General features: G+C 57.1%; 2 protein-coding genes across 5 annotated transcripts; both read right to left on the reverse strand.

Moving 5' to 3' along the window:
• Positions 1-8,728: 8,728 nt before the first annotated feature.
• MDFI (MyoD family inhibitor) lies at positions 8,729-25,974 on the reverse strand. Its single transcript, XM_066203949.1, has 4 exons — positions 25,625-25,974; positions 14,351-14,512; positions 9,923-10,174; positions 8,729-9,022 (listed from the first exon to the last, which is right to left on the reverse strand). Exons 1-4 carry the CDS (start codon positions 25,692-25,694, stop codon positions 8,766-8,768), a joined length of 741 nt encoding a protein of 246 aa, XP_066060046.1. The 5' UTR covers positions 25,695-25,974; the 3' UTR covers positions 8,729-8,765.
• Positions 25,975-34,707: 8,733 nt separating this feature from the next.
• FOXP4 (forkhead box P4) lies at positions 34,708-96,041 on the reverse strand. Of its 4 annotated transcripts, none has more exons than XM_066204076.1 (17): positions 95,958-96,041; positions 76,275-76,491; positions 68,536-68,625; positions 60,471-60,593; positions 58,777-58,863; positions 53,317-53,464; positions 52,420-52,624; positions 52,049-52,153; positions 49,627-49,714; positions 47,918-48,001; positions 46,292-46,493; positions 46,125-46,201; positions 45,895-45,996; positions 41,563-41,684; positions 41,400-41,466; positions 40,898-41,064; positions 34,708-39,682 (listed from the first exon to the last, which is right to left on the reverse strand). In XM_066204076.1, the coding sequence occupies exons 2-17, from the start codon at positions 76,473-76,475 to the stop codon at positions 39,538-39,540; spliced, it is 2,013 nt and encodes a 670-aa protein (XP_066060173.1). In that variant the 5' UTR covers positions 76,476-76,491; positions 95,958-96,041; the 3' UTR covers positions 34,708-39,537. The 4 variants fall into 4 exon arrangements, with proteins under 4 accessions (XP_066060173.1, XP_066060171.1, XP_066060172.1 ...); XM_066204074.1 differs by having other exon boundaries at positions 47,912-48,001; XM_066204075.1 differs by lacking the exon at positions 95,958-96,041 and adding an exon at positions 77,822-78,152 and having other exon boundaries at positions 47,912-48,001.
• Positions 96,042-139,689: the final 43,648 nt, after the last annotated feature.

The following is a 139,689-nucleotide window of genomic DNA, read 5'->3' on the forward strand; positions in this document are numbered from 1 at the left end:
CCTTGATTTCCCCTTGATTTCCCCTTGATTTCCCTCTCGGTTTTTCCTTGACTTTCCCCTTGATTTCCCCTTGGTTTTTCCCTCGATTTTCCCCTCGATTTCCTCTTCATTTTCCCCTTGATTTCGCCTTGAATTTTTTCCTTGATTTCCCCCTTTATCTTCCCTTGATTCTCCCTAGATTTTCCCCCTTGATTTTCCCTAGATTTTTTTTCCCCTTGATTTCTTTTTTTTCCTTTTCACCTTGATTTTTCCATTTTTTATTTATTTTTTCCCCCTTGATTTTTTTTTTTTTGCTCCGGACCCTTCTCTCCCAGTCGGAGCGCTCCGGGCGGACTGGGCGGACTGGTGGCAGCCTCACTAGAGGGCAGCATCCTGCCTGGAATGAACCTCCCTGGAACCCCCGGGAATTTGGGATCGGCCGGGTGGGAACATCCCAAGGACTTCGCACCTCCAAGGGAATCCAGGAATTCCTCCTGGGAATGCCAAGGCTGAGATCCCGAATCTCGGATTTGGGATTTGGGGGACGGCTCCTGCAGGAGTTGCTTGTTCACAAAATCTCGGATTTGGGATTTGGGAGCAGCTCGTCTTCCCGGCTGGCACAAGAAGGTTTGGGAAGCTCCAAGAAGGATAAAACTGGCTGGGAAAAGCAAAACCGGGAAGTCTGTGGGGTTGCACACCCGGCGGGGTGGGAATTCCCGAGAATTCCCTCAAAATCCTCAGCAAAACCCCAAATCAGGAGCATCTGCCCTTGGATTGGGAGCACTAAATTGGGAAAAATCGCATCCCAAAGCCCCGGCAGGGACAGGGATTCCCTAATTTCTGGGGTGTGCTGTGGGACGGATTTATGGCATTGGGGAGTTATGGGATTTATGAGGCTCTTTAAAGAGCTTGAAATTAAAAATCTTTCCTTGGATTTCACCGGGAATGGGGTCGGGCACGGAACAGAGGGAATGGGGTGGGAATGGGGTGGGAACTGCCAGGATCCCTCCAGCAAATCCCAAATGGCAGCTGCGGGATTGCCCAGCCTGGAATGGGGCAGGACCTTCAACTTTCCATGGAAATTCCATGGAAATTTCCAGCCATTCCCGAGCTGAGGGAAAGCCGCACATCCACAGGGAAAGGGATCCCAGAGAGGATGGAGCCGGTGGGAACAGGGAATGCAGAGGGCCAGGGTGGGAAAACAGGGAGTTCTGCAATATAAATATAAATATAAATATAAATATAAATATAAATATAAATATAAATATAAATATAAATATAAATATAAATATAAATATAAATATAAATATAAATATAAATATAAATAATATTAAAATTAATCTTAAAACTAAAATTAAAGTTAAAACTAAAATTACAATTAAAATTAAAAAATATGAACACCCCAACCAATGTAAATATAAATAATATCGAAAATAATACATAATAATATGTGTAAGGTATAGGGTGTATAGCATAGATAATAGATATAATGCATATGAGATATATGATATATATCACGTATAAAATGTATTCTACATCGTATATATCGCATGGATAAAATGTATGTAATACAGAATATGTATCATATATCATCGATATGGTGGCGCTGAGGTGAGAGTATCATTAATATAATATAATATAATATAATATAATATAATATAATATAATATAATATAAATGTGCAAAATGTCATGCAAAGGTTAAATTCATCAGATCATTAAGACTGATCTTATATTTTTATAAATATAACTCTAAAATAACTATAAATATGTATAATGTATATTTAACTATATAGCTATATTTATATATAACTATAGAGATTAAATATATATAGGTATGTGTATACATAACATATAGAAATTTATATATATATATATATATATTTATATATATATATATATATATATATAAATTTCTATATGTGTATACATAACATATAGAAATTTTTATATATATATATATACATATATATATATATAAAATACCACTGGGTGAGCAAAGAAAAATCGATATTTGTGCAAAAAACACCCCAAACCCCAGAGTTAATCTATGTATAAATGTAAATACATATTTAATTTGTAATATATATTATATTTTTATGTAGTTCTATAATATCTTTTAATATATTTATTTTATATACTTTCGTGTAATATATTTTAGAGAATATATTTTAATATCGTGTTTTCTGTAATACATTTTACTTTTTAATCTTTTTATTAAAATATATTAAAATGTATTATTAATCTAAATGAATAAAATATGAAATAAAATACATATTATAAAAGATATTCGGTCTATTTTATGTCGAAATGTATGATATTTCAATACCATATTTCGGTATAATGTTTTAATATAATATTTTTATATAAAATTTTAATATAATATTTAAATATAATGTTTTTAAAAATAGAATATATATATTTTAATATATCTTTTTCACCCCCATAACTCAGTTCAACCCACGTAGGGCTAAAATCGGGGCCGAATTTCCCTCCCCCCGAAAATATTCCCTTTAATTCCTTTCAAATGTTGGCACCTCCAGATATTCCCGAATCCCAACCCCTCTCCAGTTTCCCAATGAAAACAACCGCGGCAGGAAATCATTATTTGGGTTTGGGAGGCTCCTCTTCCTGAGGGGCTGCCTGGAAAAAAACTCTGGAAAAAAAAAAAAAAAGCTGGAAAAAGGTCAAATCAGAGGGTGCTCAGGTAGGAAAACGGCTTCATTGCATAAAAAAATTGTTAATCAAAAAAGAAAATCCGTAATTAAGTAAGAAATGCCCTTAATGAGTCAAGAAATTCCTTGATAAATCAAGGAATTCCTTAAATAAGAAATGCTTTAATGAATCAAGAAATTCCTTAATAAAATAATAAATGGCTTAATAGAACAAGGAATTCTTTAATAAATCAAGAAATTCCCTAATAAAAGAGGAAATTGATTAATGAATCAAGAAATTCCATAATGAATCAAGAAATGCCTTAATGAAAAAGAAATGCTTTAATAAACAAGATATTCCTTAATAAAAGGAAAAAAATCCTTAATAAATCAAGAAATTCCTTAATAGAACAAGAAATTCCTCAATAAATCATGGAATTCCATAACAAAACAATACATTTCTTAGTAGAACAAGAAATGACTTAATGAAACAAGAAATTCCTTAATAAAACAAGAAATACCTTAATAAACACGGAAATTGAATTGAAATTCCTTAATGAAACAAGAAATTCCCTAATAAATATGGAAATTAAGTTGAAATTCCTTAATAAACATGGAAATTGAGTTGATGGGTTTTCTCCGTGGTGATTCCCAGTCCAGTCCACACCCAGCACCTGAAACTTGGAGCCCAGTGGGTGGAAATGGGCCAGGACCTGGAATTCCCAATCCAGGAATTCCCTGGGCACCCTCCAAGCCCTTCACCCATTCCTGGAATTCCTGTTTCTCCCTCCCGTTTTCCCGACCTCTGGAAAACTCCTTTAATTCCCTGGCTGGCACGGAGCTCCAGGATATTCCTGTGGGATCCGTGTGTCCATCCAGCTCTCCCACACCTGGATTTCAACCTCCCCTTTGGCATCCAATCCCTGGATTTTTGTGCCTGGGAATATCCACGTGCCCATTTCTCCATGGATCCAGCTGTTCTGCGCATCCCGATTTTCCCGTTGCGTCCCTTGGGATTGCAGGTCCCTCTCCAAGCTGAGGGTGAGCGGCTCCCTGGGATTCTCCCAGCGACCAGGAGAGGGTTAACAGGAACATTCCCGAATTTCATTCCCGAATTTTCCTCCTCCAGCTTGGTAGCAAAGCCCAACGTGGGGATCTCTGCTCTGGTTTGGGTCACGGACTCCGGGCTCGGTGCCTTTTGGCAGGGAAACCTCTGGAATCTGCCAGATTCCAGACAGCTCCTGCACCCTCTCCCCTCAAAACTCGGGAATTTTGGGGAATCTGCCCCTCAAAACTTGGGAATTTTGGGGAATCTCTCCCCCTTGAAAGTCGGGAATTTGGAGGTATCTCTGCCCTTCCCCTCGAAATCTGGGAATTTTGGGGAATCTCTGCCCCTTGAAACTCAGGAATTTTGGGGGATCTCTGCTAGTGACACACTCCAGAGCCGTCCCATCCTGCTCCTCTCCGCCAAATCCTGCCAAGGGGCAGCACCCCTGTGCTGGGGACAGGTCCTAAAGTTCTACCCCAAAGTGACAGGAAACCCTTCCCTTCCCTTCCCTTCCCTTCCCTTCCCTTCCCTTCCCTTCCCTTCCCTTCCCTTCCCTTCCCTTCCCTTCCCTTCCCTTCCCTTCCCTTCCCTTCCCTTCCCTTCCCTTCCCTTCCCTTCCCTTCCCTTCCCTTCCCTTCCCTTCCCTTCCCTTCCCTTCCCTTGTGTTTGTCCCTTCCTTGGCACCGCTGTCCCTGGTGCAGGAGGCTGAGAGGTGACACCTGGCCCCGAGCCACCTCTCAGAGCCACCGTGTCACCGCCGTGTCACCGCCGTGTCACCGCCGTGTCACCGCCGTGTCACCGCCGTGTCCCCACAGCTCGGTCCCAGCCCTGCAGGACACGCCAGCCCCGGGCTGGATTTCTCATCCAGGGGATGCTCACGCTTCTGGCAGGTTCAGGATGAAAGGAATCGGCTCCAGCCAGAGGTTCTGGGGCACCAGGGAGTGGGAAAGAATGATGCTGCCGGCCCTCTGGCCTCGAGCCGGGCTTTGGGGAAGGGTGAAAGCGAGGAGAGGAGCCGGTGGACCTGGAACGTTAATTCCTTCCAGCTGTTGTCAGTCTGGCAGGTTCTCAAAGGAAGTTTAATAGACTGCAGTCGTCTCCCCTCGGCCCCGTCCCCCGGCCCGCCAGAACCTGGGATTACATGAGCTGCTCTGCCTTCCAAAAACCCGGGTTTGTTTTATTTTCTTTTTATGATTATTTTTTTTTCTTTCCCTTTGGCTCTGGGAGTGTTTTCTTTCGTGTGTGAGTGTGTGCGCACGCACGTGCGCGAGGCCTCGCTCCCGCCTTCCAGCTGAAGGATTGCAGGGAATTGCGAGGGAATTTTGGGGTGGCACGGAGCAGGAGTGGGGGTTGTGTTGGCATGAGGAGGAGGAGGAGGGTGAAGAGGAGGAGGAGGAGGAGGATGAAGAGGAGGAGGAGGAGGAAAAGGCTCCGTGGGCCTCTTTGCTGGAGCGCTCCCCAGCCTGCCGTGTGAACTGGGAGGAAACAGGATGGAGAAAGTATTTGGAGTGGAAAATAAAAATCCTCTCTGGCTTTATTGATCGTGATTGAGGACAGAAATAGGCCGGGCTGCTGACAGCCCTCCCCACCGAAGGAGCAGCCAAATGTGGGGCTCATCCCGAGCTGCTCCATCCACGGAAAAACGGGGAGAGCTCGGGGCAGTGGAGATGAGCCAGGCCCGGATCCCAGGGGTTCCACACCTGCCTGAAGAATTCCCAACCTCCCGTTGTCCCTCCTGCTCTGCTCTGGCTGCACCCACAACAGGCTCAGCAGCCCCAGGAATCCATCAGCAATTAAACAACGAGCTCCCATCATTAACACCCCCAACGTCCCTGGAATAATGAATTCCCAGCAAGGATTGTAAGAGAAGGAAAAACCCCCCGTGGCCAGCTGGGATCAGGCACTGCCCACCCCAGGGAGAGCTGGGGGGACCCTGCACCAAAATCCCAGCGATGCTGATTTAGCTGACTGGAGTTTTAATGGATTTTAACCAACTCCATTGAACTGTTTCACTAAAAGCATCAAACTCAGGGCCAGCCAGGCTGGGGAAGGCGGGCAGGGAAGCCCAGGGTGCCCAGGAAAGCCCAGCAGGGTCAACATCGGCGTGGGCACGGTGCTCCAGCTCTGAGAAAACCATAAAAACCAAGTGCTGGCAGAAGAATAATTAGTCAAAACCAAGCACATCTGTTGTTAATTAATTCCCAGGCAGGAGGGTTTAACCCTTGCCTTGCCCAGAGTTTTGCAGCCTGGATGGCCAGTGCCAGTTTGCATCCAGAGGAAGGGTTTAATTCAGCTTTTCCAGCCCTTTCAGGGACTTGAGTTTGGTTCGTCATTCCCTGCTCTGGGCCACCATTCCCTGCTCTGATCCATCATTCCCACATCCCAGAACCACCCTTGAGATTTCCAGGAGCTCCTGGTGGGTGAGCAGAGGAGCCAGCACTTCCCAGGGCAGTGAAAGCGCCTCAGGTTTGGGGTGGGGGCTGAAATAAATCTCAAAATAAATCCCAACATCGAGGCCTGAGGAGCCGCTGCCAGGGGTGGGAACATCTCTCTGAGGGAGGCTTTGCAGAGGGTAGAGATCTGGGTAACTCTGTGCCCATTTTTGCTCTTTTATTTACATTTTTTCCGAGGCAGCTCTCACTGAAGTCCATTCACAGGCGCGAGCATCACGCCCATGGAGGAAAACCGGCGAGGATCCCATCCCTGCTCCCCACCTGGATGGGGACCTGCTCCCTCTGGAGCAGCTTTAAAAGGGCTGGAGGACTGAGGAGGAGCAGGAGGGGGGTTGGGGCGTGTGTGACCCCCCAGCCCAGCCCGGACTCACCCACACAGAGCCCGGCCAGCCCGCAGGGCCCTCCCGCACCGGGGCGAATCTGTTCCCCATTAAGTGACTGCGGCTGGTGGGAGCAGCCCTGCCAGCTCCGAGCTCCCTAATCAGCAGCAGAAAGCGAGGCCGGGCTGGGGAAGGCCAGCACCTCCGTGCCAAGGATGCGAAGGGTTTGGAGCAGAGCCTGTGGAAAAGCTCCCAGCGACCCCGTCGGTGCCGGGTGGGGGCCCGATCCCGTTCGTGCTGGGGTGGGCAGCGATGTGCATCCCCCCCAGCCCCATCCTCACTGCTTTAGTGAGGGCTGAACCCCAAATCCAGCCCCCCCAGCCCTCCCTGAGGTGTGCGGGGTGGAGGAAGGCTGCCCACACACCGTCCTCGTCCCCTCGGTGCACTCGCACCGTGCCGGGCTCTTCGCTCAGCACTAAAAATAGGATTGGCGGCGGAGCGGCAGCGCCGGAGGGCAGCGAGCCCAGATCCCGGAGCAGCCCTTGTCGCCGTGACCAACTGACCCATTTGGCCTCGGTTTTTAAGTGCTTTTCCCTCCTCGTTCAACTTCAGCCCAGGCAGCCGCTGAGCTGGGCCAGCCAAGCCTTTGCAGGGCTGGCGGGACCCCGGGGTGGGGTGGTGGCCCCTGACCCTGGTGGCCCCTGGCCTTGGTGGCCCCTGACCCTGGTGGCATGGCCTGGCACGGATGGGGTCCCACCCAGGGCTGGGGGGCAGCAGGAATGGCCAAAGCCGCCCAAATTCCAAGGGCTGCAACCTCCCCAGCCCACAGTTGGTATTCACATGATTTATTTTCTCCTTTAGTGGAATTTTGGGGCTGGTGAAGCAGCTCAGAGCAGGTGACATCCCAGGGGTGGTGGGACAACGGAGCCAGGGTTTGTCCCAGAGGGGCCGGGACACTCCAGGACCTCAACCTGTTCCCTGCAGCCAAGGACAGAGTGTCCTCTTGCATTTCCCTTCCCAGCACAAGGAGCAAACAGGAGCACCCTGGGGCTTTCACTGGCCTGTCCCATGTCCCCAAAGCCAGCTGGGAGCAGGACGGGCTGCAGGGACAGGGGACACGGAGCCTCTGTCCCCAGGGAGTGCCCTGCAGAGCACGTGCTGGGCTGGCCGCCAGTCAGAAATGAAGAAAGACCTTTATTTACAGTAAAAAGAAACACCCCCCCCCCAAAATATATAAAATACCGTGACCCTTCTGGTCTCCCCAGCCCCTCAGCGGGGTGTCTGTCACTCCTGCCCAGCCACCACCCCTGTCCCCGGGATGGTGGCCCAGGGCTGACAACTGCTGGGGGTCATTTGTCACCAAGCGAGCCAGCGTGCCCGGGACACACGGGGGACACGCGGTGGCAGCTCGGGCTGCAGGAAAAGCTTCTCCCCGGGAGGGGACAGGCTGCGGGTATTGCACTTGGCCGCCGGGCTGGGCACCGAGGGCAGGGGGGGCCTGGCAGGACGTGTCCCCCAGCACGGGGCCCTGCAGGCGGGCTGGAGGCTCCGGAGTCACCCAGTCTTGGAGATGGCCTTGTGATGTCCCTGCAGGGGGGATGCCCCGTGCCACCCCCTGTAACCCACCCGGAGCGCTGTCCTGGGGTGGTGGCAGCGGGATGGGGCTGTCCCCAAGGCCAGGAACCAGGGTGGATCTGCAGGATGGGCTGTCCCCAATGCTGGGACCTGGGGTGGCACTGTGGGACGGGCTGTCCCCAAGGCCAGACTCCGTGGTGGCACTGTGGGACGGGCTGTCCCCAAGGCTCCGCGGTGGCTCTGCGGGATGGGCTGTCCCCAAGGCCGGGCTCCGTGGTGGCTCTCCGGGACGGGCTGTCCCCAAGGCTCCGTGGTGGCTCTGCGGGACGGGCTGTCCCCAAGGCCAGGCTCCGTGATGGCTCCGCGGGACGGGCTGTCCCCAAGGCCAGACTCCGTGGTGGCACTGTGGGACGGGCTGTCCCCAAGGCCGGGCTCCGTGGTGGCTCTGTGGGACGGGCTGTCCCCAAGGCTCCGCGGTGGCTCCGCGGGACGGGCGCTCCCGCTCTCGGCTCAGGTGGCAGGAGGCTCCCGCTGTCCCCCGTGCGGGCAGAGGTAGAGCAGGACAGGACACTGCCGGAGCCCCCGCGGCCCTCGGGTTCACCCTTCCCCGGGCAGCATCCGGCTCCAAGGACGAGGATTCCAGCGGGGCATTCCGTCTCCTCCTCGGCGAGGTTTCCCGAGGGCCTGGCCGGAGCCCGGCGCGGTCCCGGCGCGGCTCCCCCGGCCCCGCGGGGCCCTCAGGAGGAGAAGCAGAGCCCGCAGCACTCCATGCAGATCTCCAGGCAGTCGGCGGACTCGCAGCAGGCGTCGATGATGCCGCAGTCCATGTCGCAGGGCAGGTCGCAGTCCGCGCACTCGCCCGAGTTGCAGCAGCAGCAGCAGATGCAGGAGTCCTCGGAGGTGCAGGAGCCGCAGGTGGCACAGTCCAGCACGATGTTGCAGAGGGTCAGGAACTCGCAGAAGAGGCAGGAGAGGATGCAGTGGACGCAGCAGTCTGTGGAGACAGCGCCCGGCACGGGGAGGATGCCGGGGGAGCACCACGAGGGTGGAAATCCTCCCTCAGGGATCCATGGAAGGCAGGGGAAAAGGGCTCGGGAGGCAGCCACAGCCCCGGGGGTCTCCCTCAACACCCAGCCCTCAGAGTGACCGATTTTGGAGGACAGGGGATGGCCCCGCTCAGCCCCCACCCCACAAAGGCTGCCAGGAGGGTCCAGGGCCCCGCTGGGCTCAGGGGATGCCACCCAAGAGATCCCAAGGGATGAGGAGCCCTGTTGGAACCCTGGGCACTGGGAATTTCAGGCTTTCTGTGCTCACAGGCACTGACCCCCAAGAAAACACTGCATTGGACCTGAGGCCTTGGAGGAGGCTTCCAAAATTGGGTGACAGCGCTGGGATTGTGGGTGTGGAGTTTGGATAGAAGTGCGTGATATCACAGGGTGGAAAACTTGGAGTTTAAGGGTTTAGAATACAGTAATATTATATATAGATATAAAATATATAATATATATTATATAATATATATATATAAGGCGAGATGGGGGATTTAGGGCAGAGGCTGAGTCCTTTCACCTTCTTCTTCATGGGTTTGGGTGGTGTTTTGTAACTGGGTGAAAAAGTCCACATCGTGGGCCATGGGTGTTTGGTTATTGGGTTAAAAGTAAAAATACTTTAGGTGTCATCTCGTAATTGGACAATGAGTGCTTAAAAGACCTTGGAAAGAGTTAGACAGAGCCATTTTTCACTTTGTTAGCTAGAACTCAGGACTTGTGAGACTGTGACATAGATAAGAATTAATAAACGTCTGAGTCCAAACACAAAAACCGCATCTCGCGAGCATTAATCCCGGCTCTAAGAGAAGAATAGAAGATAAAACCCCCCAGGGGACAGCCAATACCTTCCTGCGCCTCGATGGGGATGTGGGAGGAGGGCGACTTGGAGCTGCCCTTGCTCTTCTTGCTGCCCTGGCTGTTGATGGAGTGGTGCGGCTGCAGCTTTCGGGGCGGTTTGTGCGCGGCGGGCACGGCCCGGCACGTCCCGTTCCCCGCCCCACCGGCCGCACCGCCCGGCTCCGGCCCCCGCCCCGCGCCGTTGGGCAGCAGCGGAGTGCAGGGCCCGGGGGGCGGCGGGGGCCGCACCTGGGGCTGGCCTGGAGGGAGAGAAGAGAGTTATCCCACCCCTGGCCTGGCCTGGAGGGAGAGAAGAGAGTTATCCCACCCCTGGCCTGGCCTGGAGGGAGAGAAGAGAGTTATCCCACCCCTGGCCTGGCCTGGAGGGAGAGAAGAGAGTTATCCCACCCCTGGCCTGGCCTGGAGGGAGAGAAGAGAGTTATTCCATCCTGTCCTGGAGGGGAGAGAAGAATTATCCCAGCCCTGTCCTGGCCTGGAGGGGAGAGCAGAGTTATCCCAGCCCTGCCCTCTCTGCCTGGAAAAACATGTCCTCAGACCCCGGAGGAAAACGGGAAGCGGGTCCCCAGCTGGGCAGGGGGTGAGCAGGAGGTGATGCTGATGGAGAAGGAACAGGAGGTGTGGAAAAGGTGGCTGGAGGGAAAGAGGTAAAGGCTCCAAAGAGAGGAAGGGATGAAGAAACCCCAAGAAACGAAGATTTGTGCTGAAGGATGTGCTGGAACTCATCAGAGGAGCTGAAGGAGGAGATTTCCCTGCAGGGAGGGAGATGCCAAGGAGGGATGAAGCCCCCGAGGCTGCAGAGCTCCTGGATGTCCCCGGTGCCCTCTGTAAAGCCCGAGGAGATGAGGCACCACTGCAGAGCCAGCCTGCTCCTCTCCCCAGCCCTGCAGGAGCCACTTCCTTAAGGTCTCTCCAACCTCTGGCTGAACTTCTCTGCAGGAGGAGGAGGAGGAAAATAACTGAGTGCTGTGTCTGTGCCTCCTCCAGCCTCTCCCGCCGCAGCCCCGTGTCCTGCCAGGACACTGCCAGAGCCAGAGGGGAGGCTCAGCCCCTTGCTGCTGTGTCCCCACGCTGCCCCTCACCCCCGGTGCTGTGGGAACCAGCACAAGGAACCGTCACCCATCACCCATCATCCTCCTCAGCAAAGCCACAAATCAAATCTGCCGGTGCCTCGGCCAAACTTTGCTTTTCTTCTCCCAGGGCGGTGAACAAGGGATGATTCAGGGGAGAGGCTCGAGGGCAAAGGCACCTCTTGGCCCCTGGGAACGGGAGCTGCTTTCTGTGCAGGGACACAGGCGGCCTCTGTCCTGCATCCGCAAAAATAAAACAGGTGGAAGGTGAAAATAAAGCGGGTGGGAGGTGAAAATAAAACTGATGGAAGGTGAAGGACACAAGTGGATGGTCGCAGTGCTTGGTTTTACCAGGCTGAGCTGGGCTTGGGCTGCACAGGGAAGTTAAACTGTGTTAAACTGGGTTAAACTTGGTCTTTGACACCCGCTGGGAAGGGAACTTAAAATAACCCGAGCTGAGCGGGAAGAGTGGGCTGAGAGCACGAGAGATGGGAGAGTGGGGAGGCAGAAAACAGGTCTTGGATAAAACAGGAATTGTGTCCCCTCCCTAAAAACCTCATGGAGCGTTCACCTCCCCGTCCAGTGCCCTCTCCTGCCTCGTGTGTGCACCGAGGTGGCACCGAGGTGACCGCAGTGCCCGGGGCTGTGACAGGGAGGGGCTGAGCCCGCAGGGGCTGAGTCAAGAAGGACCCAGCAGCAGCTCAGCAGCCCCGGACGGCAGCTGGATTCTCTGGGATTGCAGCAGGATGCACTTGGCTCTCCCCGGCCCGCTGCATTCCTCAGATTAAACTGTTTGTAAATCAAAATCACGCTCTGGCTCCGGCAAGGGGCGGCCGAAGGCAGCCAGGAATCCCCCCCCTCAAAGTTAGGGAAAACAGCTTCCAATTTTTTAGGATGGCCTTTAAGACACGAGGCCAAAGCTCTTCTGGAAGAAGCACCTCCAGCTCCCCAGAAATGTGGGAGTGGGGGGATCAGCCCTGGAAAACCTGGAATTTTGGGGAGAACTGCCTGTCTACAGCTGTTCAATAACCAAAACCCTCCTGGGTGTTTACTTTGGGTTTCCCAAGGAGGTGATGCTCCTGGGTCCCCTCAGGCTGTCCCCCACCGGGGTCCCCCTGCTGGGACCCTCCCCAGGCCACTGCCAGGGCTTGGAATATTGTGGCCACCTGGGTCTGCTGCTCCTGCCTGAAACTCAACCCCCAGAGTCCCAAACCCGCAATCCCAATGCTCCAAAATGCTGGAAAAGTGGATTTGAGCACCAGTGCTGAGCCTCGGAGGGGCCGGTCCTGGCACTGGTGGGCGAGGAGGTGACCCCGCAGCTCAGAGCCCCCTCTGCCCGCTCCCTCCCGAGCCTGCATGAGCCACGCTGGCACGGGAATGCCACCACCCCACGGGAGAGCCTAAATGTGGTCCCCAGGTCCTGCCGAAAGGGGAATAACCCCCCAAAACCAATGGTGACCCCCCCAAGAGCAGCGCAGTGAGGAGAGGGGGGCACCAAAGATGACGCTGCTCCTTTCCTGGCGAGGAGAGGGGAAGATCCCTTCACCCAGCACCAGGAGGAGGGTGCCCAAGTCCCTCCCAGCCCCGGGGCCCTTGGGGGGCGGCCGGGGGGCTGGGCTGGGCTGGGGAGGGGGCCGTGCGGCGGCTGCGGTGTGACTCAGGCGTGCAGAATGTCTGTGGGCAGCCGGCCCAGCTCCCAGATGCTGAGCGAGGGCTCTGCCTCAGGAAACGTGCGCTCTGCACGCTGCAGCGCCCGGATTCCGCCCTCCTCTCCTCTCCCCTCCCCTCCCCTCCCCTCCCCTCGGGCAGCCCCGCTCCCACCCGCCCTCATCCCGCGGGGGAGTTTGCATCCCCTCCACACCGCCGGGAAGGGGAAGCTGCGCGCCTGCATCCAGCTAAACGGGAATGGGAGTGAAATCCTGGGATCCGGGCTGGGGGCCAGGCAGGGATGGAGATCTCCAGGAGAGCCTCCCACATCTGCCAGCTCCTCTCGCACCGGGGAACGGAGCAAGGGCACCCCGGGCCCGCACCCCGCCCCACCCCGGCGCTTCTCCACCGGCAGCCGAGTTTGGGAGGTGCTGCCCGGCCCCGGCCCCGCCCGCAGCACGAGCAGCTCTGTGCCGACAGCCCGGCCCAGCCAGGCTCGGCCTCACCCTTGCCCCGGACTGGCCAAGGCGGGAGCTGCCCCGCGGGACGCGGCTCCCTTTGCTCCAGCAAGCGGCTGCTGCACGCCCGGCCCGCGGCTGTGCCGGGGGCTGTGACCGTGGAGATATCCCAGAGCTGTGCCCGCAGGAATACCCCACGGCTGTGCCACGGGGGCATCCCAGAGATGTGCCACGGGGACGTCCTGGGGCTGTGTCCATGGAAATACCCCACAGTTGGGCCACGGGAACATCCCAGAGTTGTGCCCATAGAATTATCCCAGAGCTGTGCCCATGGAAATACCCCAGGGCTCTGCCACGGGGACGTCTCAGAGCTGTGCCCATGGAAATATACCAGAGCTGTGCCCATGGAAATGACTCACGGCTGTGCCAGGGGGCTGTGACCATGGAAATATCCCTGGCTGGGCCATGGGGACATCCCAGGGCTGTGCCCATGGAAATCCTCCATGGCTGTGCCCACAGAAATACCCCAGGGCAGTGCCATGGAGATATCCTGGAGCTGTGCCCATGGAAATATCCCAGGGCTGTGCCACGAGGACATCCCAGAGTTTGGCCTGTGGAAATGTCCCATGGCTGTGCCACAGGGACATCCCGGGGCTGTGCCGGGGTGACATCCCAGAGCTGTGCCCACAGAAATACCCCAGGGCTGTGCCAGGGTGACATCCCAGAGTTGGGCACATGGAAATATCCCATGGCTGTGCCACGGGGACATCCCAGGGCTGTGCCCATGGAAATACCCCAGGGCAGTGCCACAGGGCTGTGCCCATGGAAATGACCCACGGCTCTAGGGACATCCCGGGGCTGTGCCCACACAAACGCCCTCTGTAGGTCTCCTCTCCCCCTCTGGCGTTTCGGGGGATGCTCCATCCAGCTCCTTTCCCGGGCGGGCTCATCCCTCTCCCCACCACGGCACCCAGAGGACCCCAACCCATCCCAAACCAGCTCCGGCCGCTCCCGCTCCGCCCCCGAGGGCTCGGGCAGCCAGCCCGGACACCGCCCTTCACTTTCGCCTCTCCAGGTGACTCAGGCTCGCTCCGAGCTTTGATGTGGGGAGGAACAAAGCGAGGAGGAGCCGGGTTCCCACCTCTGCCCGGCTTTGGGATGGGTCCCGCGGCTGCTGAGGTGGCACAGCCCGGGGCACGGGCACTCCGGGTGTCCGGAGCTGGCACCGAGGGAAACAACTCACATGTCACAGCTTCGGCAGCGCCGCAGAGCTCGGCCCGGGGGCTTTTCGTCAGCACCGCCGGGGGTTTCTCCTCTTCCAGGGGTTTCTCCTTCGGCGGCACCGCGGGGCGGGCGGGAGGAGCTGGGATCGGCCTCGGGGCAGGGAGCGAGGGCTCAGCCACCTCTGCGAGAGAAACGGGGTTAGAGCTGAGCCCCCCGGGGTCAGCCAGACTCCCAGGCCGGCCCCAGACACTGCCCGGGCACCGCGCAGGTTGTCGGGGCTCTGATTCCCGGGGCACATCCCTGTCACACGGGGGATTTGGGACCGCCCGGGACGGGCACCGGGGCTGCATCACTCCGCAGCTGCTCACCCCGCCGCAGCGCCATCCCAAAAAACCCTCCCAAAGCTCTCACATTCCTTCTCCGAAAAGCCAAGGGATCTGGTTACACCCAGCAGCTCAAGGCTGGATTTTTCATCCCCCTTCCCATGAAAGGGCCACTGTCTTCCCTGCGGGAGCCGGCTGCCACCTTCCCTCATCCTGCCGCGCTCGGGAGCAGCAGGAACCCCCGCAGGACCCCTCGATGGGGCAGGAAAAACCCCAAAGGAGCCGAGTTATCCCCCACGGGAGAAACGCCGGTGCCGAACACCCCCCTTGGGAAAGGCAGGAGAAGGCAGGACCGCCCTCAGCGCTGCGGGGAGCTGGCTGCTGCACCCCGTGGGGAATTCGGGGGGTCCCCGGGGGGGACTCGGGGCGATGCCACACTGCCCCAGCCCCCTCCCCGCCGCCCCATCCCCCGGAATAGCAACGTCTTGCACAACAGGGGCTGGAGCGCACTTTATATAAAACTAAATTACAGGCTGGGCAGAGGGAGGGAGGGAGGGAGAGCGGAGAGTTGTAATTGCCCTGGCAGAAACAGGAGCCCCGCGAGCGGCCAGCGAGGGGAGGGGAGGGGGGAAAGAGACCGGGGACACTTCATTGTCCTCGATAAAAACCGGGTCCCACACCTCGGCCAGAGCCGAGGAGGGAGGAGGGCAATTATGGATAGTTGAAAGGAGCGTAACGAGGGAATTTGGGGGGTTCCAGCTGCGCCCCGGGATCAGCAGGAGGTTGGACATGCTGCAGAGGGGCTGCAGCTGGTCTGGAGCTCCACAACACCCCCCAAAGTCATCCACGTGCCTCAGTTTCTCCCCTCTGCCCTCCCCAGGGTGCTGGAGCTCCTGAGACAGGGGGTTTTGTGGGAAGGAAAACTCCTCCCAGCCCAGAGCCCTGCTCACAGCCCTCACAGGTGAGGCGATTTTGGGGCTCAACCAAGAGAAAACCAGCAGCTCCAGCTGAATTTCGCACAGCAGCATTGGCTCCAAATCCCTGTGGAGTGGGAGCACGTGAGCCCCAGACGGGAGAAAAAGCCATTCCCAGGCCTCTGGAAAGCCCGGGGCGAAATGGAGAGGTGGGGAGAGCAGGCTGTCATCTCCCCATGGGCGGAGAGGTGTGAATAACATCCTCACATTGCTGCATCCACAGCCTCTGTCGTGTCCCAACCTGGACTGGCCCCAGTCAGCCCTGATCCAAAGCCAGACGTGAAATCCTGAGGGATGAGGAGCTCTGAGAGGAGCCAGAGGTGTCCAGGGCAGGGCACAGAGGGTGAAGCTCCCACAGAGTCCCTGGGAAGGAATCAGAGCTCTGGTTTCTGTCCTGAGATGCCCAGACTGTGTTCAGGGCTTAAAAAAACTGCTCAGGGCTTAATCGTGCTCAGGGCTTAAAAAAAAAAACAACCCCAGGGCTGCCCAGAGCAGCCACATCACCCATCACACCTTCGCTGAGCTCCAGGGTTTTCTCCTTAAAAATCTGCTTTGGTTGGTGGGGAAACTGAGGCATGAAAATGGGATTTTCCCCAAAGAAATATTCCCCAAAAAAACCTTCTCGGTGCTGCTGCTCACACTCTCTGCAGTTGTGGCTTCTCCCATGCACAGATCCCCTTCCCTGCAGGTCAGTGATGGAGGGGAAAAGGAGCTGGAAAATCAGGTGCAGCAGCAGGAGAAGGGCTGAGCCGTGTCCCTGCCCCTCCGTGCTGCCTCCAGAGCATCCCTCACACCCTCTGTGCCCGTTCCTGGGGACAAGGACGCTCCGGGGCTCCGTGGGACAGCAGCAGCCCCGGCTGGGTGGATCCACGGGGAGATCCAGGCTGCTGCTCCCGCTGGGATGGAGGCCGGGCTGGTCCCCGCCGCCGTGTCCACTCGCGCTTGTCATTACCCCGCGCAAGGGCTCGCACACAACCGCAGCCGGGCAGGGAGGAAGGTGGCAATTAAATTAACTCCCCCGGGAACAAGCTGGACAGGGGAGGGACAGAAATAGACCGGAATGAACTTTGGGGTTGAGCTGATCCTTCCCTCCCGGCCGCTGCAGGGCCACGGGGAGTGAGGGGACGGTGCTGATGGAGCGTTCCCGGCTCCCCCCCGGGAATGGGGTGGGAAAGGGGCTCTGTCTGCCCTCGGGGTCACGGCCGGGCCCCACGGAGGGTCTGGGAGAGGCTGGAGGTGCGTGGGCTCAGCACAGACCCTACAGCTCCTGCCCCACAGCTCCCTGCCCCTTGGGATCCACGGGGAAGTGCAGAGGGAATGTCCTGGGAAATGCAGAGGAATGCTCAGGGAACTGTAGAGAAAATGTCCTGGGAGATGCAGAGGAATGATCAGGGAAGTGCAGAAGGAATGTCCTGGAAATGCAGAGGGAATGTCCTGGGAGATGCAGAGGGAATTTCCTGGGAAGTGCAGAGGAATGCTCAGGGCAATGCTGGAGCAGCACCTCCCAAAATGCCCCAAGAAGAGGCAGCAGCTCTGCCGGCACAGGGAGGGGTGGACAGACACTTCCATCTCCGGCACATCCCACAGCTCCCAGCTCCCTCTCCTCCTCTCAATCCCCCCAGTCCTGCTCCAGGGGTGCCCTTCCCAGCTGACCCCCCCTGGATCCCTTCTCCTCCCCTCTCCGTGCTGCCAGCAGAGCAGGGACCGGCTCCTTCCCTCCCCAGCTGCCCCCAGACAGGACCAGGCTTGACCTGAATCCATCACGTTTAAAACCAACCACGAGCCCGGGCAAAACCCTAAAGGGGAGCCGGCCCTTGGGATGGGACATCTCTCAATTTTCCCCAAATCTCCTGCACCCCCAGACCCTTTCTGGCCAGGGGAAATCCTCCTAAAAGCCTGGGAGCCTCTGTTCCCCAAGGAGGAGCACCAGGGAGATGTGGAGCTGCTGTGGCTCAGATCTCTGTTTTTTTGGGAACAGAGGTAACGAGGCATTCAAAAAACTATAATTTCTGCTTCGATAAATCCCAGCACTGCCCCAAGGTACCAGAGATGGGGAAAGTGATAGATGTGGAGCCGCTTTCTGCTGCCAAGGCCAGGACATGCACATGGAGCCGGTTTTCTGATTATTCTCCCCAGTCCCAAAGTCCAAATCCATCCGTCATGGGAGGCACGGGTGAGCTCCAAAGTCCATCGGGGTGGGTGGGAAAACAGGAGAGGAGAGAGGAAAGATGCAAAGAAGCTGGAAGGATTCGCGGCTCTAAGCGAGGATCCCGTAAAATTCCTGCAAAGCCTGGAGCACCAAGATCCCTGGGGAATGCAGGGAGGCCCTGGGGAATGCAGGAGCTCCTGAGGCCACCAGGATCGGAGGGGAAAAGGCTTTGGAATTCCTGACAGAGCTGAGCTCAGCGTTCCCAAAGAGCTGGACAAACAAAAGGCAGCAGGAGCAGCAGCATCCTGGAGGGAGCTCCCAAAAACCTGTGCATTCCTTTCTCCCAGCCGGCCGTGGTGCCCAGACCCCTCAGAGGATGTGGGAAGACGCAAAGCTGGAGCTGTGGTTTGGCGTCAAACCCACCCAGGGTGTCCCAGGCTCCTGCTCAGCATTCCTGGGCTCTGGCTGATGATCCACCCGGCTCCTGGGGGCTCATTTCTCTGTCCCTCTTCCATCCCGGTGCCTTTGGCTCTGAGGGAGGGAACCTGGTGGCAGGAGAGGGATGGGCACATCCCCGGGGTGGCACGTCCCCATTCCCAGTCCCAGGGAGGGACAGAAAGGGAAGGAAAACTTCTCCCACCGAGAGAAGGCTGGATCGGGGAACGTGGAAACAAATCCCGTCCCTTGGGCTGGCAGATGTTTGGTGTTGACCCAAAGGGAGGGGGAACGGGGTCTGAGCACATCTGGATCCACATCTGGGTCCACATCTGAGCTCTTGGGGACCAATGCCAAGGGGTGCAACCCCTGCCAGCGTGGGGACACTCAGGAGAGCCCCTTCCCCCGCCTTTAATCCCTTGGGAATGGCTGGGCAGGGAGCAGGAAATGCTGGATGGAGGCCTGGCCGTGGACAGCCACCCAGCAGCTTGGCTCTGTTCATCCTGGGAGCTCTCTTCTCTGTTTTTCACGCAGATAAAACAAGCCTGAGATCTCTCCTGGTTTTCCAGGTGCCTGCCTAGTCTGTTCCAGGGGATATTTCAGGGATATTCCAGGTTTCCAGCGCAGAAGAGACGGCACTGAAAGAGGAGCAAATCCTTCCCGTCCCAGGAGCCAGGCAGGAGCAGAGAGAAGCAAAATCCTGGTTTGGAAGTTTGCTCGGCTGGGTAAAATCCCAACACCTTATTTACAGTCAGTCTGAAATTAATGCACCGAGGCGCTCTCACCTTCTGGGATAGCGGGGAAAGGAAAAGGAGGGTGGGAAGGGAAAGGAAGGGAAGGAGAAATGCCCAAAGCATGGCCAGGACAGAGCCAGCACAGCTTTGCTTCCCACCTGGAAAACCGCTCTCTGCTCACCTGGGCAAAGCTTTGGATAAACGGTTCTGGGACAACGAGGAATGCAGCAGGAAAAACAAAGTGGTTTGGTTCCTGTGAGAAGCGACTTCCTAAATGCACAAAAAGCAAAAAAACACAAACCCACAGAAACCCCAAACAGCTCAGCAGGCTGGGAGTTGTTGTTATTTGTTATTTATAGAGTTTGGGTGGGAAGGGAGAGAGGAATTTTGGGGACAGACAGGCCAGGACCAGCGTCCATCCAGTCCATCCCTGCTGGGAGTTTGACCTCGGTGACAAAACCCCGACTCCGGGTCGGTGTCCCTGCAAATCCCATCCCTCCGAGATCCTCGTGGCTCCAACCAGCTCCTACCAAACCAAATTCATGGAGGAATTGCTCCTGCAAGGGGTTTCAGGGAAGATAAAACATAAATTCCCTGCAGGGAGCACCTCTGACATTGCAGCAGTTTGGGAGGAATTATTCCTTGAGCAGCAAGGATCGATTTAAAGTAAATATATTTACATTTTATAGGTATTGAGGCACCATTCCAATGTGGAGCTGCAAGGGAAGAAGGGATCTTTAATCCCGGGCTGGAAAACAGGGACAACAAAACTACCCAGGACACAAAGCTGGGAAGGTCCAGGTTCCTTTCCTCATCCCAAAACCAACAAAAGACATCCCGAACACGCTGTGGGGACTGGGAATGGAGGGAAACAACAGGGAAAACACCCAGCCTGGGATTGAATTTGAGTTTGAGCAGCACCCGGGGCAGGATAACTCCCCAAAATATGGAAAATCTGGGAACTCAGGGCACGGAGGAAGGACACAGGAGGAAATCCTGGGTGTCCTCAAGGAAAAGCAATTATCCCAGAAAGCCTGGAAAGCAACGAAGGCCCATCAGATCCAAGGAGATTCTGGGAATTACAGACCAGGGAGAAATTATGGAGGGAGTAATTAAGGCCCCAAAAGCCAGGCTGGTAATTGGGTAACCTTGGGGGTTAAACCAGCACGGGTCCTGCCAGGGAATATTTGTGTCTTCCCGACATAAGTCCTTAAAAAAAAAAAAAAAAGTTAATTGAGGAGAGGATCAACGGGAGCTGCCGGGCACCGTTATTAACCAGGATAATAATTTGCATTTTCGCCAGCCCCTTTCATCCCAGCAGAGATTGAAACCAGGGCCCATCACACCTTCCCTGAGCTCCAGGGATTTTTCCTTATAAAACCTGCTTTGGGTGGTGGGGGAAACTGAGGCACGAAAATGGGATTTTCCCCAAAGAAATACTCCCCCCCAAAAAAAACTTCTCAGCGCTGCTCTGTAGGACGGGGCTTCTCCCGTGCACAGATCCCAAAAACTGGGACACGGGAAGGGATTTTGGTGCCCGTCCCACAGGAGGGGGGGAGAACTCCAGGCACGGAAAATTCTGGGAAAAAAAATCACCAGAACTGCAGCAAACGCCCCGAGGAGGGTTTGGGTTTCTGCAGCTCCCAGGCAGGCGCTTTCCAAGGAAATTCAATCAGGAGCTGGAGCGGGAGCAGGGGCGACACGGCCCTGAGGCCTGGCTTTGTTTTGCTCAAACCCAGAAACTTTGAAAAAAGCCAGAAATCTGCCTCTTTTTTTAAATTTTTTTTTTTTCCTCTTGGGTTTCTTTTCTTTTTCTGAGTTTCGCTGTTGTTCAAAGAACAATCACGAGCGAAGCGTTTTCAGGAGCTGACAAGAAAAAACTTGGAAAGACAAACAGAAATGCTGCAAGAAAGTCTTTCTGTGGGGTAAAATAAAACAGTTTTGGTGCTTTCAGGGCTTTTAAATTTTTTTTTTTTTTTTGGGAGGGGTTCTTTGCACTTTGAGGATGGCTGCGGGCAACTCTGAGATCCTGCATTTAAATCAGTGCTGAGACAAGAAAAAAACCAGTTTATTTTGATTGTTGGATGGGGTTTTTCTTTATCCCAGAGCAGGAGAGTCCCAGTAAAGGGTTCCTGAGTGGGGTGGCCCCGATTCCTGCTGAGAATTCCCGGCTTGGGGCACCTCGTGCAGGCCCCCGGGGCTATTTCGGGTCTGAATGTTTCGTGTGTTTGGGGCTGAGCACGCAACAGCTTTTTTTTGCTTCTTCCCCGCCTCCTCTTACACCTCGGGGCAAAATCCTCGGGAACAGGCAGAAAGAATTAAGGAAAAATGTTGAGTCCCAAACTCCGAGCCGGGACAGAGGCGGGGATTGGGGACACGGAGAGGGGCAGGAGGGTGGCAAATGTCCCGCTGGGAAGGGAAAAAAGGGAATGAGCCAAAAAACCCGAGGGGGTTTTGCTTCTGGAGATGGATTTGTCTCCATCATCTTCACACAGAGGAGGAGGAGGAGGAGGAGGAGGAGGAAGGAGCTTCTCCTGCTTTCTGCTGTTCCCCCTCAGTGAAGGATCATCTCACCAAGCAAAAACAACTTGTTTTTTCCCTCCTGTTTTCTGCTAATTCCTCTGAAAAAAAATAATTACCGGGGCAGCCAGAGGCCTGTTCTCTCTGCAAACTACCTGTGGCTATTTCGGGGCCTCGGTTTGCCATGTCCCCGTCCCCGATGGGTGGGACCAGCTGTGGTGGCACCCAGAGGTGCCAGGGGACAAAATTCCGGGAAAAAAAACAAAACAAAACAAAACAAAAAACAAAACGTCCGTGTCCATCAGGGAAACAGCAGTGAGAGAGGAATGACAGATTTGTCTTTACAAACAAACTCTGGGTGTGCTGGTAGATAAAATCAGCACTGAGAGGTAAAAGGAACAATGAGAAGGATTCCGCCGACTGATGGATGGAAAAGAAGATATTTGCCTTCACTGAAAAACTGTAGCTTTGCTGGGAAATGGAATTGGATATTGAAAGATGAAAGAAAGAATGGGGAAAACCCATAAAGTCCAGAAGAATTAGAAATTAAAAGGGGGGTTATACATGAAAGGGGAATTTTAGGTATTGGGCACTCGGGGAAGTCTGTAACTCAAGCGCCTCAGCCAGTGGGGAAAGAGAGAGGGAAATGCAGCCGGGAAATTGGGATAAAAAGGAGGGTGCATCCTCCAAAAATTGGAGAGACCCCAGGGGAAATGCCCCATGGCCTCTCCCTTTATTGGAATAAAGTCAAAGGACTCCTCAGTCTTCTTTTTGGACACAAACCTCTGGATTGTTTGTGGATTAATTTTCCCAAGAGCAGCAAACCCCACCTGAGCTGCCCAGCCCACGGTGAGCTGGCCCAAACCAGCCTCAGTTTCCCCGTTCATTCCCCGGCCTGGGTGGATCTGAAGGAGCCAATCCCGGCTTTGGAAAACTCGGGGAAGGGAACGGGGAGAGAATTCCCAGGCTCAGCCCTGCGTGACAGAGCCGCTGGCCCCGGGCCCGGCCAGCAGGGCTCTGCACCCGAATGTCACAGGGACAGATGGGGGGGCCCGGCCGCCTGTCCCTCGTCAGGATTTTTGTCCCAAAATCATCTGGAGAGGGAGGAAGGAGAGGAGGGAGAGAGGATTTGGGATGGGGCAGCACCGAGCTGCTCCCCCCGAGGAGGGGCAGGGATGGAAGTGAGGCTCTGGAGCCTGGAGAGGTGGGAATTAGGGAGAGCCCCTGGCCCTCCCCACGCTGCACAGGAGGAGGGTGAGGGAGGAGAAATTGTCCTGCTCTGGTCGGGTTCACGCTGTGGGTCACCCTCTGGAGGAGCTGAGGAAGAGGAGGTGAGGGTTGGGATGGTTTGGGGTGGAGGTGAGACCCCTCCAATGTGGGAACATGGAGCTGGGCACTGATCTGCCCCTCGAACATGGGAACACCAAACTGGGCACTCACGGATGCCCATCCAACAGGGAACAGGGACAACAGGGTCCCCGGCTGGGACACACCAAACTGGGCATTGACAGATGCCCCTTAAACATGCGAAAACCGAACTGGGCACTCACAGATGTCCCTCAAACATGGAGACACTGGATTGGGCACTCACAGATGCCCCTTAAATTAGGGAACACCAAACTGGGACTCACAGATGCCCCTCTGAAATGGGAAAACCAAACTGGGCACTGATGGATGCCCCTCCAACATGGAAACACCGAATTGGGCACTCATGGATGCCCCTCCAACAGGGAACAGGGACAACAGGGTCCCCAACAGAGACACACCAAACTGGGACTCACAGACGCACCTCAGACATGGAAACACTGAACTGGACACTCAGAAATGCCCCTCAAATATGGGAACAGGGACAACAGGGTCCCCAACAGGGACACACCAAACTGGGACTCACAGATGCCCCTTGAGATGGGAACACCGACCTGGGCACTGGTGGATGTCCCCAGACACCTCAGCCAGGCCCCAGCTCAGGCCAGCAGCACATCAGGGAGCTGAACCCCTCTGTACCCACCCACAGCTCCCCTGCAGCCACAGGGCAGGTGGAAAAGCCCCAAAACCATTTCCCCCAAAGAATTTAACAGCTTTTTAAGCTACATTTAAAAATCCACCCCCCCAGCTGCTGGTGCAGGAGCTGTGCTCAGCACTCCTCCTAGCCGGGATGGGGACGACGAACGAGCCCTTTGCAAAAAGCTCTTTGCGTTCCCAGCTCACCATTTCCCACCTGGAAAAGGAAGGAAATGCCGGGAAATCAGCCCCCTGCAGCTGCCTGGGCCCCGGGACTGTTTGGGGCCGAGTTTGGAGCGGAGCTCGGCCGGGAAGCGGAGCCGGCGGCATCCAGCTGGAAGAGCGGGGGGAAGAGAACAAGAGGATGCATTCTGCAAACCCCGGGCCGGCCGTGGCGCGGGCCAAAGCCAACACGGGGCCGCTCCAGCTGCGCCGGATCCCGAGCGTCGCCGTGCCCGCAGCTCCCGCGGCTCCGCTCCGCCCGGCCGCCGCTTTGGGGAGATTTTGGGAGCTGATCCCGGCGTGGGTTTGGCCCCTTTTGTGTCTGGCCTGACAGACACAGCGCGGTGTGTCCCTGCAGCCTCCTGCTCTGGTGGGTTTTAGTCTCTCAGTGGGGTTTTTACCCTCCCCGTGGGGTTTTTAAGGCGGTTTCTGCACCTGAAGCTTGGCGGGGACAGCACCAGGGGCCACCGACCCAGAGGGGCTCTGGGGGTCTCAGCTCTGCCCCGTGGATAAAATGAGGATTCTCCATTTTTTTCTATGCGCTTTTCCACGGCCTGATCCCACCCAGAGCAGCCCCCCAAGCCCCTCACCCCCATCCCTCGGGGGGGTTTAACTCCCAACCCCCGGCTGCTCCCTGGGCTTGGCCCGGAGACAGAAACTGCCGGAGAGTTTGGGATGTGAAATCCCGGCGGGCTCCCGGCAGCTGCTGAGCTCACACACAAACACAGACACAGGAAAACACGGCCGGGGCACCGGTGCAGGCTCAAATGTTCACGATCACCCACAAACACACACTCAGAGGCTCACAGTCACACACAAACACACATTCAGATGTTCACAATCCTGCACAAGGATACACAAACACTGTCAGGGGCACAAACACATGTTCAGGTGTTCACAATCCTGCACAAACACTGCCAGGGGCACCAACACATGCTCAGATGTTCACAATCACACTCAAAGTCACACAAACACTGCCAGGGGCACCAACACACACTCAAATATTCACAATTAACCACAAACACACACTCAGATGTTCAAACACACCCTCAGATGTTCAAACACACCCAAACACTGCCAGGGGCACCAACACACACTCAGGTGTTCACAATCCTGCACAAACACTGTGATGGGCACCAACACACGCTCAGATGTTTAGAATCACACACAAACCCACACTCAGATGTTCACAATCACACTCAAACATACACAAACACTGCCAGGGGCACCAACACACGCTCAGGTCTTCACAATCCTACAAACACACTCACATGTTCACAATCACACACAATCACATTCAAACTCACACAAACACTACCAGGGGCACAAACACACGCTCAGATGTTCACAGCCCTGCACAAACACACGCTCAGATGTTCACAGCCCTGCACAAACACTCACACAAGCGCTCAGCCGTACGTTCCCCCCCAAACCTGCCTGCACCCCCTCCCCAGCCACACTCCCCCTGCTCCCCCCACACAGCCCCCAGCCGTGCACTCACTCCCCTCCTTCCCCTTCCCGTGCACACTCGCCAGCCATGCACCCCCGCACCCCCAAACTTTGAACCGATCCCCCACAAACGCACCCCAAACCCTGCAGAGCCCCCCAGCCCCGCACAAACGTTTATTTATTCATCCCTGAGTCGCTGCCCCGCGAGCCCTGCACACACCCCCCACTCGTGCACACACCCTACCCGCGATCCCACAGCCTTCTCCGGGATCCCACAGCTTTTCCTGGGATCCCAAAACCTTCCCCGGGATCCCAAAACCTTCTCGGGGATCCCAAAACCTTCCCCGTGAGCACAGAGCCGCCCCCTACTCATGCACACACACTGATTCCCCCCCCAGCCGCGCCCCCCCACGCTCCCCCCGCGTCCCCCACCCCGCGCCCCCCTTTGTCCCCTCCGTGTCGCCCCCGGGCCAGCACCCCCCGTACCTGGCGGCGGGACCGGCTCGGCCCGGGGCTGCTCCGGGCGGCTCGGCCGGGGGCTGCCGGGCCGGGACATCGCTGCGGGACGTGCGGGCTCGGTGCGGGGCTCGGTCCCGGCTCGGTGCGAGGCTCGGTCCGGTCTCAGTCCGGTCTCGGTGCGGGGCCCGTCCCGCCGCGCTCACCTGGGGCCCCGCGGGGCTCCGCGCCCGCCCCCGCGCCCGCCCCGCATCCCCCGGCCCCGGCGATGGGGGCCGGCCGGGGCGCGGGGCTGCCTCTGGGCCGGGCTTCGGGGTTTTTTCTTTCCCAATTCCTTCCAAAAATAAAAGTAAAAAAAAAAAAAAAAAGAGAGAGAGAAAAAAAATCAAATTTAAAAAAACCACCACGAGGCCGGGAGCGCAAACACGCGGCCAAACCCGCGTCCGCAGCGCTCCGGGAGCTTCTGCTGGAGGCTGGAGCGGCGCCGGGAGAGGGGAGAGGCGCGGGGCAGGCGGAGGTGGCTCCCGGGGCCGGCCTCGGATTTGGGATTTCACAGCTTCGCTGCGCTCCCGGCGCGGGGCTCGGTCCCCCTAAGGAAAACTGCGGGGGGAGACACGGGGCTGAGCTGTGCTGGGGGCCCCGGGTGGGTGTGGGACCCCCGGGTGGGTGTTTGGAGCCCCCCGAGTGGGTGTTGGACCCCTTGGGTGGGTGTTTGGACCCCCCAGGGTGGGTGTTGGAGCCCCTCAAATGGGTGTTGGAACCCTCGAGTGGCTGTTGGACCCCTTGGGTGGGTGTTGGAGCCCCTGGTTTGGTGTTGGAGCCGCTGGGTGGGTGTTGGAGTCCCCCGGGTGGATGCTCCAGCCTGTCCGCTTTCCCCCCGGCAGGAGAGCCCAGAGGGAGTTTCAGTCCCTGACTCCCCGGCGTGCCCAGGGAACGCCTCTGCCTCGCCCACCCCTCCCTGCCTCAGTTTCCCCAGCTGGAAAATGAGGTTGGGCTCCCCGGGGCGGTGCCCGGGGCCGCCGGCATCGGAGGTGACAGCGTCGTCCCCGCCACCAGCAGCCCCGGGAACGCTGAGAAATCCAGGCTGGAGCAGCAGCAGCAGCAGCAGCACATGCCGAGTTCAGGGTTTGCTCCGGCGCCGTGTCCCCGCGGGGCCCCACGAGGGTTTGTCCCCGCGCCGAGCGTCACGAGGGCCCGGTGGGATGTTTGCGAGGTTGTTTTTTACCCCGCTGCTGCCTTTTCCTGTGTTTTCACGTGTTGGAGAGCCCAGCGCTGCAGAGCACCGCGGGGAGAGGCTGCAGGGAGAGGCTGGAGCCGGGACTGTCACGTTGTCACGCTGTCACTGTCGCATTGTCCCCGCTGTGCCGGGCCGGGGGTCACCGCCAGCCCGCCCTGCCCTCGGCCACCGCCCCGCAGCCCCGGGGGAGTCTGGGCAGCCGCTGGGTTTTGTAATCCAGAGTTTTGGCTCCGCGTTCCCAGAGCGGGGCTGGGGCCGGGGCACAACCCTGGTGGCTCCTCACACCCCCCGGGGTGTGTCACAGCCCCGCTGCCACCGCTGTCACCGGCGCTGGGCTGTCACCGGCGGGGTGAGGGACAAGGGGCTCGGGAATGGGGATGAGGCACCCCGGGGCACAAAGGGGGACTGGAGCGGGCTGAGAGCTCGGGCTTTTCCCGGGAACTCCATCCTGAGGGCAGAGCTGTCACTGAGGGTGAAACATGGGCACCATGACATCCTGTCCTTCCCGAGGATTTCCCAAATCCGCCCCATCGGGAGCTCCTGCAGCTCCGCTCAGCCAGGCCCGAGGGAAAACCCCTGGGAAATCTCTTTCTGGAGATTTTGGGAGCTGATCCCGGCGTGGGTTTGGCCTCTTTTGTGTCTGGCCTGACAGACACAGAGCGGTGTGTCCCTGCAGCCTCCTGCTCTGGTGGGTTTTACCCTCTCAGTGGGGATTTTACCCTCCCCGTGGGGTTTTTACCCTCCCCGTGGGGTTTTTACCCTCCCCGTGGGGTTTTTAAGGCGGTTTCTGCACCTGAAACTTGGCGGGAACAGCACCAGGGGCACCGACCTGGGTGGGCTCAGCTTTGTCCCGTAGAACAAATGAGGATTCTCCAAACTTTTCCATGCCCTTATCCATGGCCTGATCCCTGTGGGGCTCCCAGAGCAGCTCCTCCAGCAGGGCTCTGGAGCTCTCCTCAGCGTTCCTCAGGGCTCCGAGCTGGGGTGGCAGCCAGGGCTGTGGGTTACGGGTTTAGGGTTAGGGTTTAGGGTTAGGATTTAACCTTAGGGTGTAGGGTTAGTTTTAGGATTAAGGTTTAGGGTTAGAATTTAGGGTTAAGGTTAATTTTAGCATTAGGGTTTACTGTTCAGGTTTCGGGTTAGGATTCTGGTTTAGGGTTAGGGCTCAGGGTTGGGATTAGAATTTAGGATTAGGGTTAGGGTGGTGCCGGCATCGCTGATGCTGCGCATGAGTCAGCGGGCCCCTGCCGGCCCCAAGCGCTGCCGCCGCACATTCCTCCCTGCTTACCTGCCCGCCCACCTGCGGGCCCGGCCCTGCCGGGGCAGGTGTGGCCTCGGCCGCCCCGGGGGATTCTCCCTGAGGGTCCCCGGACAGCTGAGATTGCCTGGAGCTGGTGGAAGGTGGAGCAGGGAATGCTCTGCCAGGGGGAGAAAGGAGCCAGGAGTGCTGGTGGTGCTGCTAGTCTCAGGGATGGGTGGGAATGTGCTTCCCTCTTCCCCCAAACCGACGGCTCGGCCTTAAAAATAATAAGAGTAATGGGGTGTTGGATTATCCCCTTTTGGACTTAGAGATGGGACAACTGTGAGGCGTTTTAAAACCTTTTATTCCATTTTCAGTCTCATGGGAAGGGTGAGACAATACAGGTGGTACAATTCACGCCATCACAATCAGAAGCCAAACTGTTTCCATATTTCCTGGGTTGGACTCGATGATCTTGAAGGTCTCTTCCAACCTACACCTTCTGTGATTCTTATTACAATCCATTATGAGCGTTTCTTGGCCCATCAGCTTTTGCCGCACCGTGCTGTTAATGCCTTAAAGCCAGTCATCTAAAGTTACCCTGTGTGGGTCCTGCTGTACCGCACTTTTCACGGTTCTGTCTCCACAGTGTCCAGTCTTGCTTGCACAGCCATCATTTGGGACTTGTTTCCAGTTCCATTTCTCTCTCAACGATACCCAAGTCAGCATTTCTAAGTCAGCACTTTTTTGTCTCGATGTTTGCACACAGATGCAGACTGTGTGAGCCTTCTGTCAGGCTTTGAGTAATTCTCTACAAATGCATTTCCCACAATGGGGAGGCTTTAATGACGATTTGGGGGGCTCCTGGATCTGTGCAGGTTTTGGGGGGAACGGGCTGTGGCAGCCCCCAGCACGGTGGGAGCTGTGCCATGCAGGGGAGTGTCTCACAGGGATTTTGGGGCCGGAGAGCTGCAGGGCTTTACCCACAGCAGCCGTGGTGCCACCTGTGCCAGGACAGGCTGGAAAAATCTGTGCTGCTGCTTGGTACCAGCAGTGATGGAGCAGCAACCCCTGCCTGCCCTCACTGGGGGTGCTGGGTGCAGGGGGGAAATGGGCCACTGAATAACTGAACCAAGAGGATTCCAACAGAAGCTGTTTATTGTTCACATTTCACGGCAGATATCGATTCCAGGTCTGCTGTCCACCTGGGCATCTCTGGGTTGGCCGAGCTGCTTCTTCCTGAGGCAGGCACACATCCTTCAGGACATCCAGTTGATCAAGTGTCCATCCTCACCTTGTGCTTCCCCTGTTTGGGGTTTGCATTTTTTGCAGATATTTTCTCAAGCTCTCTGTTCTTATTTTTGATCCTGTTTTTTTTCTCAGCAACCTTGATGAATCCCCGAGAGCTCTAACAACAAAACTGCGAGTAGTTTAATACTATTACTCGCAACCAGTTTGGCTAGTGCATCAGAATAATCTGTTTTATTTGCTACAGCTGGGCCCTGGGCAGGGTGGGCTGGGGGGAAATCCAGCCCCATCCTGGCACTGGAAATCTCCAGGGATAGAGGTGAAGCAGGAAAACCCTCGCTGTGTCCAGGGGGTCACGGATTGCTCAGCACACTGAGAGGAGTGTGGCCCACAAAAACAAGGATTATTTTTTTTTTTTCTCCAAAATATGGTCCTCTGTAAAGAAAGGGCGATAGAGAGGAGCAGCCCGAGCAGGGGCCGGGAACCCGCGGTGTCCGAGTGAATCACACCCAGCCTCATCCCGCGCTCGCCCCGGGCCGGCTGCGCTCCGGGGAAGGCTGTGGGATCTGGCTGGCTTTGGGAAAACAAGGCTGCTGCTGTAGGTGTGTGACTGCGCTGACCCACATTCACAAACTCTGGCACCCGCCGCCGCTCCCGGCTCCGCCGCCGCCGCCAAAGTAAACCCGGCCCGGCTCTCGCAGCTCCGGGCTGCTTCTCGGGGGGAGCGGGGGGAGCAGGGGCTGGGCTCCATCTCTCCTGAATCTGCACCCCAGAAACGCAGGATCTGACCCCAAAAACTCCCAGATTTGAACCCCATAACCCCCGGATCTGCACCTCAAAAATCCCAGATCCGGACCCTATAACCCCTGGATCTACACCCCAAACATCCCAGATCTGGACCCTATAACCCCTGGATCTACACCCCAAACATCCCAGATCTGGATCCCCAAAACGCCAGATCTGCACCCCAAAACTTCCTGATCTGGACCCCAAAACTCCCAGATCTGCACTCCAGAACTTCTGGATCTGTACCCTAAACCCCCTGGATTTACACCCCAAAAACCCCAGATCTACACCCCCAAACCCTCCACATCTGCCCCCCAAAACTCTCAGATCTGCACCAGAAACCCCCTGGAGCTCCACCCCAAACCCCCCTGGATCTATACCTCAAAACTCCCTGGATCTACACCCCAAAACTCCCAGAACTGCACCCCAAACCCCTTGGACCTCCACCCCAAAACCCCCATATCTCCACCCCAAAACCTGTGGGTTCTCCACAGCTCCCGTCCCCCAGACTGGAGGCGTTGGAGATTTAAACCTCCTCGACCTTCCCGTCTCCGGTGAGGATTTAGCACTAAAGCCTCGACTTTTCTGTTCAAAGAGGGTTTTGCAACATTCCCGGCATCCATCCCTCTGCTGAGGCTTTGAAAAGAAAATAAAATAAATAAGAGAAAACTCGTGTGATCCTGGAAAACAAGGAATGAAACAGCCCCGGAGGCGCAGAGTGTGGTGGGACGGGGCTGGGCCCTGGGACAGAGCTGGGCTGTGTTTTTTTGGGGTCTGAGCCATCACCCCCTTGATCCGTGGAGCAGAATTCCCCCGTCCCTGCGCACACACAAAGTCTCTAAACAAAATAAAAACCTCCTCAAACCCTTCTGGTGGAGGGGAGGAGGAGGAGGCTCTGCCTGCCTGGCCGGGTCTGCAGTGAATGACCCCACTGTTTTACATGTGCTGCTGAAAGGTTTTGATGAGTCACGAGCTATTTCTGTAAATAATTAAAAAAAAAAGAAAGAAAGAAAGAAAGAAAAAAAGAAAAAAAGGCAGCAAAAGAAGGAAATGGACATTTAATGTTAAAAAAAAAAAGGGGGGGATGCCTGTGAACATTCATCTTTGGAAAAATGGAAAAACTAAAGACTTCCCCAAAACTTCCCGCTCTCCTGCTCCCACCACTCCTGGGCTTTGGCTTCCCACAGTTTTTCTTCTCCTCATTTTTTGAGCCCCCAGAGCAGGGGGGTTCACAGCAACCCCACTGGTGGCCCAGGAAGGGGTGTCCCAAATGTTTTGGGGTCCCTTCTCAACCCCGATCCCGGGGGATGCAGCCACAGAGACCCCCCAAGCCACTCAGGGAAGGCCCAAATCTCAGGGCAGGAACCCTCTGGCCACTTCCCTTCCTGACCCTGATATTCCAGTTTCTTAAGGCTCATTTAAGAAAAAAAAAAAAATCCAAACCCACAAACCCAAACAACCCAAAGCTTTCACTCCTTTTTTTTTTGGCAGTCTTCAGTTATTTGGAAGCTGTGCTGGCTCTGGGTTATCCGAGGAAGTGACTTGCCCCTGTTGTGCTTCCATGAGCGAAAATCCCATGGATTTAGGGCAAAGAATCAGGCTGTGCAAAAACCTCATGGATTTGGGATAAAGCATTGGGGTGAGGTTTTTGCCCCATGGATTTTTTCCCATGGATTGGGGACAAAGCATGAAGATGTGCAAAAACCCCATGGATCTGGGGCAAAGGATCAGAGTGAGCAAAAATCCCATGGATTTGGGATAAAGCATCGGGGTGAGCAAAAATCCCATGGATTTGGGACAAAGAATTGGGGTGAGCAAAAATCCCATGGATTTGGGATAAAGAATTGGGGTGTCCAAAAATCCCATGGATTTGGGGCAAAGCATTGGGGTGAACAAAACCCCCATGGATTTAGGGCAAAGCACCAGGGTGAGCAAAAATCCCACGGACTTGGGTCAAAGAATTGGGCTGTGCAAAATTCCCAAGGATTTGCGGCAAAGCACTGGGTTGTGCAAAAATCCCATGGATTTAGGACAAAGCATCAGGGTGAACAAAACCCTCATGGATTTGGGGCAAAGCATCGGCCCAGCTGGGGAGAAAGGAGGGATCCGTGTGGATCCAGCTCTGGAGGGAAGAGCAGGACAGGGGTGGGTGTCCCCTGCCAGCGTTTTTGGGGTGCAGGAAGTTGTTGTGCACCAGGCAGGGGTGACTGCAGTGTCCCCTCCGACCCTGGGCCTGGCTTTGCAATCAGACTGGGAGAGCTTCATGTCCGTGCCAAGGAAAATAAAACAACAACAACAACAACAACAACAAAAGGGATAGAAACGTTTTTCTAGTTTGGAAGTTAAAAGCTCCAAGTGTTAAATCCATCAGAGCCGGGGATGATCCCGGGCACGAGCCCAGGGAGCTGCGGAGCTGGGCAAGGATGGGGACACTGGGAGGGGACAGGGACACTGGGAGGGGACACTAGGAGAAGATGGGGACACTGGGGGGAAATGGGGACACTGGGAGGGGACACTGGGAGAGGATGGGGACACTGGGGGGAAATGGGGACACTGGGAGAGGACAGGGGCACTGGGAGGGGACAAGGACACTGAGGTGGGATAGGGACACCGGGAGGGGATGAGGACACTGGGAGGGGACACTGGGAGGGGACAGGCACACTGGGAGGGGATGGGGACACTGGGAGGGGACACTGGGAGGGAATGGGGACACTGGGAGGGAATGGGGACACTGAGGTGGGATAGGGACACCGGGAGGGGATGGGGACACTGGGAGGGGACACTGGGAGGGGACAGGCACACTGGGAGGGGATGGGGACACTGGGAGGGGACACTGGGAGGGAATGGGGACACTGGGAGGGAATGGGGACACTGAGGTGGGATAGGGACACCGGGAGGGGATGGGGACACTGGGAGGGAATGGGAACACTGGGGGAGGATGGGGACATTGGGAGGGGATGGGGACACTGGGAGGGGACAGGGATCTGCGCCCCCCACGCTGGGGCGCCCCCAGATGGGTGACAAGGACCAGAAGGTGACACTCCAGGGAGCCAGCACGGCTCAGGGCCCTGGGAAAGGCCACTGGAATAAAGATGCAGCTTGGCCGGGATGGAGCAGTGGAGGGAGAGGGGATGTGAGATCCTGTTAATTAATTAACAATAATTAACGCTGCCAGGGGCTGTACACAGGAAGGAGCAGCTGTTCTGGGGGGCTGGGATCTGGAATTTCGGGGGGCTGGCATCTGGAATTCCATCCCCAGCCCCTTTGCTGCTGTGGCTCCGGCCGGGATTTGGGGTGAGGATATTCAGGAAAAGGACGAGGACACAACCCAAAGCCCCTGGTGGTGAAGCCTTGATCCCCTGGGAGGTTGATTCCCTGAGGGAAATGCCAAAACCTCCGCTTTTGTTGTTTGTAGGGGGCAGATATTGAGGCTGCAAACCCAGTCCTGCCTTCGGATCCCCAGTGAGGAGAGGATTCCAAGTAATCCTGGGAATTCCAGTGCTGGGGGGAACCTGCTGCTGCTGTTGGGCCAAGGGGCCTCTAAAGAACGTGGATATGGATGTGTTAAACACATCAGTGACAATCAATAATGGTTGGTTTTCGTTTCCACAGGCAGAAATTCCTGCTGCAGGAACTCCCCCCACCCACCTTCGCTCCAGCCTTTAGGAAAAGGATTTCCATCTCCAGAGGATCAAAGAGGGGCTGTGTGGAGAGGAAGAGGAGGGGAGCTCCTGGCTGAGCTGCTGCTGTGCTTTTCCACGGGGCTGCTGTTGCCTCATCCCATCCCATGGATCCCATCCCATTGATCCCATCCCATGGATCCCATCCCATTATCCCATCCCATGGATCCCATCCCATCCCATCCCATTGATCCCATCCCATCCCATCCCATCCCATCCCATGCCATGCCATGCCATGCCATCCCATCCCATCCCATCCCATCCCATCCCATCCCATCCCATCCCATCCCATCCCATCCCATCCCATCCCATCCCATCCCATCCCACGGATCTCATCCCATGGATCCCATCCCATGGATCCCATCCCATCGCAGCTGCAGGAAGCCACCAGAGAAACAGGAATTCCCACCAGTCCTCCCAGCAAACATCTGGGGGCTGGAAGGAGCTGGGGAGGGGGAACTGGGAACCCAAACCCCCCGAGCTGCTGCAGCCCCAGCTCACCCCGACACTGACCGGGCACATGAAGCCACTTCTCCCTCCTTGGAAAGATTCTCTGGGAGAATTTCCTCACTGAAAAGGGGATCAGGAATTGGGAAGGAGCTGCCCAGGGAGGTGGTGGAGTCCCCATCCCTGGAGGTTTTCAAGTTGGGGATCACAGCCAGATCTCAGAGCTCAACAATTCCTTGAATTCTGTAAAAACTCTGAGGGTTTTTTTGGGTTTTGGGGGGTTTTTTGTTGTTTTTTGAGGGGGTTGGGCTGTTTTTTGGATTTTTTTGGCTTGTCGTTTTTTTTTTTTTCTTTCTCTTTTTTTTTTCTCTCTCTTTTTTCTTTTTTTTTTGTTTGGTTGTGGGGTTTTTTTGTGGCTTATTTTGTTTGTTTGTTTTTGTTCCCCCAATAACCTTAAGCAAAGCAGGCCAGCAGCACGATAGGTAATTTCTTTTATTGCATTTTATAATGCCATTGTCCATACAGATTACATGCAGCTAGACCTACTGTACAAGGGTTTACCGTCTGCCCACGCAGACACACGGAGCTCGGAGTACAAATACACAGCCAGGCGATTTCTCTTTTTTTTTTTCCTTTATACAGCACGAGGAGGGAGGGCAGGGGAGGAGGCAGGGAGGGAAGGGGTCACTTTTTACACACCCGCCCTCCCCTCCGCCCCCTCGGACCTCACCCCACCTCCCCCGGCGTCACCTTCCCACCCGGCGCCGCAGAGGATGGGAATAAAAGGAGGAGAAAAAAAAAAAAATAAAAATAAAATAAAACAGGAAAAGGTCGTGGCAGGGCCGGCGCTTCCCGGCGGGGGGATGTCCCCAATCTGTCGCGGCTCCATCCCTGCCCCAGCCCCTGGCTCTGGGACTGTCCCGACCTACCCCGACGCTTCCAGGACAAAAACCTAGATCCAGGGAGATGCTGCGGGGCGTGAGGTGGGCCAGGGGTGTAAACAAAGCAAAGAAACCCTTTGGTTTGATGCAGGTTCGGCTGCTGCTCTCCCGTCCCCCTCCCTCCCAGCACTGCGTTCTGAGCCCCAGGTTTTGGGGAAAAGAAATCGTTGAGGAATTACAAAAGAAACAAAAAATAAACAAAACGAACAAAAAAAAATATGGAGAAGTGAGTAGTTCCTTCAGTGGGAGATACCAGAAAAATGCCTTTAGGTCCAGGGAGGTGCCCACAGCTCCCTCTCGCAGAAGTGCCCCAAGGGTGGAGAGAAACAGGAAATAAACCCACGAAAATACAGAAGAAACCCTCCCCCCAAAAATGAACAATTTGTGTTGGCGGGTTGAAAGCCAGAATCTCTCTATCTCAATATATACAGACACACGATCCTGCCACGCGTTTGGTCCTTGATCCTCCCTCCCGCGGCGTTTGAGGTAAAAACTCGCAGAATTCCGGGAAATTCCAACCGAAAAGAAGCGAACCCGAGGGGTGGGGAGGGAGGAGGCAGCGAGGCAGGAGGGGACACGCAGTACCTGGGCTCAGGTGGGGACCCTGCAGAGGTGGCCAGGCTGGGCGGGGGTAAGAGAAGGAATGAAATTTACCCCTGAGTATCGAACTGGGCACGTTTCCCTTTGGAATCGTGGAATTCCCGGGGTTTGGTGGGGAGGGAAAAAGGCATCACCTGGAGCCACTGGGCTTTTCCAAACCTGTGCATTTCAAGGGAAAAGAAAACCCCCTCCTTTATATTTATGTATTTATTTATATATATATAATATATAGGGAGTGCTCCTGGGAGCCGGGATGGGGCCAAGGAACATCGGGAATTCTCGGGAATTCTCGGAGCAGAGGGGAAAGAGCCAGGTGTTCCTCATGGGTTTGGGGGTGATGGTGGTGTAGGGGGATTTTGGCTGAATCCGCGGGGACCTGGAGGCTTTGGGATGCATTTTTGGGGGGTGTTTGTACCTCTGGAAAAGTTTAAAAATAATAAAAAAAATCACACCCCGAGGAGGTGGGGGAAAAAAAAAAAGGGAGAGGAGGAAGGTGAAGAAAAAGGGGCAGGAATGGGAAAAAAGGGGAGCAGCTGAACCCCCCCCAAAAAAAATCAGCGAGGGGGCCGAAGAGCAGGGGCTGGCAAAGAGGGATAATAATTCCCCAAATCCCAAAAGCCTGGATGGAGACAGAGATTCCCTGTGGAGGGTGAAGGGTGGCCGAGCATCCCAAAATCCGGCTGCTCCGGCCCTTCCTGCTCCTCCCCGGGAATAAAGCAGCAAAAGGTGATAAAACCCCCAGGGGAGCTGTAAACTTGTTCCAACATTGACTTAAATTAAAGAGTGGGGGAACAAAGGGAAAAAAAATTTAAAAAGTAAAAAATAGGGGGGGGGGGGAAGGAAAAAAAAAGGAAAAAATGGGAAAAAAAGGAAAAAAGAAAAATGGAAAAAAGGTAAAAGTGAAAAGAAAATGAAAAGGAAAGAGAGGAAAAAGAAAAAAGAGAAGAGAAACAAGAAAAAGAGAAAAAAGAAAAAAGAAAAGAGAAAAAAAGAAAAAAGAGGAAAAAGGAAAGAGGGGAAAAGGGAATAAAGAAAAATGAGGGCATAAGGAAAGAAGGAAAATAAAGGGAATAAAAAAAATAAAAAAGGAAGAGAGGAAAAAGGGGAAATAAGGGAAATGAAGAAAAAGGAAGAAAAAAGAAGAGGAAAAGGGAAAAAGAGAAAAAGAAAATGCAAGAATAAAAAGAAAAAAAAGGGGGGGAAAAAGGGAAAAAATAAAAAAAAAAAAAGGGGGAGGGGGAGAGAAAAAGAGGAAAAAATGAAGTAAGTGGGGAAAATCCACGGGGCCTCGCAGCTCCTTGGGCAGCACGGGGGGGATCGGTTGGTGCCCCCCCAGCCCGGGCAGGGTCTTTGGTGTCCGGCAGAGCTCGGGAATGTGCCGGGAATGCGCCGGGAATGTGCCGGGAATGCGCCGGGAACGCGCCGGGAACGAAGGCGCTGTCCCGGCGCTCGGCACCGCCAGCCGCGGGCGCGGGTGACACCTAGAGGGGTGTCGGGGGGAGCGGGGAAAATCCCGGGATTGGGGCACGGGAGAGGCCCCGCTGCAGCCACACCCAGCCGGGTCACCGCCGGGGGACACCCCGAGGGTGGCGGTGACACGGGGGTGGCACGGGGACCCCCCCAGTCCCTGCAGCCACCTGGGCACGGAGGATGCACCGGGCAAGGAAAAGGATGAGAGGAGTCCAGGCTCACCCTGGGGACACCCCACAGCGCCAGGAGCCCCCCGGGGGGGTCACAGAGGTGACACACGGGGACAGGTAAGGACAGGTGACACCTTCCCCCGAGCCGCAGCTCTGTGCGTGGCGTTCTCAGCCCAAAACGCGGCTCCCGTGATGCCAACAGTGACACAGCCCCCCGGGAATGTCACCCCGGGATAACGGGGACAGAGAGGGACAGAGGAGACCTCGGGGTCACTCTGGGGAGCCCAGAGCAGCTCCGGGCTCATCCCAGCAAATCCCTCACGACCCCGCTGGGTGCCAGGACAGCCAGAGCCAGCCCGGCTGTGCCAGGGATGGGGGTGATTCCCAGGGAAAGGGGTGATTCCCAGGGATGGGGATGCCTCCCAGGGAAGGGGATGCTCCCCAAAGCCCCCACGGGACACTGGGAATGCCACGCTGCCTCCCAGGAGGAGCCTGGCACTGGCTACCCACATCACCACCCCAGAAAGAAAGAGCAGGGAGAAGAGGGGTGTTTGGTTGTGTTGTTCTCGTTATTATTAATTTCTTTTTTGTGTGTGTGGTTGGGGGTTTTTTTGTTTGTTTTTTTTTTTTTTTGGCATGAATACCATCTGTTCACCTGAACTACGGACCTTCTGTCTCTAGAAATCTTTTGGTATCTTCCCATCTGGACGCAAACAAAAGGAGGATGAGGAAAAGAAAAGATGAAAAGCGGAATTCCCTCCCCCCTCCCACCATCACCAGCAGCTCAGGGGCCACGGCCCCACCACGGGGATCCTCCAGGGCTGGCTTTGGTGAGCCCCAGGTCCCCTGCAGGTGCCTGCCCGTGGGGATGTCGCCCCTTCGCTCCACCAAGGCCCTGCCCCAGCTTTGGGGGCGGAATGGGAGGCACGGGGAGCCTTTCCCTGCGGTGGAACGGGAGCAGCGGCCATCCCTGCTGGCTGGGAGGTGGCACTGCTGCGGCCGATGTCCAGCAGGATGGAGGGAGCTGTGTCCTCACTGCCAGCACTGCTGGGGGTGGTCAGCACTGATGGTCAGTACTGATGGTCAGCACTGCTGGGGGTGGTCAGCACTGATGGTCAGTACTGATGGTCAGCACTGCTGGGGGTGGTCAGCACTGATGGTCAGCACTGATGGTCAGTACTGATGGTCAGCACTGCTGGGGGTGGTCAGCACTGATGGTCAGCACTGATGGTCAGTACTGATGGTCAGCACTGCTGGGGGTGGTCAGCACTGATGGTCAGTACTGATGGTCAGCACTGCTGGGGGTGGTCAGCACTGATGGTCAGTACTGATGGTCAGCACTGCTGGGGGTGGTCAGCACTGATGGTCAGCACTGATGGTCAGTACTGATGGTCAGCACTGCTGGGGGTGGTCAGCAGCCCCCCACCACTGGGGCTCGGGGAGGGTGGGCAAGCTGGGAGGCCGCTCTGCTGGCCAGGCAGAGGTGACAAGGGGACAGTGCCCCACCACCGCGCCGGTCCGTGTCCATCCCAGCTCCGTGACAAACCCCGTGTCCGGCAGAGGAGACTCAGCCCCGTTTCTGCTGTTTCTTCCCCCAAAGCCGGGTGGAGGCAGCACGTGGGCAGGGTCCACCATCCCTCCGTAGTGCAAAGCCCACCGGGGGATGCAGAGGTGACAGCGGGGGCCTGCCACCGCTCCCCGGGGCTCGGGCACCGCGGGGGAAGAGGGGACAGAGGTGGTTTCCCTGCAGGAAGGAAGGAAGGGACCATTTGGGACAGCGACAACCAACCTACCATCCTCGTCCACCAGTCACTAACCAAGGGAGGAGGGCAGGAAAAGTCCAGCTCTCGGGGTTTTGCTTCTCGTGTCGTGGCGGGGCCAGTCCATCCCCGGGGCAGTGGCAGCGTGAGGGACACGCCAGCAGCAACCAGGTCGGCGTCGTTGTCATTGTCATTGTTGTCCCAAGGAAAAAAAAAAAAAACCTTTCGCTTTGTGGAAGAAGTGCCTTGAAAGAACCAGGAGAACGCCGAGGTCACCCTGGGGAGGTGTGGGTGTCGCTTGGTCTCCGTCCGTCCGGGAGGGTGGGAAGGGTTTTCCCCTCGCTGGGGAAGGAGGAAGGAGTCCTTAGGACAAGTCTTCCACCGGCAGCTCCTCCTCCAGGTCCCTGTCGTCGGGGATCGTCACATTCTGGTTGGTGGTGGCCATCAGCGACACGGGCCTGCTGTCGTCCTCCGCCTCGGCCGGCTCCTCCTTCACGTGCACGGGGTGGCTGCGGGGAGGGCGAGCCTTCAGCCTCGGGGAGTGGGGCCCACCACCCAAAACCCCTCGAAATTTTTGGTCCAGAACATCCCTGACCCTGGGAACGGGAGCCAAAACCCTCCTGGATCTGAGAACAGGACCCAAAACCCCTGTGGCCCAAGAGACAGGATCCCAACAAGCAGCTCCTGGTGGCTGTGGGGATGGGGAGCCTTCAGCCTCAGGGATTGGGTCCCAACACCCAAAACCCCTGCAAGTTTCTGATCCAGAAGCCCCCTGGTCCTGGGATCAGGACCCAACCCCCCCCTTGCACCGAGAGCTGCCCATGAGCAGCTCCTGGTGGCTGTGGGGAGGGAGGGCCTCAGCGAGTGGGTCCCACCATCCAAAACTCCCTAAAATTCTTGATTGAGAACCCCCCTCGCCCTGGGGATGAGAGCCCACATGCAGCTCCTGCTGGCTGTGGGGAGGGATGGCCTTAAGCTTCAGGGAGTGGGTCCCACCACCCAAAACCCCCCAGATATTTTGGTCCAGAATCCCTCCTCATCCTGGGGATGGGAGTCAAAATTCTCCATCACCCTGGTGCCAGGAGCCCCAAACCCACCTCACCCTGGTGCCAGGAGCCCCAAACCCTCCTCACCCTGGTGCCAGGAGCCCCAAACCCTCCTCACCCTGGTGCCAGGAGCCCCAAACCCTCCTCACCCTGGTGCCAGGAGCCCCAAACCCACCTCACCCTGGTGCCAGGAGCCCCAAACCCTCCTCACCCTGGTGCCAGGAGCCCAAACCCTCCTCACCCTGGTGCCAGGAGCCCCAAACCCTCCTCACCCTGGTGCCAGGAGCCCCAAACCCTCCTCACCCTGGTGCCAGGAGCCCCAAACCCACCTCACCCTGGTGCCAGGAGCCCCAAACCCTCCTCACCCTGGTGCCAGGAGCCCAAACCCTCCTCACCCTGGTGCCAGGAGCCCCAAACCCTCCTCACCCTGGTGCCAGGAGCCCCAAACCCTCCTCACCCTGGTGCCAGGAGCCCAAACCCTCCTCACTCTGCTGCCAGGAGCCCCAAACCCTCCTCACCCTGGTGCCAGGAGCCCCAAACCCACCTCACCCTGGTGCCAGGAGCCCCAAACCCACCTCACCCTGGTGCCAGGAGCCCACAGAGCTCCCAGTGCCCACCGTGCCACCCTCCCTGAGCAGCCCAGTGTCCCTGCCAGCGCTGTCCCCGGGCCAGGCTGACCTGTACTGCTGTGGGGACAGGCGGGGGCTGTTGCTGCCGTTGCTGTTGACCTGCTCCACGGTGCTGCTGACGTCGTCGTGGCCCACGTGCAGCATGGCACTGGCCGAGCTGGTGTTGATCATGGTGGGGCTGTTGAGCAGGGGGAAGCTGCTCTCCGCCAGCGCAGCCTGGGAGCACAGAGGGACACGGAATTTGGGTTGGAAGGGGCCTTAAATCCCATCTCATCCCACCCCCTGCTGTGGGCAGGGACGCCTTCCACTATCCCAGGTTGTTCCAAGCCCTGTCCAGCCTGGCCTTGGACAGAGATAGAGCAGCCAGGATTCCGTGCCAGGGCCTCCCCACCCTCTCTTCCATACATCAAACCTAAATTTCCCCTCTTTCACCTTGAACCCAGCCCCCTTGTCCCTCATTTCCTGATGAGATGCGACACCTGAGTGGAGAGCAGGACTGTGCAGGGTTTATTGTCCCCATGTCCCTGCCAGGGCCAGGGCTGCATCCTTACCTGGTAACTTGCATTAAGTGCTCCGTAACCGAGTCCTGAAATCATATTTTTGACTAAGGTGGGACTCCTGCAGGGAGACAGAAAGCAGAGGGGATGCAGGGCTGAGCATTCCCGGCCTGGGGACAGCTCCGGGGCCGTGTCCCCTGGGGGAAGGAGGACTCACCCTGTCATCTTTGGTGGCCTTCGCTTTTGGTACTCGTGCTCGTCCACGGTCCACACGGCGCCCTTGACGTTCTCCACGCGCACGAAGCACTTGTGCAGGCTCAGGTTGTGGCGGACGGCGTTCTGCGGGGCACACGGCCATCCTGAGCCTCCTCTTCCTCGCCCGTCCTCCTCCCTGCCCAGCCCCACAGCTCCCGGGGGTGGCCTGCCACCCCAAAGCCCCCCGGGCGCTCCCTCACCCCGTTGAGCGGTCACGACCCCAAACTGCACACGGGGCACGACCCCGCTCGGAGGAGCCTGGCGTGGCGCTGAGGAAGGTGGGGACAGGGTGGGACAAGGGACACCAGCTCCACTGCAGCTCTGGTGATGCTCAGCAAAGCCAGCTCCTCTTTCCCTTTCTTTTTCTTCCCCCCCCACCCCTCCCCTCCCCTCCCGTTTTGGTCCTTTCCCTCCCTTTCTTCTTTACATCGACCATCTTTACATTTCTAAATGTAAAATAAAGAGACACACACGTAGGCAGACAGCGCAGCCCCGAGAGATACCAGCTCCCTTTTCCCCTTCCAACTCCCTGCCATTTGCTACTGCCCCTATTTCATTACCAATTTTAATTTGCCTCTAATTAAATCCTGTGTATTTTTCCGACTCACTTGCTAATCCATGAGGGAGGCAGGAGGCTGGAGTGGAATCTCTCCGAGCTATAATTACAAAGGGCCTAATCACGCCGGGGCTCTGCCTTTGAATAAATTTCCTTGCATTAAGGTTCTCAGATTCTCTGCCTTGCAAATGAGAATGACCCCAATTTCAGGAAGTTGGCCTCGGAGGGTTTTTTTTTTTTCTCTCCTTTTTTTTTTTTTTTATTTCGAGTCCTGATTCGTGATGAGAGACTAATTCGTTACGCTAAAACATTAACAGCAATTTAAAAGGTCGAACGGGGGCTGTATAAACAAAGGAGCCTGGCCAGCACAACAAGGCAAAAGGAGACACAAGGACTGAGCCCCCTCACCGTGCCACCAAGTGCCAGAGTGCCCAGAAACTCAGCAAATGGCACCAGCATCGCCCCTTCGGCTGGGAATTTGAGGAGAAAAACAAATAAAGCTGGGATCTTCCCTCGTCATCCATCCATCCATCCATCCATCCATCCATCCATCCATCCATCCATCCATCCATCCATCCATCCGTCCATCCCTCCATCCATCCATCCCCCATGCCAGGTGCCAGGGTGACACGGTGACAAGCAGCAGGGACAGGCTCCTCTCACCCTTTGGCAGGGTCAGCCCCGGGGACACTTTGTAAGCAGCTCCCAGAGTCCCTGTGGAGGGAGATCCAGGCCCAGCCAGTGCTGCTGGATGGGATTTTGGGAGAACCCCTGGGTCACAGCAGCACCCTGGCTCAGCTGACCCAGCTCCTCGGGGGACACTTGGTGCGGTTGAAGCCAGGCCCTGGGTCCCTGTCACCCAAAGGGACACGCTCCATTTGGGCCATGCCCTGGCACAGGGCCCGTGGCACCCCTTGGCCCCAAATTCTGCACTCAGACAGGAGGGTCGGGATGCAGAGACACATCCCAGGGACCTGGAATTCCAAGAGGGACCCCAGGGAACAAGACAAGCCCTTGTCCCCAGCTCTGTCCTCACCCCAGGGCCAGGTCCTGTCACTGCCCCTGTCCCCTGTGAGCACACACAGGACGTCCCTCCCTGGCCAGGCCGGGCCCTGCCCACGCTCCCTCCTTCCTTTTGTCCAAAGCAAGCCCTGGCTGCAGGCAGGAACGTGGCAAAGCCAAATCCTCCCTGCCCACAGTGCCTACGTCCCCTCTTTGCCCTGGTGACACCTCCTTGCTCCGAGTCACCAGTGAGGATGGGCCTGGAGAGGCTCAGGTGGGGATAAAATAAACCCGGGGAGCACTCAGGATGTGATCCTGCATCCCTGGGGCCCTATGCCTGTGGGACACCCCATCCCTGTGGGATGCCCCATCCCTGGAGCCCCATCCCCGTGGGATGCCCCATTCCTGGAGCCCCATCCCCATGGGATGCCCCATTCCTGTGGGATGCCCCATCTCCGTGGGATGCCCCATTCCTGTGGGATGCCCCATCTCCGTGGGATGCCCCATCCCTGGAGCCCCATCTCCATGGGATGCCCCATTCCTGTGGGATGCCCCATTCCTGGAGCCCCATCCCCATGGGATGCCCTATCCCCGTGGGATGCCCCATCTCCATGGGATGCCCCATCCCTGGAGCCCCATCCCCGTGGGATGCCCCATCCCCGTGCTGTTCCCAGGTCACAGAGGACATCCCAGGCCAGATCCCCCGATTTGGGACCCCCACCCCCAGCAGAGGGGACGTGTCCCCTGCCTCAGCCTGAGGTGGCTTTTGTGTTCCCAGCCAGTGTTTGCTCAGAGCCAGGCCCAGCTGCTCTGTTTGCTTCTCATCTCTCTCCTCTAATGATGTTTGCTCTGCACCCTCCACCCACTCCCTGGGCCCTGCTGGGGTCTCCCCGTGGTTTCCCCACCTTGGTCCCCAACATTCCTGTCCCATCCCGGGGGGAAGCTACAGGAAATGAGGGAAAAACCCCAGAAAAGTGGTTTTCAAGGAGAGGAAATATGTTTTTTTTTTTCCTGTGTATCCCTCTCTTCAAAAGAAGTCTGGCCTTGGACACTGCAAATTGTGAAGGGAATTATTCCCCCCCTCTCCAGCTCTTTTTAATCCCCTGCCATCCCTTTTAGGTGGCAGAGCAGGAAAAAACAAAGAATAAAAAAAAAAAAAAAAAAGGGAAGCAGAAAACTGAGGGGTGCCCTCCTCCAACTCTGCCCACGCTAACACGGGGCATGTGGAAACTGCAAAAAAAAAAAAAAAAAAATCAAAAATATTTATTCCTTTTAGCAATCAAAAGGCAGGAAAAAGGCCCTGGGAGCAGTGATGGCCACAGAGGGCTCCGCCCAGTGCTGCCACCCCGTCCCCATTCCAGGGGTTTGCCAAAATCCCCGATATCCACCCAAAAGCTTCCCATGGAAGCAAAGCCTGGATCTGCAGCAGCAACACACGGGGGCCCTGAGCTCCTGGAGAACGGATCCCTCCTCCTCCTCCCTCAAGCCTCTCCAAAAGCTCCATCTCCCTTGCACCTTGCTGATTTTAATTATTTTTATTTAAACTAGCAGGTTTCCCCTCTGCCACTTCACTCCTCGCTGCCCCGAGCAGGAGGGAGCTGAGCTGCCTCTCTGTAAATACGTGCAGCAGGAAACAATAAATAAATAAATCTTCCCTGGTCCAGGCAAGAAGTGAATCACAGACTCACAAAACTGCTCCTTCCACACCCCCCTGCCCCCCTGAGATGGCTTTTCCCAGCTCTGATTTCTAAAAAAAACAAAAGGGGGGCAGCCCCAGCACTCCTGTGCTGCCCCAAAATTCACTCCACCGGCCCAGGCTGGTGACAAAACCTCCTCAGTGACAAAAATTGTTGCCTGTGAGAGGGGTTGGGAGGGGACCTGGTGGGCACAGGCAGCTGCTGGGGGGGTGGCAGAGGGGTTCCCCTGCTGATTGTCCCCCTGCCGCCCCCTCTCATCCCTCCCTGCAGATCAGGACCTGCATTTCCCAGCCACCAGCAGTGTCACCTGCCCCCAGGTGATCATTAACCTTATTTGCTGCTTCCAGTCTCTCACTCCTGCCTCTGCCCTTCCTCCCCACAGAAAATCCCTGGATTTTACCACACAGCCCTTTGCTGTATCCCATTGCAGGGATGATCCATCCCCACAGCTCACCCAGGTGTTTTGGGGGTGGCAAAAAAAAAGAGATTTGGTCCTAAAATCACTTCCTGCACATTTTAGAGCTGGGCAATGCACAGGAGCATCTCCTGCAGCAGCCAGGCCTGGCTGGGATGGGATGGGGTGAGCCCGAGGTGGGATGACATGAGCCTGGGGTGGGACAGGGTGAGCCCAGGATGGGATGGGGTGAGCCCAGGATGGGATGGGGTGAGCTCAGGGTGGGCTGGAGTGAGCCCAGGGAGGGCTGGGAGAGCCCAGGGTGGGATGGGGGTGAGCCTGGATGGGATGAAGTGAGCTCAAAGTGGGTTGGGGTAAGCCCAGGGTGGACTGGATGGGATGGGATGAACCCAAGGTGGGATGGGCTGAGCCCAGGTGGGTTGAGGTGAGCTCAGGGTGCGCTGGGGAGAGCCCAAGGTGGGATGGGGTGAGGCCTAGGGAGAACGGGGTAAGCCAAGGTAGAATGGGGTGAGCCCAAGGTGGGCTGGGGTGAGCCTGGGGTGGGATGGGATAAGCCTGGGGTGGGCTGGGGTGAGCTCAGGTGGGCTGGGGTGAGCCCAGGGTGCCAGGCAGGGCTGCTCTCACCTTCCAGGTGGCCGTGTTCCTCCGGAAGTAGGCGAACATCCGCGTGAACCAGTTATAGATCTCATTCAACGTTAGCTGCCTGTCGGGGGTCTCCAGGATGGCCTGCAGAGGGGACAGGGCCGTCACTCGTGGGGTTCGACAGCAGGCACGGGGCTCAGCAGGTGGGGCGGGGTGCTCGGGGAGGGATTTGGGGTGCAGAGCTGGGCCCCGGGGCTCAGGCAGCCTCTCACCTGCCGGATGAGCGAGGCGTACGTGAAGGGCGGCCGGACGTCGGCGTTTTTGTAAAACTCGTGATTCTGTGCAAGCTCTGCAGGGGGGACAACAAACGGGGGGGGTTGGGGTGAAGGGCCCCGCTCTGCCCCTCAGCAGGGCACCTGAGCCCCACCCTGGAGCTCACCTGAAGAGATTGGGGTGCAGAACTTCTCCGAGTTCCTCCTGCGGATGGGCCCCACGTTGTGTAAAGTGGAAGAGCTGATGACGGAGGGGCCCTGCCGCAGGGGGGTGATGGGCGCCGTGGCCGAGGTGGGGGGATGAGGTAAACCGTCGGGAAACGTGTCGGAAGTGCTCTTGGAGAGGGTGGCACTGGAGACCAGGTTCAGCTGCAGGGACAGGCAGGGAGGGACGGGGTTGGGAGGGATGGGAGAGACCTGGGAAGGCTGCTGGCGGCTCCACAGCGGGGGGGGGGGGGGGGGAAGGGGGCACTTGGTGGGCTTGGAAAGGGTGGGATGCAGGCAGGGGGTGGGGAGGCAACTGTGGGATGGGGATGGACCCATGGGATGGGGATGAATCTGTGGAATGGGGATGAACCCATGGGATTGGGATGAAACCATGGGATGGGAATTAACCCATGGCATGGGGATACACCCATGGGATGGGGATGAACCCATGGGATGAACCTGTGGGATGGGGATGGACCCATGGGATGGGGATGAACCCATGGGATGGACCCATGGGATGGACCCATGGGATGGGGATGAACCCATGGGATGAACCTGTGGGATGGGGATGGACCCATGGGATGGGGATGAACCCATGGGATGGACCCATGGGATGGACCCATGAGATGGGGATGAACCCATGGGATTGGGATGAAACCATGGGATGGGAATTAACCCATGGCATGGGGATACACCCATGGGATGGGGATGAACCCATGGGATGAACCTGTGGGATGGGGATGGACCCATGGGATGAACCCATGGGATGGACCCATGGGATGGGGATGAACCCATGGGATGGGGATGAACCCATGGGATGGGGATGAACCCATGGGATGAACCTGTGGGATGGGGATGGACCCATGGGATGGGGATGAACCCATGGGATGGACCCATGGGATGGGGATGAACCCATGGGATGGGGATGAACCCATGGGATGGACCCATGGGATGGGGATGAACCCATGGGATGGGGATGAACCCATGGGATGGGGACGAACCCATGGGATGGGGACGGACCCATGGGATGGGGACGGACCCATGGGATGGGGACGGACCCATGGGATGGGGATGGACCCATGGGATGGGGATGAATCCATGGGATGGACCCATGGGATGGACCCATGGGATGGGGATGGACCCATAGGATGGGGATGGACCCATGGGATGGGGACGGACCCATGGGATGGGGATGGACCCATGGGATGGGGATGAATCTGTGGAATGGGAATTAATCCATGGGATTGGGATGAAACCATGGGATGGGAATTAACCCATGGGATGGGGATGGACCCATGGGATGGGGATGGACCCATGGGATGAACCTGTGGGATGGGGATGGACCCATGGGATGGGGATGAGCCCATGACATGAACCCAAGGGATGGAGCTGCACCCACTCCACGTCAGAGCTGGTGGAGCAGTTGCACGTCCCTCCTGCTGGTGGCACAAGGGACCAGGCTGTGCCAGAGGGTGGCCAGGGCACACCCATCCCACGGAGCCCCCGAGGTGACCGAGCACAGGGCGGGGGGGGGACAGCAGCTGTCGGGGTGGGGACATAGAGGGCAGGAAGGGACTCACGCTTACAGGCTGGCTGAAAGGCTTTGGCTCTGAAGGTCTCATGTGAAGATGGGCCATCATTGCTTGGAGACGCTCGCTCTCCTTGGCCAGCTGGGGGAGGCAGGAAGCAGGAGGGGGACGGTCAGACAGCGCCAAAGTCACCACGGAGGTGCCACCAGCCCCCAAACCTGGTCTGGCCAGGCGGCAACCCCCAGGGTGTCCCCTCAGGTGCCACCTCCTGCCCGATGCTGGCTCCCAAGCCCCCCAGTGGGGCTGTGGCCCTGTAGGGGCTGCTGCACCCACCATGGGGGGCACAGAGGCTGCTCAAGCTCTGCGTGTGCCCTCCGGGAAAACATCCAGAGCGCCATTCCCAGAGCCCCCAAGGCTGCCACCCACCAGCAGGGTGCTCTTGTCCCCAGCACCTGCTGTCACCGTCCCCGTCCCCTCTGCCCTCCTGCTGCTCCCCAGCAGCTCCCTGTCCGTCCATCCATCCATCCGTCAGTCCGTCCATCCCCCCCGCGCTCCCACATCGCTGTAACTGCTCCCGGCCGCCTGTTTACTCCCCGCCGTGAGCACCGGGGTGAAATATTCGCTGTGGCACCAGGAGAGATTTTGAGGCCGGCGGAGCCGATGGGATCTGACACCCCGCTCCCTTCCCGTCACCTTCCCTTTCCACCGGCACCCCTCAGGCTCGGGGGGTTCCCCCGCGCTCCAGCCGAGCCCCCACGCCGAGCTGGGCGAGGAAGGGGTTAAAAGCAGGAGGCAGAGCGGAGTTTTGCCGCAAGTTTGGAGCCGGGCTCGGCTGCTTTCCGTGCTGCCGGCGCTCATTAGAGCTGACAGCTCTCCCCTCGTGATGCAGCCGGCGCAGCGGGAGCTCCGCGCTCCAAACTTTCTAATTGGTGGCTCTGTGGCAGGTTCCTCTCTGCGCACACAGCTCTGCTCTCGCCCTTCAGCTTTCCCTTTTTGTTATTTTTTTTTTATTATTATTTTTTTTTTTCCCTCCTCCCCTTTTTCCCTTCCCACCCCTCTTTAAGCCCCAGTAATTGCTTTCAACCTCTGGCTTTGGATGGCGGGGATGCAGCCCTCACACCCACCCGGGTCTGGCTGTGTCCCCCCATCCCACAGCCCCTGGAAGGCCCCTAATTCTGGGTGGGAGAGGGGTCCCGAGGGTGCTGCACGTTTGTCCTGCTGTCCCCCGTGGTGTCACACGCAGCCGCTGTCACGCCCTGGGGGTGACCCCCTGCCCCATCCCATTTTCCAACCCCTCCATTTCCTCCCCCTTTTCTCCTCCCCTCCCTTCTGCATTAACCGAATTGCACAGAGCACGCTGGGGGCCCGGCGAGGCTGGGAAAAGCACTATTTAAAGAGCTGCCTTGGCCAAAAATAGAGCCCCAAAGCTGGGCTCCCAAGACCACGCTCAGCCACCGAAATAAGTGGCCTGGTTTCCACGCAGCCCCGTGGCTCCCAGGGAGGTGGCACAGCCCGTGTGGGGGGACAAACCCTCCTGGCAGCACCCGTGGCATCTCCTTTCACCCACATTTTGGGACACGTTGGGATGAGAGGGGAACTAGTTTGAGGGCTTGCAGGATTCCTGTTTGGCAAGGGTGTTTAAAAGGAGTCCCCAGGTGGGTGGCTACAGTCCCCAACCCTGTCACCCTGTCCTGAGTGGAGCAGCCAAAGCACAGGGTGACAAAGAGGTGGCTTCTTGTCCCCGGGGGCTGGGGTGAAACACCCACCTGTATCTCCAGCTGCTGTACCACTTGCATCTGGACTCGACACTGGGCCGTGCTTCGGTCGTCAAGTGCATGTTCTGTGTTGAGGTGTCTGGGGAGGAGAACACGCGGGCTTGGTTAGGCCTGGGCATGCCCAAAACTCAGCCCCTCCGCTGGGGCCACACCTGGGATCAGCCCTGACCTGCCAACTGCTCAGGGATGCTCCGGCACCGCTGCCCAAAGCGGGCTGAGCAACAGGGAAACTGAGGCACGGAGGTGACTGAGCAAACCAGGCTGTGCCAACCCCCCAAATCTGGGCTGGAGGACACTCTGCCCTCCCGAGGCAGCCCCGGGGTGTTCAGGAGCGGCCTCTGGCAGAGGGAAAGCCCAGGGATTTTCCTGGAGCAGGCTGCTGGCAGGAGGTGCCAGGAGGACCTGAGGAGCAGGTTCCCAGGACAAAGGCAGCATCGTGGGAGGTTGCCTTACACGCTCCAAGGAAAGCCCTGAGGGCAGAGGGTGGCATTTCCAGGCTGCTCCCCATCCTGCCACTTCCCTGCCTGTGTTTAGGAGGTGCTTTGTTTAGGAAGCACCAGGACCTTTGGTCCTCGACGCCCTCCCTCCTCCTCAAGGAGGGGAAGGGCTCCTGGTGACTGTTGTCACTTGCTGCAGAGCCAGGGACATCCTGGCATCACCTGGCCCCCAAACCCAGCAAAGCGCCAGCCTGGGGACACAGCCAGCCCCGGGGATGTCACAGGGCCAGGCCGTGTCCTCGCTGGGGTGGGCACAAACCCAGGGGGAGGAGGTTTGGAGGGGGACTCTGGGCAGATGCCACCCTTGGAACACCCCAAAAGGTGAAGCTGAGGGGTCCCAGGGGCCGTGTGCCAGATGCTCCCCAGGATGACGGCTGAGACATCCCAGGAGAAGGCACCTCAGGAGCCCTCCCCAGGCTGGCTCTGGATGTGGAGGACAGCAGGAGAGAGTCTCACCTGGCTGCCTGTGAGAGCCTTCCAGCCCCAGCGTGCACAGACACGCCAGGAACCAGGCCCTGCTGCCAAACCCAGCCTGAGCAGAGCCCCCAGAGCTCAGCCCTGCTCCTCTCCCTGCACGGCACAGCCGGGCCACGGCTGCTGCTCCAGGGGAAAATCGTTACTGGGCCCAAATGGGGATGGAGCCAATTCCCACTGACCCTCACCCTCATCAACCAGGGCTCCAAGGCCACGCTGCCCACTCCCCACCCAGCACAGACCACCAGAGCGGCTCCAAGCGGCCGCCCAGACTCCAGGCAGGTCCCAGGCTCCAGCTGGGCTTGGCCTTTGGGAGCTCTGCAGGTTTTATCTGTCTGTCCCACACCCCAACACGTGCCCCCGTCGGCAGGGAGGGGACAGACACCCTTCCCCAGAGCTGCCCTTGTGCCCAGGGGGGCAGGAAGGTGGGACACAGGGACCCCTGTGCCAGCCCCGTGACCCAGCCCTGGGCATTCCCTGCCAACTCCAGCTCCAGCTCCCAACATGGAGCTTGCTCATCTGCCCCGTGCCACTGGAACATGCCCTGCCAGGCAGCGGGAGATGCCTTATCTGGGTTCACCCCATGACTCAGAGGCAGAGGAAGGAGGACACAGGAAGCTGAATCATCCTCTCCACTCATCCCCGGGGGGCTGCCTTCGCACCTCCTCATCCTCCCGGGCATCTGCTCAGCCTCTTCCCTGGGAAACAGTGGCTTGGCACAGTCCAAGGGATGTTCCCACCAGGGCCAGCCCTGAGAGCGTGGCAGAGGTCAGAGGATGAGTTTGGAAAACCCCAAAAACCTGCCCGCCGGCCGCCGAGCGCGGTGCTCGCCGAGCAGACGGCCGGGGAGGCGGGGGAAGGAGCCCGCCAGCCCGTCAGCTCCTTCTGATGTCTTTGCTAAAAATCCCGGCTACAAAGAGATCTAATTGCAAATGAACTAATTAAGTAAACCTCTGACGAAGCGTGAAAACAATTTGTTTGACCCTGACGCTAGCAGAGGGCTCTCCGACAGCAGAGTTAATCAGTCAGCGCCGGAGCCCACAAGCGGTGTCAGCGGTGCCATCTGCCATCTGCTGCCTCCCCCCAGCAGGGCTGCCAGCCCCCCTCGCCTGCTGCCGCCGCCTGCCCGGGCTCTGGCCTCCTCCACATCATTCCCTCATCCCATGGGTCGCCTTGGAAGTGCTCATAAAGCTCATCCCGTTCCACTTTTGCCATGGGAAGGGTCACCTTCCGCTCCAAGCCAGCCCGGCCTCGGACGCTTCTCTAAAGATGGGACAACACCAGCACAACCCCTGCTGTGTTTTCTCCTTCTTTTTGTGGTCACTCAGCTCTGGGTACACATTTTGGGATGTCTGAACCAGCTCTCAGGATGTTCCCCTCCACCAGCTCCACTCTGTCCCAGCCTGAGACAGAAAAACCTCCCCCAGAAAGGTGACACTCACTTGACAAACTGCCCCAAGTCCTCACAGAGGGTTTCGCAGCCCGGCCACTTGCACTCTCCGTGGCCGTAGAGCGGGTGGGAGCCGGGGGTCTCTTCGTGGGAAGAGCTGCACAGGAGGGAAAAGGGGCCTTCAGATGGGGCAGCCAGGATGCTCCAGCATTCCCGGGCATGGGGACAGCCCTGGGGCACCCATGGGACACCCCACAGTGACAGCTCCCTGTCCTCTGTGGGTGCAGCAAAACAGTGCCAGGCCTCGTTTGTGGGATGGGCAGAAACCCCCCACCCCTGCCAGCCCTGGAGGGGATGGATCCCGACCCCTTCCACCTCTCCAGGAATAAAAACACGGAGTGCCAGGGCCCGACCCGGCTCTACCTGTCCCTTCTCGGCGTGTGCATGGTGCTCTGTCCATTGGGCAGAGGGTGATGGGAAATGGGAGGCGAGACCTTGGCGGCCGAAAACGAGGTAGAGTTGGAGGTGTTGGTGGTGAGGTCAAGACCTTCCTGCTTAATGCTGTCCTCGACGGGCTGGGCGGCCGTGACCTCCTTCCAGAGCTGCTGGAGGTCTGAGGGGCAAACAGCTGTGGCACAGGAGAGAGTGACCGGTGTCAGCAGGGACACGAGGCAGCACCCAGGGATTCCTCCCTGCTCCCTGACTCCCCAGATCTCACCCAACACCGGGAGAGCATCACCTGGAGCTGGGCACAGCAAGGGCAGGCTGCACGGCCCCATTGGGAAACCCAAACCAAGGCACCTGCAGCACCCACGGAGCTGTTCCCAGGAGGGAGGAGAGGGCGGCTTCCCAAATCCTGGCACTCCCCTGCCAGAGCAAGAGGTTCCCTAAATCCTGGCACCCCTCTACCAGAGCAAGAGGTGCCCCAAATCCTGGCATCCCCTGCCAGACCAAGAGGTGCCCCAAATCCTGACGCTCCCCTGCCAAAGGAAAAGGTGCCCAAAATCCTGGCATCCCCTGCCAGAGGAAGAGCTGCCCCAAATCCTGGCATCCCCTGCCAGAGGAAGAGCTGCCCCAAATCCTGGCATCCCCTGCCAGAGGAAGAGCTGCCCCAAATCCTGGCATCCCCCGCCAGAGGAAGAGCTGCCCCAAATCCTGCACCCTCTGCCACAGGAACGTGGAGCCCAACCCCGCACGGCTCCGACCGCTGACACCAGCACCCCCCAAACTTTGGGGGCATCACAAAACCCAACAGCCCAGCCCCCCTCACCCCGAGCCGGGCGTGCCCCAGCCCAGGAGCCCCCCAGGCTGCGCCCTTACCTTGGGGCAGGGTCTGCAGGGGCACCGTGCCCTGTCCCGGCGGCAGGCTCACCAGGCCCTGGCGCTGCAGGTTTAACAGGTGCTGCTGCTGGAGCTGCTGCATCTGCAGGAGCTGCTGCTGGAAGGCCAGCTGCTTGTTCCCCAACGGCTGCCGAGACAAAAGGAGGGACAAATCCGAGCTTTACTGCCGGCCTGGCAGGGCAGGCGGGGGCTGGAGGCCGCGGCGAGGGGCGCTGGCAGCCCGGGGTGGCGGCGGTGGGGACGCCGGGCAGGGCCGGGCCTCCATCCCGCTGCGGGGCCTGCTCGGCTCCCGGCTCCGCCGGACGGAGCCTTTGATCTATCGGAAGAGGAGGGGAAGGAAAAGGGAAAAGGGGAAGGGAAAAATAAAGCGCTGGAAAGAAAGGGAGAGAGAGAGAGAGGAGCTGGGGGTTTGCTGGGAGCTGCGCCGGGAGGAACCCGCAAAGCCCGGCTGGGGGGGTGGGGGGGGGTCCCACGGGGGAGGCTCGGTTGTGGGGTTGGTGTAAAAAAAAGGGGGGCCCCAGCGGGCAACAGGCACAGAACCCTCCTGTCAGGCAGAAAACAATCCCTCTTTGTCGAACATTACCACTGAAAGCCCCCTTCTTAACGAGGGGCTGAAACTGGCGCAGGGCAGGGGGCGCCCAGCGGCAGCACCAGTGTCCCCAGGCCGGCCCCCCAAGTCGCTGACTGTCCCCCCAACCCCCCAGAGCTGGCCAGGCTCTGACCGGCATCGCCGGCCCTAAACTAGTTAGGCAGGATGGGTCCCTGGGGAGGCGCCGAGAAATCCATGAGAATTAAGTGAAGGGGAGAGAATTCAATTAGGGCTGGGGACAGGCAGCTGCTAATCCGAGCCGGCCGGGAGAGGGGAGCTGCCCCCGGGCTGCCCGGCCTCATTAGCGGGGCAGGCGGCTCCGTGACCCCGTGAACCGCCCCAAACCCCCCTGTTGGGGCAGACGGTGCCGGCGGGGAGCCGGGCTGGGGCACGTCCCCCCCCTCGCTGCACTCCGCAGGCCCCCCAAAGGAGCATTTCCACGTTCGTGCTCCCACTGAGGAGCACCAGAGCTCTGCAGTCGGGATGTCCTTGTTTTTTGTGAGCGTCGTGGGGATTCAGGGCCCCCCAGGCACTGAGAATTCCAGGGAACTGGTGATGCCTGAGGCTGCATCAACAGGGACCAGCAGCCAGACTCTCTGTGGCAATCCCAGTCCACGACTGAGTTTGGAACAATCCCAGTCCAGGACTGAGTTTGGGGCAATCCCAGTCCAGGACTGAGCTTGGGGTCAGCACCCAGGGTCTCACTGGATGCAGGTGGAGCCCTGTGGATGCCTGCATTCACCTTTGTGAGTCAGAGGGTGAGGATGGGCTCCAAACCCCCCTCTGCAACATCAGGCACGACCATGAGTCCTGTCTAGGCTGCAGACGGGGTTTAATCCCAGTTTCTCAGCCTCAGAGAGATGTGTGGACTCTCCCTGTCCTCTCCACCTCTTGGCCACAGCGGAATTGCCTCCCCAGAGTCAGACCTGGATCCCCCTCTGGCTCTGACTCAGCCCTGCACCTCTGAGGCTTAAAGATCAAGGCACAAATCAAAGCAATTCCTGCTCAGTGAAGAGAAATCCCCGACTCCTGAGCCACGAGGGCTCCAGGCCATGGGATGAGCAGGATGGAGGGAGAAGGGCAGGACCAGGCTGCAGCCCGAGGGCTTTAACAGCGGCTTCTCTGTCCCCTAGGGTGTCCCTTCCTGGCCAGGGGCAGCTCTGCCACCCCGTGGGATGGACACACTGTCCTTGCCTTGGCCAGAAACAGCAGCTGGGATGGGAAGGGATGGGACAGGATGGGATTCTCCTCCTCTTCCCAGCTCCACCACTGCCCTCCCCGAAGGCCCCCGGGGCAAACCCGAGCTCTGCTCCAACACAGCCTCATCCACGTCACTGCCAGGCGCTGGTGCTGGGAGTGGACGAGGCCAGGAGGATCCCTGGGCACGCTGCCTGCATCCCACAGCCCAGCCAGGCTCTTGTGACCCCCTGAGTCCCCCGGGCAGCCCTGACCCACCCGGGGCTCTGGCAGGGACCCTGCTGAGGCTGGTGATGTGAAGGCTGAACCTGCACCTTCACGTGCCTCAAATCCACGTCCCTGCAGCTTCCACAGAGCGGGAAGAGGAGGAGCAGGCCCAGGAACACAAATCCGGGCCAAACCAAGGCCTGATCCTACGGGGAAGCCAGTCTGCCACCCCTAGGGAACAACTGTGGCACCACAGACCTCTAAACCCCTGAGTGATTGAGTGATGGGTGAAGGGATGCAGAGCCATCCACCAGCCCACGGGCTCCAAGCCAAGCTTTCCCTGGAGAAACCAGGCTGGGGAGAGGCTGGATGCCAGCCTCAGCTTTCCCAAAAATCTCACACCCCGGTGATCCTCACGACCCAGTCGGAAAAGCCACTCCCAGAGGAGCTGGCTCTGTGTTGTGGCTGAATCCTTTGCTTGGCTCATTCCCACTCCATTCCCAGCCCATTCCAGGCTCATTCCCAGCACATTCCCGGCACATTCCCGGCTCATTCCAAGCCCATTCCCAGCACATTCCCACTCCATTCCCAGCCCATTCCCAGCCCATTCCCGGCTCATTCCCGGCCCATTCCCGGCTCATTCCCGGCTCATTCCCGGCTCATTCCCGGCTCATTCCCGGCACATTCCCGGCTCATTCCAAGCCCATTCCCAGCACATTCCCACTCCATTCCCAGCCCATTCCCGGCTCGTTCCCGGCCCATTCCCGGCTCATTCCCGGCTCATTCCCGGCTCATTCCCGGCACATTCCCGGCTCATTCCAAGCCCATTCCCAGCACATTCCCAGCTCATTCCCGGCGTGGGGCTGGGGGTCTGCAGCATCGCCGCCGTGCATTAGACGCAGCTGAGTGGGTGCAGCTACCGGGCCAAGAGGCGCCGTCACTTTGATTTATGAGCACATCAGGAGGAGTTTGCGCCGTGACACGCGGGACTGACAGCAGCACTTCATTAAGCTGACACCGGGGTTAGGCGCCAGCAGCCCCCCCTCCCCACCCCGCCTGCCTCAGGAGGGGGACAACCCCTGCCCTCGGCGGCTTTGGGGACACACAGAGACCCTCCCAGGGGGGTTTGGGGTCTCTGCGCCCCGTTGCTCGTCCTGGGATGAGCAGGATGGGAGACACGAGGGTGAGAGGCTGCACCAGAGCTCCTTGTTTCCCCGTACGCTCAGGATGCTGCTGGAGGCTGTGGGGTGGCCCTCACACCCCAGCAAAGGAAAATGCTCCAGGAAGGGCTGGGATGTGCCACAGCTCAGCCCCATCCTGGTGGGATGTGTGGATTCATGGATCAGCTGCCTGGCTCTGCCCCTTCCTCATGCCCCCAGTGTGGTGCAGCACCCACGGACACGGAGCATCCCGTCATCCTTGGGGACAGGATGGTGCTGACAGGCTCTTCCCACACATTCCCATCCTCTCGTGTGTCCTCTGGGGCACCCACAGCTGCGCTCCTCCCAGAGATTGTGCCCCTGCTCTGGCTCCTTCCTGGTGCTGTTCCCACCTCGGATCCCACTCCGAGCTGCTGACTCACTGCAGCGCCGAGAGGAGCCCTTGGAAGCAGGCAGAGGGGAAGCAGAAGGCGCTGGGTTTACAAATCCTACGGCAGGGTCGGAATTAAATCCGGCCGTGGGTTTCCGTGAAAGATCCAAGGGCAGCTCTGTGGAGGCATCGCAGACGCTCCAGCTCTTCCCTAAGTTTCAGGGAAGCCACAGCATCACCATCCCCAGCAGGCAAACACCAACGCAACAGGAACACCAGCTACCCAAATTTTTGGGATGAAACCAAAGCTTATCCAAGGATTTTGAGGAAGGGAAACACCGACATCCCCTTGCTGGGACCCCCTCAGTGCCTTTCCCCAGGTGAAAAGCTGGACACACACTCCTCCAGCAGCATCCAACACCCCTTCCCCCCCTGCTACACTCTTTCCTGTTGGATAAATTTCCCGTCTCCTCTGTACCATTTAATTAAAAGTTAACACGCGCTTTTTTAAAGTGGAGCCCGCTAAGCAAGCGCTTTGTTAGAGCTTAATTATATCCCTGCTCGGAGCTGCAAGAGAACATCGCCAGGGCCAGCAGGAAAGTCCTTGAGGAAGCTCACATTTACGCCTCCCCCGTTTCCCCGGAGCACCAGCAGCTCCTGGAGATGGCTCTGATAACCCTGACCCTGTAAATTCACCAACATCCCACTCTGAGAGCCTGGCTGAGGCTGCAGCAGGTGACCCTGAGCCACTGCAGCCACCCTGGTCCCCTGATGCCAGCGTGGCTTTGACAGTGAGTCCCCTCTGTGCCACCCCGACACACAGTCTGGGATTAAAGTCTTCCCTCCATGCCAAAACGCTGAGTTTGAAGTGCTGGGTGTCCATCGGGGTGCTGGGTTTTGGCAGGAGTGATGGCCACAAACAGCCCCAGCACCCCTGCTTGCACCAGGGACGTGGAAGGAGTGGCTCGGGAACACGTCCCCTGTCACTGGGAGCCCGTGGAAGGACACTCAGTGGAGGGGCAGTGATGCCAGACACGATTTCTGCAAAAATCCACTGCAGAAAACCCCGTGTGAAGCATTTTGGGAAGAGAGAAGGGCAAAAACACCCCAAGGAAAAGGAAGAGAGCGGTGCTGTCTGCTGGCTGGGCTCTGTCCCCAGCCTCTGTGTGACCAGCACGTCCCCAAAACACATCACAACCCATTGGGGGGCACCACTGCCCCTTGTTGTGCCCTCGAGGGCAAAACCTGCTCTGTAAAGGGGGTTATACAAGACTGGTGCAACCACGGGGGCATAAAATGAGTCTCCACCAGGCGCCCACCTGCCCAGCACTGCCAGCGTGCTCCTGGGGGGCTGAGAGCCCTGCCCACCTCAGAGACTCCTGCTGGAAAAGCCCTTCGCTGGGATCTCTGCTGTTTCCCACATTCCCTGGGCTTTGGAGGGCCGCCCTTCCTGGCAGGAAAAGCCCAGCTTTGGCTTTGGTTGCCACCTGACCAGCCCTGCCCACTCCCCAGGGCGCTGCCCTGCCAGCTCAGCCAGCACTGGGCTGCCCAAGCTGAGCCTGCCTGGGCTAAGCCTTCTCTGATCCCCCCACGGGGGGATTTGGGGAGCCCTCGCTCTGTGCTGGGGGGCTGGGACCCGTCCCTGTCCCCAGTGACCCCTCCAGTGCTGGTGCCCCACACCCCACATCTTGTGATTGCACCAGATCGCAGACAGGGAAGAAGAGGAGGAGGAAAAGGAGGAAGAACAACAACTCCCAGTGACTGTACTGGTCACCCTGGCACCTCCAGGATGTCCCCATGTCCCATCCCTGTGGGCTCCCTGGGCTGCTGGGGTTGCCCTACACTTTGCTTTGTGCTGGTCCCCCTTTTCATTTGCTGCCAGCTCTGCTGGCCAGGTGCCCTCCAGGTGAGCTCACCTCTTTGGGTTGCTGCTTTCCGGCTTGCTGCTGGGTCAACAGCTGCAGGTGAAGCTGCTCCTGCTGCTTCTTGTAGTATTCCTGCAGCTGGGAAGGGGAGAGAGCAATGGGATCAGCAGGAGAACCACCCCGTGCCCACCTCACCACCCCCGTGCCCAGCACCGAGGCTTTGCCACAGCCACACCAGCTCCTGCCACTGTCCCCAGAGCAGGCTCCCTGTGTCACCTGGGCCAAGGGCTCTGGATCCTCGTGGCCCTTGAGCCCCCCGAACACCACCAATGCCCACCCTGCTGTTTATTTTAATGCCAACCCGCTGCCCCTTGAGAGAAAAGCAGGCTGGAGTGCTCTGGCACATCACAGAGCATTTCAGGATGGGGAAACCCCGATTTTGGCATGGTGGGACCCCAAAACACCCAAGTGCTGTGAGAGCCCGTGGGGTCCCAGTGGGGAAGGACCAGGAGCAGCCACACCCCCTGGCCTGTGAGAGCTGGGGGTTCAGCCCTGCAGTCCAAACAGCCCCTCAAATCAAAGCACAGGCATTTGCTGGGCCATTGAAACAGGGATAAACCCCCTGGATCCACAGGGAGCCACCACTGAGGGTCCCAGGGAGAACCGGGACCTGCCGGCATCGCCACCAGCTCTCGCCCCGGCCCCTAAATAAACTGTGGGTGATGGATTTGCTGCGTGCAGGGAGGGGGAGAAAGGCACGGGGAGGTCAGGAGACTCCCCCAGCCCCCTCGCAGGGGCTCAGGAATGTCCCTGGGGACGCCGGGAAGCCTTTATCAGCCCGGGGCTGCCGGCAGCCAGCGGCTGTTGGTGTCGGAGAACAGGTTTGGAGGGGCTGGGTGTTTACCCCCGAGCCAGCCCGAGCCAGGGCGCTGCGGAGTGGCCGGGCTGCGAGCAGGAACATTGGGTCAGGGGTGAGAGGTGTGATGTTTGGTTTGCTGCCGGTGGAGAATGTGAGCTATTCCGGCCTGGGTTGTTTAATTTGCAGTCGAACGTGTTTCTTTATCCGGCTCCAAAGAGGCTTGTGGAAGGACCCACCCAGGGTAGTGTTTACCCTTTGTTCTTTCCCTGGGGCCAACCTTGAATCCTTATCAGCCTGTTTGGAGTAAACAGGTACTGGAGGCAGGAGGAAGGGTGTGGAGGATGCTTGTGGGGTTTCTCCCTCTCTCCCCCCTTCCCGCCGGCTGCAGCTGTTTACCCGAGCAGACCTATTTTGTTTTGGAGTGGAAATCTGCCTTTTTTTTTTTTTTCCCTTCTCCGCATTTTTCTTCCCTCCCCATCTGACTAAAATCTCTGGAAAAGCCGAGCAGGGCCACGAGAAACAAACCTCAGCTCCGGAGCTGGACACGGGCACCTGCCCGAAGCCCAGCAGTGGCCGCGGGTGTTCTGCTCGGGGCACATCAAACCAAGAGCATCCACCCCGATCCCAGCTTTTCCCAGGAGCTGGGCAGCCCCAGATCAGCCCTGGAGCAGGAATTTTGTGGGTTTTGAGACCCTGGCTCAGGGTGGCAGCACCAGCACTGTCAGCACCCGCAGCTCTTTTCATCCCTGGACGTGCCGGGAATCCCAAAGGAAATATGTGACAGCAGAAGGAGGAAAGGACCCATTTCTCTGCCTCCAACCAACTCCAGCTTCCCCAGACCCCGGCGGGAATTGCCTGGCTGGATTCAGCCCCGGTGCAGCGTTACCTGTTGCAGCATTATCGCCTGCTGCTGCTGCAGGAGGGCCTGGAGCTGGGGCGGGGACAGGATCTGCTGCATCTGCTGCGGCGTGATCATCTGCGGGGACATCATGGCCACGGACACGGGGACCTGCGGCAGCAAGGACACGTCACCACTGCCGGCCCCCAGCTGCAAAACCGGCCCCAAACGCCACCAGTGCCTCTCCCAGAGCATCCTCCACGTCCCCCACACCTCTGTCACCTCTGCATGAGGACCCTGGTCACCGCTCTGTCCCCTGGGACACAGCAATGGCAGGGAGATGTCCCGTGGTGCTGCTGGCACCAGGATGAAGCTTCCTGAACCGTGAGCTGAGGGATCTTCTTGAAATGCAATTCATCTGGGGGAACTGGGCATCAAACCACAGCTCCCTCCCCTGCTGGGAGCCTGGGAAGGGTGGAGGGAAATGCCAGGGAAGTGGGAAGATACCGATCACCCAAATAACTCTGCAGAGCACCGAGGAAGAGGTTACGGGGTTCTCCAGACACATCAAAGCTTTACCTCCAGCTGACACCAGTAACTCCTGCAATTACTGTGCCAAGAGGAGGGAGGGCCGAGGGAACCTGCCAGCCCCTGCCTTTGGTTATCAAAACACGGGTCCACACCCCCGGCAAAGCTCCTGGGAAGGTGTCAGTGATGGATCCCAGCCCTGCTGGGTCCTGCCCAGGTGGAGCAAAGCCCGGATGGAGCCATCAGGAGCTGCCTTGTCCCGGCCTTTCACTAATCCCACCAGCCCAAAGCCCTTCCCGGGGCTCTGGGCAGGGCTGGGGCCTCGCTGTAATTTACTGACCCTCCTGGATGTCTCATATCCCTGGGAAAACCAGTTGCTGGTCAGGAGCCACCAGCAGCCACGGGCTCTTCCAGGGGATCCCAGGAAGAGGCAGCAGCTCCTTGGCGTGTGGGATGGGGCAGAGCACAAGCCAGGATCCAGCTGCACGCCAAGGACCCGCTCCTGACCCAAACTAAACAACTCCTCAGCCCCTCAGCCCAGGATCTCAGCACCTCACAGAGCAGAGAAACCCAGCAAAGACCCACTGAGAGCCTGGCTCCTGCCATGCCCCCCTGCCCGGGACTCCCAGTGATGGCCAGACCGCCCAGCCTGGACCCTTTCCACCCACTCCAGCAGGGATGGGAGCGCGGGATGGCCCCGTGCAGTCCCTCCCATCTGCGCTGGCTGTCCAGCTGACCTTCAAGGGAGATTGCAAAGCCTTATCTATTTACTCAGGCATTCTGCTGCAGGGAGGCGTGGGACACGGGGGCGAGCTCTGTCTGTCACCAGCGTTTCCCCCTCCAGCCACCTCCGCGGCGGAGCTATTGATTAACTCCTCTGACTTCCCACCCAAGGGCTGGAGCTGGGGAATGAGGCCCGAGCGGGCACCAGCACCCAAGTGAAGAGCTGCTCTTGGGGGCACCCAGGTGCTCCCAGCCAGCTGTGCCAAGCCCCGGGCGAACATCTGGGCCAGGAGGGGAAGCTGGCGAGGAGAGCGAGGTGCTCGCCCAGGAGCGCCGCTAATTTCCCTCTGCCAATTCATCAGCCGGGCAACGTGCTCGGAATGAGAGCCCCTAATTAATTGCTCCTCCACTTCCCTCCCTGCCCACCTCCCCCCCCCAGGCCGGGCGGGCTCCCCGCCCCCTCCCGCGGCCCCTCGAAACACGTTTGCTGGCATTTTCAAATCGGAGGCATCCTAATTACCGGAGAGTTATAACACCTTCCATTTCTCGCCCAGCGGACTGACACCCTGTCAAGAGCAAAGAGAATTGCCAGAGGTTTTGACAACACTAATTGCCCCTATAATCTAAAAACACAAAGGAGAGGCGATTAGTCGAGAGGGCCCCAGCTCTCGATCCGACACGAGGTTTTCACAATGTTACAAGAAAACAAAAGTGACGCTTTTTAGAGTTTGATGGCTGCTAACAAAAGCAGAATTATATTTTCATACAACCTTTGTCTGCATTAAATGGCTTTTTTTTTTTTTTTTCTCTCCCCACCCTGTGCTCGGATGCGGAGCTGACACGGAGAAATGGTGGCGGATCCGTGTGGGGGTGAGGTGGGAATGGGGTGAACTTGAGAGGGGCATCCGAGCTCTGCTGCTTCCTCAGTTCCAGTGAAGAATTTCCCCACAGTGTAGAAAACGCTCTTCTCCCAGTTAAGGTTTCCAGGGAAAGCAGCAACTTTTACTAAAAGAGGAAATTCCCACTTAGAGGCGGTTTTGCTCCCATTCATCCCACGCCCGGTGCCGGGAATGTTCCAGCACTGCCTTGACCCCAGTGTGGGTCAGCAAACCCCAGTGCTGGGGGCTCTCTGTCCCAAGCTCTGGTGACAGCGCCAGCCGCCTCTCTTGGGGACAGGGAGAGCTGCTGCTCCAGCAAAATGAGACGGGGATGGAAATGAGGTTGGAAATGTCCATCCCAACCCGGCCAAAAGCCCCACAGGGACACAGCCCAGGGGGGCTCTGGGACACCCCTTCACCTGCAGCCATGGCCCTCGGTGACAAGTGACCCACGGCAGGGAGAGAGGCCAGCCTGGCATCCCTGGATAACAGCGGGATCTGGGCAGCAACTGCCACAAAACCTGGGATGCAGGTGGTCAGCGTGAGAGAGCAGGGGTGCCAGCTGCGAGGGGTGAGTGTCACCCAGCTGCCACCACCCCTGGACACCAGAGCAGTGCAGGGGCTGTGAGGGGTGAGTGTCACCCAACTGCCACCAACCATGGACGCCAGAGCAGCACAGGGGCTGCGAGGGGTGAGTGTCACCCAACTGCCACCAACCATGGACACCAGAGCAGCACAGGGGCTGCGAGGGGTGAGTGTCACCCAGCTGTCACCAACCATGGACACCAGAGCAGCACAGGGGCTGCGAGGGGTGAGTGTCACCCAGCTGCCACCACCCCTGGACACCAGAGCAGTGCAGGGGCTGCGAGGGGTGAGTGTCACCCAACTGCCACCAACCATGGACACCAGAGCAGCGCAGGGGCTGCGAGGGGTGAGTGTCACCCAACTGCCACCAACCATGGACACCCGAGCAGCGCAGGGGCTGCGAGGGGTGAGTGTCACCCAACTGCCACCAACCATGGACACCAGAGCAGCACAGGGGCTGTGATGGGTGAGTGTCACCCAGCTGCCACCAACCATGGACACCAGAGCAGCACAGGGGCTGTGATGGGTGAGTGTCACCCAACTGCCACCAACCATGGACACCAGAGCAGCACAGGGGCTGCGAGGGGTGAGTGTCACCCAACTGCCACCAACCATGGACACCAGAGCAGCACAGGGGCTGTGATGGGTGAGTGTCACCCAACTGCCACCAACCATGGACACCAGAGCAGCACAGGGGCTGCGAGGGGTGAGTGTCACCCAGCTGCCACCACCCCTGGACACCAGAGCAGCACAGGGGCTGCGAGGGGTGAGTGTCACCCAACTGAAACCAACCATGGACACCAGAGCAGCGCAGGGGCTGCGAGGGGTGAGTGTCACCCAGCTGCCACCACCCCCAGGCACCGGAGCAGGCAGGAAATGTCCTGGCAGCCGGCACATCCCTGGGGAAGCAGGTCCCGGCAGCATCCCCGGAGCAGCAGCGGCGGCTGGGGCCCAGCCCCACGCGTCACGAGCTGGCATCTGCCAGACACCGAGTCAGGAAGGGTTTGACTCACGCCTTGGCCGGCTGCCACCCCGCAGAAACTGCTTACTAACAGCTCTGGCTGCTCCCAGAAACACCCGGCGCTGCTCCGGCCGGCCAGCAGCATCTCCAGGGGCTGCTTTTCCAGGCGGGCCCGGCTGTAATCCCCGTGCCAGAGGACGGGGCGGGAGCAGCAGGCGGTGGGTGGAAAAGCAGGCAGGTATTCCAGGGAATATTCCCTCCCCGAGCCAAAGCCAGCTGAGGGAAGCAGCACTTGGCTGAAGGGAACGAGGCAGGATGGGGAGCGAGGCTTTTGAGAAATTTTTCCTCGATTTTTTTTTTTTTTCTTTTGGGTTGTTTTTACGGGAAGCGGATTGAACTCCCAGGCGGGCGAGGCGGAGCAGGGAAAGCCACGGCCCGGCGGCCTTGGCTCGCAGCTCTGCAGGGCTGTCATCAGAGGGACGGTGCCCTCCTGACCCCGGGGACAGCTGGCTTGGCACAGCCTGGGGACATCCTCTGTCAGCCTCCAAACATCCCTGCTCCGGCTGTCACCCGGGCCGGGAGGTCACCGCAGGAGCCGCCGTGTCCCCAAGGGCCGCACGTCATCACCGCCACTACGGGAAGGGGCAGCTCCTGGTCCACGCCACAACCACACAGCCCTCAGCCCCTCAAAGAGCATGAGAACCTCGTCCCCCCATCCCAGCTCTGGGATGAGCACCCCTCTGTCTCTCCAGAGGCTGCTCCTGGGTTTCCCGCAGAGCTCGGGGCTGCAGCTCCCTGCTCTGATCCAGTCTTGGGCGTTTAACTCCCAGTCAGAATCAGCAGGAAACACGTTTGTGCCGTTTTTCCTGATTCTAACCGCTCTTTTCAAATCCAAGCCCAATAGAAACAGACAGAGGAGGCTGGGAGCAGAAAGGGGGAAACAGCCACCAACAGCAGCTTCGAGTTGTGCTGTTGTAGGGGCAGGGGATGAGCAAATCCCAGACCAGAGCACCCAATTCTCACGAGAGAACAACAACCCCAGCCCCCCTGGCACATCCCAGCCTCCCCTCCTGCACTCTGCGTCCCTGGGTGAGCTCCAAGATCCAGCTGGCTCAGACGGTCTGGGAGTGCTCCCAAGGCCAGGCAGTGATGCCACTGACACCAAGGTGACCCCAGTCACGGCCCATGAACCCCGAGGGGTGGCACAGGGCCACCCAAACGCTGCTGTGCCCCCTCTGGACCTCACTGGGCAGGAATGAGATGATGCACTAAAATCTGCCCAGGGTCAGAGGAGAAGTGAAGCTCAGCCCCACGTGCCAGGCTGGGTTTTGAGGCTGTGGGTGGTTTTAGGAACAATTTTAGGAACACTCTGAACAGCCCCAGCACCAAAGGCTCGAGTGCCCTGGGTGGGGTGGCAGCAGGTGGGGGGACACCAGCGTGGAAGACACCAGGCCCTGATGTTCAGGCTCGTATGAAGAAAGGAAGAATCAATCCCCAGCATGTTCACGTGTTCAGCCCAACGTGTATCCTCGTTAGAGCATCCTCATTAACACATCCTCGTTAGCGCAGCCTTCCCGCTGGGGAGGCCCCAGTCACACCTGGCTGGGCTCCAGTCGCTGCCTGGGGACAGTGGCAGCAGAGGTGACAGCACTGAGCCCCCTCCTCAGCCCTCCCTGCGCCCCAGCAGCACCCGGGCGGGGTCCCTACGTCCCCTCGGTGGGCACGGGGTGCTGGCACAGCGCTCACACCCGTGATTCTACTGGGATTGAAGTGACCTTGCTCTTCTGCAAACCCAAACCCCCAGGCCCGCAGTGGGGTGGTGGCAGTGGCACCAGGCTGGCAGAGCTGGGGGCTTTGGGACGGAGCAGGGACAGACAGGGACGCTCCAAGTTCAAATGGAAAAACCTCACGGCGAGCCCAGGCGGACGGGCTGCTGGATTTTTTTTATTTTTCCCGGAGAGGGAACGCAGAAGGGCTGGTATTGATCTGTCTTCATTACCCATTTCACTCAAGTTTCAAATCAACAAAATACACTTTTCTGCTCCGCTGCCCTCCCCGCCGCAGCAGACAAAAGAAAAGCAATTTCCCGCAGTTTGCTCCAAACTCCTCTCCTCCCTTCCCCGGGCGCCCTCCGGCCCCTCTCCCCTTCCAGACACTCGATCCCAGCGGAGGCTGGGAGACCCCCAGGGCACCCCATCCTTCCCTGGTGCCTCCAAACCAGCACTGACAAATCGGGGTGCTGCTTTTCCAGCACCTCCTTCCGTGGGCTTTGCTGGATCCCAACAGGATCTGCCGCTCCCACCATCCCAGGACGACAACGCCCTGCAACACCAAAAACCCCCAAAAGCAACATTTTGCCAGTGGCCACCAAGTTTCCGGGAGTTTTAAAGTTGTAAAGAAATAAACCTATTTTAAAATGTTTTAGAACTCCTCAAGATGAATTTTTGGGTGTTTTTTTTTTTTTTTTTTCCCTGCAGCTGTAACTGGAGTGACAACATGAGACTCTCCACGCACACCTCCAGGCATCTGTGGGAAAAGAGTCCCTACTCCAAAAGAAAAAAAAAACCCAATCCAAGATGCTGCTGAGCCCAGCAGCTCCCTGGTTCTTTTTAAGCACAGGCCATCGGGAATGTCATTAATATTCCCGTTGGCTTGGTGCCCCAAAAACGTCCCAGCCCCACCAGCAGGGTGACAAGGAGAGTGCACAGCGTGGGCAAGCACGGGGGGGTCTCCTGCTCTCCCTGCCAGCACCAGGACCCTCCTGCTCATTCCCCCGGGATTGGGGGCCAGGAGCCGGCCGGCACGGAGCTGAGGGGAGACAAAACTCCCCATGGATGTGGAAATCCATTCCCAAGCTTGGTGAGGGCTGCACATCCACAGGCAAGGAGCCAGGCTGGCACCCCAAGGACACCCCGATTCCCAAACATTCCCATCCTGCCGCGCTTCCTGCTGCCTCCAAGCCAAGGAGGGCTGTGCTGGGACCCAGCCTTCCTCCTCCTCCTCCTCCTCCTCTTGAAGCCGTCCTGGCCAGTCTCATCCACACCACGGTGCCTTAGATAAACTTCCTTTCAAAGGAGTCTGCTTAATCCCCTATCTCCCCTCGGTCAGATCCCGCTCCAGCTGCCGGCGGGGCCGCGGGGGGAGGCACTGCCGGGCGCTGCTGAGTTATGAGCTATTCCTGACTCACGTCTACAACTTTCACAAGTCCTTTTTGCAACGCGGAGAGAGAAAAAAGGGAGGAGGGGAGGGAGGGAGGGAGGAAGGAGATCCAGTTCGCTCCGGCAGAAGCCGCTGGCCAGATGGGCAGGCAGGCAGGGAGGGGAGGCTGGGGAGCGGCAGGGACGGGATGTTCGGCTGCATCCAGCCGGGAATACCGGGCAGAGCAAGGAGGGATCAGCAGCAGGAGGAGGAGGAGGAGTGCAGGGACACACACCCACGGAGGGGAGAGAGGCGCCGGTTACCGGAATCTGACTTCACCCTCGCCGCCTTTGTCCTCTGCAGACATTTTCCATGCAGTGACTGCATTTCCTTCCTGCCGGCACCGCTGGAAAAAGCCGCCTGTTTGTGCCGTAGGAGCCCTGACTAATTCCCACTGCTCCCACCCAGCTGCTGCTTGGCAGCCCGGGCGGTTCTGGGCTCTCCTGACCCCCGGCAGCCCTTGGGATTTGCTGCTGGATAGCTCAGCCGTGCCCTGGCACTCCAAGCCGGGAGAGGATCCCGGGATTGCCCATCCCAGCCCGGCTCCCGCTGCCACCCGGCTCAGCCTGGCACAGGCAGGACCTCCAGCTCCGAGAGCGCTTGTGCTAATTACTTTCCTTTGTTAATTAAACCCACGTGGCTCTAATAAGGTAACCTGCTGTTCTCCGATAAATTTAATTAGCCTGAAGGGAGAGCCCCTCCGCACAGCTATTTAAATTGTCACTTCCCATCGCTTGGGCTTTGCTTCTCCCTGTCTCCCCCCTCCTCTCCAGATTTCACCCCTCTCCTGCCCGTTTTCTGCCCTTTTCCTTTGGCAGAGAAGGGGAGCAAAGGGCAGGTTCCCCATCCCCACAGGAGCAGGACGTGCCCACCCACAGCCCGTTTTCCTGCCAAGTGCCACAAATCCCCATCCCAGCTGGGCCTCTGCCCCATCCTGGAGGACTCCAGCCCAATGGATTCTTCCCTTTTCCCGCCCTGTGCCACTCTCACAGCACCCAGCATCCATCCTGGGATGCTCCAGCCCTAGGAAACCCTGTGACCAAAACCCTGCCCCAAAAAGTGGTGACACACGGTGACCTCCCCTCGCCAACCCTTCCCCGTATCCCACACACGCACAAAAAAAAAAAACAACCTCCCAAGGAACTTCTGGAGTGCTCCAGCCATGGAGGTGACAGGGGTTTGTGGTGTCCCAGCCCTTCCCAGGAGGGGGGGGACAGGGGACACGGTCCTGGGGGCTCACCTGCACCGCCGGCTGCTTGCCCTCGTTGCTGCTGGGGGAGCTGAGCCCCGTGGCCTGCTGCAGCAGGAACTGCCGAGCCACCTGCAGAGCCTGCAAGAGAGACACGGGGTGGGCACGAGGAAGGCTCCCTCCTCCTCCTCCTCCTCCATGGATTTCACTCAAGGGATGGGTTGGATGCAAGCGCTCCCCGACGCTCCCTCCTGCCACACCGGTTTGACCAGTACATCCCAGTTAGAGACCACCACCCTCCCAGCACCCACGGGGGCAATCCTGTCCTCTTCCAGAAATCCCCACCGGGTCCAGCATTCCCATGGCACAGGGGTCATTCCCAAAGCCCAGCCTTGGCACGGCCACCCGGGGATCCAGCTCCTGGAGGATTTATTCCAGAGCCACCACCACCACCACCTTCCTGCTGCTGTCCCTTGTGCCCAAAGCCACTTGTGGATATTTAATTTTATTAACTGGATCGTGGCTCTGGAGCAGCAGAGAGTTCCAGGCACCAGCCAGGTTTGGGTGAAGCCGAGCGCAGGATCCCAGCCGGAATCGGCCCAGGAACGTGTCCCAGTGGATTTCATGGTGATCCAGGTGGTGCCCAGTAACCCACACAAGTGACCACCATGAAACCTGATTGTTTTTAGGGGGGGGTTGCCTAGAAAAAGGGATGAGTTTCTTCAAGTTTTTTACAGGGATGAAGGTGTTTCACTGGGAATCCCACAAGAATAGGGAAAAAATAAAAATAGAAATGGATAAAATACACTTGTGAAAAACACAGCTGCAACACAGCCCTGCCCAGCACTGCGGGCAACTGGAGAGAACGGGAAACCAAGGAAAATTCTGTGAAGAGACAAGGAGGAAAGAGTAGCGAGTGTGAGCTGAGAAAAGGAGCTTGGGAGCCAGGAAAAGGAGTAAAGCTCTGAGGAAAACAACTCAGTGCTCCTACACCTGTCTGCTCCTTCTTTTCTGCTTTGCAGGGATCCTTTTCCTTCCTTCTAAGGCTTTTGGGGCACATTTCTGAAAAACCTCCACCCTCCTTCCCTGCCCTCCCAAACCCACAGCTCAGCACATGCCTCACCTATCGATCCGAACCAAGGAGCACCCACAAAACCCCAACCCAGTGCCCCTCCCCAAGTGGAGCATCCATCAAATCCCATTTCGGGGTCCTCCCTGTGCTCCTCTGCACAGGGAACTCTTGGGAAGAGCACGTGAAAAGCAAAGGATGCCCCTACGTGTGCCACATCTCTGTTTTGGTGGGAAATCCAGCTGAAAATCTACTCTGTGCAGCCGGGCAGGCGCTACGAGGGCACGTGGAGGATGAGAGGGAATTTCCAGTTGGAGGCTGAGAGCGAACGGTTGGACAGACCCAGCCTTACTTTATAAAGAAATTGTAATTTCATAGCAGGGGGTCCAAACCAAACACCGCAGACACAGCACTGGGCACCCTTGGCTGCGTTGGTCACCACCACGTGAACCAGACAGCCCCGAGAAAACCAAAACCTGAGGGATTCTGTGAGTAAATGGATCCTTATTTCCTATTCCTGCGGTGAATTACCAGAGCTGCACACCAGGATTGTGCACCCACGGCCACTGAGCACCCCCCAAAGCCACCCAAGCAATAACTCCCAAACTGCCTTTATCCGAACAATTTAAAAGTCAGATCCTCGAGGACGAACACAGCAATTCACTGCTGGGAATCGCTGATGGAAAAACCCCGTGGTCCAGATCCCGGAGCTGCCTCAGCCCCGATGTTTCTCCACGGGCATTTTATTTTCCCTGTTATTAGCAGGGATAGATGTGCATCGGTAATGCGAGCACAAAAACCCTGTGACAGTTATGACAGCTCCAGGTCTGATGTTTTAATTACTTTTGGAAACGAAAACAGTAATTCCGGTTAAAAGCCGAGGTGGAGGAATCCACTCGGCGGCAGCACCAGGATGGGTGCTGGAGCGCTGGGCTGCATCCCACAGCCCCCAACAGCAAATCCCTGAGCTTCAGCTGCTTCTCCAAGTGTCTTTTAGCAGAGTTTTGCATGGATTTGGCTCCTCCACGTGCAATTCCCGCCGTGTTTGCAAGCACCACCTCACAGAGGAGACAGAGCAGGCCCCCTGTCCCTGCCTGGCAAAAATCAGCGCGGCAGGGACGGAAAACACAGAGGGGGGAAAAGCCTCGGGAACAGAATTCCAGCAGACGAGAAGTGCCGGACAAGCCGTTCCCCAGGAATTTCTCCTGCCAAAGCCAAGGCCTGGCAGGTCCGGGGTGCCGGCGAGCCCCCGGCGCCCGCGCCGCCTCTCAGGGGGGAATTTAATTCACTCCCCGCTGGCTCCCTCACTTTGGTGTGCTCTGAAGCACGAAATTACAAAGATTTACAGGGGAAAAAAAAACACCAAAAAAAAAAAAAAACAAACCAACCACCCCGACACGGCCTCACAATTGCACACAGGGGCCTCTCTGGAGCTGCCCCCTCCCTCTGCCCCCAGCCCTGCAGACAGGGATGGAAACCTGTTGCAAAGCTGGACGGAGCATGTGGAGCAGCCGGGATGGAATTTCGGGATCCAGAGCCACCTGCCAGCTGCTTTTGTTGCCCACGCGGGGCAGGAGGAGCGGGGAAGTGTCGCTCAGAGCCTCTCCTTGGCGCTCAGGAGGTGGGGAGCAGAAGGAAGAGTTTTCCCTGTGGGAGCAGATGGGATTTTACCTCTGTGAACCAGAGGGAGAAATTATTTCGAGATAAAAATCAACCCATATCCCACCGCCTGGTGTTATCCGGGAATCATTAGCGCATCACGCAGAACTGGGCACGAATTCCTGGGGCCAAACTCCTGGGTGTCTCCCTCTGATCACCAAACGATCCCAGAAAACGTTTGGGGGGTCTCGGACGCAGCCAGGGCTGCTGTGGTTTGGCTCTGCCCTCCCCGTGGGCAGCACATTGCAGGAGGAGGAGGAGGAGGAGGAGGATGGGGACCTGGACACTGCTGGGGGAGGCCCAGAACTTCCCTGGGATGTGGAGCACACCTGGGATTGCGGGGAGAGGTGGGAGATGCTGGGAAGGGGTCAGTGAACAGCCCAACCACGCTGGGATTGATCCCAGGACCTGCTCCCACAGCACCAGAGGTTTTCCTGCTCATCCCTCCCCTCAGACCCCAAATCCCTCCGGTTCTCTGCACCATCCCCAACTCCAGACATCCTCCAGCCCATTTTCCCAAATTCCACCCGGCCTGCTTGAGGATTATCCTGATTTTTCCCCTTTCCTAATCAGGATTATCCTGATTTTTCCACACATCCACCCCTGGATATACAGGACGCTTCTCCAGACCCCAGGGAGGGCAGATTTTGGCCGCTTTTTCCATGGTAAACACCACGAATTCCCCTTCCTGCCACGGGGAAACTCCTGGTTCCAGCCCTGGAAGAGCCCAGGGAGAAGAGAGGGCAGCTCCCGCCCCATCCAGGGTGGCTGCCTCACGCCACACCTCGGATTAACGCGGGATTAATCCTCGCCCCTGCCTTTTCCTCCTCAAAACCTGTCCCAGCACAGCCTCTCCCAGGTCTCCTGATGGGGAAGAAATGAGTCAAGAGCTCCGAAACAGAAGTTTGGAGAGCGTGGAGACATCCGAGGGTCATCCTGAAAGGAGCAGCCACAGGCTTCCCCCCGCAAAAAAAAAAAAAAAAAAAAAGAAAAAAAAATCGACCCAAAATAATCCCAGGGCAAAGGAAAATCTTGCCTGGGGTATTCCAAAGTGCCTCATTTACCAGAGATTTCACTTTATGAGGATGGAGTTTTTAATTCCAGCCTGGATGCTCCAGCTGGGGAGAGCTGCCCAAAATCAGCTGAGGGATTTTCCACCTGGATGGGAGCTTTATATGGTGTTTTACCTTCCAAAAAGAGAAAGAAAACACCTGAAAAATCCCATTAAAGCCATAATTTTGCATGGAAAGAGGGAGGAAGGGGAATTTTTATCTTCCCTTTTTCCCTCTGATTCTTTTGGAGGGTGGAAAGAGGTTGGGAAGGACTGAAAAAAAAAAGGTTAAAAAAAAGGCAGGAAAAAAAAGGAAGATTTTTTACACTAACCTCATAAAAATGACATCGTCACATTCCAGAATTAGAGCCATTAAAACAACACACAGGGATATTTTTAGCTGGATATTAACAGTAAATGATGCCATATTGAGGGAGCACTTCCACCAGCCCAGCCCTGGCCTCGCTCTAACCAGAACCAAATGGCTCCAAGAGATCCAAATGAACAGAAAAATGACACAATTCCTCACAGGAAAAAGAAAAAAAAAAAGAAAAAAAGTCCTTTTTACACCCAGCTCCGTGTCTGTGGCCCAGCCCCAGCTGTTCTGCCCTGCCCCAGCGCTCCTGGATTTTATTCCTCTGCTCCCGACTCCTCGGGCCTCACAGGCGAGGGGTTAAACCCAACCCAAGTAATTTAGAGCACAAGGAACATGCTGCTGACAATCCCACTCCATGGAAAAAAAGGGGGGAAAGGGGGGGGGGAAAGGGGGAGAAGGGGAGGAAAAGGGGAAAAAGAGGAAGAAAGGGGGGAAAAGTAGAAAAAAGGGAGGAAAAGGGGAGGAAGAAAAGGAAAAAAGGAGAAAAAAGAGGGAGAAAAAAATGAGGAAAAAGGAAAAAATGGGGGAAAACGAGGGCAATAAAGGGGCAAAAAGGGAAAGAAAAAGAGGAAAACAAGGCAGATAAAAGGGGAAAATAAAAGGAAAAAGAGCTCCTGCATTTGTCCTCAGTGAAATATTAAATATGAATCAGGGAAGCGAAGAGAGAGATGAGTTTCATTTAAGTGCTCCGGCCTCGTTTTTATCTTAAATACCCTAATAATAGAGGATTACACAATATATTTGAGATGTGATCACATGTTTTATGGAATGGTATCTCTCCCAGGGCAGCGAAGTGCCTCTCCCTCCCCCTCCACACCCTTCCCCAACTCCCAAAAAAGTCCCGTTGGCTCCTTCTCCAAAACAAGCCTTTATTTTTGTTTATTCCTCCCCGTTTCTTTGCCGTCCGCCTGCAGCACACGGCGATGTTTTAGGTATTTTTTGCACCATAAAACGACCCCAGAGCAGCTGGATTTTTCCGGCTGGCTCCTTTTCCGTGGATTGAGAGGTGGATGGAGCTCCCGTGGGGTGCCAGACTCGGGGATTGTCCCCTTGGTTGTCCCAGGACATCCCTGCTCCACGAGGTTTGCACAGATTTGGGTTTGCAAGGATCCCTTTCCGTCCTTTCCCTCCATCCCCTGCACCCCAAACTTGCAGTGATCCCATCTTCTCCACACTCCAGGGATTTAAACACCAGCTGCTGGCTTAAAGTTGGAATTAATTTTTTTCTTTGCAGAAATTCAGCCAAAAAAACCAGCCCACCCTGGAAAACCCCAAATCGTGGCTGAGAAACCCTTGTTATTATTAACCCCACTGCCCCTAAAAACCCAGAGGGATGTGACACCCCCATCACCCCGCTGCCCCCATTTCCTTCCTCCACCGGGAATTCCGGGGGGATCCAGCCCTGCAGGGAGGGGCTGGCGGATCCCTTTGGAGCCCGGCAGTGCTGGAGGTCCCTCCACGTTCCCACAGCAACGGTGGGGAGGGAAAGGGGGGGGTGGTCCCGGGCCGGGGGTTGCCCCCCGGTGACCTCTCCCCTCCGCCAGCCCCGGCACAAAGCGGGCGTGAGCTATTGAGGCTTTTCAGCCCCATCCCGAGCGTTGAAATCCAGGGATTTAACCCCCAGCGCCAGCCCCCCGGGCTGCGGGAGGGAGAGGAGGGAGGGGAGGGGGATGCCCTCTCCTCACCCTACCCCCGGCTCTCCCCTCCCAGGCTCTCCGGGATGCTCGGAAGTGGCGTGGATGTGGATGGATGGATGAGGATGGGCAGGGAATGTTGTGCTCCGGAGTGGAGCAGAGCTGGCTGAGCCTGTCTCAGCAATCCAGGCAGGAGATGCCACACACCCACGTCCCCCTTGCTCCGGAGACACCCCAAAACAAGGTCCCTGAGCACCCCCACAACACCCCCATCGCCTCGATATCCTTCCTTGGAGAGGAGCTTTAACCCCAAAATTCCCTGCGAGGACCTGTTTGGCTTCACCCTTGCAAAAGCAGCGAGGTCACAGGCACTGGAAAAGGTCAAATCCAGCCAAAAACGGGAGCACGAGCTCCCACAGAACCCCCCAGAGACAGGGAGATTTAGTCCCACCAGGATGAGACGTGGGCTCCCACCCCTGCAAGCTTCCCGACGTTCCTCGGGGGAATTTCATGAAGTTCAGGAATGAGGATTGAGTGCCCGCACTCCGCGATGAGGGAGTGAGCACACGGGCAGAGCCCAGCCGGCCGAGAACCCGGGAGGAACGCTGGATGCTCCCGGGGATGGAGCAAAGCCTCCATCAGGCACCTAATTGTCCAAAACTCCCGCTCCGGGGACATTTATTCCTGACCCCAGCCGGCGCTCAGCCCGCTCCCCGAAGCGGGAAGATGGATAATCCTCGGGATAGCGCCTCTCCCTTCCCCAGGTGCTGTCGCTGGAGGTGTCACTTGGAGTTTTTTTTTTTGGAAGTCCACCGAACCCTCTGCTTTAATAATCCCACCAGGAGAAAACACAGCGGGAGCGGAATCAAACATCGGCATCCAGCGGGAGCACCGGCAAGGATGGAAAACCCGATTTTCCGGAGGAGATCCCTCGTTTCACAGCCACGATATTTGCATCTTTTGGGTTGGAGGGGGGGGCACGGATCTCCCGTTCTCCGGTGGAATTCCGGCAGGGAGAGCAGGCAGCTCCTTTTGGAGGGGCACCGGCAGCAGCATTACACGCATGATTACCCTTTGGATGCGGGGAGCAGGGGCTTAGCGGCGTGCGGAACGCCTGTTATCCAGGTAATGGATTTACAGCACTCCCTACTAAAAGTATCAGACACAGCAATTTTTTACAGCTTTCACGCTGGAATTTATGGCTCAGGGAGGCGATCGCCGTACGAGGAGAGGGATCATTGCCTTATTTAGTAGCCGAGCAGGGAAATTGATGGGTTTTTGTTGGGGTTTTTTTTTTTTATGGCCAAAGTTTGTTTGGAAAGGTGAGTTGCAGGCACGTCCCCAGGGCTGGGAGGGGACGAGGGTGGCAGGCGACACACTGGTGCACGCACATGTCACTGTCACACGTGCCCTGGGTCACGTGGGTGAGGTTCAATCTCCAGGAGCCCCAGGGAATGGGAAAGCGGCTCCTGGACAACCAAAATCCTCTCAGCCCCTTCTCCTGGTGTTACAGCCAAGGTTTTTGGTGTCTCAGCCCCTCAGATTGATGGGGGGCTGAGCAGGCAGGACCTTCCCCCAAAACCAGCAAATTCCAGCCCGTGAGCCGCAGGGATGGATGGGCTCTGCTTCCCAATGGACGTGGGACAAGGACAAACCCCTGGTTTTTGGGACAGCACCTGCACCCCGGCTCGACCAGGAACGGCCAAACCTGGTGGAACCCAACCCCGAGGACAAAGTGGGGCAAAACCTGGTGCTGCTCCCAAAACCACATCCTTGAGGGACCCTGCTGCCTCGTACGAGACAGGCTGGAAGGATCAGGTTGGAAGGGACAGGTCAGAAGGATCAGGTTGGAAAGGACAGGCTGGAACGGACAGGTTTGAGGGGACAGGTCGGAAGGGACAGGTCGGAAAGGACCAGGTTGGGAAGGACAGGCTGAAAGGGACAGGTTGGAAGGAACAGGCTGGAAGGATCAGGTCAGAAGGAACAGGCTGCCTGTCCTACCTGCTGCTGCTGGAAGTGCAGGAGCTCCACGGGGCTCATCTCTCCGTTGGCCTCGGCTCCGGCGGCTCCGTCGCGGCCGCCGCCCCCGGGGCCGCCGCCGCCGCCGCCGCCGCCGCCATCGGGCTGGTTGCTGAGGCTGCTCACCCCGTTCTGCGCCGAGGGCGTGGAGCGGATCGTCTCCGAGGCAGATTCAACCATCATGACTCGCTAGCAGGACCTAAGGAGAGGGAGAGAAGAGCTTGAGGACGGGGGCTGGGATCCCTGGCTGTCCCCGATCCCGGCGGGATGGGATGTCAAACGCGGTCAGGTTTTAGCCTCGTTCGAGTCACCCCCAAAAATTAAACGTGAAGCTGCTACAAACACGCTGTGCATCCCCAGGCCAAGCAAGTGCAACCAGTTCCTTAGGAAAAGCCACAATTCCAGCTTTCCCTGAGCCTGGTGCAAGGCACAGAACTCCAGGAATCCGTTTGTTTTCCCAAATCCCAAAACATTTCATGGTGAGAGTGAAGCCCCAGCGAGGCTGCACACGGAGCAAAGGGAACCTGCACCTCGGATTCCACCCTGAAAATCCTAACAAAGTCCAAACATTCTCTCCAAGTGCTCCATCTCCCAGCAAACCACCACTTCCCAGCAGGAAGAACCAGCTGGCAGGGAAAAACCACCTGGCAGGGAAAAACCACCTGGCAGAAGGTGCCAGGCTGAGGAAACCCAAAGGAAGGGCAGGCCTGGGATGTGGAAACGAGAGCACGGGTTGGAAAATCCTTCCTTTCTCCCAGTCTTTGCCCAGTGGGCTTGGATGAGTGGCAGGTTGGTGGTTGTGAAGCTGAGGGTGCCTTTTTCTGGGAGAAACCCCTGGATTTGGGCTGGCACTGGAGGAAACAGGACCAGCACACCCAGCTCCGGCCTCGGCCACGTCCAGCCCTGACACAGAAAAGTGGAACCCACCCAGGAGTGAGGGTCTCTCCCTCCTTCCCCACACGTTCTCCTCCACGGAAAAGCAGTTTTAGTTCCACACCCCTCCATCCCACCAGCACTCACCCAGCACCGCTCGAGGAGTTTGTAACAAGACGGGAGCAAAACCAGAGGGATGGGATGAAAAAACACCACCTCCCTTTCTCCTTCCCCTCTCCTTTTTTTTTTTTTTTTCCCCTATTTTCCCCCTCCACACCCCAAAAGGCAGCGAGACAAACCAGGAACAACATAATTGCTGAAATGTGGCGTGTAATAATCGCTATTCAGGGGCTGATCATTCATATTAAACAGGGAGCAGCGAGCTGCTCATTTGCATGTTGGAGATTATCTGCATTTCAAAAGTCATTTCCGCAGGGGATATGAGTGACATCCATTCCCAAGGGGAGCTCCTGGCTCCCTCCCACTGTCCCAGGGCTCTGGGGGTGACACACTGGTGGCTGTGGGACAGCTCAAGGTTAAGGGGATTACTGGGATTTGGGTTTGGATGGAGCACGGCGTGGCCGGAGCGGCTTCCCAAGGATGGGATGCTCACAGGATGCTGCGCTAGGAGCAAAAATCTGGGATGAACCCCTCACCTTTTGCCTCAAAACTGCGTTTTTTCCTTCCTCACTTTGAATTTCAATGATTTCAAGGTCAGAAATCTGAAATTATTGCTGCTCCTGTTCCCATTTTCCCTCTGAAATCAACGAGGCCCCACGGGGAACGCTTCGTGTCCGACACTCCAACCGCATCACCAGGGCCAGAAACTCGTCAGGATTCAAGCAGGGATTTGACTTTTACACGGAGAACAGGAATATCCAGAGTTACAACAGGAAGTATTAAAAAAGGCCAAAAAAAAAAAAAAAAAAGGAAAAAAAATGGTTTTGGAAAGGATATAAAACTTTCCTGGCTTCGGGCATAAACTGGAGTTTAACTGTTGGGAATTAGGAGGAAATCTCTGCTGGTGGAGGAGCCGTGGGCTCGCTCTGGTGGTTCCAGCCCCTGCCAGAGGCGGAATGCTGGAGCAGATTCCTGCAGCCCGGGTGATTCCCGGAGCTGGGGACATCGGGCCAGCTGAGTTCCCTCTCCAAGTCCTGTAAAACTCCACTTCCCGTTCCCAAACCCCTCTGGGATGCTGGAGTGTCTGGGATCCCAACAACACTGCGAGGGAAGTCATAAAAGAAAGTCATCATCATAATAATGGAAATATTTCCATTCCCATAAAAAGTTTTTACAAAACCTTAAAAAAAAAAAATAATAAAAGGGGGAAAAAAAATAAAAACGAAGCCGGTGTCTGCGAGGTTATAAAGAGGATTTAAATTAGGAACAAGCACTTTTCCAGCCAGGACGGATCCGGGATGACTGGGAAGAGCTGAAGGATGCCGGAGCACACGTGCAGCCCTGCACAGAGCCGGGAGGGATCCGCAGCATCCCGGCTCCAGCTGCTCATCCCCCGCAGTTCAAACACGAGCAGCGTCCCAGGGATTCTCCGCGCACGGCATCCAGGGGGGCTCAGCAGGATCAGACCTTCCCCCAGGCAGAGAGGCAGGGACGGTGTCCAGCCAGCCAGCGGGAAGATCCAGCAACACCCACAGCCAGCGGGAAAGGGTGGGCTCGGTTAAAAGGGGAGGGAGGAGCCCCCTCCAACGGCAACAGCAACAGAAGCTGCACAAATGGATCGTTAATTACCATTAATTACCATTTCAGACTCCCGAGCTCCGCTGCTGAGCCACCGCTCTGCCTTTTTTGTTCCCCCCCTTTTATCCAACCACGCACCTTCCACAGGACAAAGGGAAGGAAACGGAGAATTACAAACGGAGCAACGAATCCCCCTGCCTTCGGCAGGACCATATGGCAACGAGGGTGTATTAATTACCGCGGCTTTTAATTAACAATTGCTTCATCTGAGCGGTAACATTTCCTTGACATCCCCCGACTCGCCGCTAACCTGCGCGGAGCACGCGCCATCCCAGTCATCAATCCCGCTTTTATTGACATCCATCCCTCCCCGCAAACAGGCACGATCCCAGGGTTTTCCAATTAACACCTCCGCACTCTCTAATTAGCGCAATTAACAGGCTGATGGATGCCCCGAGCTCGGCTGGGAGGGAGGGGCTGGAGCGGGCGCCGGGGATGCTGCTCCCACCGCGTGTGCCGCGATTATTCCCGTGGGAACACCACGAGTGTCCCTGCCAGCGAGCCTTCCAGAAGGGCAGGGTGGACACGGAGGTGACCAAAACCATGGACTCAAAGCAATGGCTGTGGGATTTTAGGAGCGGCAAGAGCAGGTGACGCAGTGATTTCTCCCACAAAAAGCTCCCAAGGAATTTTGGGCCATCCCGACCCGTCCGAAGCGATGCCGCTGCTCCACCTGATTCCACGGACACAGGAATTCAGTGGCGTTCCCCAGTCCCCAGGACCTGCTGGAACAGCCACAGCCACACCACGAGCTCCTCAGAAACCACTGCCCCAACACCAATTCCAGCAGCTTTCCCTATTTTTCATTATCCTCGGCACCGCAACCCTCGGCAGCTCCGTAATTTTGGGCTGCCCCTCGTGGGCCACGCACAGACCCAGTGTCACACCCAGTGTCACCTCCACCCTGCTGTCCCCATCCCCAAGTCCCCATCCCTGACCACTGTGGGTGACCCTGCCCTGGGTTTCTCCGGCCACAAACTCCGAGAGCTCCTAATCCATCACCCAGGAGGGAGGGGTGAGGAAAAACAGCAGGAAACACTACTGGGAAAAGTCTCCCACGAGCTGGGACAGCACAGGTGACACGACACAAACCGACACTGAGACCTTCCAGAGGTTGTTTCCACCCTTCCCACCACATCCCAGTCCCAAATCCGTATTCCGGAGCCTTCCTCCCAGCTCCAGCCTCGCCAGGACGTGGAGGGGAGCAGGCGGCCTCTCCCCTGGATACCAGCAAGTCCTGAAGGAGCACAAACCCATCAAAAATCCCCCCAAAAGCCCTGGAAATCTGCAGGATGCTCCTCTGCACAGCTGGAAGGAGAAGAGGGCTCGGGAAAGCTGAATCCCAGGCAGTGGATCTGCTCCCAGCTACGGAAAGTTGAGCAACCTGCCCGTCCTGCTCCGGCACCGGCAGGCTTTAGGAAGCGGCTGCTAATCCTAAAAGGCTTCGGCTGGAAAAGAAGCAGCAGCCCGGGATTGCTTCGAGAGTGGCTTTTTACCCTTTAATTAACACATAAACACATGGAAATGTGGAAAGGGGATTAAAATAAAAGTCCGGGGGAGCTGAGAGGAATCCGGAGCATTACTGTAAATTAGAAGATATTTAAGGAACCAGGGACCGGCTAAGCCCAGGCACCGCTTTAATGGGATCTCACCTCTGGGCACTTTCATCTCCCACTTTCATCTCGCTCCCAGCAACTTCTTTGGGAAGAGCCAACCTGCAGCGCTTCACCTTCACCCCCTGGCTCTCCTCACCTGCCTCGGTGACAGCCCAGCCCAGCCACACACCCGGGGCTGGCAGGCACTGAGGAGCCTTTGCTGCTCTGCAGAACCGACCACGGCGAGGTTCTCCTCCCCCCCCAAAAAAAACTGGGGAGCCTCGGATCAGCTCGCTGGAGAGCACCTGGGAGCTCGAGGACTCCAACATGGGAAGCCCTGGGATTGTTCCCGATTGTTCCACCGGCCTCTCCAAAATTTGTCACCCTCGGAGCATCCCTTGCTCTCCGGAGCTGCCCCGAGTGCAGCCGACCCCACAGGAGATCCCGTGCCCACCCCACCCCAGGCATTCCCAGGGACGCCAGTGCCCTCCTGGCACCTCTCCCGTTCCCCGCCAGGCTTCGAGGAATACAAAACCCCTCCCGGAGCGGGTGTGGGACCGGCTGGAGGTGGCCGGGCCGGTGTTGGGACAAGCGGGGCTGCCGCTCCATCCCGGAGCGCGTGCCGGGCACCGGGGCTGCTGCTCCATCCTGGCTTCCCTCGCTGCGCTCTTGAAAAGATTAAAAAAAAAAAAAAAAAAAAGGAACCCCACTCCATCTCATTAAGAAAGTAAACACAAGAGCCGTCTAAGTGTCTAATTAAGCTTCTAATTAGTCCCTGCTTGTTACTAATGCAAATTAGATTACGCCGCTTAACTACAGCATGTCCACAACACCCTTGTTAATTGCGGCCTTTTGAAATTAAATTACTCCCTAATTAGCATATCAAAGCCATTGATTCGGAGCCAGGAAAGATGAGGGCAGGAGGAAGCCGAACGCCAAGTTTTGTTAATCAGGGACATCTAATTAAATAGTGACGTGGAGCACGGGGCTCCCACCTCGCTGCTCCGGAGCCACCACATGTGGGGACCCCGAGCAGGGCAGCCCCTCGGTGGGTGCTGCTGGTCTCTGCACCCACCACGGATCCCTGCTGGGCTGATGGGGCATCCTGGTGGGCCGGGATGTAGGTCCCACTGACCCAGGATGAAGGTTTGGTACCCAGGTCCCATTACACTGGGATGCAGGTCTGGTATCCATGTCCCAGTAGATCAGGATGAAGGTCCAGGCACTTGTGTCCCATCAGGTCGGGATGCAGGTCCAACATCTGCATCCCATCATGTCAGGATGGAGATCCAGCACCTGTGTCCCATCAGGTTGGGATGCAGGACCAGCACCTGGTGTGCCATTAGGTCAGGATGCAGGTCTGGTACCATGTCCCGGTGGGTCAGGATGAAGGTTTGGTACCCAAGCCCCATCAGGTCGGGATGCAGATCCAGCACCTGTGTCCCATCAGGCTGGGATGCAGGTTTGGCACCTGTGCCCCCTGAGGTGGGGTTGAAGGTCCAACGCCTGTGTCCCAGCAGGTTGGGATGCAGGACCAGCCCCTGTGCCCCATTAGGTCAGGATGCAGGTCTGGTCCCCACATCCCAGTGGGTCAGGAGAAAGGTTTGGTACCAGTGGCCCATCAGTTTGGGATGCAGGTCCAGCTCCTGTGTCCCATGAGGTTGGGATGCAGGACCAGGACCTGGCATCCCATCACTCAGGATGCAGGCCTGGCACCTCTGTCCCATAAGTTTGGGATGCAGGCCCAGCACCCAAATCCTGCAGGATGCCCACTGGGAGCACACCCCGAAATCCAGGACGCCCCCCTGGAGCGACCTCAGCCACCACAGCGCCAGGTCCAGCCCTGCCTCCCCTAATCTCTCATCCCCCTAAAAACCCGCACCTTCCTTCTGCCCAACACGATCCAAAAGGGAATTCAAACATCCCAAAACACCCCCTCTGTGCACATGGATCAGGGTCACCCTCTCTCCAGCCCCCGAAATCCTTGGTGACCCCCCAGAGGAGCAGGAGAGGCCCCTCAGCGAGGACAGGCGGGGCTGGAAGAGCCTCTCACCTGTCAGATCCCAAATCCGGCTGGGCACAAGAACTGAGGGGACAGTGCAGGACACGGGGGGATGTGACACCGGGGTCCTGACACCAAATGACCCCTTAGGGCACCAGACTGGCGGGGGACACATCTCCTCACCATCCCTGATGTCCTCGGATGGGACACCCCCATCAAATCCCCACCTCAAAAATCCCCCAAACCACCTCTCTGCTCTCACCTGGGTCATCCCCCAATGCCTCCAACCCCAAATTCCCAACTGGAGCCACCAGGGAAGAGACTGGATCCAAAGGCAAACCACTCCAAGGAGAGTGAAAGTGAGGCCTAATTTTGAAGTTATTTCAATAACTTCCTGAATGACCCAGTTCTTCCCATTTTATAACTTTTCCTCTCTGTTTTCTTTTTTTTTTTTCTTTTTTTTTTTTTTTTTTTTTTTTTTGTTTAAAGAGGTGGGAAGGGGAAAAAAAAAAATAAAGGGACGAAGATTGGAAAAGTTTAATAGAGGGAGAAAAAGTCTATTAAAAAAAAAAAAAAATGAGGCAGGCAGCCCGTCTCAGGGGAAGAGCTGAAATATTAAAGAAAGGAAAATCGCTTCTCCGGCTGCCGAGGCAGAGCAGGAGAATGGAGAGGCTGGAAGAGAAGGAACGGGGCACTTTTAATTGAAAAAAGGGAGATTCAAATGAAATATCCAATATCCCCCGTTAAAGAAAGGAAGAAAGACGGGCCCTGGCCGCCGAGAAATTGCTAAAAAAGGCCCCAACTTTTCTTTCTCTGCCTCTTTCTCGGAAGTTATAGGAAAGAGGGATGAGAGAAAGGAAGGGGAAAAAAGGGTCTTTCATCCGAGAGGAACTCGGGGGGAATGGAGGAGGAGGGCGGGCACAGAGAGAGAGAGAGAGAGGGAGCAAGTTTTATTCATTTATTTTATGAGATGAGTAAAAAAAAAAATTTATATATATATATATTTAAAATAAAAAAAGGCCGAGTTTTATAATGTCCCAGTGTTTGGAAGCAGCGGAAGGGAGCGGAGAGGGGGGAAAGCAACTAAGAACAGAAGGGCCGGCTCCAACCACCCGCCGCACGAGCCTCTCTCCCAACGAGATTCAATTAATTGATAACAAGAGGCATCAAATTAATTTTTCAAGGATGTTAGATTTTGATGAAGGAAGAAAAAAAAATCTCTCTGATTTTAATCGGGGCGGCGTTTAAAAGGCATAAATGAATATCCCTTTCTAATCATCTGAGGCGCCGAGGAAGCACCAAGCGGTTAACGTGGAAATTCAAATCGTTTAATTAGGGGGGGGTGAGGTAAAAGAGGGGAGGTGGCCCTGGTGGGGGAAGGGGGCCCGGGGTTTTTTTTTTTTTTTTCTTTTTTTTTTAAAGAGCTTTATGAAGAAATTATTATTTTTTTAAAAAAATTATATTTCTTTCAAGCATCTCGGCTCTCTTCCCCCCCCCTTCCCCTGTCCTTCTCCCAGCGCCGGAACGCAGCCGCGCTCGGAAAAACGCATCTCGGAGCTTTTTTCTTCTTTTTGCTTTTGAATAGAGACAGTTCCCCAGCACAATCTAATTAACAAAAATGATAATGGAGAGGGTGGGGGAAAAAAAAAAATTTCAGAGGGAACAAAATAAAAAAGAAAACAAACAAACAAACAGAAAACCCCTCCAAACTCCCAGGGAAAAAAACACCCAAACAAAATCCACGGGATAAGGTGGAATTCCCACCACGCACAACACCTGTCCATCGCTCTGCGCTTCCACATGGGATGAGAGTTATAGGATTTGGGATGAGGTTTTCAGCACAATCCTCACAAAACCCCATTAAAATAATTACCAGCAGCTCCCATCGCTGGGGTGGGGTAGAGCTGCAACCATCGCAACATCACCCACGCCAGTTTTCCAAAGGTTTTCCCAGCACCTCCCCGTAAATCCAGGCTCGGTTCAAGTCTCTCCCACACACCCAGTGCCCGGCTCACACTCACACACTGGGGACACATCCCCCTGGTGCGAATCCCGCCTGGAATTCCTGCTGCAGCATCCCAGAGCCCTCATCCCACCCGGAACGCTCCGGCCAAAATCCCCTCCGTGCCTCCCGTTCGCAGCCAGGATGTGACACAGCCTGGGACACCTGAGGAAGGGGAGGGACCTTCCTCTTGGATAGAGGCATGGAGAACGCTGCCCTGTGGGAGTGAGGAAGAGCGGGGACACGGGAAGATGTCCTGGCTTGATCCCCGGGAAGAAGAAAGCTCCCGGGAAAGGGGAGCGATGGAGGAAGCGCTGAAATCAAAATAAACCCCAAACTCCAGGAGCTCCCCACGCCCCATCTCCTCAGGAGAGGCTGCCAAGGGCAAGGATGGAGCCAGAGAGGAGGAAATGCCCTGGAGCAGGTGAGGGACACTCTGGAATGGGATGAGGAGCGATGCCAGGGCTGGGGCTCGGCCTCCCACGGCCTCCCCCGAGAAAAATTCTCCAGCCGAGTCCGTGGAGAGTCAGACTGGAAGTTGCAAAAAGTCTCTCCTGGCCTTCAAATAATCCAGAGGGGAGGAAAAAACAGGCATGGTACCTATGGAGCAGGAGGGAGGAACTCGGATGCCACAAGTTTTCCCAGTCTCCGTCACGTCTGTGCAAAAATTCATCTGGAAAAGGCTCTGGTTAACGCGCTCCCCGGTGCCTTCCACGGCAAATCCCATTTCTGTGCAGGAAGAGGCCTGGTTTCCATCCAGAAATTATGCTGCTCCCGAGGAGGGAGAAGAAAAAGGGCAGTGGGGGGTGGGGGGGAAGAACTATCCTTGGGCATTTTCAAACTCCTGGCCTGAAGTCCATTTTCCTTCCTTCGCGTCCCGACCCGGAGGCAGCGTGACCAGAGCCCAGCTCCACATTTCCAAACAGCTTCCCTGACTTTGTTCCTGCACAGCTTGCCTTCTCCACGGCCAGGCCTCAGCATCTCCTGGTTCCTCCGGGCACCTGCCACCCCCACGGAGCAGAGCCGGCCCCGCAGACGGACACGGCTCCCGACAGCTCGGCTGGGAATGACCCCGGAGATTCCTCCGGCGCTCTGCTGGAATCTGGGAAATCTGGGAAGCAGCGTGTTCGGCAGGGCTGTGCTGGGATCCCGCCCTGGGAATGCTGCTGGGTGCCCACCGAGGGCAGTGGGGTGCTGCATTGAAGATCTGAGGCGGTGGGAAGAGAGCAGGAGAGGCAGGAGCATCCCGAGGCTGCGGGAAGCGCTGCCCACCAGGACCCCGTGCTGGAGCCAAAAGGTCACCAGGGTCCCCTTGTCGGTGTCACCTGGATGAGCCACGTCCAGCCACCACGTCCTCTTCCCAGGAACGTCCCCCTCTGTGGCTCTTCCGTGGGGAATCCGGGAGGTGCTGCCCGGCCCAGCGCGGATGGATCCCTCAGCAAAACTCTTCCACGGCTCCAGCGTCCCTCTGGATGCACGCAGGGAAGGGATCTGGTCCCACAGCGTCGCTCCGGGGTCACACTCGGCATTCCCAGATCCATCCAGGCTCCCCAGCATCCCCAGAGTGGGACACGACATCCTCCCAAATCCGGCACATCCCTGCTCCGTGCATCGCGACACAGCTGGGGAAGGGGGAGGTGAATCCACGTCCTGAATCCCTGCTCGTCCCAGGCAGCGCTTCCTCCTGGGAATGGTGAGCTCCTGAAGGCCAACTTCAGGGTGTCCCGGCCTCCAGGTGGCCGCTGCTGCTCCAGGAAGCCCCGGGCACCTTCCCACTGCCGTGGGACACACAGCGCCGTGCACACCCCAGGGATTGTCCCCAGGAATCGGGTTCCCTCCACCCCTCCTAAAAATAACCCACATCCTGTAAAATTATTAATTAATGATTCCCCAGCTGCTGTCACCCTCCTGCGGTCCTGTGAGCACCTCTGGGCGCCGGGGCAAGGCGGGGCTCGAGTTCCCTGGTGCCCACCCGGCTCCCAACGTGTCCTCTGCCTAAGCAGGACTCGTCGCCGGATGACTGAAGCTGCTTTTTTAGGGGAGATCCCAAAAACCCCCAGCTCAGGGCTCTGGCACGGGGTCACAGGTGAGGGTGCCCACCTCGGGCTGGGTGCCACCCCTCTGGGTGCCACCTTTGTCCCACGGCAGCCACGGCACAGCCCCCGAGCCCCCACTGCTCCACAACCCGGTCACATCCTCTGCCCGCACCTCCTGTCAGCCAGGGGCACGCAGAGCTGTCCCCAAGCTGTCCCTGGGTGGGCAGAGAGTGCTGAGATCACCCTCTGCAGGACACGGTGTCACAGGGGCTGTCACAGGCAGGGTACCAGGCCAGGGGATGTCCCCTGCTGTCCCCAGACCAAAAATCATCTCACCGTGGTGAGGGAAGGCAGCACCACCGGGATACAGAGCCAGACAAGACGCGAAGGGGACACAGCTGGGGACACCAAATCCCTCAGGGACGCGAGCCACATCCCTGCTCCCGTGTCCCCCATGTCCTCGCCAGCCCCAGCACAGTCCTGCCCACTGCCAGGAGTTTTCAACCCCCAATAATTGTCCTAAACCTCCAGACAAACCCAGCAATTTGTGCTCATCCCCAGAACGATTCCCGGAGCGTTTGTGTCTGCAGCAGCGCTTGGGAAGGACCCGGGCCGCAGCGTGTGTCCCCTCTGAGGGGACAGGGGGCTGTCCCTCCATCCTTTTCCCAGAGGGCTGGGCACAGCCCTGCCTCCTCCCGGAGCTCCATCCCAAATTTACGGCTGGAAATTCAACAGCAGCGACGCTCCCGACGCATGCCCTGCTCCGGCAGGGTGGGGACACGAGGGACCAGCCAGCACCGACCCCACCCGGAGCCAGCAGCACCCCCCAAACCACCCCCTCGCCCGCCAAACCCCCTCCCACAACGGAGCAGACCCTTCCTCAGGGAATATTTTAAACCCCCAGAGCAGGGGGATCGCTCCAGCATTCCTCCTTCCCAGGAAACCTGTGGATGCCGGGATGAGCAGGGGTTTGATCCACGGACGGGGCTGATCCCACAGCTCCAAAGCCTGACCCGGATTTGGAGCCACGGCTCCACTTCCCAGGGAAAAATGGAATTTGTGCAGTGGGAGCCCAGCAGAACCGAGGGGAAGACTTGAAGGGATTTGGGAACAGGCCCTGCCACGTATCCTTTTATAAATAAAACCTGGGATAAAAGGAGAAGTGGGAAGAACCCGGACAGGGCTGGGCTGCTGCATCCGGAGGGTGCCGAGTGTCCCTCAGGAGGCAGAGCCCAGCCCCCAGATCCATCCCCTGGGAAAGAGCGGAGCTGGACCCTGCAGCCCCCGGCACCTCTGGGTTTGGCTGTGGGAAAGTTAAATCCCAATTCCAGCCCCGCTTTGGGATTGTCACTTTGGGAAAAGGGGATGAAGCTAAGGTTGTGCCGTGCCACGGGAGTGGAGCTCAGCCCAAAATCCTTTCCCAGGGTTTCTCCGGCACGCTCGCGCTCCCACCTCTCACAGGATGGACTTTTGGGCATTTCCCTTCGCCTGTCTCTCTCTCGAGCACACTGAGGGAATCTTCCTTCTCCAACATGCACAAAAAGCCAAAATCACGGAGATCTGCCCCAATTCCTCCTCTCCTTCACCTCCACGGGGGAACCAGGGCTCTGCTGCCGAACCCAGAGCCCTGCAGACCCCCTGCACACCCCGAGTGCTTTGGGGTCAGAGGGGCAGGAACGGGTCCCGCTGGAGAGGCAGAACTGAGCGTGAGAACCCCAAACCAAGAGTTCCAAGAGGCCGAGACAAACTGGGAGCGATGGGATGAGCAGGAGCATCACCCTCCTCCTCCTCACCCCCAGCTTTACCCACCCAGCAGGTGACAAGGGCCCCTTTTGTTTTCCAGACGAGGAATTCCTGTCGATTTGGAGGGTTGGATTTATTAATGGGGAACATCTGTGGCAGCCTGGCCGCCCAGACCCCGCTCGGGCAGAGCCGAGGCCGAGCGCAGGGCAGGGCAGGGCAGCAGGGGACAAACCCACAAAGCCAACCCCACGTCCCAGCAGGACCCTGCTGCAAAAATGCAGCGTAAAAACCCACCCAGGGAGCTGCAGCGGAAAGCAGGTTGGGGTGTAAAGGAGAAATGTAAAATTCTCGGGGAATAATCCCAGAGAAAGGCAAAGCTGGAAGCTTTATCATCCCACCTGAATCCACCTCGGTAAAAATCCCGGTGTTTGCAGCTCTGCCCGGCCCAGCACGTTTCCAAAATTAACATTTCCTGCCTCAAAACTTACGGGACGCTTCTCCCCATGCCTTTATTTGCTCTTCTCCTGTCTTTAACAGGCCGGGTGATGCCGTGTTTCTCTCCCTGATCCAAGTTTCCCCACGCTCCAGGGAATTTCCCTCCCACTGCCAGGTCTGGCAGCATCCCCAAGGAAGGACCAAGCTGCTGGGTGCCAGAAACCCTCCAGAGGGCACAGAGCTCCTCAGCACCTCCCTCCCTGCTGGGACAAGGGACACAGCCTGGCACGTGGCACTCACAGGGGACACAGGAGAGCTCTCCTCCCTGTCCAGCACAAGGTCTCTGCCCAAAATTCCTGCCCGGATCCCGGCCCAGTTCAGCCCAAAACTCCGGATCCTCAACGAGGAACTTCAGCTCTGCCAGGTATTTCCTGCCACAAGTTGTCCCCTCACCCTGGGTGGCTCCTCCAACCCCTCTGTGACCACCCTGAGCCCCAAAAGCTTTTCCCGAGGCTGCAGTGGGGCACCTTCCCCCCACCCCGGGATGTCCCCTGTCATTCCCTGCCGGACATTCCCTTCTCCCAGGAGCTGGAGGTGAAGAATCCAGGAGCTGAGAAAGTCCCAGGTCCCCGCAGGCCGTGGGGACACTCCTGCTCCAGGAGCATCCTCCCAGCAGCTCCAGGACCGTGTGGGGAAAGCAGGATCCCCCGTGCTGGAACTTCCATCCCAAAGGATGTGCCGTGATCCCAGCACGGGATGGGAGGCAACCCCGGAGCTGTCCCTGCGCCCTGGAGCACCAGCAGGAGGGCACTGGGGACACATCCCCACTCCTGGGCACGGCAGACACCCAGGAGAGGCAGGAATCTGAATCCAAGGGGTTTCCAGACGGACGGGAACCGCTGGGAACGTGGGATCCCGGCTCATCCCTCGCTCCGCAGCACAATCCCGGCCGTGTGTTCTGCATTAAGCCTCCAACCTCGAGCCCTCCTCCCCTGTTCCCTCTTTTCCAAGGCATCTTTTCCCAATCCATGACAGCTTCTCCCAGGTGCAGCCAGGCCCCGGCCCCCGGGCTCACAAAAAAGCAGCAAAAAAGAAAAATCACTCACCTAAAATCTACAGGTCGTGGAATAAAGCAGGACTTGGAGAAAGCAAGGGAAGGGTCGGAGGGTTTGGGATCGGAGCTGGCAGATCCCGAGGGAAGCTGGCAGCGGGATGCTCAGCCAGGAACCTGGAATGGCAGCGTCTGTGTGCCTCTATCAGCCCTGGAGCAGGGAAATCCCTGTGGATAAACCCGGCTCTGGGCAGGGGCTGCTCCGAGGAGCCGTTCCACGGGCACCTGCTCCGGGCCAGCGGCTCATCCCGGCCACGGATCCGCGGCTGAGGAAAGGGGACCAGCATCTCCCCGAGCTCTGGAGCTGCCAAACACAACCTGCACAGCACCCAGAGCACAGACCCATCCCACTGGGGCTTCCTCCTCTTCCTCCTCCTCCTCCTCCTGCCGGCGCCATCCCGGAGCTCCCCAGCCCCATCTGCCCATTCCAGCTCCGGTCACATCAGAAGAGTTTTCCCAACGAGACAGAAAAAAACCCCACTTCCAAATCACCTCCAAATCATCCCCACCACGGGATTTTTTTTCCTTCTCTACCACCTTAAATTTTTTTCTCTGCACGCGTTCCCACAGTTTTGAAAGGGATCTTCCATCAAATCATTTCACCGCCCCAACTCCTGCCTCTGATAAACCCAGCGCGGAGGAACCCTGAGCTGAGCAAGGTGAGCTTTCCTCCACATCCACCCTCTGCTCCTTATTCTCCCGGGGGGTAAAAAAAAAAAAAATCCCTGGATTTGGTGCCAAGCTGGCTCCAGGACGCAGGAGGAGGGACGGCTTCCGCCGGAACACGCTGCCAACGGCCGCTGCCAACCTGCCGGGGCACGGGAGCCGCCGGGAAGTGTCACCCGGGGCTGGGAACGCCGGCTCCGCATCGCCCCACCCCAGCCAGAGCTCGCCACGACAGCTGCAAACACAGCCTGGCTTTTCCTTTAAAAAAAAATAAAAATAAACCCCAGGAGAAAGGATCCCGACTCACGCCGGGCTCCTTTCCCTGCGCATCCCGGCGCCAACCCCGTGCCCATGGCACAGGAATCTCTAAATGACTTCCCTCCAGCTCAGCCCTGCTCCAGCAGGATCCCCACGACATAAATCATGGCTTTGGACCTCTTCTCTGCCTCTCCTCTCTCCCTTCTCCCTGATGCCATTCCACTTCCAAACGCGTTTTTGTCACGGGCAGCCGGAGCACCACAACACGTTTCGTGCCGGAGCCTCGCCTGAGCCGTGCCAAGAGCCGTTTAAATTAGGAAAAGTTTGTAAAAAAACAAAAACAAACCCTCAAGCAGTGTCTTGGCTTGGATTTTATCTCCCCAAACACTTGGAGAGGGGGGAGAAGGGGAAAGAAAAAAAAAAAAAAAAAAAAAGATTAGGAAGTTTTTCAAGCTGTGCCCGGCCCCATCTTGATCTACAAGTTCTGTTTGACTTGAAAAGGTGCAGCACGGGGAGGTTTTGTAAGAGATAAAATGGGTGTAAGTCCTTGCCCTAAGCTGGCCCAGGAGCCAGAGCTGCTGGTCACGGCCCCACGGCCACTCAGGGGCCACCCCAAGGGCCACCAGCTCCGTGCAGAGCCATGTCCCAGCCCCTGGGACATTTCCAAGCCGGCTGCTCCCCCTGAGTTTCTATCAGGTGCATCCAGGAGCGGCTCACGGAGGATTTTTTACACCTTCCAAGGCAAACACGTGGAAATTCCGAGCTCTGAGTGGTTTTATTTTCTCCCTTCTCCCTCCCCTCTCCCTCTAGCAGAGCTCATCCCGCTGTGGGGAGATGCCCACGGAGCAGCACCCAGCTCCCCGCCCTGCAGAATCCCCCCCCGGCCGTGCTGGAGGAGCTGCAAACCAAAGAGGAAGGGACAGGAAATTTCGAGTTCTCACTCCCAGAAGCGGCAGGTGACGCCGAGGCGGCAGCGGGGTCATTTGGGGAGCGGAGGAAAAAACCCAGGGTGGCCCTGGAGGAGGAGGAGGAGGAGGGAACCCCTCCTGCACCCAGAAATGGGGAACAACCCCTGGAGACCCCCAACCCACCTACCAGCCCCATCCCAACGCTCTGCTGGGCTCCAAACCCAGGGGGATCGAGGGGGAAAAAAACCATTCCAGCTCTCCCTTCCCGAAGGAAGAGGATTTTTCCCAAATCCTTCAGGCTCCCAGACCCCAGCGCTGAGGGGAAAGGCAAGGAGCCATAAATGTGTATGAGTTATAAACCCAGGGACCTCCGGGCTTCTCCTCCCGCCTTTCCCCGGTGGGAAGAATGAGCCTGTTCCCTTTGCCCCCCACCTTGCTGCCACAAAGGCAATCCCAACCCCACAACTCTCCCCCTCCGGCCCCGCTCCCCGCCGGACCGACAAGAAAAGAGAGAGAAAAAAAAAAAGGATGATTGGGGGGGGGGGGGGAAGGGGGGGAAAGGGGGAGAGTGGAAGGAAAAAAAAAAAAAAATTAAAATCAAAGGAGAGAAAACTCTGAAAGCCGGAGCCCCCCGGCCCCTCCCCAGCCCCACAGCGAGACACAAACATCAGCAGACTCAAAGCATCCCCCGAGCCAGCGGTGGAAAAGAAAAGCTCCCGGGCTCTCCGGGCAGCAACTTCACAACTGAGTGCACTCGCATTCCTGCCGGGTTATTAGGAGAGAAAGGCCGAGGGCTCGAGGAGATATTTTAGTGTCACTTGATTTTATACATTGCGCTGATTTTTTTTTTTTTTTCTTTCGGGTTGTTGTCGTTTTCCGAATGCTGCCTGCTCTTCCCTTTCCAAAGGGGATGTAAAACCTTTCTGGCTGCCTGGTTTCCACCAGGTAGGACAGCCGGGGCTGGACACGGCTTTTACAGATATTTGGGATATTATCTGTCCTCCAGCCCCTTCCCCACCTCCCCCAGCAGCAACTTTAATCCGTTTTATTCCACCTCGCTCCGTTTGCTCTCAGCCTTTCCCCCCTCCCCACCCCTCGCCTCCTCCTTCCCTGACCCCGCTGGGCGACACATCCCGGGGCTGCAGGGCTTGGGGAGGGGAGGATTTTCCACACTGATCCCCTTCTCCTGCACCTTTCCCCCCACCACCATCAAATCCAACTTTGTGCTGCTCGGCAGTGCCACTTTGGATTTAATATTTTAACCTCCGGAGCGATGCTCGATCCGGCCGGGAACAGGCGCACCCCGGGTCCCCACACTGAGAATCCCATCAAAAATGGGCTTTGGGATGGGGGAGAGCCACGAAAAGAACATTCCCCCCCCCAAAAAAAAAAAAAAAAAGAAAATTACACATCAAAACAAACGAGGAGCAGCTCAAAGCAGCAGCTCCCAGCATTTTTTGGGAGCATAGGGCTCCGGGATCTTCTCCACAGCCCCCAATCCCAGACCACAAAGGGCAGGAGAAGCCGGAGCCTCCCAGGGCCCCACAGCCCTGACAAAGCTCCCTAGCTTGGCACAGGGAATTCTGCCCCTTCTCCTCCCCGTTTTCCCCTTTCCCAGTTTGATTTGAGCGACCCGAAGGAGAAAAAAAAAATTAAATAAAAAGGGGGAGAGAGGAGTAATTTTTCCAAACCTGATTATTTCCTCCACCCACCCGCTCCCGGAGCTTGTTAAGATTTATTTTTGATGGACCTTAAGGTGGGGTGGCAATTAAAAAAAAAAAATTTTAAAAAAATCCCTTAATTTAGAGTTAAGATTTTTGGAAAAGCCTGAGACTTTGCTGTGCTTTCATGGAGGATGTGGGGAGGCATGAAAGGGAACACATCCCTGCCGACACCCGGCACCGGGTAACGCCGCCTGCGTGAGACACATGTTGGGTTGATTTAACATCAAATCCCCGCTCTCCACGGAACCTATTCCCCGTGTAAATTTTTAACACACCAGCAGAAATTTGTAAAAGCAAATCCTCCTTCTGGTTCGGGTTAGAAACAACCCAGCCTTTTAATACAGAAACTAATAACAATTTTATTGTCTGCCCCACAGCTTTACGACGCTCGCGGAGAAGTGAGGTCTTAATCCGATGGAAGTTGGGGTGGGAGGGTGGGAAAAGGAAAATCTCGGGGTATCAACTGATGGGGAGGGAAGAGCTGCCTGAAGCTGAGGAGTGATCCCAGGCAGGAATTTGGACACGAATTCCTCCAGGACTATATTAAGAGCAGCAGAAAAGAAAAAAAAAAAAAAAAGAAAAAAAAAAAAAAAAAAGAAAAAGAAAATAATAATAATCTCAGCGCAAGTTTTCCGAGCGGGCACTTCCCAACCACGACTCCCGGGAAAAGCGGGGTTTGTGAATTATCCCCGCTTTCTCCTCGGCACATTTTTAATTTGTATTAAAAAGTGCACAGCAGGGAGAGAGGGGGAGACGCACAGCCCTCGGCTTGTCTGCCTTTTAAACGGGGAAAGAGAAACCAGCACCGCTCCCAAATGGAAAAAGAAAACCCAATTACGCTCCACTTGTTCTCTCCCATCCACACCTCCGAACGCGCCTGCCAACTCAAACCAGATTTCCTACACCCAGAGAAATATCCAGAGCCGTCCGCGGCACTTCCCCGAAGTGCCCTTTTCTCCCGGAGAGAGGGAGAGCAGACAGAGGCGCGTTTGTTTATCCCACGGAGCGGAGAGGGGAGAGGGAGCCGGGAAGAATAGAAATCCCTGAACTTTGCCAGCGCCGGGAGAGCATCGCAGCGTCGGCGGACAGCGGGTTGGGAAGGGGATGATGTTGCTGCAGGCTGATCCAGGGCTCCGGGTGAGCCAGCACGCGCTGTCTGCCCGGGAATTTCGGAACTCCCAGAAGACGACGCTCCGCAATAAAAACTCTTCCCAAACACGTTATCGCTGCCGGCAGCGTCCCCGCCGAGAGCTTCCGCGGCACCGGCTTAGAGAGACCCCCTCCCCAAATCCTTGGAAAAGCCTCCCCCCAAATCCCCCCCCCCGAACCTCTCTACCCCTCCAAACAAAGGCGCACGGAGCCCCCGCAAACTTTACACGAGCGGGTGGAACCCAGGCGCGGGTGCGCGGCGGGGCAGCCGGCTGCCGCCAGCCCCTCCGGAATCCAAACCTGCGGGGGTTTCTCGGGAATATTCTCCAGCTCCATCCGAAGCCGTGCCTCGTCCTCCTCTCCCTCACCTTGCAGTCTGGGTTAGGGGTTTGGACACGGCGCTGGATTTTCCCAGGGCGCTGCGGGAGCGACGGCCGGGCTGGGCTGGCTGCAGGTTGTCGGGGACGGCGGCGGTGGCTGCTGCTTCTCCCAGGAATTGCAAAACTTGGGGCAGACTTACGGATTTCTCTCTCCAAGGAGGGAATCACAACCACCCCCCCCCCCCCGCCCCCCAGGGCTCAAGCAGCGGCGGGTCGAGGCTGAGTTAAAATGTGATGGAGGAGGAAAAAAAAAAAAAAGGAAAAAAAAAACCCACCCAGAGCCCTCCAGCAGCCGGAATTAAACCAAAACTGCCGGAGAGAAAAGGAAAAGATGGGGAGGAAATGGGAAACACCAACAAAGGGAGCGCTGGGGCGGCTGCAGGGCAGGGGCCGCCGGGCCCCCCCCACCACCCACCCCGGTGCGCTGCCCCCCTCGGGGGGTGCGGGACCCCCGAAGCGCCGGAGCGGAGGCGGGTCCGGATCCGGCACCGGCAGCGCGGCTGTGCCGGCGGCAGCGCAACTTTCCCGGGGCCCCGACCCCCCCTCGCCGAGGGGGCTGCGAGCCCCCTCCCTTTCCACTCCCGGCCGCCCAAAAAACGCCTTCGGGGGCGGCGGCGACCCCCGCGCCCGCCCGGAGCCGGGCACACGCCGCGACCCCCGCGCCGCTCGGGGCGCGCCGAGATCGGGGACCCCCCGCACCCCCCTGCCCGGGGGGAGCCCCGCAGCCCGCAGCGCCCCGATCGCCGAGCCCTCGGTGCCCCCCGCGCCCCGCCGAGCCCCGGCCCGCCCGCACCCCCCGGCTCCCCCAGCGCCGGCCCCGCTCCCTTTGTCCGGGCGCCGTAACAAAACTTCCGAGCGCGGCGCGGCCGAGCGCGGGGCACGGCCCGGCCGGGGGCAGCGCTGGCGACACGAGGGACGCGACCCGCGCCCCCCGCACCTGCCGGGGGGTCCCGCCCCGCGCCCCCCTCCCCCGTGGGTGGGGGGGGGGGGACACCCGCGGACCCTCCCGCGCCGCTCTCACCCACCTGGGTCGCTCCGAGCGCCGTGCTCCGGGTCGGGCATGAGCCGCGCCGCTCCTTCCTTTCCCCCCCACCCCTGCACAGCCCTCCCCGCACCGGCACCTTCCCCAAACTTCGACGGGGCGGGCGCGGCGGGGCCGGAGCTCAGAGGCGGCGCGGCATGGCCGTGGTGGGGGGGAAGCTCCGTGCGGCGGCGGCGGGGCCGCGCTGCGGAGCCGGGAGCGCGGGGCCGTGCGGGGCCGGCAGCGGGGCCGGGGGGCGCGGGCGGGCAGCCGGGGCCGGCCGGGGCCGTGGCCGCGCTCAGGTCCGGCTCGGCGCGGCGGCGGCGCGGGCGCGGCGGCGGCGCGGGGCGGGCGCCGGCCGCCCTACCATAGTTCCTCTAAAGCAGGTGCAGCCGCTTTCCCCGCCCGAGCATCACCCCCCCCGCTCCCCCCGCTGGCTCCGGGCTGTTGGCTTTTTTGGGGGTTTTTTTCTTTTTCTTTTTTTTGGGGGGGGGGGGCGTCTCCTCGCTGGTTGGAGCACCCCGCTGGATGGAGCCTCCTCTTCGCCCCCCCCTCACCTCACCCCGCCGTTCTTTGGGTTCCCCCCCCCCCCCCCCGCCCCGCGTTTTGCTCATTAATGCCTGCGCTAATTGGTTTCTGCCGCGTTCGGTCCCCGGCGCGCAGCGGAGCCGTGGGCTTGGGGAAGGGAAGGGGGGAGCGGCGGGGAAATTGAGGCGCGGGGGGAGCGGGGACACGGCTCCGGGCGCTGCGTGGGATCGCAGGAGCGGCCGGGTGGGGAAAGAGCGCTCGGAACATCGAGTTCAAGGCACGGGGCAGAGTCCGGACAGGGGCGCTGAGCCCGATTTACAGATGATGGGAACAGCGAGAGGCTGAGCTGGTGACCCCCAACTCCGCTCTGTGACACCCCCACATCCCATTCCACAGCAGGGACAGGGTCCCCAGAGCCCCGGGGGGAGCAGAGCAGTGTCACGGTGCTGCACCCACACCAGCACCACAATGCTGGGCCCAAACCAACACCCAAATATTGCACCCAAAATTCTGCAGAGAGGCCCCAAAACTCCCTGAGGAGGCTGGAGCCAACCCAGCACCCAGGTGCTGCTCCCAAACCCTCGCCCGGCGCCGGGGACACGGGTCAGGGTGACACGGCTGGAGCAGAGGAGGGACCAGCCTTGCCACTCTGCCTGCCCCAGAGCGTTGGTTTTGGGGGGTGAATTCCCACCTGCCTCAGGCACCTGCACAGTCTGGGGATGGATGATCCCAACTTCCACATGGAGGAGTTTTCCAAAGCCAGTTATGTCTTGATGGCACCAAAGAGCGGCCACTCTGATCCCTTTTTTTTTTTTTCTTTTTACTTCAAAAATAGCTCTTTTGAAATTTCCATTTTATGGACAGCTAAAGTAGCTTTAAGAGGTGAAATTGGAATGAAAAGTATTTCAACCCACCTGGATTTTTTTTTCCCCCCTACGATTTAATTTTTATCAGGGAGACTGTTTATGATTGGTTTTGGGGTTTTGGGGTTTTTTTTAATAATCTATTATTGAATGAAAAGTTAGGTGATTTCTGTGAGATGGGGAAAGCTGGCTTGCAACAACTACATTCTGATGGCCCTAGGAAAAATCCCATTGGTTTTGTCCCCAAAAATCTTCCTTCAAGGGGACAAACAGGACGAGGGAAACCGCCTGGGCTGTGCTGAGCCTGAAGCCGAGGTCTCAACGCACCCCTGTTGGAGTGCTGGGATTTTCCAGAGGGCTTGGCTTGGTTTCAGTCACCTCTGGAGCTCCCATCAGGGAGCCTCTGCTGCACCCACTTCTGCAGAAGCCGCTCCTGGTGGAAGGACTTTGGTGGAAGAGGTGCCCCAGGCCCCGTTTCTCAGCAGCTCCGTTTCCTGCCAGCACCTCCTCTCGTGGCAGGACAGCGTTCCCTCTCCCTGCCATGAAGCACCAGGGAGAACCTCTCTGCTTCTGGGATCACTGAGTGAGCCCTGGGATCCGGGGTCAGGGTGTTCCAGCTCTGCTTCCCATCGTCCATGGGACACCTCCACCAGGCCAGGCTGCTCCGAGTCCATCCAACCTGGCCTTGAGCTCTTCCAGGGATGGGACAGCCACTTCCCCCGGCTCCAGGCCCTTGTCCAAATCCCTTTCCAGCTCTTCTGGAGCACCTTGAGGCCTGAGGGGCTCTGAGGTCTCCCTGGAGTTTTCATTTCTCCAGGCTGAACATTCCCAGCTCTCCCACTGTGGCAGGGGAGACGCAGCCCTTGGATCAACCCTTGATGGTTCCATCAATTCCCTGCTCATGGGACACCCCACCCTGTTTTAGGGGGTCCCCACATGGGAAGTGCAGCAGCTTGGACCCCCCCAGTTCAGCCCAGATCTCTCCTGACGCATTCTAAACCCAGGGAGAGCTGGAAGCTCCCAGACCCCAGCGAGTTATCCACCCACCCACGGGGCCACGACAAACACAATACCCACTTTGATTCCATCCCAAACTGGCACTTTTCTGAGTGAAAAAACAGCTCTGAGCGACGAGCCTCGTCCAACCTGCGCTCGCCCTCTTTTCCCCACATCAGAGGAGCCACTCTGAAGACATCAAATACCGTCAGAGCAGGAAGGAGCTGCACGAAGGGACGTGGGCAGCCTCCACCGAGGGGAGTTTGTGAATCGAGAGTGGCCCCGAGATCCCCCTTTGTTCAGCTGTGCCAGCCTGGAAATGAGGCAGAGCTGGGAGGAGGGAGCTGGGTGAGGAGACACGGGTGGGTCAGGGTCAGGCAGGGTCGGTGCAGCTCCTTCACCGCTGGGGTTTGGTCTCTGAGGGACCTCCTCGCTCCTGGAAAACCATCAGGGCTGCTGCAGGGAGGAGGAAATCCCCGGGAAGGAGACCACGGGTGCTCCTGCAGCAGTGCTGAGCTCCCAAAAGAGAGAAACGGAAGAAAAAAGGGAAGGGAAAAAAAACCTTTCCTTTTGTTCTGCACCAGGTAAAGCCTCGGGCGTGGATCACCTCCAAAGGGTCCAGCGGAGGCAGGAGGATTTGGAGCTCTGGGATGAAACTCTTTGTGTGGATGTAAAGCCCTGAGCCACGTGGGCAGAGCAGCAGAGTCAGAGCGGGGTGAGGGCTCAACCCCAAACCCAGAGTCCTTCAGCTCTTCCAGGAAAACTCCACCTTCCACCACTTCCCAGCTCATCCTCATTCTCAGCGCCTGCAATCCACCCCCAAACTCCCAGCTCCGGGAAATTGCTTTTCTTAAGAAATTTGGGGTTTCTTCTCCTTCAGGAACCGTCTGATCTCGTAACCAGGATTTTGAAAACCTTTCAAACCTGAACGTTTTCAGCCAGAGGACGGTGATCCCGTGTTTCCCTGGAATGGGAACAATCCCAGTTTGCTGTAAGGTTGACAGAAAGCTGAAAACTTCCCTGGAAAAGGTCAGTTTGAGTTTATCCTGAATCCCACCCAAGGAAAAGCACCCCTGAATCCCCTCATGTGAATCCCCTCATCTGAAGCATCCTGATCCTTCCAGAAAAGTTGTCTCCAAGATGAACCCAAAGCCCGTTTGCCACAGGTTCTGAACTGGCATTTCTGGCAAACGGGTGAAAATCTCCTTTGGTTTCTCTTTTCTCTTCTGTGGGAAGAGCAACTTCAGGCACAAATTCTGAGTTTTCTGAGTGCGCTCGCTTGAAAAATCACATTTTTGTGATTGGTGATGGGAGCAAGTCCCCCTGAACTCCTCTGCTTCCTGCCTTGTCTCGGATTCTCTCCCTCCTGCTTCTAAGGCAAAATAAAGGGGAAAAAAGCACATGGAAATATGAGGAAGAAGAGAATTGGGGATGGGAAGATGAAGAGAATTGGGGATGGGAAGATGAAGAGAATTGGGGTTGGGAAAATGGAGAGAATGAGGGAAGAAAGTTATTTTTCCCTTCAGAGCAGTGTTTTGGGGATGGTGTTGTGCACTGACACAGCCAAACTCCAAATCCCCATCCCCTCCGAGGAGGAAATCTCAACTGACGAGCAACAAACCTGCTTTCCCACCCAAATTACACCACGGATTTCCACCCCAGCACCCTGTGATGCCCAGCAGTGCCCACAGCCCTCTGCCTGCTCCCTCTCCTTCCTGAGGATCCAGTCCTGTACCCCCGGGGGGCTCATCCCAACCCCAAACACCCTCCAGGGCATCCCCAGCGGTGCGGGGAGCAGGGTCAGCCCTTCCCGGGGCAATCCCGCGGCTCTGGGCGCTGCACCCCCAGGCAGCACAGGGCTGGAGAGGCCGGGGGGGTCGCACAGAGACCCCCCCCGAGGGTCAGGGTCGGTGCTGGCACGGCTGGGCTCTCAGGCTGCCGAGCGCACGCAGCAATTCCGGCTCTGCCCGGACGCCGCGGCTCTTGGACCCCGCTCGCCTCTTGCGTAAGGCCGAGGGATGATGCACCGAGTTCCTGTAAGTGAGGAGAGGCTCCTGGCTGCCCGGGAAAGCCACAGGCTGCTGCTGACTGTCCTGGGCCTGGCACCGCTCCCCTGCTCCGGCCGGCGGGATCCCGGGGACCCTCGGACAGAAACCCCCCAGAAACCCCCGGTGATTCCCCGGGCAGGGGGAGCCCAGCGCCCCCAGAGCTGAACAGAGAGGGGACATCGAGGAAATAATCAGCAACTTGGGCTCAGGTCAGAGCTCAGGGGGGTTTTGAGGGGGGTTTCACCACCTCAGATCCCTGGCTGGTGGCTGTGCTGTGCCTCAGTTTCCCCCGTTTCACACTCAGGCGGGTTTTAGGGAGCTGGTAAGGGATAAGGAAGGGGAAACCCCCAGTGCCTGGGAGTGCTGCTCCCACACGGGGACACGAGGATGTTTGGGGTGTTTTGGGGTCTCCAGACAGTGCCCGAGGTCCCTCCGTACCCGCAGGGCCCCATTCCAGGAGAGCGAGGAGCTGCAATCCCCCAGCCCAGATGGAATTCCCCGAGCTGTGCCAAGCCCAGCTGTGCCACCAGCACCTGGGCACACGGGACACGTGGCTCCCCTGTCCTCACCACCACACGCCGCGCTTCGCCTGTGGGATTCCCCCCCCTTTTTTTTTTATTTATCATTTCCCTGCTTTTCCAAGAACGTTTCTCATCCGGAGCAGGGCTGGGCTGCCGCTGCCGTGTCTGTCGGGCGTTGTTCCCTGCTGCTCCTTCAGGAGATGCTCACCCGCACGTGGTGGCTGCTGTCGGAGCCGTCACGGTGCCGGCCGGGAATTACTCACGGTGTAAGGTTGGAGGAAGGAGGGAGGAGGGGAGGCCACATTCGCTGCTTTGTCTGCAGTTGTTCATTTCTCACCCTTTGATATGTTTTGTTCTTTCTTTTTCCCCCCCTCCTCTCTTTCTTCTCCTGGCAGTGTTCTCCCTCCTGCTCGCTCTGACGTTGGGGTTGGAGAATCCGGCCGCAGCTCTGCGGGGTGGGAAATGTCCTCGGCTGTCCCGTGGTCACAGAGGGGTCCCCTCACACCTGGCTGGGAGAGCCGGTCCCTCCCCTCGGGAACGCCCTCTTCCCACTCTGCCACTTCCACTTTTGCCCATTTCCGCTCGTTCTCGGCCCAACTTTCCCCCCGTTTCTGTCACAATGTCCCCACATGTCACCAGCCACCGTGGCACCGACCAGACTTGCTGTGTGACAGGTATGGGGAGGGGAGAAAACCCCCAGAAAAACCCCAAATCCTTGCTCCAGGCTCTGCAGAGGGAAGGCTGGCTGTGGGAATTCCTGTCCTGGCGATGCCAGGGCACATCCCGCTGTTCCCACCCCGCGCCTGGGAAGACTCAACAGAAAAGCATTCGGGACACACGGTCCTTCCCCTTCTCCACTCACACCCGCGGCAGATCAATGAATATTTTAACAAAGAAATATTTCATTAAAAGAGTTGATTGCTTAATGAACTGTCCCTGTGAGCCATCAAAATGCAATGGGCTTTTTTTTTTTTTTCTTCCCCTGCCTTTAACGAAGGCGAAGATTCATATCACGAAGAAGTGGCTTATCAAATTACCGTAATAGCTTGAGTAGAGCCAGCCCGGGGAGCAGCTCAGGAGCCCCGGGGGCTGCTCCCACCACAACTGGGACTCCACAGCCCCCATGGGTGTCGCTGAGCAAGGTGGGTCCTTGTGTCCCTAAAACAATGCTTGGGATAGTGGGATGCAGGTTTGCTTCCCCTTGGGCTGCCAGGATTTGAACGGAAAAATAATTCTCTGTCCCTTTTCTTTCCCCAACCCAAGAACGTTGCGATAAAGGGACATTGAAAGGCGTTTCTGACATCTGAGGCCACAAATCGCACCAGGGCTCCTCTGCCTGGGGTCACAGAACCAGGGAATGGTTTGGCCCGGAAGGGACCTCAGAGTTCCTCCAGTTCCGAGCCCCTTGGGTGATCAGAACAGAAAGGCATCCAAAAATGTCATCGCTGTCTCTTGTCAGCCCTGGGTGCTCTTTGTGTGCTCTTGGACCACCACCGCTGCTGCTGCTGCTGCATCCCCAGAGCTGCCAGGCAGGACAGGGGCCCGTCCTCCCGGCTGCTTTGGGAAGCTCCCACTTCTTTGCCTTTGGAAGTTTAATGAAAATGTCCCTGTTCATCCCAGCTTTGCTGCCGGCTCCTCCAGGCTCCGGGCTGGGCACGGCTGGAGGGATCTGGTCATTAACAGGCGGGAAATGAACAATAACCTGACAAGAAACGACCAATTTTCCATCAATTAGAGCGGAGCCTCTTTTTGTCTTTTAGTAAAATTAAGTTTTGCTGACTGGTGATTACTTCGGTCTGACGACAATTCATTAACATTTACACGGGGAGGATGCTAATGGCGAGGAGGAGAGGGAAGGTGCTGAAGGAGCCGCTGCACTTGGGCAGGAATGTGGGCTTGGAGAGGCCGGGACAGGCCAGGGAAGGAGGGAAGCAGCCCCCAGAGCAGGGCAGCAGGAAGCCCTCCCGCTCCTCCTCGCAGGAACACAAAAGTGCTTTGTTTGGGGCTGGAATTCTGCTCCTTGTTTGGGGCTGGAATTCTGCTCCTTGTGCCGCTTCCCCCGCCGGGTTCGAGGGGTTTGAGGACTCTGCAGCATCCCTGGGGCCAGCTCTGGGCCAGGGTCACTCTGAGCCACCCCTGGGGGCATGGGGACAACTTGGGCAGTGCAGCCTGTGCTGGTTGTGCCGTCGGGGTGGCACAACGGGGACAGAGTGGCAGCAGAGCTCTGAACTTGGCATGAGTGGCACCAGGGGTGGGCAGTGACAAAACCAGCCAGGGAAGTGACCACCAGGACCTGGAACCACCCGAACCAGGCACAATCGGCCCAAATTTCTGTTGGAGAGTGACGGAGGAATCGGTGCTGAGTGTGAATATTTGTGTGTGGATGGACACGTGTGTGTGCAAGGCACGGGAGCCCTCAAAAATCAAGTTATTCCCTGGATCAGAGCTGCTGGATCAGGCCTCTCCTCATCCGAGAATTCACCCCCAAGAGCAAAGGCAGAAGTTTCTCCGGCTGCTGCTCCCCTTGCACACTCCTGGGGGTTGGACACATCCGCACCTGAGCAGGTTTGGGGGGGAAGAAACAGAAAACCTCCTTCCCACAGGAGCCTCCTCAACCATCCTTTCCCCTTAAAAAAAACTTCCTGGGGTGTTCCCAAACCCCAAAGCTTCCCCTTTTATTTTTATTTTTTGTTATTTATTTTATTTTATTTATTTTATTTTATTTTTATATTTTTATTTGCACAAGCTCCCCAGTGGTTCCAAGTGTGGCACGGGGGGGGGGAGATCCCATGGACTGGGGCAGGGATTAGCTCATCCCGGGGCGATTGGGAAAGCTCAGGGAGCATTTCCTGGAAGAGGCCGTGGATTCACTTCTGGCAGTGCGGAATGTGTTGAATCAGAGGCACAGCAGAGCCCTCCCTGCCCACACTCCAAGCTCCTGGGACATTTATTTCCCCAAATCCCCATCCCGGCTGGCCAGGCTTGAAGGATGCAAGGGTTTAGTAGGGGGAAAAAACTGGTCAGGTTGTCGCCAGGTTTTCTGTTTCTTCCCCCAGGTTGAGGGAGGGTGAAGTTTGCAGTTGGATTTTTTTTTTTTTTACCAGGATGGGTAACACAGGGATGGTTGGCTCCCTGCGCTGTTTTGTCACTCTATTTATAATTTTATTGGGGAGGGGATTTCCACAAAACCCCATAAAAACTGGGGTTTCCCATCAAAAAGCTTTTCAAGTTTTTTCATGACCTTTGTTCAACAATGACCTAATTTCACTCAAACTCTGGCACAGTCTGTTCCTGAGGTGGGAGGAGAAGTGGCATTCAAAATTGGGTCAGTTTTCATTAAAAACGCTTCCGTTTACTAATAGTTTTTCATGTGTCAGAAGGACCGGGCTGGGCTCCAGACGCCGGCTGCCCTTCTTCGCTGGAGAAATGGGTTAATTTTCCTGGGAAATCATCTCTCAAGGACTTTCTGGCTCTCACTGAAGACCTTTCTCCTCCCAAAAGTTGGGATGGAGGTGTTTCCCGAGGCTCCTGGAGGGCTGTTGGGTGTGTGAATCAAGGTGGGATGGGGATGGTTAAAGCTGGGCCACGGTGGCTGTGTCACCTGTGTCACCCGTGTCACCTTTGTCACCCGCCCTGGGTGTGCATCACGAGCCGTGGGCTGCTCAGGGAACCCCAACTCCGTCCAGGATGAAAAGAGGGGAGCAACGGGGAGGGTGGAAGGTCCCAAACCCCGACCTAATCCAGAGCCTAATCCAGAGCCTGGCCGATCAGGGGGAATCTGAACCTTGGAGTCTGATCCCCCCCAGCCCAGGGAAGGGAAACGCGCTGGGATTCGGGAGCCGGGAGCAGCCGCCCAGGCTCCCGGGGATGGAGCGGAGAGTGGGAAGGGATCGTGGCCTCGGGGCTGCCCCCACAGCGCCGGGAGCTGCCAAAATTCCCTTTTGGGATCCTTTTCGGAGGATGGACGCCCTCGGACTCTGAGACTGAACCCCCTGAGAGCCGAAAACCGGCGGCAAAACCGGCGAAAACCGGGCGAGGCGGGGAGGGAAGCAAAGCGAAGCCAAGAACCGGCGCTGGCTCGGACCCGCTCCTGCCTCTCAAATGTGCAAATTATGCGGCCATTTCACGGGACACTTAGGAGTCAATTTGCAACGCGGCTCAGGGGGGAAATTGGGCACATAATTCCCCTGAACAATAAGCGGAGCGGCCGCTTAATTTAACTCCGCGCCTGGACCTCGTTAGCGCGTGCCGAGGGGAGGGCGCTGCGGGCGCCGGGGCCACGTGCGCGCATCGCCCGGCGGCCTTCCTCATCCTCATCATCCTCCTCTTCATCCCCCGGCAGCCCTCCTCATCATCCTCCTCATCCCCCTGCTTCCTTCTCCATCCCCCGGCAGCCCTCCTTATCCCCCAGCATCCCTCCTCATCATCCTCCTCATACCCGTGCATCCCCTTCATCCCCCCGCATCCCTCCTCATCCTCGTCATCCTCCTGCATCCCTCCTCATCCCCCCGGATCTCTTCGCATCCCCCTGCATCCCTCCTCAACCCTTCCTCATCCCCCCACATCGCCCTGCATCCCTCCTCATCCCCTTCATCCCTCCTCATCTTCCTCATTCCCCCGCATCGCTTTGCACCCCCCGCATCCCTCCTCATCCTCCCGCATCCCTCCTCATCCTCCCGCACCCCGCGGGCCCAGAGCGGTGCCCGAGGGCAGCGGGGTCTGCCTCGGGGGGCTCGGCAGGTCCCAGCCCGGCTCGCACACGCTCCGGCAGCCCCGGCACAGTGGCAGCAGGCTGTTCTCATTACAGCCCAATGAGGCTGTTTACTCACCCAGCTGGAGACAGTTAGAGAGTGATAAATAATGAAAGAGAAAACATGATTTTCCCCTCTGTGGTTTCTATTTGTGTAACCATATGTCACAGCTCAATACGGCCGCGGGTTTTTTTTTTTTCTGCTTTATTCAGGAAAGAGTTGATTTTTTTTTTTCCACAGTGCTGCGATTTTTCCCCCCGACTTCTCTCTTTTCTTTTCTTTTTTTTTTTTTTTTTTTTTTTTTTTTTTTTTTTTTCCTCTCTGCAGCGACAGAAATATTTCTGTTTGTTTTCTTGTGAAACTCGCTCGGACTCTGACTCCTCAAAGTCTGGCTTGTCCCAGGAACTGCGGAGGTTTGATAGGATTGTGCTCAGCTTCTTTTCAAATACCTGTCACGGGGCTGCGGGGAGAAGAACCAGCTGAGAGCAGCGCGGGGCGGGCTCGGCACCTCGGGCCAGCCGGGCTGAGCTCAGCCCGCATCTCCTTGGCTGGAGCAATCCCTGCGGGAGGACAAAATCCTCTCGAGCTCTCCCTGGCGCGGGAAGGGAGGGTTGGATGAGGGATAATGGGCTGGATTTGTATCTCGGAGTGTTCTGTGAGGGTAACGGAGCGTTTGCGGTTGGGGAAACTGAGGCACCGTGCGCTCCGCGGGGCTCATCCAGGGAACCTGCAGCCCCCAGGGACCTGCGTGATCCATCCCGCAGCGTCGGGAACGGGGTTTGAACCGGGAGGGGAGAAGGATCTGAGGAGGAGATCTCGGCTCCTTCCCCGAGGAAAAAAGGCCCTGGCAGCGCCGTGCGCCGGATGGCGGCCGGGAGAGCTCCGGGAGCGCATCCCGCCCGTGCCCTGGGGAGGGCAGGTCCCTGCACGGCCCCTCTCCCTCCCCGCCAGGTACCGCACACCTTCCTGCAGCAATTATCCCCGGCTCCCCGCGCTGTGTCTTCTCCTGCCACGGCCCCGCCGCTGCCGGCGCTCCTGGCACGCTGCGGGGATGAGTTTCCCCTCCGAGCGCTCCCGGCCTGGGGCCGTGCGAGGTGTTTATTCGCCCCGGCAAGTTCGCCGGCTTCACAACATCCTCTCCCCGCAAGATACATCGTTCTGGGAGGGCAATTATCGCGGTGACCTCATCCGTGTCTGCGGCATGAGGTCACCAACGTTCGGGGAGCCGCGCCAGCCCGGTCCGAGCGGGTGTGCCCGCGGCTCGGCTCATCCCCATCCGGCTCTTGGGCTGCCTCCAGAGCCCCGGCCCAGCTCCGAGGAAACTCGTAATTAATCGTGGCACAATTCCCAGGGGCCAAGCCGGGTACCCGGGCGTGGATGTGGCGGGGAAGAGCCTGAGAGGTGCCGAGCCCCAACATCCCGATCCTGCCGTGGGTTTGATCCCTGGGGTTCGCCCTGACATGGAAATCACCTCCCAGCGATCCCACCCTGTCCTTGAGAGTGTTTTCCGAATGCTTCTGGAGCTCTGGCAGCCTCAGGGTTGTTCCCATTCCCTGGGGAGCCTGGGCAGTGCCCAGCATCCTCTGGAGGAAGAACCTTTCCCTAATATCCATCCTAAACCCCCTGATACAGCTCCAGCCCTTCCCCGGGTGCTATCCCTGGTCCCCTTTGTCCTGGAATGCCACCGAGTGTGTCCCTCACACACAATTCCTGCAATGACCCAACCCTGGTGGCTCCAGGCCCTGTCCCCCGGTGTGAAACCACAGCATGCCCGTGATGTCTGATCCCCTCAGCATCCCACAGCCTGGGCTGGGCCTGAATTCCCTCAGTTAAACTCAGCCAACACACCTCCTGCTGGGGCTGGTCCCTTTCCCAAGTGTAGGCAAACCATTTCTCGGGGGGTTTTGTGTGCAGCAGTCGCAGCCTGCACAGTCAGAGCTGTTCCCACACCGCCCTGGTGCCCACATCTGCTCTGTGGGCTCTGCACTGACAGCTCTGGGGCCAGAACGGCCTTTCTGCACCCTCCAGGTCTCATTGAGGTCCCACCAACGAGGCTGTTCTCCAAAATGTGCCCAAATTCACCCAAAATGCTGGAAAAGCAGCTGCTCTCCACACTGCAGCCAGCCCATCCCAGCAAAACCAGCCCAGCTCGGAGCCTGAGCTGTGTGCTGAGTGTTGAACACTCTAATGTTGATGGATTTGCCCCTTTTTAAAAGCAATTAACTGAGTAAAATCAGGATCTCCTTGCTTCAGGTCACAACAAGCTCTGGCTGCAGGGCTTGAGCTGTGGATTGTGGGGGAGATGGACCCCGCTGGTTGCCTGACCCCATTCCTGGCCCAGCACTTCCCCAGCCCAAACCCTCTCCTCTCCTCCTGCTCCTGCTCCTCCCTCCCTGCCAGCACCACAAAACGGGGCCTGGGAATTCCTGGCAGGTTAATTGGGGTTATTTCATATTAAAGCCCCTTTGCCTCTGGATCCAAACCCGCACAGCCCCGCTGGGTGCGACGTGTCCTTCCTGCTCCTCTCCCTGCACCGAGGGCATCTGTGCCCTGGAAAGGAGGTTGGGATGCTCCCCTTCCCCCCCTGGTCACTGTCCTGATGTGGGACACGGTGACAAACCCCAAACCCTCCTGCCATGGGGTGAGAGACCAGGCTGATGGCACTGGGGGAATCCAAACCCTCTGGGCAGGCTGGATCCTTTGTTTTTGAATAAAATCCCGTTGGAAATGCCTTTCCAAGCTCGTTCCTGTGTCTGCAGCACTTCAGCAACGTGCCCACCTTCCCCGCCATAAACCCACAGACACAGGCTCATAAAATCCAAATTTTAGCTGATCCCAGATCAGTTGGGAGCCGGACCTGGCACAGCTGCAGGGAATATCAAACCAGCTCCATCCTGGCAGCGCTTCTACCTGCAGATCCCTTGTCTCCAGGCCTCCAGCCACGGCTGTGCCAGGAAGCATCCAGCTTTTCCAGGGCTTTTTCCACTCCTGGCTATGCAAACACCCGGCCCCTGCTGCTCTCCAGCCCCTCCACTCCCTCCCTGGCAGTGTCTGGGTTAACGGGAGGCACTTGGATAGAAAAAACACCCCCTTTTTTTTTTTTTTTTAATTGTAGCAGCAGATAGGGAGAAGAAAAAGCGTTGGGCTCATTTATCTGGCTCACAGTGTCGCTAATGCCCTCGGCTTGAGGCCAGCGTGAGAGATTGGGAGGTAAATCGGCCAAGTCATGCTGTACAAACATTTCAAAAAAGAAAGATATTTCCAGGCTCTCTCGCAGGAATCCAGCCCTCCTCCTGCTGGGGGACTGCAGGGTTTGGAGCCCACTTCACCTCCGTCTGTGGGTGTTCAGAAAGCAGAATTTCACCCAAAAAAGCAGCGCTGGAATTTGGCTGGGGATGCTCAGGCCCTGGCTCTCACCGAGAATCCCCAGGGATATTCTTGTCTGGGCAGTGGGCACAGAGAGGTTTTTAAATAATAATGGATTTAAACTTCCCAGGGACAACGTATTTTCAACAACATCCACAGAGATCTTTTATTGCTTACAACATTTTAATGGATGGCTCCTTTGTTATTTATTAAAGGCCCATTGAAAATGTCTTTCCACTCTTGTTCCTGTTTCTGGAGCAGTTCATTAACATCCCCACCTTTCCTGCCATAAACCCACGGACTCATGCTCGTAAAATCCAAATATCTGCCAGTAAAGTTCCAGCACAGAGAATAAAACCCCACTCACAGCCCACATAAACCACGGGACAAGGTTTGTGCCACCTGTGACCGCAGCACGGAGAGAGGGCGGCACTGCTGGGTGGGGGAAAGGGGGGACAGACCCTCCCTGGGACCTCACAACCTTTTTTTTTTTTTTCCCAGCTTGAAGATCCCAGAGGTTCTCTGTGCTTTACCAGGGGCTGAGTTTGGGGTGTCTGGTGGGGGTTACAACAGCAGGAGCTGCTGACTGAGATCTCACTCTGACAGTTTTCCACCGGGAGAGTGGGGAAGGGGACACAGAGCCCGGGGAAGGGATACACAGCCCGGGGAAGGGGACACACAGCCCGGGGAAGGGACACAGAGCCCGGGGAAGGGACACAGAGCCCGGGGAAGGGACACAGAGCTCGGGGAAGGGATACACAGCCCGGGGAAGGGGCTGCTGAGCCCGGGGTGGGAGTGCGGAGCTGTTGTCCCTCCCAGGGCTCAGGGAACGCTGCCGGAGAGCGGCAGTTCGGCTTGGCTGGGTTTTCTGGAGGAAACCTGCCTGAACAGGGAGCCTGTGACTCGCAGCCTCGCTTTTCCCGGCGCCCGCGGGCGGAGGTGTTTGGATCCGGGATCTGGGGCCACCCCGGCTCTGGAGGTGCAGAAAGCCCGCAGCATTCCCGGCCCCGGGACGGGATGTGAGCGAGGAGACTTCAGCCTTTGGATTCTTTCCCTTCCCTTCCTTTCCCTTTCCTTCCCCATCTCAGGGAGTCAGAGCGGGATGAGCTCAGCCGGGATCTCCGCTCCATCACCGGGGGTGTCTGCTCGTGTCACACAAACAGGGGACACCCCGGGGACACCCCTTTGCCCCCCCCTGCCGTTTATCCCCACCCGGGACGGGCCGGGCGAGGGCAGGGGCAGGAGGTGCCCCCGGCAGCCCCCGGCCCGGGGTGGGTGTGGGCACGGAGCATTCCCAGCCTCCTGGATCCCATCCATCCATCGAGGCTGAGTAGGGAAAAGGCCCCGGTGCCTCATTGTCAGAAGGACCTGACAGTGAATTTGGCAACACAGAGCCCTGGGGGGGCGGTTTTATCCCCCCGGGCACCAGTGCCAGCACAAGCAGCAGCGCCCTTTGCCCTTTCCCGTTTCCCTTCCCCATTCCCCTTTCCTCTTTTCCTTTCCCCTTTTCCTCTTTCCCTTTTATTCTTTCCCTTTTCCCCTTTCCCCTTTTCCATTTTCCCATTCCTCATTCCCCATTCCTCTTTCCCCATTTGCCATTCCTCTTTCCCCTTTCCCCTTTCTCATTTCCCTCTTCCCTTTTCCCTTTCCCTTTCCCCTTTCCCCATTCCCCTTTCCCCTTTCCCTCTTCCCTTTCCCCTTTCCCTTTCCCTTTCCCTTTCCCCTTTTCCTTTTCCCTTTCCCCTTTTCCCTTTCCCCTTTCCCTTTCCCTTTCCCTTTCCCTTTCCCTTTCCCTTTCCCCATTCCCCTTTCCCCTTTCCCCTTTCCCTCTCCCCTTTCCCCATTCCCCTTTCCCTCTTCCCTTTCCCCTTTCCCTTTCCCTTTTCCTTTCCCCTTTCCCCTTTCCCTTTCCCCTTTCCCCTTTCCCCTTTCCCCTTTCCCCTTTCCCCTTTCCCCTTTCCCCTTTCCCTTTCCCCTTTCCCTTTCCCTTTCCCTTTCCCTTTCCCTTTCCCTCTCCCCTTTCCCCTTTCCCCTTTTCCCCTTTCCCTTTCCCCTTCCCCCTTTCCCCTTTCCCTTTCCCCTCTCCCTGCCCATCCCGTGTTTTCCCTGCCCCCCGGGATGGCCGGGCCCCGCATCCCCCTGTTCCCGTGGCCGATCCCGGAGCATCCCCGGCCCCACAGCCCCGTCTGCCCGCGGCCCCCCGGGAGCCCCGCGCTTTGCTGGAGGGCACGGTCTGAATCACCGAGCACGGCAGAAATCTCCGAGTCCTCCTGAGCCGTCCCAGGAGGAGGCAGATCTGAGGGAAGGCAGCGCGGAAGATGCCTGCAGCAATGTCAGTGCTAGAACAGCCGGGCTGACAGGATTCAGAGCAGGGATTAAGGTTGGGATCAGGGATGCAGGGGAAATGAAAAAAGGCTCTGGCTTTCAGGCGTGTCTCCGCCGTGTTTGTGCTCGCGTTCGCCGGGCAGGGACGAGCTCCGGGCTTTCAAAGGCTCCTGAAGAGGCCGGGGTTCACCTCGGAGCTCCCTTTCCTGTTTCCCCTTTCCCTTATCCCTTCCCCTTCCCTCCTTCCCTTTCCCTTTCCCCTTTTCCCCTTTTCCCCTTTCCCTTTCCCCTTTCCCTTTCCTGTTCCCCCTTTCCCTTCTCCCTTTCCCTTTCCCCTTTCCCTTTCCCCTTTCCTGTTCCCCCTTTCCCTTCTCCCTTTCCCTTTCCCCTTTCCCTTTCCTGTTCCCCCTTTCCCTTCTCCCTTTCCCTTTCCCCTTTCCCTTTTCCCTTTTCCCTTTCCCATTTCTCCTTTCCCTTTCCTCTTTTCCCATTTTCCCATTTCTCCTTTTCTCCTTCCCATTTCCCATTTCCCCTTTCCCTTTCCCTTCCTCTTTTCCCACTTCCCCTTTAAATCTGATTTTTAGGCAGGAGGCAGAGGGGACATCCTGCTGTCCCTGGAGCATCAGGGAGAGCCAGGGCAGCCCCAGCCCCGCCCCATGGTGGGAGGATGCCCGGAGCATCCCTGGCTCTTCCCTGGACATCTCTGCCTTTTCCCAGCAGCTTCCAAAGTGTCAAAGTTTCCCTTCCTCACCGAACTATTCCCACTTTTGGGCCGGGGCATCCCTGCCTCCCTCCCGGGCTGGGGCACGGAGGTGGTGACTGCAAACTCCAGCTGCAAATCCCTTTGCTCCAGGGTGGTTTAATCACCCAAGGAAAAGCAGAGCAGCCTCTCCCCGAGCTCCGAGCTCCGGAGCCTGCAAAAAAAAAAAAAAATCAGGATCGTGGGAAGCTCAAGGAGAGTGAGAAGGGAGCAGGAAAAGTCGGGCCAGTGGTGCAGCTCGTTTAGGGACAGGACACTGGGAGCTGTGGCAGGCAGGAAGCCCCTCAGTCCCCAAGGCCGCTTGTCACCCTGTCACAACTTCCCCCTGTCCCCAGGGAGGGGGCTGCTCTGTGTTTGCACCCCAGCATTCCCAAATCCCCCTTCCCAAATCCCCCCCTCCTCAGCTGCAGCCCCCAAAGCCTTGGTGCTGCTGCGTTTTCTCCTGGGAGAGCTGGGGAAAGAGGAGCCGGCCCCAGCGGGATGCTGGGGACAGCCAAACCTACCTAAAACTGCTTTTCCAGGGAGGAAAAGTCCCACCCTCTTCGGGGCAGGCTGAGAATCCCTGGCTGGGCTGGAGGCTGAGGGCTGGGGGGGTCCTCGGTGCCCTCCCCACACTCAGATCTCTGAGGGGGAATCTGTGGGGTCCCTCACGGGGCAGAGGCCGTGCCCGGCCCCAAACACTCCCCAGCTCTAATCCCCAGGCTCTGCAGCCTTCAGGCAAGGCTTGAAGCCAAAGCAAAGCTGCTCCCTTTTCCCCCCAGCCCCTTTCCCTGCCTGCCCGGCCTTTTTCCCCCTCTCCTATCTCCACACAGCCCAGGAAGTTTCTCCCAGTGCTGCCCACCCCGCTCGGGGCTCCTCTGCTCGCTTTGGTCCCTGTTCCCATCCCAAGCATCCCTTCCTCACTCGGCCTCTGGAGGAGGCAAAGCCCAGAAATCCCTGGAGCTGCTGGAGACCTCCTGATGGATCCCACACGCCAGCCTCCTCCTCCTCACCCCCTCTCCACCTCTCTCATCCCAAAGCTCCCTCTTTTTCCTGGTGGAGATACAAAGGCACCAAGTTCTCCTCCCCATCCCTCTTTCCTCTTCTCCCCTCCCCTCAGTTCATCCAACCCTCTCTTTTCCATGTGGGATTTTTTTTTCCCTTTCCTTCCTTCCTACCCCTCTCTCCATTTATTATTATTATTAATTTTTTTTTTTTATTATTTAAGTTTTTTCTTTTAACTTTCAAGGTCACCACGGACAGACAATGCCACCAGTGCCTGTTTGATATGTGAGCGCTATTGGCGTCCATTGCCACGGTTTCCGTGGTAACACAGTAACCATTAATTTTCAATTAAAGTAGACAAAAAGCCCGATGACAGCTCCAGGTCTGCTGAAGATGTCAAGAATCCGTATTAATATACAGCAAGAGAGCATAATTGTGTGTCCATCTTCCCGAGCAACGAAAATGGAGGGATAATTACCAGCTAGAAAGCCACTCTGTAATTTTGTTCTTACTGTCACCACAACCCTACATATTAGCATAAATTAAAAGCAGGGTTTATTGTTACCAAAGTGCATTGATATTTCCAGCCTATTTTCTTCCTTTTAACTGTTTGTTGTTGATGGGTGACTCCTGGACACTCTGTGGGTGAGCCCAGGGGAGCGTCCAGGACGCCAGGAAGGCAAGGATGAAGATTTTGCGGAGCCACTCAGGTGGAAGGAAGGGAAGGGAGAAATCCCAGCTCCGTGTGTGGCACTTTTCCATCCTCCACATCCACCAGGATCCCAACTTCTCCGTGGTGGGGGCTCCGCATGGTCGGGTTTCACCGCAGAGCTGGAAGTGCTGCGAGGCCCCGGCCGCTCCACGCTCGGTGACAGCCGAGCTGAATTCATGAATTTAAGTGAATGGAAAAAAAGTGGGTTCCTTGTATCATATCCAGGGAAAGCTGTCCTTCAAACGGGAATTTAGTGTAATTACCCTTGAGGGAGCGATCCTCAAGCAGTCAGTCACAACACTGACCCGCTGCTGGGATCTGACAGCGAAATTACAGCCTGTGTGCTCAACAAAAGGGCCTCCCCTCCTTCCTTCCTTCCTTCCTTCCTTCCTTCCTTCCTTCCTTCCTTCCTTCCTTCCTTCCTTCCTTCCTTCCTTCCTTCCTTCCTTCCTTCCTTCCTTCCTTCCTTCCTTCCTTCCTTCCTTCCTTCCTTCCTTCCTTCCTTCTTCCCCTCCCCTCCCCTCCCCTCCCTTCCCTGGGGGGACATGAAATGCTGAGGTGTGAAGGGAAGTGGTGGCTTCGGTCTGTGGCTCACATGGGATGGGAACGGGCTGGAAAAGGAACTGAGAAGCTCCAAATTCCCCCTGAGGACCAGGAGAGACTCTCAGATCCATTGGTTTGAATCCACAGGGGTTCAGGGGGTGGATTCCCACTGGAAAAGCCAATCACGACATCCACGATTAAAGGTGGTGGTGGGGGGGTCAATCAGGATAAACTGATCCTCAGAAATTACAAAACCAGATTATTAAACATTCCCTTGGTAAGGATGGTGGTGAGGAGATGGGTTTGCCTGGAGCGCTGCATCCAAAGGATTCCCTCCTGCACGGAGCAGCTGGCACTGGGACTGGGGTGGCACAGGGACAGCGGTGACACAGGGACAGGGGTGACCAGGGACAGTGGTGGCACAGGGGACAGTGTGTCACAGTTCTGTGAAGCCTCCCAGGAATTCCCACAGGGAAATCCAGGTGACAGGGCCTGAGATGAACTCACCACCCCAGGAGCTGCAGGAATGTCCCCCATGGATCGGGAATGACATTCCCAGGGCTCTGGGCCATGGGGGTTGTCCCCAACCTGGCTCTGGTGGGTATTTTTGGTGACAAATCCAGCTGGACACCTGGGGAGGGGCTGCACTCAGGGCTGGTGTCCCAGCTCATCCTGATAACGGAATGACACCCAGGGAGCTGCAGCCAGGCCAGAGGGACCGGGAATGAGAAGGAAAAGGGTCAGATATAACTTATTTTTTTGGAAAAGGCTCAGTGCAACGGAGAGAACTGTTTGAACGTGAACTTGGGGTAAAAAGCCAGTTGGGGTGAGCTGGTAAGGAGGTGTGGGGGCCCAGAGAGGGGCTGGGCGCTGCTGTGGGGCTCTGCCAGCTGCCAGCCCTGCCTGTCACCCATCCAAGGGACACCGGCCACCTCGGGGAGTCCAGAGCTGGGCAGGAAAACAATGATAAGAGGTTTGGGGAACCTCCAGGAGGGGCTGGGGCTGTTCGGCCTGTCCCAGGTGAGAACGGCTCTGCTGTGGCACAGGGATCAGCTGCTCCCACATTCCCAGCACGGGAGGAGCAGGGAGGGGCTTCCCCCCGCAGTTTTGGGATGGGAAAAGCTCGGTTTGGAGTGTCCGAGAGCGTTCACAACCTTTCACAAGGTGTTAGAGGGAGGTGTCAATGCCACCTGCGAGGGAGCTGACCCCCCCCCCCCGAGCGTCCCCAAACCCGTCTGAAATGGGAGGGCTGAAACGGGAATTTCCGTCATTTCAGGATGCTTCAACAGCCGGGATGAGGGAAGGTTGCTCTGAGTGTTATTCACGTGCCCAGCTCAGCCGGTGGGGCAGGAAAAACGCCAAATTCAGCTCCTCGTCCCACAAGGGTAAATCCAGAGCCGGTCCTCTCTGCCTGCACCTCCTGCCCCGGGCCAGGCTGCTCAGCATCCACGTTTTGTTTGGTTTAGGGGGGGAAAAGCCATCCCGATGATTTACAGGGCAGGGCTGCAAGGGGACGTGACAGAACCGGCTTTTCTCCAGGAAAATCTCTGCTCCCTCTGTGCTGGCAGGTTCTGCCGGCCCAGCCAGGGCTGACTGACCCCCAAATCCTCCCCCTCGCTGCATCCCGGGGTTGTGGGGCTTGGAAGCTCAGGGATTCAGGGATGTGGGGCTCAGGGGCTCGGGATTGTGAGGCTCAGGAACACTGGGATCAGGGACAGAGGGTTTTGGGGCTCAGGGACACTGGGATCAAGGACATTGGGATCAGGTGCACAGGGTTTTGGGGCTCAGAAGTGTGGGGCTCAGGGACACTGGGATCAGGGCCACAGGATTTTGGGGCTCAGGGCCTCGTGGCTGCGGGGCTCAGGTGTTGCCTTTGATGCCCAGATAACCCCAGGCTGCTTCACGGCCAAGGGCACCCCGGGACCGAGCTCCTCCTGCCGCTTCCCGGGATGTTCATCCCATCCCCGGCGCGGGGCTCATCCCACGACAGCCTGTCCGAGGCGGGGGATCCCTCCGAGCCATTTATCTCCCAATTATCTCCCACTTATCTCCCGTTCATCTCCCGTTCCGTGCCTGGCACGGCCATCCCACCTCCCCACCCTCCCCTGCAGGGAAACACCAACCCGCCACAGCCCCGCCGGGCTTTGTCCCCAGCGGTGACCCAGGGACCCTGTGACACCCAAACCCTTCCCAAACCGCCCCAGCCCACGCAGGCAGAGCCAGCAAAGGGTCAAAAAAGCTCCCAGCCCTCCTTTCCCCCCTCCCTGGATATAAATACCAGCCTACCAGTCGACACAGAGTACATACATCTTAAACAAACACTTGGCCGGGCTGTTTATCTCCACAGCCTTTAAACAAACTCTTTCAAAGGTTTCTGCTGATATGAGAGATTTACTGAAAACCATTCGCCCTTCTTAAAAGCCTCTCAGTTTATGCTGCTCCGGGTGAAACGAACGGTGTTTGAGCCTGGAGTTTTCTGTCTTCTGACCGCATGTTTATCCGAGGGGCCACTGCTGGCTTTGATACGAGAGCAGCACGGACACAAATCTTTACGAGGGAAAATATAAAATAAACTCGCCGAGTCGGGGTGTGCGTGTGCGTGCGTGTGGCACGGGTGGAGGGGAGGAGGGGAAGTTCTGTCCTTGGCAGGGTCGCAGAATCTCGGGACGGCTGAGGGTGGAGAAGCCCTCCAGGATCACCGAGTCCCAGCTGTGCCAAACCCTCACCTTGTCACCCCAGGGCGCGCCCAGTCGTTCCCTGGACACCTCCAAACCTCCCTGGGCAGCCTCTTCCAAAGGTGGAATTTCCTCCTGAAATTCCCTGCTCAGCACGTCTGCTCTGTGGCTCCAGTATTCCCAGCTGTTATCCCACCACGCACATCATTCCCATGAGATTCCTCATCCCAGTGAGCGCTGCGGGGCCACCTGGAATTCTGGGTTTTCCTCAGCCCTGACTGACAGCCAGCTCAGCATTCCATGGACGTGTCACTATCACTGTCACTGCAGCCGGGTCACGGAGCAGCTGCCATGGAACACCGGGAGAACTGAGGGACGTCGGAGTTACTGCCAGGGCAGTGAGGATGAGGGTGAGATGAAGATGAGATGAGGATGAGAATGAGGAGGAGACAAGGATGAGATAAGGGTGAGGGTGAGAGGAGGATGAGGAGGAGGATGAGGATGAGGATGAGATGAGAATGAAGATGAGGATGAGGATGAAATGAGGATGAGGATAAGGACACACAGCCCAGTCACATTTCCCCATCTCAGTGCATTTTCAGCCCCATTTCACAGGTCGGGAGCCTGCGGCAGAGGCAAATGATGAGCTCACAGAAGCAAATGGGAGGAACTGGACCAGAGTTTAAGTGCAAGATGATCCCACCTCGAGGAAGCCGTTTCTGACTCCAATATCAGCTGGAGAAACGGGAGAACAGACTACAAGTGCTCGTGGGGGAGCTGAGCCGTGCAGTGGGAAGAACATTTGCCCTCAGTGCTTGGAAATCACCCCTGGGGTGACTTCTGTGAGCTTTGCCTGGGGCTCTTCCCGAGGTTGTGCCCACACGGAGCTCTCTTGGCAGCCCTGCCACAACTGCCAGGAAAACTTGGAACAAAGACAGTCCCAGCCCCAAATCCCCTGAATCTGGAGACAGGGTGAAATATTCCTTTTTCCAAGCGGTTTACGCCCGGTGTTTTCCCAGGCTGAGCCCTTGAAGTGCTCCAAGCAGGGATCTGCAGCTCTGCAGCGTTACGTGTCATTCCTTGTTTACTGTCCTCCCTCGCTGATGACACACTCAGGCAGGGACCTGTTTGTTGTCACCGTGACACCCACGTCGGTAAACAAGGCGAGTTTACCCAGCCCTCAATCAGGGAGCTGCCGATGGCAGGGCCTCGCTTCCAGCAGCGCCGACAGCCTCGGGGTGCCACGGTCTGACCCCCAGATCCAACCCCCTCCCTCAGCCAGAGGACGAGGCGCTGCTCCTGCATCACCGAAAATCGGCGAGCTGCGCTTCAGGCTCTGCGGGAGGACTTTGCAATCAGGCCTGGGCTGCTGAAGGTTTTGTTTTCCTTTTACTGCCATGTGGATATTTTTTCTCCTCTGGGGCTCCCCTGGCTGCCTGATCTCCCAGGGTTTGAGCAGGAACAAAGCCACGGGACAGGTTTCAGAGTAAACAGCAGCCACCACGAGACTCGTGACACAATTGCAAAAGCCGCGGCCACCCCGCCGCACTCGGGGATGTGACCTTGCTGCCCTGCAAAGCGAGAAAACCCCAACAGATTTATCCTGGAGAGCCACTGCAGCATCGTGGCCTGGCTTTCCAGCGGTTTTGGAAGGGGCTGGAGGCTCCACATGGGATTTGTGAATGCTGGCATTGATGGCACAGCTTTGCCATCCCTTCCCCGGCCCCTCCGCTCCGGGCGGGAGAAGCTTCTGGGTCTCTGGCGAGCCCAAGCTCTGGGGTTGTGGGGAGGAAGAGGAGGAGGAGGAAGGTTCCCAGATGTGGAAACGGGGCTGTTCAGGCTTCTCCAGGGTTTTGTGTGCTCCGCATTTAGGAGAAACCCGGCCAGAGAGAGCAAAGGTCGGGGCAGAAATGCCGGTATTTATTTATCCAGGAGGACTCTGCAAAGAACAACACGTATTTGGGAGCCTTTCGAAACAACAGAACTCGCCCCACAGAGCTGCTAAACCAGTTTGGTGGCGACACCCCTCTGCACACGCTGGGCAGGAGCAGGGACACGGGGAGAGGCAGCTGGAACCGGAGCACCACATCCCACCCGGGCACAACATCCCGGCTCCCACCCCGGGTCATTCCCAGGAATCCCCCCCAGCACAGGGAGGGGTCCCATTCCTGGGATCTGGGCTGTGCAAAGGCCAAGCAAAGGTCTGACACGGGGGCGAGGGGCAGGACAAGCTCAGCTCCAGGTGTAAACCAAGGGAAAAAAGCAAAACGTTGCTTTCCCAGCGGGAAAACCCTCGGAGCGTTGCCCCCAGGCTTTTCAGAGCTTGGATTTATGGAGTTTGCTTTCACGGGGAGGTTTCCCACGGGGATCCATGAGCGTGGGGTGCTTGGGGTCTCTGTGCCAGACCCTGCCGCAGATCAGTGGCCACTTGTGAGGACTCATGGCCCTGATGTGGAGCAGCCTCTGGGAGGGACACCTGGGCCTGAGAGCAGAGCCCAGAGCGAGTCCGGGTGCCACCAGGATCGGGATAAATGCCTGATTTTATCACATTTTAGTGCTTTGTCCAGAATGCCAACAACCACAGCAGGAGGGACAAAGCAGGAGTCAGGCACACCTCGGGCTCCCAGAAGTTTCTGGCAGCTCGGAGGGAAGCTGTTCATGACAAAAGGGATTTTTTTTTCTCTGGAGCTTTCTCTGCTGGCTGGGTCCCACAGGAGGGTGGGATTTGCACCCACCCTGATGCTTCCCTGGCAGTGCAGGGCTCACCTGGTGGTGGCTGGGCCGCCTGGGCATCACCCTGGCTGCTATTTCCCCTGGCTGCTGGGGCAGCACAACGCCTGCAGTGGGGGATTTTGGGACACAGAGTGAACCAACTCAAGCTGGGCATGGCCAATGGCCCCGCCTGGGCTGTGCCTGTAAAAGCTCAGACCAACCTTCTCTGTCATTTTTGGGCTGGGGGGGGGGGGATCTCGCTTAAAAAATGAATGACCGACACCTCAACACCTCAGCCCAGCCGCGGCTTGGGAGAGAAAATGAAATCCGAGGAAAATCTCCGACCCAAGCAGGGCGCAGCGCCTCCGCTCCCGCAGCGCCCGGGGGGCTCAGCAGCTGATTTTTTTGGACGCCCCCACCCTCCCCTTTGGGCTGCACCCCCTGTGGGGGCTCAACCCGGCCCCTGTGACACCCCCAGGGTTGCCATGAGGGCCGGCCTGTCCCCTGTCCCCTGTCCCCGCGGGTGGTGGCAGCCCCGCCGCGGGCGGAGCGGGGGCAGCGCCGCCGGGCCCCCGAGCGCGGAGCGAAGAGAAGCCTTTTTGTTCACATGTGTTGGCTCAGCTCAAATAACTCATCGGGGACCCGGGCTGCAGGCTGGAACGGGAAGAAACTCTCTCCAGATGAAAGGATGTCAGAAAATTGTATTTAGTCAACTGCGTGTGTGTGTGTTAGAAAGGGGCGGAGGGAGGAAGGGGCCGCGGAGGCTGTTACTGTGACTGACTTTCTGACTTCTTAACTTGTCAGCATATCCTAAAGTTAAAAATGCACATGCACACAGGCCTGCAGCCAAAGAGGCCGTCTAGCCGCAAATCCAGATGTGGGGGCCACTGCGCTCCCGCCAGCCCCGCTCTCCCTGAACCGACTTTCAGACTAAACAATTGTGACTTGGCTGTGAGAGCAGCGCAATTCCAGATGCTGCTTTCCTTGCACGTTGTTTTAATTGGGCTGGCAGGCGCAGGGGCTCTTTCAGTGAGAGCAAAGCTTCCCCACGGGACCGCGGCGTTTTGGCAGAGCTCCCACGCTGCTACCTTAAGAGAGAGAGAGAGAGGGGGAAGGAGAGGGAGAGGGGAGGGGAGGCAGGGAGGTGATGGTGGGGAGAAAAATTGCGAGCGACTTCCCGAGGTGTTTACGGCCGGGAGCGGCCGCCGCGCCGCCGCTTTATCTGCTGGAATTCTCACCTGGTTTTCTCCTGGATTTCTTCGGGGGGGTTCAGTTCGTTTCGTGTCCCCGTGGAAAAGAAAAACCGAAGGGCTCAGGACGCAGGGATGGGGCGGGGTGGGGGTTTGCAGCCTGGGGTCAGCGGGGCCAGGACAGCCCAGTGGCACTGGGGGCTCCTAGGGTCTGCTCCTCATCCATGGAGGGTTTCCAGGCTGGCCATTCCCATGGGATATTGCCCATCCACACTGGCCATTCCCATGGGATGTTCCCCATCCATGCCGGCCATTCCCATGGCATTCCCATTGGGATATTGCCCATCCACACTGGCCATTCCCATGGCATTTCCATTGGGATATTCCCCATCGACACTGGCCATTTCCATAGGGATATTCCCCACCCACCCTGGCCATTCCCATGGCATTTCCACAGGGATGTTCCTCTATCCCTTCCCAGGTGTTCACAGCCACCACACCCACACTGAGCACAGATCCAGGGGTTCACCTTCACCCCGTGCTGGCAGAGTGGGACACTCTAAGAGTTAAAATCCCTATAAATCCAGTCCTAAGGAATGTTGGTGCTGAGGGAAAACCCCAAACCTTGGTGAGAACTCCCTCATTTTGTCCTGTCCCAGCTCCCCCGGCAGCAAACCCACCCCAAAAGGGTTAAATCAGATTTTTGGGACCACTCATCACCTTCCCTGCTGCTCCCCTGCTCCTCCCTGATCCCCCACGGCACCCCCGAGGAGAGGAGAGGCCTCCCCACTGTGCCCTTGCAGGGTGTCCCCGGGTCCCTGTGCCAGGGGGTGAGACCCCAAATGCTCCTTTTCTCACCCTGTGGAGGGACGAGACCCCAAATTCTCCAGTCTCCACCCCGCTGGGAAGTGAGACCCGAAATACTCCTCTCCCCACCCTGCTGGGCGATGAGACCTCAAATTCTCCTTTCCTCACTCTGCCATGGGGTGAGACCCCAAATGTTTCTTTACTCACTCTGCCAGACCCCACATACTCCTTTCCTCACCCTGCTGGGGGATGAGACCCCAAATTCTCCTTTCCTCACTTTGCCATAGGGTGAGACCCTTGTGCCGTGGGGTGAGACCCCAAATGCTCCTCTGCCCACCCTACCAGACCCCAAATTCTCCTCTCCCTACCCTATAGAGGGATGAGACCCCAAATTCTCCTCTCCCCACCTCGCAGGGGGGTGAGACCTCAAATCCACAGTCCCCGCCCTGCCGGGGGTGAGACCCCAAATTCCCCAGTCCCCATTTTGCCAGGGGGTGAGACCCCAAATCCGCAGTCCCCGCCCTGCCGGGGGTGCCGGCCTGGCCCTGCCAGCGCTCGGTGACTCAACAGCGCAATTTTAGCCTGGGCCGGGCTCCTCTCCCGAGCCAAGGGAGGCACAGCCGCCGCCGGGATGGGATTTTAAGGTGGACTCTGGAAAAAAAAAAAACCTCCCGGGCGCACGGGAGGGATGAGGGAAGGACAGAGCTGGAGCTCCTGGCAGCCCCCGGCCATTTCCAAAACGTTCGGGATGCAAAAAAAAAAAAAATAAAAGCAAGTTTTTCTATTTTTGGAGGGCGTGATAAAATCCCAGAAAATGCTGCCTGGGTTGGGAACCTCGTCCCCTCTGCTGGGATCTGCCCTCGCCACCCTCCCCAGAACCTCCCAAAGCGGGGTCTGGATTGCCCCTGGATGCTGGAAAAATTGAGGAAAAGCCAGCCCAGCACTTTCAGGAGCGACAGGTACTTCTGATCCGTGAAAAACAAGGCCAAAAAAATTTGGTTTTGGGGTCGGAGTGGGGTGGGGGCTCCGACAAGGCAAACAGAACAAGGAACTGAGAGTGCTGCCCCAAGCCCAGCCCGGCTCCTGGGCCCAGAGCACTGGGAATGTTAAAAAATAATCAGGAAGGTTTTCTAGACAGAAGGAAAAAAAAAAAGTCCCAAACACATCCTTGGCCTGCGCCCTTACAAGTCTCTTAACTCATTTTCTCCCCCTAAATGGAGAGGGAAAATAGTGGGGTTGGGATTTTTTTTTTGCTTTTTGGTTTGGGGGGGGGATTGTTTGTTTGGTTTGTTTTCCGACCTTGGCCTCATTAATTTCCAAGCGAAAAATTCCCCCCAATAAAAGGCAAACATGGAAAGAAAAACAAACTATTAGAAAAGAGAGGAGGGAGGAAATGTTATTTAAAAAGTTACCAGACCACATCATTTTCCAATGATATTATATACTCCCTGCAGTATCCAAAATATATATGGGACTGGGGCCAAGAATGTAAAAAAAAAAAAAAAAAAAAAAAATTAAAAAAAAAGGAGGAGAAGAAGGAAAAAAAAAGGAAGAAAAAACACCCAGCGTAGACACAACATCTGGACAGAGGCTGAACAAAACCTCCATTTATCACACTTAATCCTGCAATGAAGCAGTCAACAGTTTACTTCTGTTTTGCTAATTTAGCCGCTTTCATGCTTCCGAGGTGGAAAAGCCAAAGGAAAAGCTCGGAATTAAGTGTCACTTTGTGAAGCTCCTTCTCCTTTTGCTGTTTCAGGAAAGTTTCTTCTCCTTTATTATTATTTTTTTTAAATCCTATTCTTTTATTAATTTCACTTTTGCTCCCCCTCCTGATTTTTCCCCCTCTTTTTTTTTTTTCTTTTTTTTTGGTTGTTTTTTTTGGTTGGTTTTTTTTTTTGTTTTTGTTTTTGTTTTTTTGGTTTTTTTTTTTTTTTTTGGTTGGTTGGGGTTTTTTGTTTGGTTGGTTGGGTTTTTTTTGGTTTTTTGTTTTTTAGTTTTGGGGTTTTTTTTGTTTCGTTTTGTTTTTCCTTTTGGAAAATCTGGTGGCCCGGCACCCCTGTGGCCCACAACAACACGGGGAACCCCATTGAATTCTTTCCCAATTTTCACCCAACCTGCCCCAAATCCCAGAAAAGATCCAGCGCTGGTGGGATTTACATCCCTTCTCTTCCTCCCCATACATTCCCGTGCCTTTTTCTCCAGGAATAACTCAATCATTCACGGAAAACCAAACTACACCAGGGCTGGGGATGCCCTTCACTTCCAAAAAAACCCGGGAAATCCGGGGATGATCAGGGCTCACCGCTCTCTCCACGCATTTCGGAGGAGCCCTGGGGCTGATCCCTCATTTTCCCCGGAGAGAAAAAACCCTCCCATTTCCAGCCGAGAAACCCCCATTTCCTGCCCTATTGCGGTGCAAATGTGCGGCCACGTGTTCGCCTGGAATTCCCACAGCGAATTCCAGCGGCAGATTTCCCTGTCCTTGGGCGAGGCTCTTCCTTCCGACCAGCTCCGGAGCGGCCGCGGGGCTGTTTTGGGGGCTGGTGATGATAATCCCGACCGCAGCCGCAACCACAGCTCGTCATCCCATCCCCCAGGAGCTCCGGCATCCCCGGGATTCCTATGGATTCCAGCAGCCCAAACTGGAAAATTTTGGCTATTTCACCCCAAAAAACCCGAGGGATTCGGGGCTCCCATGAGAAAGTTGGGTCATCCCAGCACGATTTTATTTAAAATTAAGGTGCAAAACCCCCGTTTTCTGTTCAAATTTCCACCACTGTAATGGGAGAGGAGGGAAAAACCTCCCAGAAAATCCAGCTGGAGCGGGGAATTCACCCACATTTAGCGAACGCAACTCTCTGCTGCCCTTGGAGCTTCTCGTCCGGCTTATTTTTGTTGTGTCAAGAGCAAAAGAGACAACAACCATCCCTCCTCGGAGGTTTAATTAATATTTGTTAAGGCCGGAATAAGCAACATCTCCGGAACTGCCTGGACGTGGAAGCAGCCCTGGGAATTGGGGTTATTTTTGGGGCTGTCTGGTTCCCTGCACTTGATGTGGGTTTGGGGGTTTTTTTTGTGTGTGTGTGTGGCAAAGGCTTGTCTCAAGGCTTAAAACTGGTTTTTAAAAGAGAATGACTTAAATAAGGAGCCCAGAGCTTTGAGATCGGCAGAGAAAAAGCCCTGCAGAGGTGGGAAATGCCCAGAGGATTCCTGGTTTCTCCTGGAATGCCGGGGTTCCAATGTGGCACAGGCCACATTCCTGGTCTAGCACACACATCGATCCCAGATTAGATAAGGAGTTGTTTATCTAATCTTTTCTAATCTAATCCAGGTTGGTTGAGCAGAAAAAAAGAATGGATGGAGCTTGGAAAAATGGGGAGTGGGAAGTTTGCCAGGATGGGTGAGACCTCCATGCCGGGGTGAATTCCATGAAAACACGACACCAAGGGACAAATCCCCCTTCCCTGTGTGACCATGGGATCCCTGAAGCCCTTTCGGGGTGAATGCAGGGTCAGGGCTGCAGGTATTTGGGATTTCCTGGATAACAGTGGGGCCGTAGCAGCAATAGGATGGATTTTCCATGTCTGCAGGAGGGCGGAGGGACACGGCTGAGTGGGATGAGGATTCCGTGGGATGAGGATTCTATGGGATGAGGATTCCATGGGAAAAGGATTCAGTGGGATGAGGATTCCATGGGATGAGGATTCCATGGGATGAGGATTCCATGGGATAAGGATTCCATGGGATAAGGATTCCATGGGATGAGGATTCCATGGGATAAGGATTCTGTGGGATAAGGATTCCATGGGATGAGGATTCCATGGGATAAGGATTCTGTGGGATAAGGATTCCATGGGATGAGGATTCCATGGGATGAGGATTCCATGGTATAAGAATTCTGTGGGATAAGGATTCCATGGGATGAGGATTCCATGGGATGAGGATTCCATGGGATGAGGATTCCGTGGGATGAGGATTCCGTGGGATGAGGATTCCATGGGATGAGGATTCCATGGGATGAGGATTCCATGGGATAAGGATTCCATGGGATAAGGATTCCATGGGATGAGGATTCCATGGGATGAGGATTCCATGGGATGAGGATTCCATGGGATGAGGATTCCATAGGATAAAGATTCCATGGGATGAGGATTCCATGGGATAAGGATTCCATGGGATGAGGATTCCATGGGAGGAAGATTCCATGGGATATGGAATCCAGCCAGGCCTTTCCCTCTGGAGGTGTCTCTGCTCACAGGGTCCCTCCCACACCGGAGGTTTGGTCCCCACTTCTTATCCCTGGGCCCAAACAGGGGCGGCTCGGTGGCTTTGGCTTCCCTTGGTGCACGTGTGGTGGTGTCACCGATGCATCCCCGATGTGTCCCCAGTGTGTCACCAATGTGTCACCAACGTGTCACCCCCTGCAGGAACCCCCCGGGCTCCTGTCCCCACCTGCTTTGGGTGTAAAGGATGGAAAAATACCCGGAGGCCTTTGGGCTCCCTCCAAAAAACCCAAACCCAATGTTGAAGTCTAACAGAAGGACCCTATTTGTGGCGTCCTGGTCCTGCCCAAGAACATTTCCCATTTTGCTCTATCCCAGCAAATTTTTGCAAAGTTTGGAGCTGTTTCCCAGCAAGGATTTTCCCAAATTCTTTCCACAAACTTGTCTTGGGTAGACACAAGGGACAGTGCTGTGCATGAGTTCTTCCCTCATGTACCCCAATCCTATCCCAATGTCAAGGGATACCCCTCTGTCCCAATGTTTTGGGATATTTTTCTACCCCAATGTCGAGGGATATTTTTCTGTCCCCATGCTGAAAGATATTCCTCTAGACCAGTGTTGATGGATACTTTTCTATCCCATTGTTGTGGGATATTTTCATATCCCAATGTTGAGAGGTATTTTTCTATCCCAGTATTGCAGGATACTTTTCTATCCCAATGTTTTGGGATATTTTTCTTAAACCCAAATGTTGAGGGATATTTTTCTTATCCATTGTCTTTTCCTGCTGGGCTCTGGAGCCAGCTGCACACGTGATCTGCCTGGGGCATGGCCACTCTGGAGCCCTGTTCCCATTCCCATCACCATTCCAATTCCCATTTCCATTCCCATTCCTATTCCCATTCCCATTCCTGTTCCTGTTCCCATGCCCGTTCCTGTTCCCACTCCCATTCCCATTCTCACTCCTGTTCCCATTCCCATTCCTGTTCCCATTCCCGTTCCTGTTCCCATTCCCTTTCCCACCACCGTTCCCACTCCCATTCCCATCCCCATTCCCATTCCCGTTCCCGTCCCCATTCCCGCTGCATTCCCAGGGCTCTGCCATGCACAGCCTGTTCAGCAAACATTCCCAGACATTCCCAAACACCCCCAAACATTCCTGCTCGCGCCTCAGCCGGCCCGGAGCTCTCCTGGGAACAGGTCGGACATGGCGCCCGGCCCCGCTGCAGGTGCAGCCACAGGGGACAGTGGGGCCTTGGTGGCCCTTTTGGGGGCTCTTTTAGGGCAGCGAGGTTCGGGGGATTCGGGATCAGCCTTTGGACGGAGCCTGACCACAGCAGCGCCTTCCTGGGTGTCTCCAGGACCCCGATCCTTTCACTCCCTCACCCTCAGGGGGTTGTGCCCCACAGGTCCCTCCCCAAAAACTCAGTGAGTTGATGGGACAGGTGATGGGGCTGAGACCCCCCTGGGCAGGTGAATCCCCAAAAAATCCCTCTCCCGGGGAGCTTTTCCCCCTCAATCCCTCCTGCCCCATCATGGTTAATAAAGCCCCAGGAGCTCAACCTCAGCTTCCCTTCCCCGGGGACTCCCTGGAGCTTTCCAGTCGGGAAACCCCCACACATGTGGCCGGAGCCGCTGCTCATCCCTGCTGGGCCGGGCTGGGCCGGGGAGGAGCTGCCGGGGAGGGCGGGAAGTGGCCGGAGAGGTCAGAGGGACAGCAAACCTCCCGGCCCGGCCCCGGCCCCAGCTGCCGCACAAAGAACCCCTTCTGCAAGTGGGGCTGAGCCCTCGGGGGCTTTGGGGAGGGGATTTGGAACTGCCTGAGAGCAGCTCGGTGCCTGAGGAAGTTTGGGAGCATCAATCCATGGGCTGGGGCACAAGGGATGCTCAGCTGACATCGGGAACCCCCAAATCCCAAATCCACCCTGTCGCCAGATGGACATGAAAAGATTACACTCACACTGTCAGGTTGTGAGAACGAGAAAGAAGGAAGGTTTTTTTGGCATTTTGATTTATATGGTTTTTGGAGTTTGATCAGGGATTGGGGGGACGAGGCTGACACCTTTCTGACCCCACTGGTCAAACGAGAAGTTCATCAATCTGTCCTTCCCCCAGCAAGGAACGCACAGTTTTACCGAACATCAGTTTTTTGTCCATGTTGTAATGCGTAAGAAACTCCAGTACAGAAACGTAAAACATCAGAAGGCTGAAAAAATCAGAGCGACACCACCCCTTCTGCTGCGTGGACCAAAAGCACCCGGAGCGGGCTCTGTGGAAGTCCAGCAGAGCCAGTGCTCGGCTGGCAGCCCCTCTCTCGGTGCTGGGAAGGGAATTTGCTCCTCTGCCGCTCGCCCAGGACTGCTGCAGGGAGCGGGGCCGGCTGGTATTTACCGAGGCCGAGGGGCTGCTGGGGCGAGCGCTGAGCAAACAGCTCCGAGCATCCCCGCCCGGAGAGCTCCCGGAACAAAGGAAACCTTCACAGACGGGCAGAGGGGACAAAGAGCCACCGAAGCGCTGTCCCCGAGGCCACCTGTGGCAGGGACGGAGCCGGGGGACGCTCAGAGACTGAGCCCAGGTGGGCTCGGGGGCACCTTGCCGTGGGGGGCTCGCAGCCCTCGCTGAGATCAGGGGGAAGGCAGCGAGTGTTTCCCTGTGCCAGCTTTTCCCTGGACCCCCTCCCCTCACTGGGCTGGGCTGTGCAGACCCTGCAGTCACCCGGAACCCCCAATTTTGCTGCTTTTCGCTCAAAAAAGAGCAAAGCAGAGCCTCTGGCTCAGCCACTTGTGCTGTGGCCCAAAGGGACACTCACAGCCGGAGCAGGCTGGAGCATCCCTGAGGATCCCAGGCCTCCCCCCCGAGCCTGGCTGAGGTCTGGCCGGAGCGCTGATGGTCCCTCCTCCAAACCTCCTCTTTGGGGTTGTTGTCTGGTGCAGTTTTCTTTTTCTCTTTTTTTTTTTTTTTTTTTTTTTCATATTTAATATTAATGGTAATGACTGTGGCGGGGAGATAATAAAGCTCCCAGCCAGATTAGAAGGGGGTTGGCTCTTATCTGGGCCTGTTGAAGACTCATGTCTTTCACCTGCTCCTTTAATATCCCCCATCTTTCATTCCTACCGCCGAGCCCCCTCCCACTGTCCTAGAACAAAAGGGGTATTATTGTCCGGGGTCTTTTCAGGCTGGAGCCAGGAAGACCTCCTCCCTCCCCCAGCCGCTCCCCGAATGTGCAGCAGTTTGAAATGAGCCTTTTTCCTTCCCCGGCAGGAGATTAGCTCGGTTTGACAAGGCGGTGAACTTTAGGCAGGGTGAAATAGGGTCTCCTTGGGGAGCGCAGGCAGTTCAGCCCTGACTAATTCTGACAAAGAGAGGCACCGCGGAAAAAAAAAAAAAAAAAAAAAGGGGGAAAAAAATTAAAATAAGAAAAACAAGCGGAGAGCTGCAGAGGAGGCAGGAGAGGAGGGGAGGCTCGGGGGAAGGAGGGAGTGTGGAGGCTGCAGGGAGGAAGCAGGGATGGGAGGCCAGAGGGCACGTTCCCGGCTGGGGCTGGGCTGGGCTGGAACTCCAGGCTTTGCTCCTTGGTGCAGGGAATCACCTCCCTGAGCAGCCCCAGGGTGAGCACAGCCAGGATTCACAGGGATCCTGCTGCTCCACGGCCACTTTCTCCCCAAACCCCTTTTCTTTACCATCTCAAATCTGTCCAGGAACCCTTTTTTATCCCGAGCCCTGTGGCAGCAACACCCCAACCTCACTTTTAAAACACAAACCAAAGCCTCGAGCTGGCGTGGCCGAGGTAGAGGGTAAAAAAAAAACCAAACCAATAACCCCAAACCCCAGGAAGTGAAAAATGGGGATTTGAATGCAAAGAAACCCAAGTGCTCCCGTCTAGAGAGTGCTGCTCGTGCGTCAAAGGCCGGAGTTTGTGCAGGGACTTGTGGTGGTGACGTGCCCAGGGTGGGGTGTGGATGGAGCCGGGAGTGACGTAGGTGAGGGATTAGAGGAGAGATCGGCAGAGGGAAAGGCGAACCGTTTCCTGTGGCTCATCCCGGGGTGTCTTCCATCACAAAAAGGCTTTGAAGTGATGCAGGGAAGGCTCTGGGTGAAGGCAATGTGACCTGCGGGGCTGGGAGGAACCAGGCACGGCGTGTTCCCAGCGCTCGGGGCAGAGGAAAGGGAACCTTCCCCTTCACCTGGGCCCTTCCCAAGCACAGCCCACGCAGGAGCTGCCTCACACGGTGCTGACGGAAAATCCACTTGGGAATATCCTGTTTTCCTGGGAGGGAAGGCACCGTGTTCTCCTGCAGCTGAGAAACTTCTCTGTTCCATCAGGATTTGAAGCTGCAAATATTTGGTGAAAAGCTGCATGCCAGCCTGCCCCAGCCTGCCCACAGACAGGCACAAATCTCGGATATATTTGGGATTTTTTTTCCATTATTGTAAATATTTATGTTTTTATATTTAGGACTATGTTTGTCACACTGTGCAGGTGTCTGGCACAGGCCTTGGCACCCTGAAATTCCTTGTCCAAGAGGAAAAGGGGAGGAAAAGGCTGCACAGGAGAGGGCTGGCAGAGGCCAGGACAGACCCAGGGTTCTGGGCTGTGTCTCCAGAAGCCTTTGGTCCCCACAGGAAGGGACTGTCACTTGTCCCCGAGCACGCCGCTGATCTGTCACTCGGGATGTTCCCATCGGAGCTCTGAGCGCGGCGCAGGCTGCAGACAGCACACCGAGGCTGCTGCCACCCGTTCCTGCCAAAATCCCGGCCAAAATCCCCGCCTGGCCGTGCTCAGAGGTGTGTCCTCCTCACCCAGCACCAGCCCTGCCCGGCTGTCACCCCGTGTGCCCCTCGGCGGGGTGCCCGAGGTGACAATGCCCTGCGGGCACGGCCCCAAGCCCCGCCGTGCCTGCCGCCGTCCTGCAGGACATTTCCTGCCCCGGTGGCTCAGCAAACCCCTGAAATCTGCCTGTCCTGCCAGGAGATTCCTCCCTAATGCTCATTAAGCCGCTTGCAAATCCCCGGCTGAACACGGCTGCACAAGTTTAATAAAGCCAGAGACAGATGCCATCAATCATCTGGGCCCGCCACACATCTGGGGGAAATCCAGGGCCATTCCTCCTCCCCTTTCTTCTCCCCACCTTTGTGTCCCACAAGGACACAGCCCAGGAATTACTGGGGAGCTCTGCTGCCATCCCGGGATTCCTGCCCTGTGTCCTGTCCTTGTTCCCCGTCTCACAAACCCCGAGGTTTAGCACGAGTGGCATTTCCATCCTGCTGTCCAATGTTTTACCCTTTGGAAGGACCAGGAACGTCCCACAGCGGGATCTCAGCACCCCAATCCCGGTTTTACAAAGCAGGAGAGGGCTGAGGATGAGGAGAGCAGGGAAGAGGCACAGGAGGCAGCAGGAGCTGGCACTTTGTCCCTTCCCGTTGCACTCTGATTCCTGGCATTGCCTCCTGCGGGGAAGCAGCGGGAAGACGATCCCTCAGCAGGGCTCAGAGCTCACAGTTTTGGGTTCAGTTCAGAGCAGGGCTCCCCATCTGGAACAAATCCACACCTTTCCCAGCGGATTCCATCAAGTGGGAGACAACACCTACGGAGCAGATGTTCCCTCTGGAGGAGCCGGGGTCCTTCTCATCCCGGGATGCTGCATTTAGGGAATGCAGCAACCTCTGCTCGGCCTCAGGGACAGGAGAGCAGCTCCCATTTATTCGTTTTGCAACCTCCTGCCCTTCAAAACTCAGTATTTCAAAGCAGAGGTTCATCAGCTCCTCGTGGTGGGATGGGGCTCACCCACACTCTGCTCCTCCAATTCTTTGTTTGTTTGTTTGTTTGTTTTGCAGCCCTGATAGAAGGTGAGAGACAGCGAAGAAGACTGGGGGATGCGGGCTGATTAATCAATTAAGCCAGAAATTGCAACAATTAATGACCCAAATTTCTTTTTTGGGCAGAGCTAAGCTGTGCTCTGGGGGTGACAAAGCTGCGTGGATGTCACGGGATGCTGCCTGCACCTGGCGGATTTGGATTTTCCAGGAGGTGGAAGAGCCAGTGGGCACAGATTTTGGATGGGCACCCTCAGCTGAGGTTATTTCTCCAACTCACCAGGCTGAGCCGGTGTCACCAGGAGGATGTGGCCTCCTCCAGGTCCTTCCTGCTGCCAGGTGTGGGTGGTGACACAGGCTGGGGTGGGAAAAGTGGGAAAAGTGGGAAAAGTGGCATATGGAGACCCTCATCAGCCTAAAACCAGGCCAGGCCACGTGGTCAGACAGATGTGACCCCTGAGGCCACCCTGAGCATGACAAAGGGCACAAAGGGACAACGAGAATGTCCCATTTGTGCCTCAAACCCTCCTGAAAGCCACGAGTCCACGAGTCCACCTCTCTCCTCCTCCACTTCTCAGGGCTCTGATGGGAATTCCCGATGGGAATTCCTCTATTTGAGACCACAGGGAAACCAGGAAAAACAGCCCAGCAGGAGCCACTGCTTAGCTAAAGCCGGCTGCCGAATCAAGTGGTCTTTAAGGGTTTAGTGAGGCTCTTCCCCCTCCACCCCCGGGGCTGCGGCTCTGCTGTCCCCTGGGTGTCACTCTGGGTGACAGACACTCGGAGCTGGCAGGAGCACGCAGCTCCAGAGCCCCAAACTCGCAGCCCTGCTGGGCTTGGCAGAAAGCTGGATGTGTATTTATTAAAAGGGGAAAAAAAAAAAAAAAAAAAAAAAAAAAGGAAATAAAACAAGAGCGAGACGGGAGGATTTGGTGCTCTGAGCTCTTGATGCTGCGGCACAAGGATGGGTTATGGATAATGCAGCGCCGCGGGACGGGAATAACGCGCGGGGTTTACTCTGGGTTTGTCTCCAGCAGCCTCCCAGGGACCCAAAAACGTTGGATCTGAACCCTTTAGTGCATCCAGCTGGGCTGTGGCGGCTCCTGGGGGCCTTTCCCCAGCTCGTGGAGGTGAATTCCTGCAGAGAGGTGTGCAGGGGAAAATCAGGTGGTGGCTTTGAGTGGGATGGGACAGGGCTGAGCCCCTCCTGGGCAGGTGAGTCCCTGCACAGCACAGGTCCGGAAAAAGCCAAGCTCTTCTTCCCTGGGGGCGGCTCAGGTGGGACAAGTCACCCCCAGCAGCCCGTGGGGAGGATGATCCCTGACACCTCTGATTGATTCCCACTGGAATCGACCTCCCAAAGATCCCCAGGGTGGGTCCCTTGTCGCCATCCAAGGTGACAAAGCTTCCTGCTCGCACCAAGGGGAGGCTCCTACTCAGAGAAAAGGAAAATCCGGTGGTTTACTGGATTTCTTTTGGTCAGTTCTTCCTCTGGAAGGGAAAAAGGATTCCTGGCTTCTTTTCTGAACTCTTATGTCTAAAGACACATCGGCTTTGCTCTGTGGAGTGGCTGCAGGTGACGCTCAGAAGCACCAAAAATGAGTTTTTGCTGAGGCAGCCCCTTGGGTCGCTGTGCCTGGTGTGATTTGAGTCCCAACCTGTGTCCAGTGGAGTGACAAAGGGGGAATCAGGGCTGGTGGGTGAATTCCAGGCTGGGAATCTTGTTCAGGGTGGATTCAGGATTGTGTAAAGCTGGCTCGGGGTCTGTCCTACTCTAAATTCACAGGATTCTGTCTCAAACCACCCCGAATTTCCTGCCCAGAAACCCCAAAAATGAATTTGTGCTGAGCCAACCCCTTCAGTCACTGTGCCTGGCATGATTTGTGTCCCAGCCTGTGCCCAGCGGGGTGACAAAGGGGAAATCTGCGCTGGCGGGTGAATTCTGAGCTGGGAATCTTGTTCAGGGAGGATTCGGGATGGTGCAAAGCTGCCTCGGGGTCTGTCCTGCTCTGATTTCACAGGATTCTCCCTCACTGGATTTTGGAAGCGCTGCCTGAAGGTGTTGGGATGAGCGCAGCCGGGACCGCGGATATCGGGACGCGCTCACAGCTTGTCCCCCTCAGCCTTTCACCCTCAAAGGGAGCAGGGGAAGGTGCAGAAAACCCCCAGAGGCGTCCCGGATCCCGGGAAGGGCCGGGCTGATCCCGCCGGAGCCGCGCAGTCCGGCCGGGCCGGGAGCCAAGCCCCGCATGTGGGATCGATTATCCACAGCGGCTTAGAGGGGCTTCTCCCGCTGCCACTCACCCACCCCGCCCGGGTGGCAGCGGGCACGGCAGCGAGGTTTGCACAGCTGGAATAAATTGCAGGGAGGAGGAGGAGGAGGAGGAGGAGGGGGTTTGGGAGAGACAAAAACCAACATTGAACTCAAGGGGGAAGAAAGACAGTATTGGGGGAGGTAATGGGGAAAATGTGTGTGAGACGGGGCGGGGCAAGGGTGGGGGGATTTTATTTACACGCTGTTTGTTTGGGGTTGCCCACACACGGTGAGAGCTGGGCAGTGGCTGGGCTCCAAAATCCCAGCAGGAGCTGGGGAAGGGAAGCAGAAAGAGGGGGGGAAAAAGAAGGGAAAATGGAAATAGGGACTGCAGGAGGAAGAGGTGGGGTTAGGCAAGGGGACAATGGTGTGGGACTTGTTTGGGAAGAGAAGGAATTGAGGGGATGGAGATCTCTGGGACTGGACAGGGAAATCCCGGGACATTTGCTGTCCCCTCTGGAAAACCCCTGAGCTTGGCCAGGCCTTGTGTTGCCCCTGGACAGGGAAATCCCTGGACTTTTGCTGTCCCCTCTGGAAAACCCCTGAGCTTGGCCAGGCCTTGTGTTGCCCCACCAGCCTCTGCGGCCACTCTGAGCACCCCTGGGGAGGGATAACCCACCCCAGAGCTCCCCAGGGAAAGGTTTTATCCTTCCCCCCTCTCCCCCCCCTGCCCCCATGCCATGAAATATTGGAATTAATATAATAACACACCTTAATAATATTATCCCTGGTCGAGTCCATAAAAGTCCCCTCTTGCATTACGGCATTTGAGAGACTATTAAGTTTTAAGGCCACGAGACCTCCGTGAAGGAGAGGAGTCATTTCCATTTTCCCTCTCTTCCCAGGGCCCTGGGGTTTATGGGGCACTCAGGGGCTGGCACTCATGAGCCCCCGTGGCCCAGGACTGGGGGTCACTGGGGTCCCAGGACTGGGGTCACGGTGTCCCAGCGTGTCCCCAAGGATGGGACCTTCCAATAAAATGATCTTGGAGTGGTTGATGCTGCTTCCTGGTGCTCGGCTCTTCCCAAATCCCAAGTTTTCCTGCAGAGAGAGGTGTTTAGGGAGAAATGAGGAGGTGACTTTGCCGTGGAACAGGTGATGGGGCTGAGACCCTCCTGGGCAGCTGAGTCACGTGGAGCAGGAGCGTGGCTGTGCATGCGGAAGAGCAAAGAGGGTGGAAAATCCATAACTCTGCACCAAAATGGGGACAGTGACAGCGCCCAGCACAGCCTGGGGACTGTCCTGTGAAACACAGCGAGGCTGTGGGCTCTCCTTGTCCTTCCCTGTCTGCTCAGCCCCACCTGGGACTAAAAAACCCCAACAGGACTAAAATGCCAGGAACTGACCCTCGTGGGGCCAGCAGGAGCCGGGGGTGGCAGTGGTGGTGACACAGTGGTGGCACCTGAGCTCACAGCTGATCCTCGTGGGGCCAGGAGGAGCCGGGGGTGGCACTGGTGGTGGCACAGGGGTGGCACCTGAGCTCACAGCTGATCCTCGTGGGGCCAGCGGGAGCCATGGGTGACAGTGCTGGTGACACAGTGACGGCACCAGCTCACTGAGAGACCCCTGGGAGATGTGGGCTGGGAGAGGAGGGTGCAGAGCTCACAGGTGACAACATGGGAGGGTTCAGGGGCTCCTTCCTGAGAGCTGCAGGAATTCCAGGGATTGCCCCCAAGGAGTAGTGAGGGGTCACAGCCCAAACCTGATGTCACAAAGAGGGGACACGAGGACCTCCTGTGAAAACAGTGAAGTGAGAGGCTCAGACCAGTGGGAACAACCCTCAGTGAGCCAAAGCAAGGGGGGAAGCACAGGGAATGGGGACAGGAAAGGGGATGTAAGAATTCCCTGCCTTTACCAGGAATGTTGTGCTGATTTTGGGCAGCGGGATCGATTCAGATTCACAGATTTCTGCCTCGATGAAGGCAGCAGGGTTGTTTGTGATTTACCCTGAGCTCAGAGCTCTGATTCTCCACATTCAAATCCATTCCATCCCAATCCATGCAGGAGCTCAGCACTGGCTCTGGGATCTGAGACTTCCAGCTCCTCGCCTCCGTGTTGTGCTGCCAAAGAAGGGACTTGTTTTTCTTCTTTTTTTCTTTTTTTTCCCCCATTCCATTTTGTTTCCTAAAGAACAATTTCACAAAGCAAAACCAAACCAGTTCCACCCAAACCAAATCAAACCCTTTCACCGGCCAAGACGACTTTGGGAACAGAACCACTGCGGGCTCAGAAGACCAGCAGGCCAATTAAAAAAAGCAAAAAAAACCCCTTTTCCCATTTATTATTATGTAAAATCTCCTGCTCTTTAGGGCAATCTCATGATTATGAAGGGGTCAGGGGAGCTGATTTATGATTAGAGAGCTCTTGGCATCGGCAATATTGTATATGTTTTAATTTTGAACCTTAATAATCCATCCAACGTGCAGCACTTGATCGTGACACTCATTTCTCACGGAGCTTTTTGCACAGCCACCTTCACCTCCTCTCCAAACCTCTTCCCCGTGCCAAAGTCAAACAGAATCCAACTTTTCCCCCTGGAATCAACCTCCCAAAGACCCCCAGGGTGGGTCCCTTGTCGCCATCCAAAGTGACAAAGCTTCCTGCTCGCACCAAGGGGAGGCTCCTACTCAGAGAAAAGGAAAATCCGGTGGTTTACTGGATTTCTTTTGGTCAATTCTTCCTCTGGAAGGGAAAAAGAATTCCTGGCTTCTTTTCTGAACTCTTATGTCTAAAGACACATCGGCTTTGCTCCGTGGAGTGGCTGCAGGTGACGCTCAGAAGCACCAAAAATGAGTTTTTGCTGAGGCAGCCCCTTGGGTCGCTGTGCCTGGTGTGATTTGAGTCTCAGCCTGTGTCCAGTGGGGTGGAAAAAGGGGGAATCAGGGCTGGTGGGTGAATTCTGAGCTGGGGAATCTTGTTCAGGGAGGATTTGGGATGGTGTAAAGCTGGCTCGGGGTCTGTCCTGCTCTGATTTCACAGCATTCCCACTCAAACAACCCCAAATTTCCTGCCCAGGAGTACCAAAAATGAATTTGTGCTGAGCCACCACCCTGGGTCACTGTGCCTGGCATGATTTGAGTCCCAGCCGGTGCCCAGCGGGGTGACAAAGGGGAAATCAGCGCTGGCGGGTGAATTCTGAGCTGGGAATCTTGCTCAGGGAGGACACACGAGGTGCAAATCTGCCCTGGAGGCAGCTCAGGCTCTGTCCCGCTCTGATTCCACACCATTCCCACCCCAAGAACCCCGAGTGCCCTGCCCAGGACACCCCGCTGGCCCCCAGGGCTGTGTCCCCTGTCCCTCTGGCACCCCGAGGTGTTTATTGAATTGTTGTCCCTGCTCCTGGCGGCGGCGTTTCCCTGCCATTAAACCCTGCCAGCCGCGCTCTGACTGGGTAATTTAAAGCTATAGTTAAATTATGACTTCTCTGAACCTGTTGTGGCACTGACGCATAACCCTAATTAAATGATCGCATCCATTCCAAAGCCAGTCTTTTCTCCCCTCAAACGTTAATTACAACATAAGAGGCTTTAATGGCTCGCCTCACCTCCAGCTCCTCGAAAGAAAGGTCATGCGATTAATTTTCGTCATTAATCTTTTCCCAATGTGGACATTGTGCTGTCACTGGAGCCTATTAAACCCCCTTTGTCCCCCTCCCCTTCTTCTGCCTTCTCCCCCCTTCATTTCTCCCCCCCCCACCCCCCAAGTGAACGAGAGAACAAAAATATTTGAGCTCCACTTTGGCTCCGGTGCCTTCTCAAGGCTTGGGATATGTCCCACGTCCCATGTCCCACTGTCCACCTGAGAGCAGTGGGGACACTGCTCTGCAGCACAGGGGACGATTTGGGGCTGGTGGGGACGATTTGGGGCTGGTGGGGGTGATTTAGGGGTGCTTGGGACCCCCTGAGAGCTGCTCAGGGCACTGGGGTGGTGACACCAGGGCACCTCCTGGGTGGTGGAGGTTCCTGAGGCTTTGGTAGGGACAACTGGACGGACACAGAGGCTGGAGACGGGGACAAGGGACAGCAGGAGGGGTGCAAAGGGCCAGGCCGTGCCCAGCCAGGGTGGGCACAGCTCTGGGGGCAGAGCCCAGCCCCTCCCCGTGCCCCAGCAACCAACCGCTGCTGGGGGACCTGTTTCAAAGCCCCTTTTTTTGGTTGTTTTGTTTTGTTTTCCAAAGCAAACGGGCATTTTCCAACCTCCACAAAACCTTCCCGGGTGCCTCAACCCCCCGAGCTCGGGAGCAGCTCTGGTTTGGGCGCTGGGCGGGCGGGGGGCTCGGAGCGCACGCACACGCACACACAGGCGTTCGCTTAATTCGCCGTATTGTTTCAGCTGAAACCAGGGCCTGAATAATTCCCTTTTATCCAGGCTGACGTAATCGGGGGAACAAGTTGCTGCCGGGTGGGGGCTGGCTCACTCAGGGCACCGATCGGAGCGGCAGCTCCAGGCACGAACCACGCCGGCAATCCGGCGATCCGCCGCGCAGCCCGGGGCCGCCGGTGCCGCGTCCCCGAGGCCGGCGGCGTGCCCCACTTTGAGCGGGCTGCCAGCGCTCCTGAAGGGTATGACCCACTTCCCAGCCCTCCCTCCAGCTCGCTGACATCCTTTTCTTGCCGTCCCCAAGGGCAGCGGCTCATGGGGGGAAAATCCTGGAGTGTTTTAATAAAGAGGAGACAGATGGCTGTCACCTCCTCGCCGGGTAGATCCGGGAGTGGGAAGTGGGAAAGGAGAGCAGGGCGGAGACGGGACGAGCCTATTTGGGCCGGGATCTTTCCCTCAAGGCTCAGCTAAGTGGCTCCTCCACACTCCCAAGGATCTCCCTGGATTTAGACATCTGAGGATGTGGATCTCCCATCCCTCTCCCTGCGGGCTCCGGCAGCTCCCGGCCCCTCGGGCAGGATTTGGGCTCTTTGTGGCTCATCCCTGTCTCCTGCTCCAGGCCTGGGGTGAGCCAGGCGAGCGATCCTGGCTGTGCTTTTGCCGCAGGAATTGCTTTCAGCAAGGGCAGGGAGAAGAGCTCGGGATGGGGCTGGAATTCCATCTGAATTTGGGAACTGGAGTGAGCACAAGGGCTGAGCCTGGCTGTGTGTGGCAGTCACACAAAAACCCCTCTGGAGCCCTCTGGGGCTCTTCCCTGGGCATCAGGGAGGGTGAAAATCCCGGGAACGGGTGGTGGATGGGCACACACTGCAATATTCCTGCCCGGGATGGGAGCCCGGGGTGAGTTGGGCCAAGCTGAGCACGGGGACCTCGGTGCCTCCCTCGTGGTGGGAGCTCTGGGGCTAAAATCAGCTCCAGGAGCTGCCAGGGAATCCTCCCCACCCAAACAAGCCAGGAAAGAGCCCAGGAAAATGGAGAGAAATGAGGGAAGTGTCTGAATTCACGGCCTGGGGCTCTGCTGGTGTCTCTGGGATGGAATTACAGGAAAAAAAGGGGATGGGGAAAGTGTGGACAAGGAAAAAGTGTGACAGCAGCATCCTGAGCTGAGGGAAATGACTGCAGACATGCTGGGAGTGAAATCAGGCCTCCAGACCTGGCCTGATTTCACTCCCTGGGCCCTTCTCACCTTGAACGGTGCTAAAATCACCTAACAAGAGAACT

Source organism: Chamaea fasciata, unplaced genomic scaffold, assembly GCF_029207755.1.
Source record: "Chamaea fasciata isolate MVZ Bird 193981 ecotype frontalis unplaced genomic scaffold, bChaFas1.0.hap1 SCAF_25, whole genome shotgun sequence".
NCBI lineage: Eukaryota > Metazoa > Chordata > Aves > Passeriformes > Sylviidae > Chamaea > Chamaea fasciata.

Bases quoted from the DNA above. Each gene is read 5' to 3' on its own strand.
- FOXP4 (XM_066204074.1), bottom strand. From the start codon at position 76,475: ATGATGGTTGAATCTGCCTCGGAGACGATCCGCTCCACGCCCTCGGCG. The intron at 60,594-68,535 runs GTGAGCCCCCAG...TTGCTGCCGCAG, and splicing joins GCAAGCAGCCGGCGGTGCAG to GTCCCCGTGTCCGTGGCCAT. The intron at 39,683-40,897 runs GTCAGCCTGGCC...CCCTCCCCGCAG, and splicing joins CTGTCCCCACAGCAGTACAG to CCACCCCGTGCACGTGAAGG.
- MDFI (XM_066203949.1), bottom strand. From the start codon at position 25,694: ATGTCCCGGCCCGGCAGCCCCCGGCCGAGCCGCCCGGAGCAGCCCCGG. The intron at 10,175-14,350 runs GTGAGTTGTTTC...CTCTCCCTCCAG, and splicing joins CGCTGCCGAAGCTGTGACAT to GCCAGCCCCAGGTGCGGCCC. The intron at 9,023-9,922 runs GTATTGGCTGTC...CTGTCTCCACAG, and splicing joins CCCCATCGAGGCGCAGGAAG to ACTGCTGCGTCCACTGCATC.